Source organism: Saccostrea echinata, unplaced genomic scaffold, assembly GCF_033153115.1.
Source record: "Saccostrea echinata isolate AGI-Se365-2 ecotype Australia unplaced genomic scaffold, CSIRO_AGI_Sech_v1 ptg000022l, whole genome shotgun sequence".
Classification (NCBI taxonomy): Eukaryota; Metazoa; Mollusca; class Bivalvia; order Ostreida; family Ostreidae; genus Saccostrea; species Saccostrea echinata.
The window spans coordinates 10,272,535-10,416,713 of record NW_026889771.1 but is presented as its reverse complement, the minus strand read 5'-3'; the positions used below and the strand labels follow the sequence as shown (position 1 = coordinate 10,416,713).

Sequence of the window (144,179 nt, the reverse complement as noted above, 5' to 3'; positions counted from 1 at the left end):
TACCCAAATCAAGAAACTGGCTTAGATTTTCATTAAACAGTTATTTTGTTTACTGTGAAACAATAAGTCTGAGCTTATCTTTACACACATGTACTGCGACTACCGTCTCCAATGTCAAAGTTGTGGTTTTCTTCTCAGACAGACACATGCATTTTATAAAAAATGATAAAATTTCTTTTCATGTTTGACATCATAACGCATAGTATGCTTATATAACAAGAAGTCTGTAAGCCAATGCTTACTAGTAATACCCCCGCTCTGAGCTGTCATGAATCTCACTATATGATATGCTTAAACAAAGATTGTGCTAAAATTTCAAGCAACTGCAATCAATATTTGCTGAGAAAACTGCAACGGAAATTTTGGTACAGACAGACACACAGATAAACAGTAAGTTGACATTGGATTCATACAAAAATGAATCCCACCATATGCCTTAACAAAGAGTGTGCCAAAAGCATCAAGCATCTATTATGAGTAGTTGCCGAGAAAAGTGTGACTAAAAATTGGTTACGGACAGACACACAGCTAGACAGACTGACAGACAGACAGATACACAAGGGTAAATCAGTTTACCGCCCTCTCCTTTGGAGGGGGGGTATAACTAAACTGTTTCATTAATTGGACCATGTTATGAATATGTATCAATCACTTAAAATGTTTGAATGAATTAACCACAACTCAACAAATTGCAAAATTAGCAAAGTCATTAGTATCTTAGTGCGTGTTGCATTGAGAACCACAACCATATTCCAGTATAATGTTCCTGTACATATAAATAATCAATTTTTAAAATAGGGTTTTGGTTCTAAATGCAACACATGGTGTACTAGAAGGTTAAACAACATAACCCTCCAACATTTTTCCCATATACTCAATGTTAAAGTGGTTGAGGGTACCATACTTTCATCATTTATTCCAATATCATTCTATTTTTTTCTCGCAAAAATATATACAGCACAAAATTAGACATGTTAAAAATAATGAAATAAGTTTAAAATTGTGGACAATCCAATTTCATTTTTCTCAAAAAACATGGGCCAAAAACAGCCTTATGGAAACCTCTTCTTTTCACGAATTCTTGTTGTCTCTCCTTGAAAGAGGGCGTCGCACTTCCTGTGAACTAAATTTAAATCCCCTTCATCCAAGGATGCTTTGTGGCAAGTATGGTTGAAATTGGCCCAGTGAATCTGGAGAAGAAGATGGAAATGTGAAAAGTTAACAATGACAATGCCGACAGACAAATTTTGATCAGAAAAGCTCACTTTAGCCTTCGGCTCAGGTGAGCTAAAATGGAATGAAACGAAATCTTCTCAGTCTAGTATATAGAATGCTTTAAAAAAACTTATACATATACATACTTCAAAATTTATCACGTGATAAAATACAAAAACTTTTTAAAGCAATTTTGGTCTATTAATTAAACAAGAGGCCCACTAAGGGCCTTAACGGTCACCTGAGTATAATACAACAATTTTGAGGATCCACTGAGTATAACATGAACTGAAATGTGAAGCTTTATTGCCCAAAAGCAAGAAAAATAGGGTGATCAGGATCAACAGAATAATTAGTCTAGTATTCATTAACAGTTCATAAATTAAGGTTCTAATGTGTTCCCCATTTATCATTATCACCATACAGTGTATTACCAAACTATAAGTGCTTCTGTACTATTTCAATCCCTTGTTAAAATCTCTAACACTGGCCTTTCTTGGTCTTTGATGAACATTTCATAAAATATTTTTCTATCATTTTTATTTATCTATTACTTACAAGTCTACCCGATCATTAAAACTATGAAAGTACTTTCTGTACTATACAATAAAAATTCTTGTATAATTCTCTTATTCTATTAATCTTTCAAGTACATTATTTACAGTGATTAATTATCAAAAGTAAATGACATGGGGGAATAACTCCTCTCAGTAGAATACAAAAATTTATAGAGCCCTGGCCAGGACCAGAACACTTGACCAAATGGTCCAGATGTTCAAAAATCTGGTAAAATACCCTTCCTTATTAAAACTTTTACTCTTTTTGCCTCCAATATGTCAAAGTGCAGAGAAGATTTTTAAAGAAATAATGCATTTTTACTACAGATTCACTATATTATCAGTAGAGCCCCCCCCCCCCCCCCTCCCCACTGAGAAACACCAGAGCCTCTGACACCGGGACCTGAAGCTTGCTCATCATAACTAATCACTTTATTTAACACTAAGGTATTAGACAGGATTATTTAATAGAATTAATGCAAATTTCACTATATTATCAAGAGTCCCACCCTTACACCAGCACATCTGACCCAGGGGTCATGAAATTCACTACTCTGGAAGAAGCACTCTTCCTCATCATCTATACACATAGCTTCTTTGCTTTTTAACCAGAAGCAGAAAACAATATTTTAAAAGAAATTTTGCATTTTCACTATATAATCAATAATCAATAGAGCCTCTCCCCCCCCCCCCCCCTTTTCACCAGAACCCTTGACCCTGGAGCCATGAATTTCACAATTTTGGAAGAGGCATTCTTGCGTATCATAACAATGTACTTAGTTTGTTTAAATAATACCCAGGGACAGAGAAGAAGATTTTCAAAGAAATAATTCACCTTTACTATAGGATCTATATAGCCCTGCCCTAGCACTAGAACCCCTGTCCCTGGGGCCATGAATTTCACAATTTTGGAAGAGGCATCCTTGCTTATCATAACAATGTACTTCCACCAAGGAGTAGAGTAGAAGATTTTTTTAAAGAATTAATGCATTTTCACTATGTAATCAATAGAGCCCTGCCCTAACAACAGAACCCCTGATCCAGGGGCCATGAAATTCACAATTTTGGAAGAGGCATTATTGTTTATCATAACTATGTATTTAATTTGTTTAAATAATACCCAGGAGTAGAGAAAAAGATTTTCAAAGAAATAATGCACTTTCACTATATGATCTATATAGCCCTGCCCTAGCACCAGAACTCCTGACCCTTGGGCTATGAATTTCAGAATTTTGGTAGAGTCACCCTTGCTTATCATAACTACATGTATGTATTTAATTTGTTTTAATAATACCGAGGAGTAGTGAAGAAGATTTTCAAAGAAATATTGCACTTTCAATATATGATCTATATAACCCCGCCCTAGCACCAAAACCCCCGACCCTTGGGCTATGAATTTCACAATTATGTGAAATGTATTAGAATTAGGTAGAGGGCTCAATGCTTACTACAATCTTGCCAACAGTTTGACTGCTTGATATCCAGGAGTAAAGAAGATTTTTAAAGATTGCATTAATTTTGGTGGTTTTAGCCCCACCCCTAAGGCCCCAGGGGGGCAGGGACCATGAAATTCACAAATTTTTGTTCCTCTTTAGACATAAATGCCATATGCTAAAATTGGCTGAAATTGGTTCAGCGGTTTCAGAGAAGAAGCTGAAAATGTTCAAATGTTAACACACGACGGACGACGGACAATGACGGACGAAAACAGATAGCAATAGGTCACCTGAATGACTCAGGTGACCTAAAAAACTACTAAAAAGACTTACGAAAATGAACACATTTTACTTGCTTTAATGTACAGAAAACGGACCGACTTTAACTTCTACTGGAACTGAAGAACTTCTGTAAAGATAAAGACGCTGAACATAATACACAATACACAAATGTAAAATCTCAATACAGGATCAAGATGTTTTATTTCAACGTATAATAATGTAAAATACTAAAAAAAAAAAATCAAATTCACAAGTCACTTTGTCATCAAAACAATTATAAACAATGATGAACATTTTCATAAAATATCTTTTTAATAAAATTGATGCTTTATGGGTAATAAGGAAATAAATTTGCTTAGTAATATTTTAGATCATCAAAAACAAGTAATGTGGAAACATTACAAACTGTTAATAAATTTATTGGTTTAGTTTCTTGCAAATCAAATTGTCTTCACATGAAAGTCTCACTTGGTACTTTTATTAAAATTAAACTCAGATAACTATGCTGACATGTATTAAGATTTAAATATTATCATAAATAATGATAAATCATTAAAACGATATGTATTTTAAAACATCATTAATACAACAGACTCATAAATTTCTGTTTACTAGTATACGTACATAATTACAAACTTTGGAGGTAAATAGAGACATGTTCAACAGCTCAAACGCTCGCAAACATTTCTGTTTGAGGTATAAGCAGTTTTGGCGAGCACTCGCGAACGTTCGCTCTGTTGAACAGGCCTCTGGTTTGTTTACTATATTTATAAAATATTAAGAGATGTAACTTTACCTTTTTATGCAGCAATGTTTGAGAGAAGCAACTCAGGTGTGCATGCATATTTAATGCTAAATGTCCCATTATTCACAATACCTAACATACATGCATGTTTTTGATCAATACTAACCTTCTTTTGTATATTGGGAGAGCTTTGTCTGACGCACGGAGCATTATAACATAGGTTTCTCCTCTATATATAGTGCTGACACATTTTATTGCAATCTTTCCATCCTGTTCAGTTTGAACTAATTTAAATTTTTCTGCTCCGTTGTTGGAAACACTTTGGATGTCAAATGCTATCTCGCCGTTTATACCAATGTCGTGATCTGAGGCCAAAATCTATAGAAAATATTTTCAGTAGTGTCTCAAAAGGTGGTGTCACACATTCTTTAGATTTTAATAAAAAATGGACATTATATCATTTTTAACCAGCATACATTAAGAAATTCTTATAAATATTCCAATACATTTTTTTTATCCATCAAAGGGAAGTAGTGTAAGATCAAACCCTTTGATTTGATGAATAATACCGGAGATTTCAAGTTTGATATTGAGGTAAGCTTTGCACATTTTTTTGAAACATGGAGATAACGAACCGTAATCAAGCTCAAAAGTCCAAATAAACAATACAAATTGGGAGCAGCGCAAACAGGGACCTCTTAAAACATCAGAGGTGGTATCAGGTGTTGACCGGTCACACATGCCTTGTGCTCCTTATGATCGGGCAAACGGTAAATTCCGTAGACAATTCAGTGTTTAAATGATGACTAACAATTAGTTTGAAAAAGTCAGTCAGCATTTGACTTAATGATAGATTGTATTAGCTGGCAAGGTCATTGTATCGACCATAGAACTTGCGATATGATGACTTCAAACGAGACTATTGATATTTTTGTTTCATCAACTTGTTTGTCAATAGCTTCCTCGTTTTATAAATTGTTCGTACGTAGAGCATGCTCTTCCGTATCGAATCTACATAAACCACATATGCAGGTGACAAGGGTATTCCGTGGGAATTCTGACAGATTGTTGGAAGACCTGATCTCCAAAAAATACATAGACATTGTCAATCAGAAACTCAAACATCTTTTCAATATAAACTTTAGAGTACTTGTGTGTGCATTGAGAATGATTTTTAGCAAAATAATTTTGTAAATAACCAATGACAAGGTAAGTTTCATTTGTTTTGAAAAAGCAGCTGTCTATGATGTCAAAAAGCTTGGATCCCATTTTACAAAAGAACTTATGAATAAGACCAAAAAAGGTTATTATGCAAATAAATTTCTTTTTCACACTTATTTGAAAATTGGTTTTAATCTTTCTAAAGAGAACTTAGATATTCTTATGCAGGCAATTTTTAACTGAAAAAATTAGTTTTGCAAGATTTTACAATCAACTTAAGTTTTTGGTCTTAGTCGTAATTTAAAGTTTAAAAATTTATTTAAATTCTTTATTTAGCTTACTTAGGCATTGATTCGAGATTTTTTTTGCTGTAAGATGGGAAATGAATGATGTCAAAAGGTCATCACACACAGTCCATGTTTTATGTCCTGTTTACAAAATTGTATAGATTTTTTGAGATCGATCAATGTTCATTGTTTTCCTCTTTTTTTGTTTTCCTCTTTTTTTTATACAAGAAGGATATCTTCCGATGTAACTGAAGTACTTTGTCTAGATCATGTATTCTTATATTTTACGTGTCTGTTTAGTCTATTTGTGCACCATGTTTAATAAGAATGAAACCAAATCTATGAGAGGAGAAGCATTTTGCAAGAATTCCGCACATTTTTCCTTTCTTAGGTGACCTTTGCAATTTTGTTCATTTAAATGTAAACACCGCTTTTAAATTCTTTTTATCTATTTAGAAAGACTTAAATATTGAGTTTTTTATAGCCATGGAAAAGTATGTGATTTTAGGTATCTACATAAGGAATTCTCTGGAAAAGCATCTTTGAAAAAAGATGAAAGTTGACTTTCTGATTCATTTCCATAAGCAACTCAATAATAACGTTTAAGTCAGTAAAATTTGTGATTTTTAAAAAAGCATATCTTTCAAAATTCAAAAATGATCTTTGTAACCTCTTCATACCTGTAAGAGCAATTGATTTTTCATCGAATAGTCTCCCTCCAGTATATTAACAAAATATAATGGTGCAGTAAATATTGGTGCATAGATATTTGATTCACAGCTGTTGTTTGAATAAGGTGAATCTGTAATGATTACAATCACCGTGCCCTGTCCAAGCAATGGCGGAATACCTTCGTCAGTTGCAATGATTTGTAACTATTAAATATAAAAACATTATCAAATTACCTCTTATAGTTGAACAGTTACAAGGTTAAGGCAATTTAGTTTTCTTTCTAAACAACATTTTAATTTATATTGGTCATAAAACTGCAATACAAAGATCTTATTACCTTGAATTGATTGAAACCAGTTCCTCTTATCGTCTGCTTGAGAGAAATCTGACCAGAGTCTGGACTAATGTAGAAGTAGTTCTTCGCAATTGTATCACCTTTTAGACTGAACTTGAATTGGTTGTTTGGTGCCTGAAAGAAAGAATTAAATTAAGAAATGTCGCTTTTTGCCTCTCTTGAAAATATGATATCTTAATGCGATAACAAAAATGCAAAAAATGGCATTTTATTGAAGTCAGAAATACAATGATATCTAATGAAAACTATCATAATACTATTAGGAATACTGATGTTAATTTGAACATTTCTTATCTGTATTTGAATAAAAGCTACATTTACACACCTGTGGGTCACTGTCTGTGGCTGTTACTGTTACAATTTCACTTCCAACAGGGAAATTCTCTATAATAGTCTGGCTGTATGTAGCAGGATTAAACTGGGGTGCAGCAAGGTTTCTATTTACAGTAATGTCTACTGTTGCTGTGGCAGTTTTCTTTGGTGAGCCCCCATCTTCTGCCAATAATCTCAACTGTAAAAAAAGTGTCCTTTATTGGCATTTATTATTAAATAAGGGATCAAAGTCCATAGTCAACAAATTCCACAAGAGGATACAAAAGCCTGTCTCTGAAAATTTTTCACATTTTCTGTAAAATTTGAAATGGAAATGAAAAAGAAAGCCCTCTACTTTAGAAAAAAAAAGTTTTGGCTTCCTACCTTGTAAGTATTAGCAGTGCCTGCTGCCAAATTGGCTGCATTCTGAACCCGAATGTTGGATCCATCCAGTCTGAATAGACTCGCTGCTGAATCATCTCCAATCACTGTCACTGTGACGACATTGAAGGGGCTCTACACAAAGAACAATTATTAAACACATGTTAAAATACCACAACCTCATGTGAAAGTTTAAGTTTGTTGTAACAAAATTTGTGACACTAAGACTTAAAAAAAATAACAAACTTGGCCAACAATTTTGTAGCATACATAATTTTTGTCATTCATCATGTGTTACTTACCACTGTATCAGCATCAGTGGTTGCTACATTAACTCTAGGTATGGCAGAGTTGTCCTGGACAGACCTTGTTATACTGGATCTGTATGGTGTGTTTAGGAACACTGGAGGCTGAGAATTCCTGTTGACTTGAATGGTCACTGTGGCAGTGTTTGTTCCAGTTAACGATGGGGTACCATTGTCTCTTACACTCACAGTAAACTGTCCAATGCAAAAAAAGTAAACCACATGAAATACTGAAAAAAAGTGAGGTGTCTTCAATTTTATTGGTTGTATCAACTTGTGCTCTAAGCAAAAAGTCTGATTTTTTCATGGATATAGATTACATCTACAATGATTTGTCTTAGAATAAAGCTGTTTTGACACTATTTTTTTTTTAAATAGGATTTTCACTCACAGTGTAGGTTTGTGTGTCCGCAGCATCATCTCTTAGATCTTTGTATAGGGAGATAACTCCTGTACCAGGATTAACTTGGAAATACTGTAGACCTAAAGCATTTCCAGTGAGGGTGTAGGTAGGTACATTATTTGGTGCCTGAATAAAAAGATTGGTAATTGAAATAGTCAGAGAGAATACCAACAGATGTAACACTGTTATTTGTTTCAAAAGATAAGTAGAAGACATTATACCAGAAAAAAATTTATACTTTTAGAATTAAATTTATGTCTCTCATTGGTTCTGCATCAAAAAATTTACTCTCACATTATTCAACAAAACACCAATAGCAAAGACTAAATGTACTTGCTGTTGTATCTGCATCAGTAGATGTCACTTGTAGTATGCTGGCCCCTAAAGTCTGAGTTTCAGGAATTGTTTGTTGATACTGAGTAGGAATGAAACTTGGATTAAACAGGTTCCTTACAATATTTACCAGGAGTACACCCGTGGACGATCGTCGAGGTGTTCCGAAGTCCCTCACACGCAATCGAACCTATTGATAATTACAACAAAAAACTCATTATCCCTCCGAAATCATTCTATGTTGCATGGTAAATGTCATTTTGTACAACATCTTTCAGGTGTCACCTTTTAATTGTTTACACGTATATGCCAAACTTTCTACTTCCATCAATTTGTGGATTCAAAGTAAAATTTTTTGATGACACCTCAGTGCAATAAATGCATCATACAGCATCTCGCTGGAAAAACTTAATTGCTTGAAACAGTTTTTAATTTCGTTTTACCCTATACTGCTCTGATGGATCATTAGTCAGTGCTGTCGTGGTAAAAATTCTTTCCGTCTGATCAACGGTAAACAATCCAGTGGCTGCATCATCTCCAACAATATCATACTCCCGACGCTGGAAATCATTCTAGCAATATACAGAAAAAATATAGTTTAAAAAATGAGTCTCATTTCTACATTTTATGCATAAGAAATAGTGAAACAAAAGCATTTTAACATTCTTACCCCCCCCCCCCCAATTCTCTGCATATGAACTTACAACAGTGTCAGCATCAGTTGAATTAACAGTGTAAACAGTTGAACCCTGTGCAGTATCTGCTCGGATTGTTACGCTGTTTGGCAGGTTGCCAAATAAGGGGTCAAAATCATTTCTTTGGACAGTGATGGTAAGAGGAATTTCTGGACTGGTTCTCCGAGGAAAACCCGAGTCTGCAGCTTGGACTCGGAACTATAAATAGAGAACGGACAGTAAAGTAGTAATCATGATACAGGATTATCCACTCCAAAACAAGGAAACAATGAATAAATTATCATTCAAATATTTCTCACATCATTTATGAAATAAACACCAAATAAATGGCAACAGTAAAGAATAAATAAAAACTCTTTTTTGTTTCTATTCAAATGATCGAATGAAATTGGAAAGGAAATAAAACAGGAATGTGGTGAGATTGAAATATTACAGTATAAGTCTTTGTTTCTTCTGTCGTCAGGTCCTTTCTAATGCTAACATCTCCTGTGGTAGGATTGATTAAAAACCTCTCAGAAGGTGTAGCTGCAGTGAAATAGTACTGAACTACATTGTTTGGACTCTGAAAATGAAATACATATATGTTACATTTATATTTAATATCTTTACCAAAACCCTCAACGGCTTTTAGAAAATCAAACTTTATCTGGTCACATCCGACTTCAGTAGAATTGAAAAAAATATAATTTCTGAATATCTCACTGGACTAAAATGTACAAATTTGATGGCATGAAGTAGCCAAATCCTAAATCTAACAATGATAGAGCAATTACTTAGATGAATTCACGAGTTAAGAAATGTTATTATTATATAAATTAGATTGAATTATATAAAATTTGATAACTGGTAATAGTGAGAAAAATCTATAAAAGGAATTTTTAAAATATCCACAATAAGTAGAAAATAGGACAGACTAATGGTATAAAAAAATTTGAAAAGTTATTTGTTCAAAAATTTAAAAAAATTGTTTTAAAAAATTGTATATTTGTTCTATATAGCTAAGAATGACTATAAATAAATACTCTTTTAAAATGGTTAGAATAAAAAAAACTTTGCTGCCACGTTTTTGGTCTATTTCATACAGATTTAACTGTACAAGTATTCTGAATATAATATACAGGAAAAGTATTTTAGACTTCATACTTACTGCAAAATCTGAATCTGTAGCAGCAAGTCTACCAAATGAAAATCCTATAGCTCTGTCTTCTCTGACAGTCATGGAATAGCTACTTTGTACAAAACGTGGAGCCTCAAAGTTTCTTTGCACAGTGAGAGTCAAAGTACTGACAGCTTCTTTACTTGGGCTGCCACCATCCTGTACTCGCACCCTCAACTGTAAAACAAATACAGGTACTTAACTTACACTACACTGGTAGGTGGACTTGTGCTTGTAAAAGTTAATTAATGAAATAAAATAAAAAATAATAAATAGCATGGGAATAAAGTATTACCGTGTACAGGGTTGTGGTTCCTTGGAAAACTGACTGCTGCAGAGTGATTGCCCCTGAGTTAGGATTTATGGCAAATACACTTCGAGAATCTCCATCCCCTGTTAGAGAGTATGTTAGCTGTCCAAACACACCCTAAAATTAACAAAAATGATGAATTCAAATTATATGTTTTCTAAAATCAATATTCAAATAAAGTCGAGAAAAAAATGTGCTGCTACGATTAAGGCTCATTGATACTCTAAAATCAATATTCAAATAAAGTCGAGAAAAAAATGTGCTGCTACGATTAAGGCTCATTGATACTCTAAGAGAGATAACTCTTCATAGGATAATTGTAAATTTGTCAATTTTTTTTTTTTTTGAAAACCAGTTTTGCTTAGCAAACTGTTAAAATTGTCTGCATTTTATTTTGGCAAGTTTTAAAGCAACATTTTATTTCAGTGAACAAAGGGGTCATGAACCTTAAACTGAGTTAAAGACCGGTTCATATTTCCTAAATAGAGTGAATGTGGTCACTTACAGGGTCAGGGTCTGTTGCAGCAACTGTGTAGACTGTAGCTCCCACTGAAGTATTGTGATTGATCAGGCTTTCTCTGGGTAGATTGGTGAACACTGGAGCATTGGTGTTTCGAATCACTGTCACTCTTACACTGGCTGGGAGTGTTGCCTGAAGACCACCACCGTCCACTGCATTTACATTGAACTACAAAACAGATCAATTTAACTGTGATAAATATCTCTAGGAATAATTAACAGGAGGTATACATGTATTCTCAACTTTAATCATTGGTAAAAAATATCTAGAATTTTATGGTACTGCTGCACATACACAATTATTCTTCACTGGCTTCTTTCATTTTTTCCACAAAGTAAATTAAAAAAATTCAAGATGTCTAACTGTGAACATGAAAAAACAATTACTGTATAATCCACGGTTCTTGCATTATCCAGCATGGGTGACTGGCGAAGATTTATGTTTCCTGTTACTTCATCCACCATAAAATACTGAGCACCAAGAGCACTTCCAGCATCAGAGCTAATGGAGTATCGCACTGTATTGTATGGAGCCTGAAAATAAACGAAGATCAACATCTGAAAAAATTAAATGTTTCCTCCTGAAAGACTGTTGTTCTTTATGATAAGCTAACACTTATTTTTATGCCCCCGGATCGAAAGATCCCGGGGGTATATTGTTTTTGTCCTGTCTGTCTGTTTGTCCGTTTGTCTGTCTGTCTGTTGTCAACTTTAACCTTGCCTATAACTTTTGATTGGTTGGAACTATGACTTTCATATTTCACATGTGTATTCCTTGTGACAAGACCTTTCTTTGGGTACCATCATATTTAACCATTTGACTTTGACCTTGGCGTTTGACCCACTTTTGCAAAATTTTATGAGACTTTAACCTTGGCCATAACTTCTGAACAGTTGGTGCTTGGGTTTTCAAACTTCACATGTGTATTCTTTGTGACAAGGCCTTCCTTTGGATACCAACAACTTTGACCTTTTGACCTTGGAGTTTGACCTACTTTTGAAAAAGTTAACCTTGGCCATAACTTTTGAACAGTTGGTGCTTGGAGTTTCAAACTTCACATGTGTATTCCTTGTGACAAGACCTTCCTCTGGATATCAACCCCTTTGACCCTTTGACCTTGACCTAGGAGTTTGACCTTCTTTTGAAAAACTTTAACCTTGGCCATATCTTTTGAATGGTTGGAGCTAGGGCTTTCATACTTCACATATGTAATCCTTGTGACAAGACCTTTTTTTGGATACCAACCACTTTGACCTTTTGACCTTGACCTAGGAGTTTGACCTACTTTTGAAAAACTTTATCCTTGGCCATAACTTTTGAATGGTTCATGCTAGGGCTTTCATACTTCACATATGTAATCCTTGTGACATAACCTTCCTTTGGATACCAACCACTTTGACCCTTTGACCTTGACCTAGGAGTTTGACCTACTTTTGAAAAACTTTAACCTTGGCCATAACTTTTGAATGGTTGGTGCTAGGGCTTTCATACTTTACATATGTAATCCTTGTGACAAGACCTTTCTTTGGATACCAACCACTTTGACCCTTTGACTTTGACATAAGAGTTTGACCTACTTTCGAAAAACTTTAACCTTGGTCATAACTTTTGAATGGTTGGTGCTAGGGCTTTCAAATTTCACAGGTATATTCTTATATAGACAAGACTTTTCTTTGGGTATCAACATTTTTTATCTTTTGGCCTGGATTTTGACTTGCATTTGAGAAACTTTAACCTTCGCCATAAGCTGCCATACGGGGGCATCAGTGTTTCACAAACACATCTTATTTTTTATATTACTGCAATTAGTTTATTAAGAATAAGGATGTCAAGTGTACAAAGAACATAGCTGATCCCTAAAAATCATTCTGGATGGACTTTTAATGACAAACTAAAACATTACCCTTCGATCATTATCTGTAGCTTTCACTTGCAAAAATGAAAGCCCTAGCTGTCTTGTCTCTAGAATGGTTTCATTGTAAGACTGTCTTTCAAAGGCTGGATTATTGATGTTGCGCTGAACTGTTATAGTAGCAACTGTTGTTGCTGTTCTAGATGAAGAGCCACCATCTCTGGCCAAAATTCTCATCTGCAATAAAATATCACTTATTAAAAAAAGCCATCTATCTAGCTTATTGGGGGGGGGGGGGGGGGGGTCATTAGATCAATCCCTAAGTATGTCATAGATAAGAATGCAATAATCTGAAGTCAATGTTACGTCAACATAATTATGTAAATTGTATATAATAACAAATTGCTAAAAATTTAAAATAATAATTTTATATATAATATTTATATTTAATATTTTAAGTACGTTTAAAACTACAGGCGAGTGGGAAAGTGACAAATATCTCCAGGACATCAAGTATGCTGAATATTGTTTTCTCTGAAACAATAACAAGAAATCATAGAACAAAACCCTTCGGTATTAATGCATGGTAATATCTTGACGAGGACTGGGCATTGTCTAAATGTTCATTTATGTTTAAATCAATGCTTAACTCACCAAATATTCAGTATCTGCATCAGCAGTTAAATCACTGTTTACAACCAAACGTCCATTACTTTCTAGACGGAAATAAGTCAGAGCTTTGTCATCTCCAATGGCCGACACAGTCACAGTGTTAAATGGAGCCTGCAACAAAATGCCAGTATTTATACTATATTTTATTGATGATCCAATTCAAAGTACTGCATCAGTTTTAATAAGCAATAAGAAAGATTTCTTCTTTAGTTTGCTACATTATGGTTAGCAAGAGGCAATGCCATCTTATATCTACCATTTCAAGTAATAAATTACCAAGTCAAGTACAATCTCTCTGACAAAATTATCTGAACATCATTGCAGTATTTTGATACAATACAATCCTACATTCAGACTGCCTAAACAAGTTCTTTAATCATTTTAAAAGAATAATAAAATACACCCCATCCCAAAAAATAGAAAAAAAAGTTTTTGAGCCAGATTAAAATGCATGATCAAGTTATTTACTTTAGATTGTTAAATCTTACATCTGTATCGGAATCTCCAAAATTGACTTGAAGTACTGATGTTCCAACGACAGTGGTCTCAGGAATGTTGGCATTAAATGGTCCACCAGTAAAGAATGGGGTCTGTGAATTCCTGTACACATCTATTGTCACTGTGGCATTAGTTGCTGAGGTTTTGGAGGGACTCCCCATATCATAAGCTTGTACAAGCATCTAAAAAAAAAAAAAATAGCCCAGAATTTTAAACTTTTAATAAATACTATGTCATATTTTAGATGAAGTCTACCAAACCATTAACATCAAGATACCAAGGAGGAAAAATGAAATGAAATTCAACAACTTCAAGGCTTTGTTTAAAACAAAACCTTTTTAACCTGATAAATGGATAACTGAGTGTCATTCTCTCTGATAATAGATCTACCTGATATCTGGTGGCTGTATCTAATGTAAGTTCCCTCTTCACATAAAGGTTTCCAGTTAAAATATCCAGATCAAAATAATCAGAAGCTGGCTGTGTAACAAACAATCTGAATCTGATCTGGTTGTGTGGAACCTGTGTGTCCCTATCTTGAGCCCTCACTGTGGCAATGGTAACTCCCAGATCTTGTGTCTCGGGGATTCTTTCAGCAACATTAGGGGTGGTGATCTCTGGTGCAAAGTTGTTCCTTTCCACTGTCACAGTCACAACAGTGACATTGTCTTTTGCTGGAACCCCATTGTCATAAGCTCGCACACGGATCTAAAGTCACAAAGAAGAGAAAGCAATTTTTACAATTAAAACTTATACTAGTGAGTTTGCTCTTGCAGTATTTCATCTTATGTAAAGAAATCTTTTCCTATCAATCATGTATGTTAGGAAGTTTAAATATATGATTTATATCATTCTTACATAATATATCAGGTCCGATGACGAGGCCAAGGAATTTGCTACTGTGATTTGCCCAACACTTGGGTTAGGAATGGTGAAGAAAGCTCCAGCATTACCGTCCCCAATGATCTCGTATCTTACAACATTGAAAGTGACGTCAGAATCTATTGCCAACAGAGAAGTTCCAACAGCCTGTCCAACTGCAGCTTGTTGAGAGATCAGAGCTGATGTCATGGGGTTTTGCCACTGTGGAGCGTTGTTGTTCCTTATAATATTGATGGTCAGTCTGACTTTGTTGTCTGCTTGCCGTGGGGGATTACCACCATCTTCTGCTCTTACCAACAGCTATCAAAAGCAAAATGATTGTAAAATTTGTATTAAATTATTTTTTTTTTATTTTATTTTTTTTTTTTACTTTGATAAATCCATCTCATTTGTAAGCTGGAAAGTTTGACAAAAATTTACTTAACATCCACTTTTTAAGCTGAATCCTAGAAAAATTCAGGCTTTGAAATTTATCAAAATAGGAGGAAGAGTAATCAACATAATGTAATTTACATGTACTCACAAAAAGTACTCCAATAAAGTATAACATTCTTTTGTAATTTGGATCAGTTGCTTTTCTCTGTACCAACAAAACTTACCACAAACTGTGTTTCTGTTCGTTGCAGTAAAGAAGTTTTCAGGAAAGTTTGTCCATTATCAGCCACAGTGAAGAAATTTGGAGCATTTCCTTCACCCTCCACCACATATCTTACAGTATTGTAAGGGCTCTGTCAAACAATAAATAAAAAGATTATTTTATAGAAAAAAGTGTCATTAAGTTCATATCAAGACTTTGAAACAAAGTCTCTACAAACTGATAGTTACTGTACATTCCTGAATATGTGCGAGGAATAAATAATTGCATAATTTCGCAAGAAGCAACACTCGTGAAATAAAACTACTCGCTTTTATTTTAATGGTGCTTAATTGTATGTAATATCTCTAGATTAATCATCCACTCGTGAATTATTATTCTTGCAATTTGACGTCCTAGGGCCATTTCGTGATATTAAGTACTTGTGTAAAATAAGGAATCTACAGTACAATATTTAACCAGAAGTCTCTGATGAGACTGAAGCTCTACTGGTCTGTACATATAACAAAGGAAAAGTAGCAGTTGGATTTGAAATTTTGCAACACGCAGCAATAAATAGAATAATGTAACTTAATGTAGTCTACTTGTGCGCCAAGTTATATTGAAATCAGACCAAAACTGAAGGAGGAGTAGCCTTTTAAAGAAATTTCACAGAAATTTCTATTTTTAGTTACCATGGCAACACCGTTCATCGAAATAAAAAATCGATGCACTAAATTATGTATCTTAGTGTAGTATACTTGTTTGCCAAGTTATTTTAATATCAGACCAAAACTATAGGAGGAGTAGTGTTTTAAAGAAATTTCACAGAAATTTCTATTTTTAGTAACCATGACAACACAGTTCATTGAAATCAAAAACCGAAGCACTAAATTATGTATCTTAGTGTAGTCTACACGTGTTCCAAGTTATATTGAAATCAGACCAAAACTGTAGGAGAAGTAGCATTTTAAAAGAATTTCACAGAAATTTCTATTTTTAGTAAACATGGCAAAACTGTTTATTGAAATCAAAAACTGATGCACTAAATTATGTATCTTAATGTAGTCTACTTGTGTGCCAAGTTATATTGAAATCAGACCAAAACTGTAGGAGGAGTAGCCTTTTAAAGAAATTTCACAGAAATTTCTATTTTTAGTAACCATGGCAACACTGTTCATTGAAATCAAAAACTGATGCACTAAATTATGTATCTTAATGTAGTCTACTTGTTTGCCAAGTTATATTGAAATCAGACCAAAACTGTAGGAGGAGTAGTGTTTTAAAGGAATTTCACAGAAATTTCTATTTTTAGTAACCATAACAACACCGTTCAGTGAAATCAAAAACCGATGCACTAAATTATGTATCTTAATGTAGTCTACTTGTGTGCCAAGTTATATTGAAATCAGACCAAAACTGTAGGAGGAGTAGCGTTTTGAAAAATTGTTTACAGACAGACGGACGGACGACGGACACCTTACTATCGCATAAGCTCTTCTGGTCTCTGACCAGTAGAGCTAAAAATTAACAATGCAGCAAAATTCGTTTACAATTATAAAGAAATAAATTTGAACTCAATTATCAACAGTCAGTTTGGTAACTAATAATTTTTTATTAAATCTAGTAGGTTTATAAGTAAACTTTACTTTAACCCTGTTATTTACTAAAAGTATATAAAGCTTCAATGTAACCAGAAAAGAATTTTTTTCCTTTGGTTTGACATACTACAACTTATGCATTGGGTCACATGTGACATCCCTCCATCAATAATCCAAACAGATAGGAGACAGAAATCTTACCACATTGTCTGCATCACTTGCTTGGAAGTCATACACTGAAGTGACGTAGTCCTGAGTCTCCTGAATTGTCACTTGAGCTGCATATGAATCACCAGCGCCAGGTCTCACCCAGGTTGGTTTGGCCAAATTACTGTCCACTATTAGTGTCAGCAAGGAGTAGGTCCTCCTGGGGATATTTGCTCCATCTCTGGCCTCCACTGTCAACTGCAAATGAAGAAATCATTATTTTTTACGTACATATATCTAATTAGGATAGTTTACATGCAATTGATTTAATAAACATGTAAATTTCACTAATGAATATTTGAAGTTTATTGTGTTAATTAACATTCAATATTTCCAATTTGAATCCTAGTTTAATTTCATAACAATATAAGATTTAGTCCAGAATGGGCAAAAAAGTGTACATAATATTCTACATTTTGTTTGTTTTCCTAGAGAAAAAGAATACCTCTTCCAAACACACAAAGCAACTTCTGCATTGAGCAAACCTAATTGTCAAGGTTTGAAAAGGTTCTTCATGTGAGAAAGATGGCTTACCACATACTCAGCCCGAGAAAGTGAATTTGTCTGCAGGGTTACAATACCAGTTGTTGGGTTGATGGAAAATTCATTGGTTCCAGATACCAGGGAGTATGAGACAACATTGAATGGAGACTGCAACAGAATGGATACTTTGCAAAGTCACAAACTGAATTTTCCAATTGAAATTTAATATCATGAAAAACACCTCTTGTCCCTTAATCAATCCAAAAACTTACCTTTGTATCACTGTCATTGGAAAAAGCAGTGAACACATTAAAGCCTACTCCAGAGGTCCGAGGAAGGGACTGGATACTAGGCAGATTCTGGAACACTGGTGCAAAGAGATTTCGTTCCACAGTGATAGTTACTGTAGCAGTTTGTTGGGAAGTCAGTGGATTTTCTGCCTTATCTGATACCCTGACATTCAGCTGCAAGGAAGAACATGTAAAAATATTGAAAATAGTGTTATTAGAATAAAACTGTGTAATATCCAGGGTTAGAAACTCCCTAAAATTACAACTTGCAAATAATTGCGAGTACCAAGAAAGTGAACTCGCAATTTTATAAGATTACTCGCAATTTTCATATAAAGTTACCTAATTTTTAACTCGCAATTTGGGAATTCTAATTCGCATTTTGCGAGTTGTGTATAGTGAATTTCGAACTCTGATATCTTCATGTCATTTCATTGCATTATTTTTTTTAATGAAGGGCCATTACCCAAACAAGTACATGTACCTCAGAAATTACGGATTCTGAAGAGGTCTTTCTACTGCAAAACGACACATTAATAAATTGATTTTATCCTTAAAAATATTAGGACAGTGAGACATAAGTTTTACCTGGTATTGAGTAGCTGTTGCAGTGTATAATGGTTGTTTCACCAAAACTTTCCCAGAGATTGCTACAACATCAAAGTACGTACTGCACAGCCGTGTGGTCCCCAATAGCAGAAAACTCAATCTGATTGTTTGGGGTCTAAAATAATGAAATAGGAAATAAATTTTTCATAAAGTAAATGTATAAATTGATGGAATTGACCATTTTCTCTATACAGTTCTAAACAGAAACATTTTTTAATTCTTTTGGAAATGATAGTATTATTTCTATTGGACATGTTCATGAATGCAAATACTAAATGTAAATATACACAAAGTGTAGATACACAATACATGGAAGTGAATTCTTCATTGACAGACAGAAATACAAACGGACTGACAATATAGACAAAGTGATCCCGCTGTATCTAACATATGCTACACAGACACTACAAAAAAAAAAAATAAATTAAGTGAAAACTTGCATTTATATCTTGATCTGTTGCTGACACTGTAACACCTGTTTCAGATCCTGCTGGAAGATTTTCTTGAATAGTGATGGCATAATTTAGAGGATTAAAAGCTGGAGCCCACAGATTCCTGTTTATTGTTATGGTAACTACCGCCTCATCAGACAAGGATGGAACTCCATTATCTGAAACACGTACTAGAAACTAAAAAAGAAAAAAATATAATAATGATAAACAATAACAATTTTCCAAATAATTCACGATATGAATGAAAAATTGATCTGACAAAAAAATTCGTTAATGTAAAAACTCTTCTTTTCCCAGTTTTCTTACTGGAAAAGGGCTAAAACAAAACAATACAAAAATTCAATTTTCAGTGTTGGACTGAGCAGTAAGCTGATTCTATCTATCCAAATTTTCTTTCCTTATTTTTGAAAACATATTCATTAGAATATTATCCACAAAAGAACACATACACATTACAGTGTGTGATGAAGAAACGAGCATTGTAGTCCCCTGCTTTTGCAAAAGCGAAGGGACATTGGATCTCATTCGTCTGTTTGTCAGTCTGTCCGTCTCTCAGTCCAAATATACAACCACTTTTGAACCCGTGACCTTGAAGTTTGACCTACTTTTCAAAATTTTTATCTTTGCTTGTAACTTTTGATTGAGAAGAGATAGGGCTTTCATATTTGACATGTGCATTACCAGTGAGAAGGCGATTCCGAGCATGCTATGACTTTTGACTCCTTGACCTTGACCTTCATGTTTGACCTAATTTTCAAAAATTTTACCTTTGGTGATTACTTTTGAATGACATATGATAGGGAGTACATATTTAACAAGTGCATTACCTGTGTCATTTGTTTTCGAAAGTGCTATCATATTTGACCCCGTAACCTTGCCCTTCAAGTTTGACCTAATTTTCAAACATTTCATCTGTGTTCCTAAGTTTTGAAGGAGCAAAGTTAGGGCATTCATATTTGACACGTGCATTACCTGTGACAAGCATTTCCAAAAATAGTATGATTTTAAATCCCATGACCTTGAAATTGAAGTTTGACTTAATTTTCAAAAATTCTAACATTGCTAATAAATTTTGATTGAGAGAAGATATAGCATTTACATTTGACATGTGCATTACCTGTTTCAAGACGTTTCCTATTGTGTGCTATGGCTTTTGATTTTTTTTTCACATTTGCATTACTTGTGACAAGACCTTTCGGATTTTATTATGATATTTGATCTCATGACCTTGATCTTGAAGTTTGATGTAGTTTTGAGAAGCTATAATTTTTGCCATAACTGTTATTAATTCAATTATTTATGTCTCTTTTGAATAAAGCACAGACAAGACAGGACACACAAACAAGACAGTTACAATATGCCATAAATAATGACATCCCATCCACAAGGACAACGAAAGCGGGGGGCCACAGTTCTTTGAATTTGCTTGTTTTCTTGTTAACATATGACATGAAACTCTTTCTTGTAGTATACTCTCAGAGGAAATAAAATACCTCCATTCATCCCACAATAAAAAATACGCAAAGTTACATACTATATCACTTTAAATGATTGACACAATCAAATTCCATTACTTTTTAAACTTTTAACTGTTGAATCATGCATTGATCGTGGTGTAGCAATGTTCATAGATTTTGTGGGTTATCCCTATTCAAGAATTTACATCCCCACGAACAACTATTTATTGATTCATCCAAACTACTGTATAAACCAACGAAATTACATTCCCAAGAACCAGAAAAATTTTGCTTGTCCACGAAACATTGATTCCACAGTATTCAAAACTCATAAGAAGGTCTATACCAATTTCTGAAAGTCTTTTTATATTAGTTATTGTTGTCTCAGTAAATATACAAATTTTAACAAAAGTAGTTAAACAAATTCATTTTACAAAGTATTTAGAAGATTAATTAGTAAGAATGTACTAGAAAAAAAATACTGACATAGATGCACTAGGCAGTTTCAGAACTCGAAATTGTAAATAAATATTTTTTAAAATTTTATTTCAGACCTACCCGGAATTCTGAATGGGATATTCCTCCTACAAGATTCCGTAATGTGATGCGGCCATTGGAGTCCATGTTAAAATATATAGCGGGTGATCCCACTCCCAAAGATTCGATGGCATATGACAATGTATTGAACTGAGGTATCTGATCAAATGAAAAAATAAACCATATTTCAGCATAATATATCAATTGACTTTATAAAAGCACAAACAAAACTGATAATTTAAATTTAGGAGAAAGAAAAACTAGAGATACTGTAAGCGAGCTCACAAAATAACACCCCGCCTTAATTTTTTAAAGTGTCCATTCAAATTTTGCATATGTAACGTTGAACTTGCCAAAACCAAAAAGACCTTGAATAAAAAAAAGACACAACCTTTGATCATTAGAAATCTTGGAGGGCATATGGTTCATTTTCTTTAATAGCGTCTGTACTAGATGAGCAAGACTGTAATAAGGACATTATGAAAAAATATAACTATATAGTCAAAAATTAAAGGAATTTAAAGCTAATGTAGCACACAAAATACAAAAGGAAAAGTTACAATTATACAAAAGGCCAATGGGCCTTAACGGTCACCTGAGTAGAACACTGTAAACAATCCATAGACATCTAAAATAAAAATAAAATGAGATGGATATATGCTGCCCAGAAGATAAGGGTTCAATGAAATAGTTAGTCTAGTACTCATTAGCAGTGCTACAGTCCCTGAAACGTTCTACTTTCCCACTTGAACGGTGAGCGAACGCTGAACGAACGGTGAACGAACGCTGAACGAACGCAGAGCGAACGGTGAGTGAACGATGTGTGAACGCTGAACGCAACTTGGTGAACGATGTGTGAACGGTGAACGGTGAGCGAACGCAGAACGCGAACGGAGCGCAAACGCGAACGCAAAGTGAACGGTGAACGAACGGTGAACGCAAGATGAACGATATATTCGGAATGCCTCTGATCTTTTCCTTGCATTGAAACTATTTTATTGTATCATAACGTCAGGTGCCAAAAAAAAAAATAATAATAATAAATAAGTAAACCAATAAATGAATGAATAAGTAAGTAAATAAAATAAATTCTCCAAAATTGTTCTAAGAAAGACGATTCATGCACATTAATTTTTTAATCACACGATTTTTAACGCATTAAAACATTGCAATTGTTGCCGAACGCTGAAGTATAAAAGATATTTTTTAGTTGGAAAATAAAAATGTTTATTCTTATTTGATAACAAATCAGAGAAAACTTCTGACTTATAGAATGAATTAAAGCGATTGTAACATCCATTCATATATGTATCTCCGTGTCAAGGCGATTTCATGTAAAGTACTAAAAAAAATTAATTACAAAGGTCAGTGGATGTTTTGCATTTATACGCTCGTATTTTAAATGTTTAATACAATAATATATTATGTGTCATTTCTATTTTTCATGATGATTTATTGAGCCGACTTCTACATGTATCTGTAGATGGCCGTGATTATACTCAGACAAGATAATACAAAGATACATATTCAAATTATTTGTTATAAATTCAATTTTCAGAACTTGATATTTAAGTAATATGCTGTTATAATTTTTATCAAACAGACAAATGAGAGAGAGAGAGACAGAGAGAGAGAGAGATTCCGTTTCAGCCCCCCCTTCCTTTCAGGCTTCACTAAATGTTTGCACCTATATCAAACAATAACTCTGATATTTTTTTTTTCTAAATATATTAGACAGTGAAAGTAACTTTTTTTTTATCAACAAATCATATCCATCTGTTTGACAGTATTACTCGTTTTTATTTTCCTGCTTCAAGTTCACACGAAGTCCACGTGCTTGTCCTGTCAATCAAAATCATTCGACACTGTGCAGGTGTGAAAGTTTCGTCACATCGAAGACGAAGTGCGAGTATTTCCAACAAGTTATAACATTTATTTTTATCATTTCTAGATTTGATACCAACATTTGAATAATTAGTGAATAAAATATATTGGGCATTAACACTTGAATTTGAAACATACCCTCTGCCAATTTCAAATACCACCGCCGACACGTGTACATTTTGAGCTACTATTGTTTTGTGACTTTTTTAGATGCATGTTTGTTTTCAGACTGAAATTTTTGTTCTAAAAAAGACCTTAACTTTTTTTTAACAGGTTAATTAAAATTTTCTGGAAATACAGTACTGACTAAGTAACAGATTTAGGGGAAAAGGGGGGGTATTAATTAAATCCAATAGCAAACATATAAAGTTACGGTGAAGAAAGATTTTTTCTCTATAACTATAGACTTTTCATACATGTATTATAGTAGCGAATATTCTGTAGTGCATTACATTTTAAATAAATATTTCCTTTAAACACACTATCAATTTAATTCGCTCCGAAGATAATAAATTAACAGGATATCCGCAGTACTATGTATAACTCTCAGAACTAGTTCTATCGTATTTTCTGTAGTAATTGAATAAAAAAACGCGTTAGAAATAAATATTTTCGTAATTTTGCTGCGTAATTATTTGACTTGGATAATTATATCTCCATTAACGATTTGTCGTCTTTAACAAAACATCAAAATGTTGCAGTGCTTGAAGTATTTGCACATTGGCCTTAGTTAAATTTAATATTTCAGCATCGTTCTACATAGGTACAGGATGTGCTTATAACAACATTTTTTTTCCAGAGTAATTCAATAAATAACCTAATAGCTAAGTTAGAATAATAAATATATATATATCTTAGATTTTCCCCCATGAAATAATGATTCTTCAAACACGATATGTTAGTATTAAATTAAAAAATCTGTAACTCCTTACCTACAAAAAGATAAGTCCTTTCACTTGGGAGTTCCGAATGGCAATGACAACTGAACGATAGGTGAACGCTGAACGCAAGGTGAACGCAAAGTGAACGGAACGAAGAGCGAACGCTGAACGCTTTGTGAACGGTGAACGCGAGCGCACGGTGAACGGTGAACGCAAAACTGTGAACGGAGAGCGAACGGTGAACGCACGGTGAACGAACGGTGAACGCACGCTGAACGAACGGTGAACGAACGGTGAGCGAACGGAAAAATGGGAAAGTAGAACGTTTCAGGGACTGTAATACACTCCCATTTGTCAAAATGATCATGCAGACTATACTAAACAATAGTACTTGGGCTCATACAGTAAACCCATCACATGTCCTCGCAGAATGACCTCTCTTAATCTTGAAGAACATTTACTGAACAAAAATAAGGTATTTTCCCCTCATTTTTATTTAGTACATGCATGTATTATTTACAAGTCTATCTGACCATTGAAAGCTATGAAAGTCCTCTTTTGTAACATACATTAAAATTCTTGTATAATTCTCTTATTCAATTGACCTATTAATTACATTATTTACAGTGATTAATTATCATAGGTGAATAGCAAAGGGAAAAATTATCTCGGTAGAGTACAAATTTCCATATAAGATCAATACAGACTTTCCCAGCACCAGAACACTTGACCCAGTGCAGTGTCTCCAAAATTTTACAAATCACCCTTGCTCATTATAACTTTGTTCTCTGTTTACCTGGTAGTTGCCTAGAAGATTTCAAAGAATTAATGCATTTTCTGCATTTTCACTATATAATCAATAGAGCCCAGCCCTCACACCAGAATCACTGATATATGGGTCAGGATTTTTAAATTTTGAGAGAGCCACCCTTGCTCATTATAACCATGCATATACTTTGTCTGCAAGTATGCAGGGGGAGAGAGGAAAATTTTCAAAGAAATTATACGTTTTCACTTTATGATCTATAGAGCCACGCCCTAACATCAGAACCCCTGTCCCATCGGCCATGTTTCACAATTTTGGAAGAGGCAACCTAGCTTATCATAACCATGCACTTAGTTTGTCTTAAATATCCAGGGGTAGAAAAGAAGATTTAAAAGAAATAATGCATTTTCACTATATGATCAACAGAGCCCCGTCCTATCACCAAAACACTGTCCAAGGGGCCATGTTTCACTAATCTTGAAGAGGCATCCTTGAACATTGTAACAATTTAATTAGTGTGTCTGCTAAATACCCAGGGCCAGAGGAAATTTTTTAAGAATTTAATATGCATTTCATTATATGATCAATAGAGCCACACCCTAACAACAAAACCCCAGACCCAGGGGCCGTGAAATTCACAATTTTGGCAGAGGTATCCTCGCTCATGATAACAATGCAATTAGTTTGTTTGGTAAATACCCAGGGCTAGAGAAGATTTTTGAAGAATTTAATATGCATTTCACTATATCATCAATAGAGCCCCACGCTAACACAAAAACCCTTGACCCAGGGGCCATGGAATTTACACTTTTGAAATAGGCACCCTTGCTCACCATAACTATGCACTTATAATTAGTTTATTAGCTTTTTAGCCAGGAACAAAGAAAAAAGATTTTCAGAACCCCTGACGCTGGGGCAATTAATTTAACACTTTTGGTAGAGGGCTCAATGCTTATTACAAATAAGATTGTTTTAAAGACTTTTCATATAAAATCCCACGTAAAACTTTGATTGCCTATTGCGGCCCCACACTAACCCTGGGAGTCATGATTTGAATGATTGCAAAACTTTGATTCTCTATTGTGGCCCTATCCTTCCCTAAGGGGACATGATTCGATCAATTTAAGATCTAAACTATCTCAGAAAGTTTTCACATAATTTTCATCTTTTCTGGCTCAGTGATTCTTGAGAAGATTTTTAAAGTTTTTCCTATATTTCAATGTAAAAATTTGATTCCCTATTTTGGCCCCATCCTATCCCCGGGAAAAATCATTTGGACAATTTAGAAGCTACACTACCTCAGGAAGCTTTCACATAAGTTTCACCTCCTCTGGCCCAGTGGTTCTTGAGAAAAAGATTTTTAAAAAATTTTCCTATATATTTCAATGTAAAACTTTGATTCCATACCCTACCTCCGGGGGACATGATTCGAACAATTTAGAATCTACTTAACCTCAGAAAGCTTTCATATAAGTTTCATCTTTTCCGGCCACTGGTTCTTTAGAAGATTTTTAAAGATTTTCCCTATTTATATATATCAATGTAAAACCTTTTTTGCCTATTGTGTCCCCACCCTCCCTCGGGGATTTGAAGAACTTTGAGTCTACACTACATCAGAAAGCTTGAACACAACTCTGACCATTTCTTGCCGAATGGTTTTTGAGGAGAAGCTTTTTGAATGATCCACCCTATTTTGTCTTTTCTAAATTATCTCCACCTGGAAGGGGACTTGGTCCTTCATTCTAACAATTTAAACTCCCCTTTACCCAATGAAGCTTTGTATCAACTTTGATTATAATTGGCCCAGTGGTTCTTAAGAAGTTGAAAATGTGAAAAGTTTACAGATGGATGGACAACAGAAAACGGGTGATCAAAAAAAGCTCACTTAAGCTTTCATTCATATTTGAATTCATAGTGTATCTAAGGATGATATAGAGGGAATCAGCATCATTATCCATAATTTCCAAAGAAAAGGGGGGAAGGGGGGTTCTTTTTCTTTTATAGTGTCTGTATTAGATGAACAAGTCTGTACTAAGGGCAATGTCAATATATAACTGTATGGAGTCAAGAATTGAAGAAATTTCAAACTAACGTAGCAAAAAATAAATGAGAAAAAAAGACATTATTCATTTAGTGGCCTATATGATCCTTTAGTAAGTCTCATTCAACAATGATGACATTTTTATGGTTGTAGTCATTGCCATTTGATTTTAGTACTACCCCAACAACAGAATCTCTTGATTTTATGAACATTACTTTGGTTGGTCAATATCATTAGGTGAAATGTTCATGAATGAAGAAATTAATGTATAAAGGTGATAGAGAAAGAAGTGGTATAATTAAATGTGGATTTTCAGCAATGCCCTTCTTTTAAAAAAAGGACTTACTCCAGTATCAGGATCAGTTGCAGAAACCTGTCCAATTATGGTTTGAGGAGTGACTGTAGCATCTTCCCTCATTGTAAAGGCATAAGATGACGAGGGGAAAGATGGTGCTCTGTTTCGCTGTACATTAACAGTGACTGTGGCATTGCTTGTGCTAATCCTGGACGGATCTCCCAAATCATATGCTTCTACAAGCAACTGTTCAAAAAATATTCTTCATGTTGATAAATATAGACAATTTTTCTAGTCACTTTGTTTAAAGATAATCAGTTACTTTGTCTTAATTAAACATTTTAGATTTTCAGGGACAGAAATAAAAGATGAAAATGAAAGATTTACAGAAATAAAAGATATGGAAAGATAAGAAAAAAAAATGACACCTCATAAGTTGTGGCAGTTAGTCCATTTAATGGACTTCTAACTGTCACCTGTCCACTGCTACTGACAGCAAAGTTGCCCTGTTCACTTGGATATGTTGTAGATCCTGACCTGGCAACAACAGCTTTCAAGCGGTAGTTGACTTGGTTATTGGGTGGCTGGGCATCACTGTCTGTGGCTGTTAGTGCACCTGGACTAAGAGTTAAGGGTACATCCACTGGCAGTGTTTCCAAGATGACTGTCTGATAATTCAGTGTATTCCACACTGGAGTGTTGCGGTTCCTGTTGATTTTAATTGTAACCATTGCGTTTGCTGACTTGGAAGGGCTACCGCCATCTGCAGCAAGTGCTACCATCTGTGAAATGAGGGGAATGGAAAATTCAAACCAAATTAAATTTTGCTTATTCATTATGTTTCTCTACTGAAAATAAGATACATGTATTTGTTCTCCTAACAATTAACAATAAGCTTTGGCTGTGCTTACATCAAATGTAACAGTTGGATTACTAGTCAATGCACTCTTTACTCTAACAATGCCAGTCCCCATTTCCATAGAAAACAGGTTATTTCCAGCAATGGTAGCTAACAGTGTGTAGGTAATTGTTCTGAACTGTAGCTGCAATTAAATTCACATAATATTGGGATACATACATGTAAGAACAGCTGAGCAGAGATAGGTTTTTTGAAAATTGCATATTAATTATAACAAACTTATTACTCTACCTTTATGTAAAAAAATCATATTACCCTAAATATTTCTAATTTTGAAAATTGATCTCTCTGAACAATGAAATGTAACAAAATAATTTGTTCTGTATTAGCATGTTTGATATCAGACAAGAAAAGTGTACAGAAAAAGCCCCCTTTTTATATTCAATTTACTTCAGGATCCTGATCACTGGCCTGTACTTGTAGAATACTGGAGCCTACTGTTAATGTCTCTTCAATTTCTTTGTAATATGAAGTGTCAAAGAAAACTGGAGGATTAGAGTTTCTGATGATGTTTATTGTCAGTGTAAACTGCTGTGCTGCTACTCTATTTCCACCATCTCTTAGCTGGATGGTCAGCTGAAAAACCAAAAACATTATGACTTAATTGTATCTTGGGAAGTTTGTTTATGAAACTAAATTCCATTTACACAGATACTTTATTTTATTTCTGGTACTTCCTAGATTTAAGTGCATGAAGATTTCTAAAAACTGAATAATTCAGACTGTTCATAGATTTGTGAAAAAAGATGCTAAATGGAAGTTCTCAATCTAAATTGAGAGCTCTTCAAAAAATTACATGTACACTGTATATCAGAGATCACACAACTACACTGTACATACAGAGTCACATAATGCATCTTAGATAAAATGGATTGTCAAAAAAAAAGTAATGCATACTCACCACATACTGATTGACAGACCGATCAATGACCAGAGAACGAATGATTTGGACTTGTCCTTGACCTGTGACTTGGAAATGCTGGGAAGCACTAGCAGTTGATAAAATGGTGTAGACTCTAGTTTGACCCGGTTCCTAAGATTAAAAAGTTTTAATACTTTCAATAAAAATTCTGACATAAATATTATACCTGTTTAAAGTTTGTTCAAATTCACTGTATTCATCTGATACTTAAGTATTCAATGTCATATGTCGTTTGATAAATGATTTTCTGTACCTGAATATCCAAATCTTGAGCTGAAAGGGTGTAAACAGTTTCTAGGACAGGTCTATTTTCAGTAACACTGATTGCTGCACTGTAGGGTCCACCAATTGGAAGCCACTGTGGGTCAAAATTATTGCGGTTCACATTGACAACAACTATCCCAGTATCAGATAAACCTCCATTGTCTCTTGCTACTATGATCAGCTGTAAAAGTTTTTTGTCATTCACAATAAATCTACCAGAAGTAAACACAAAAACTCTTATATTAATCTAATTATTCAAATGAATGTTCACATTCTATTTAATGATAACTAAAACTGTGAGTTAAACAAGGTAATCATTAAGTCTCCTTGAAACTTTTAAGGGAGGGATACAAAAGTCCCCCATATACAAAAGCACTGTTCGACACTTACTGAATATTGAGAAGCATCATCAGCTGTAAGGGAACTAATCAACGTAATCCGTCCACTGTTAGAGTCCAGTCTGAACAGGGAACCACTAGTAGCATCTGTTACCATAGAGTATGTCACCTGGTTAAACTGAGGCTGTGTACAAAAAGATGATAAAACATATTAAAACTTATGCAAGAACTTGGTACTAATTCACTCTGACATTTTGTTTTTTGATGATTTTCATTAGATTCTCTTGTAATGTAGGTGGTGGCATCTTCTTCTAATACTGTCCTACCTCATTATCACTGTCTTTAGCTGTGTAGGTGGTGACTTCTGTATTAACCTGATGGCTATTGAGGATGTTGACCGTCTTGGATTTAGGAGCTGGGAAAAATGGAGCTGTATTTCTAACCACACTGATGGTGACTGTGGTAGAATCAGACAATGTGGGCTCTCCACGGTCCTGCACAGTGACTACAATCTGTTGAAAAAGATAAAAAGCTTGCTGTAGTGCAGATGCATTATTGATGAGTCGACAGTATGACATCACTGCTTCGAAATTAGACAGGTTTCTTTGGTTCAGTTGAAAATACACATGATACTAACATCGTATCTTGTAACACCAGGGTCCTGTTGAAATGATTTTCCAAGTATTATCCGTCCAGTTCCTGGATTGATATAGAACCATTCCAGAATGTTTTTATTCTGTGTGGGACTGGAATTCACAGAGGTTATCAGGAATGTTAATCGACAACTGTCGGTTGTGTTCTATCTTGTAAATAAAGAATAGAGACAAAGGTTAAACATATTTTAAAATATTTAGCTACTGCTAGATTTCTACTTATTTCATTTTTCTTTTCTTTTCCTTTTTTGGCATTTTTTGGGAAAAATAGTACAAAAAATCATAAGCCATGTTCTTATGAAGAAATTTCAATTTCCTGAAATCTCTTCCGGTCCTGGGGAATTTGGTTTTCAAAATGTCACATGATTGAGCCATTTTTTATACGTTGTTATGATACCGTGAAAAAAAAGTATGCTAGGTATCATTTTCAAGTTATTTCCCTTGTGAGGAATTTGACACTTAACCAAAATTTTACAGTTTTCTGAGTTATGCAAAGTGAATACTGTTTGCTGAATTGAGTGAATTCAGTTCAGTAGTTCTGGAGAAGACATATTTATGCACAATGTATGAATGAGTTTCTCAATACAGAGACAATCAATAAACCATTTGGATTACAAAGGGTCATTTTGTGACGTATGTTGCACACTACGCATGACTCTCAGGCATTTGAAAAGCAGCATACCATTCATTCAACAAAGGTAAAACATTTCTCTTTTTGATTGCTAGTTTTATGCTAAATTCAATGATAACCTTGCTAACTGACCTGTGCATCAGCATCTGTTAGTGTAATATTAGAAAGAAGAACAGTCCCCACTGGGATGTTTTCCAAAAACTGTAGAGGGGAAGGCACAGCCTGAATAACTGGAGGATGATTGTTGAAGTTCTGTAATAAAGAAAAAAATTGCAATTATGTATTTAAATGATCGAAAAACTATTATAAGATATTTATACCATAAAAAATTTCGGAGAACTTTTTGCTGGGCTAAAAAAAAAAAAAATCATTTTTGAGTGATCATTATATTTGTAAACACATTTGAACAATAATGAATAACTGATTAATGTTGACTATCATATGCATATTTTTTTCTGAAGTTAAATTCCGATTCATTTTGTGCAGAAAAATATGAGTAAACAAGATCAATTCAAAAGATAACATGGAAAAATATGTTATGAATCCAGCAGGCATGGCTTGTAACAATACATGTATCTTCTTTGTTTATATGAAGATCATTCAATAGGAAATGCACCTGAAATTGCACCTGATCCCACCTCTGATGTTTTAGAGGTCCGTGTTTGCTCTGCTCCTATTTTGTAATGTTTAAAGGACTCTTGAGCTCGAATAATGTTCGTTATCTTCATGTATTTCACCATACGGTTTATCATAATAAATGTAGAAGCAGGTAATTTTATTTATTCACACTAGAAAAAAGTTGTATTTAAAAACCCGTTATCATCGAAAACTGCAAGGTTTTTTTTTTTAACCTTTGTCTTCGCAAGTAAATTCACATTTAAAGTAAGCATGGTCACTTCACTGAGCTTAAAACCGTTTTTAAAAGGTCTGTGTCTAGAAGATGAAAATTAGGGCTTATGTAACACTGCGGTTCATTACAAAAATCGCTGAAAAAACCTAAATAAGGTACGGTTTTCATGTTTGGAAAATCTAGTCTTTTACTCAGTATACAGTGTTCAGGTGGATTAGAAAACTCAGGGGAAAGGGGACTTAAAAGATCGCAGTCGAACTGGTCGATCGAGATCTGTAGGGACACAAAAAATGCCGAGTTCTGATGAAGGAATGAATTTAAAAAAAACTGACAAATGAGCGCATTTTTTCCTTTCAATTGGCTACAAAAAATACGCGTGAAATGTGCCAAGGATCTATTAAAATATAAACATTTTAACAAAAGAATGTAACTATATACATGTAAGCCTGCGTGATGGGTGACGAAACATGGTTGCACTGTTTATTTAAACAATAAAATGCTTTCTTTGGTTGTTAGTACGGGAATTAATGTCGCAGTTGTTGCAGGAAAAAAAAAAACATAACCCGCGTAAGCGGGTTATGTAATTTTTTTCTGCAATAGCTGCGACGTTAATTCCCGTACTAACAATCAAAGAAAGACATTTTATTGTTTATATTTATATCTATATAAATAATCATTTAAAGTAGGATTAAAAGATTAATTATTGTATTATTGATATGTACGTCATACATGTACTAGCACGTTTCATTGATGGAAAAGCCACTGATCAAGAAATCTGTACAGGTGATATGCCTAGTGTTGTTGATGAACTGATAAATGGCAATGGTTTTCTTTAGAAATAAAGGAGAAAATATTCAGTGGATATAAATATAGCCCAAATGGAAGTAAATATATGTAAGACAATGTGGAATTAGAGCGGAAGCTGTCGTCCTGTTATTTCAATACACCTTAGCTCCAAACAGGTCATATACGGGGGTTTCTTTTTATTCGAGAGGTCAAATAATAATTTACCGATACTTAAAGAAAGTGCCGTCAATGGAGCTTTTATGTTGAAATTATATTGAGATATTATAAGCAGATTTTCTTTGAGAGAAGTTCAAATACCAGTACCCAGGGTGGATTACTTTTAATTAACAACGTGCTGTAAATAGGCATAGAGATGAAATGAAATTTTGAAGAAAGGAACGTTTACAGAGCTTAGTTATCCTCCGAATTTGCTAGGTCTCAGTCATTCTTTTGGGTTACTCCTAAAAAGAGTATGATGAGATGTTCTAGTTGTGCGTAAAGGATTGGATATATAAAGGAACTGCTTTTTGTTCTTTTCTTATTTTGATGAACTTTTGCAGTACTTATTGAACGACCCTCATAAGTCCCATTACAACATGAAAAGAAGAAAACACTTGCTGTGGCCTTCAACTTGACATTCAGATATATCTACAACGTTTTATCTTTCAACAGTAGTTACTTCCAACCTGACAATTAATACAGTAGTTTAACTGCAGTGTTAATTATTCATTTTTACGCACGTCCGGTAGAACTTGATTGTTTCCCTCTATATTGCCAACGTCTCTAGGTGCCCGAAATATTAGAGGGTTGTCATTAAGATCTCTGCCATCAACCGTGACTTGTACAGTTCCAATTCTTGGATTTTGAGTTCTCGCCTCATTTTTTGTGACCTAAAAATTCAAAATATCTTAAATTAGTGGAAGACATTAAAAATTTGAGGTCCAATTAAACTAGAGTCAATGTGATCACTTACTTGATCACAAAATGATATTTCCCAACTCCCATAATATTTAACGAAAAGTGCATTTCCTGGCAGTATGAAAATGCTGTTCCGTAAAACTTTAAGTTCCACTGGTTAAGGAGGAGTTGCATAAACAAAGTGGTTACACCTTCATTGAGTATAATAGCACAATCCATGTTTTGCTATGGTAAACGCCAAATATCTGTCCGATAAAAACGTAAAATCGGAGGTGCACAATGTCACTAAAAAGGTTCTATGAAAGTCTCATTAAATTTTATTCAGTGGTATAGGAAGAGCTGAGGATACAAGACAGGGTATCCCCATTGTTGAATAACGAACGGCGAATCCATTTTTGCTGTGAGAATCACTATATATTTATACGATCGAAACATAAATAAAAGGCCACAAAGGCACTATGTATTTAAGATTTACTGAAAACCTCATCAGGGCAGTAGCAACGGTTTCAAAAGTGGGGGTAGGGCAACTTCCCAAAAAATTTGACAAGAAAAAAATATACAAACACCTAATTTACTGTCCAAATCCTGAGAATTGCCAGTGCTCGACAAAAAGTTGGGGGAGGGGCAAACAGCGTCTGAAGGAAAGAATACTATACTCAGGAAAAGTGCCCCCCACCCCCTCGTTCTAAGAGCCTGCGCATTAAAGTCATATATGGCGTTTTTTTTTTACAAGTTCAGACTAACTAAAATTAAAAAAGATCTTCGTATTTGTTTTATTACTTTATATAAAGATAGGACTTTCCTGTAAAACAATAACCGATTTATTTACCGACTTTGCATTTAAATAACAGACACAGTTTAAAGTCAATTTAACTATTGAAAACATGAGGTTATTCAACTTCAAAATCGGTGAAAATTTTAATTTGAACGTAAATAATATATATCATGTTTATCTACACTCAGTCTCGTATTTTTATTTTTTAGCTCAGATACGCCATATATAGCTTTAAATTGTATTCAGTGGTATATGAGGATTTGCTAATAAGAGATAGATATCCCCAATATAATATAATGTAAAGAATGACAATGTCCATGCTTTGCTATGGGAAATCCAATCGAAACATAAAATAGATGGACAATGTCACGATATAATAAAGATTTCGTGACATGTTCATTAAATTGCATGCAGTGGTGTAAGACACTCGTGGAATCTGGAAGGTCACAAGGAAATGACCCTAAACGGGGGTTCCTCACATCCATGTATAGCGATCTATGTGAGCGGATCAAAAGATCTAGTGATCTTATTGATTTTTTAATATGCTTTTTTTAATATACTTAAAATTTCAATAATCAAGAAAGTAGACAAACCTCAACGACTGAAGCAGAATAAGGAGCATTTCTAAATATTGGTGATTTATCATTTATATCTCGAATTTCTAGCTGCATCTGGTAAATCTTTGCTTCCTTTGTGTTATTCTGAAAATCAGAGAGCCAAAATAAGATATTTGTTTCTATTTTTTAGAATTATAAGGGTCGCTCGCGTGGCGCAATGGTAATAGAGCGTTTGCTCTAGATTCGCGGAGTGTGAAGTTGTTCCGTTCGTCGCAGGTTCGAATCCCACTGTGGGATGTGGAGACCGGTCCTTCGGATGAGACCGTATAAACCGAGGTCCCGTGTCGCAGTAGGTGTTGGTATGTAAAAGATCCCTCACTGCTAAATGGCCCTGAGTGCCGAGCATAGGTCAAAATTTGCAGCTGTCCACCGGCAAGTGATGGCGTCTCCATATGAGTGAAAAATTCTCGAGAGACGTTAAACAACAATAAAAAAAATAGATAATTTACAAGGTCTTACGTTTTCTTTTTATTTCTGCATATATATTAATTAATAATAATATCAACAAAGCACATACTATTAAAGTTATAAATCCGTAGGCAATTCTGTGTGAAAATAATGATTGATGAAAGACGTTAGTCAGCAATTGACTTAACGACGGATTGCATTTGCAAACAAGGTCTTTATATCGACCATAGTATTTGCAAAATTTTGACTTTAACAATATGCAATTGTGGATTTAAGCGGAGGATGCAAAAATGGTTGTAAACTATTGTTTGGTTCTTGTAAATTCTCTAGTATGGCTAATTTTTCCATGTTTATTCTTTAATTCAAATTAAGTTGAGTAAATGTCGTCGACAGCATAAAAATTACATGAAAGTCCATTTACGCAGAGCTACGGTGATACATGTATCTATTCATTTAACACCATTAGTTATGTAGGGTATTGAGTAAGAAAAAGATTCAATATATGGAAAGAAATTTTGTTTTTAAAGATTCCATTCAATCAATTATAATGTCTGACCTTCTCCTACTAGTCTTACGCAGAGATTGGGCCATGGAATTCCACTTTAGCTTGACTTTGACTAAATAGCTTTCATATGAATAACCTCATACCTAAGTTAATGCATGAATATGCAAGCTAGTTTGCATGTTGAACAAACATTAAAATTATTGGATCAAATAAATCCAAAAGCATGCAAGGAAAGATAAATTCATTATTAAAATATGTCAATATTTCGGTGACAATTTCTAAATATACTCAGATTTGCAAAGTACTTACCAATGAACGACAAGATAAATGAAATTCAACAGTGGTGAGGTCATCACTTTCAATATAGGAACTCCCCTAAATATTTAAAATTTGATAAGAATAAATAAAGTCACTAAAAGTCATAATAGAGAATTCATAGAATGAGGAAAATAAGTTCATTTTCCATGTATGTTTTTGATGATTATTTAAGAAGTCTCATAACACTTTCAAAAAGTAAGAAAGTAATATATATATATATATATATATATATATATATATATATATATATATATATATATATATATATATATATATATATATATATATATATATATATATAAAACTTACACCGCTGTCAATTACCGATTTTAATCGGATAAAAGTCCTACTCCCAAATTGTGAGTTTGATACTGGTAAGGTTATCAGTTCGAATAGACTATTCAAGTTAAGATCAACAGGAGTAGCTGCTGATCTAACAAAGGTAATGATGACTCCTGAGTTTTGATCAGTTCCCTGATTTATTCCTTCTATCGTTGTGTCTGTCCTATAGAGTTCGGAGTCTGGGTCAAAAGAAGCAAATGTGGACTTGTAGACAGTTCCAGCAAGGTTAGAATATGGTGAACTACATGCTGCAATAAATAAAAAGCTATATAGTAGATTATAAAAACATATTATTTAGGATAAACAAAGATTTAAAAAAAAAACATTTATGCTCAAATGATTGTGAACGCAATAAATAAAAATATCTTACCTTCTTTTGAGCCCACTGTATTTATCTGTACAGTTAGTAGTAAAATTGTAAAAAGCGCTGGGAACTCATCTTGACTCCACATCTGAAAGAGCTAAATCCACGAAGGGGTTAAATCGGCCCAGTCATCAAAATAAATGAAACTTTCTCACATAAAACTCTAAGATTTGTATGTTGTAAAACAATTTATTTTTTAACAATATCTCTTCTGGTTTTCTTTTTACAGTCGTTTAAATTTGGTATCGTTTTCCTTATTAATAGTATCACGTCATAACGTTGACGTTACATACTTTAACGTCGTGACGTTGACATTTTGTATAAGAAAGTAACATCTGTACGTTAATGGAATAAAAATAACCAATATAGGCTCTTCTTTAAAATTTTGGGAAAATTTAAACTATGAATTTTTCAAGAAGTTCTGAAAACTTTTGGTTTATTTTTTAATTAAAGCTATTTGTACTCTAAAGAAATGCCAAATATTTGTTATATACAGCGTTTGTCTGGTATAATCGTTGATACATGTAACACGTTTTAAATGATAATAAGAGACACGTTAAGCTGAAAACAAATACAAGTGTTAATCCATCATATTTGAGTAAAACTGAATTAATGTAGTAAAATATATACTATAGTAGACATGGATAAGGATTTTATCATTCTTAAATGTGTTATTGTATGGTCATACGGCGTACAAACAAAAAATAGACTTTTTTCAGAAAATACACACGTACTCTTTAATAACAAAAACATAAAATTAAAATGAGAAGGTCCATTAAAAATGAATACGTTTGAAGTTACCATCTATTTTATTGTCATTTTGAGAATTTCGTTGCACTTCCGAAATTTATGACATTTCCCGGACATTTGAAATGAAATTGTTGTTCATACATGTAATACACGTAAAATAGTGACGTTTGACGGCAATCCTGCGCACCACAGATTGTCAGGAAAGAAACCACTACAGACTTTTAAACAAGAGTGGTGCAAAGCATCAAATCGGCCGCAACGAAAACACAAGATTTCCAAAGTATTTGAATTTCAAAACGGAACCTGAAGTTAAAAAAAAAACCAAGATAAACGGAAATGACATGTATACCACTTTACTCAATATAAATTACTTAATCGAAATAAAGTTCACTAATTATGATAAATATGTTATATCATCAATGAGAAACGTTTTTTATATACCCACAATAGATATGAAAAGAGATTTCAGATGACAAACACGATCGAATTAATTATTGCTAACGAATCGTTTTCTTATCATATTATCATATCTTACACACTACCATGTTGGGGAGTACCTATTATAAACCCTTTTAATAAAATCATAAAGTAATGATTATCTGGTGAGAAGTGAAAATTAAATTGAAACATAACAACATGTAAGACTTTTGTATAGTTCGAAACCAGTTTTAACATTTTACTCATAATTTTCATATAATTACTTAAGATAACTTTTCGTTTCTCCATGTGCAATTTCTAACACAACTACAAATCGATAGGTGATAATGAGTATAGAAGACGATAAAATAATCATAATATCGTATACATATTGCATGTGGACGTTTTCGGATCGTTATTCTTTGTAATTAAACAAAAATATTAAAAAAAAAAAAAACCAGCTACTGACAGTAGTAAATGGCTATCATTACAGACCATCGGAAAAAAAAAATTATAGACCACATGTCAAGCGACATATTACCATCCCCCCCCCCCCCCCCAAATACCATGTTCAAATGCCCGATCTATGAAGTTATATTCTATATAATCCTTTCAAAAAAACAAATATGATAGACAAGCAGAACAAGCAGTCATAACCGTTAATAATAATAATACATTCAGGATACATTGCCGTAGGAACCGGGAGGTGGCCTTGCCCCCCCCCCCCAATAATTTTGCCGATATATAGAATACTACATTAAACAAAGCTACTATATGCTTGTGCCCCGTCAATAAAAACGTCTGATCCCCCCCCCCCCTTTTTTTTTTGCTTGTCAAGGAATTTTGGTAGTTGATAGTGCACCCATCTGAAAATGTATGGCTGCCCCCCCCCCCCCCCCAACTGAAATTGCTACCTACGGGCCTGGGATCTATAATAAATTTATGCCATGACCGAGTCACAAAAAATCAATCGTTTTTAAATTAAATTTTTATCAAGGAGATTGAAAAAAAAAATGGAAACTGCTATTGAATTCATTTTTTTATACTATATATACAAGGACTAACATAATTGGTATTGTTATTTATTCACTTTACTACTTTCTCGTTTAAATGGCAGCAGTAATTGGTCGAACTGTCCCACGTATTTAATGAGTGAGGGTGGGAATCCCGAAAACACCCCCCCCCCCCATTACCCCTGTCTTTCTTTTTTTTTTTTTTGTAAATGTAATAAGTTTTTTTTTTTGCTTCTTATTTTATATCAATGCTCTAATCCCACCTTTATGAATTTACACTACTACATGTACATGTATAAACATGCTTGCAAATCTGGTTGCCCTCTCTCCCTTGGGCCTGTTACATTTAAGCGGAGTAACTCAAAATAGAAAGAGATAGCAAATAGACTCCCTTTGACATTTTTTTTTATGTGTTGGCTAGGTCACAGCATGCATGCGATACCGAAACTACTTAAAACCATAAAGAGTTGTCACTGCCTTGGTAGTAAGTTATTCGTTTGTACAATATAGGGCATTTTTTCTTATGGAGGCCGATCACAAAAATTACACGTGATCTGTAAAATCAATCTATTGTTTATTTGATTTGTCAACTCGAATTTTCTAGGTTCAGTACTTCGTAACATAATTTATGTTAAGAGATCTCTGATCAGTAAAGGTTTTCACTTATAAATATTAATTAATCTTTAGTCTTAAAATGCCACTGGCCATTTCTGAAACGCATGTTGGGTATGGGTTATAACAATAATACATGTAGTCATAATAGACTCTATTGCGCAACATTAACCATTTGTATGCTATCGATGCAGACTTCACGACATTTATGTTTTGTAAAGTGGCAAAACAATCATTATAAATACGTCTTGGTAGTTGCATGTAATTTGTTTAATATTCTACGCTATTCCCACACGGCCACTCAGGAGAAAATAAAGATGTAGCATACATGTTTCTCGGATGATCTCCCTTTGATTACATAGTGACCATAGTGATGAGGAGCAGGGAGTTGGAAAACAAATTCAAGGCATAAATAAATAGGCTGTCAGAGGAAAAGAGTACACATTATTTTTTTTTAAACATATCAGCATAATGATGAGTTAAATATAGATCAGCTACTTGAAGGAAAAGTCTTGGGTCAGGACTGAGGCGCGTAGTACACAAAATGTCGACATTATTGCATCTACATGCAGTCATGCTTTGCGAGAGTTTTTGTACTTTTTTGCACCACAACACAAAATAACTTATAATAAATATAACATTCACATTTCGAAACTTTTTAATATTTACAAAAACAATATAGAACCTTTTTCTTTTCTATTAATGTAGGGTAATCCCTGCTATTTTCACTGTGTGAGTCGGTGCTAAGATATTTGAATCGAACGAAAAGTATTAATTTCGATGTGGCCACACCCCTCGAAAAAAATAAAAATGTACTTTATTTATTCATATTTTAATCCTCTTTTCAATGGTATAAATTTTATTTTGTTCGAAGGGTGTGGCCACAGCAAAAATTTGAACCAAAGACGAAAAAAATGCTTTATTTTGATAAAAACTATCAAAGTGCACGTGTTTATACGTTTTCTGTACAAATATGACGTCATCAAATAAAAGAATTGGCATAAACTATAAAAGTTTGATACCCAAGGATGATATTTCTATTGTTAATTTTCTTCTTCCCCTTAGTTTAATTTTCCTGAAAAAATAAGCCGATTTAGCCCCTTCATGGATTTTGCTCTTTTAAGAATTCAAAGAAACGCCCTCTTCTAAATGAGAAGAAATTGCCAAAACCAAATATTTAACATTATCAATATGAAAATTTGCATCCCTCTCTCTCTTTATACAAATCTTACTTTAGGAAAAATGTAAATAAGACAAACAAGCAAATTGCAGAACCACTGAAGTCACTGAGGTAACCCTGTCAAAATTTAACATGTTTAACTTAAGTACTTCTTTTAAACTTTGAAACTAGCCTTTGATATACTAAGCCTATTTTAAGCATTATAATGGAAAATTTCTCTACTAATACGATGAAACTTACCCTAGATACACTTTTTGAGATTCAGAGGATCAAAATTCCTCAAATTACATATCAATGGTTGTAATTTTGAAATCAGTATTAACTAGTATTAATTGTAACGGGGACCGTTACAGATGTTCCCCAAACGCTCCCCAACTCCCTTTTGGTGTCTTATTTCCTGTAAGCTTCATTAAATAAGGCAATGAAGTATATTGGTCATTTAACGCATTTCACGCGCGCGCACGTGCATGCATGTGCAGGTTGACAATGTCATTCCGTCTATACTATAAATGCATCTTTATATTCTCAGTATCAAAACATTTCATCAAAAAATATATATAAAGTTCCAGCTATATCAAGTATATTGGTCATCTTAGCATTGCGCGCACGCGCACCTGTATGCATGTTCATAATGACCATGCCATTTTGTCTACACTTATAATATGTCTGTTTATTCTTAGTATCAAAGCTTTTCATCAAAAAATATAAAAGTTACGGCTATATTAAGTATATTGGTCATTAAACACATTGCACGCACGCGCATGTGCATGCATGTGCATGATGGCCACATCATCTTGTCTACACTTTTAATATATCTGTATATTTTTAATATCAAAGCTTTTCATCAAAAAATATAAAAAGTATGGCTATATTAAGTAAATTGGTCATTTAACACATTGCACGCGCGCGCACGTGCATGCATATGCATGCATGTGCATGGTGATCATGTCGTCTTGTCTAAACTTTAAATACATATAAATATTTTGAGTATCAAAGCATTTCATCAAAAAGTTTCAAAGTTACAACTATATCAAGTAAATTGGTCATTTTACGCTTTGCGCGTGCGCGCACGTGCATGCATGTGCATGTTGACCATGTCATGTTGTTCATACTTTTAATATATCCTTAAATTCTGAGTATCAAAGCATTTTATCCAAAAATATAAAAGTTACAGCTATTTCAAGTATATTGGTCATTTTACGCATTGCACGCGCACGCACGTGCATGCGCGTGCGCGCAAAATGACCTTCGTTCCGCAAATCTACATAACTTGCCTAGTAACCCTAAAAAGGTTTCACCTCAATCGGATGTGTAGTTTTGGAGATCACTCACGGACAAAAAAGTACCCAGGAAGAAAAATAATAATAATAATAATAACTAGTATTAATTGTAACGGGGACCGTTACAGATGTTCCCCAAACGCTCCCCAACACCCTCTTGGTGTCTTATTTCCTGTAAGCTTCATTAAATAAGGCAATGAAGTATATTGATCGTTTTTTGCATTTCACGCGCGCGCACGTGCATGCATGTGCAGGATGACCATGTCATCTCATCTATACTATTAATGCATCTTTATATTCTCAGTATCAAAACATTTCGTCAAAAAATAAATAAGTTCCGGCTATATCAAGTATATTGGTCATCTTAGCATTGCATGCATGCGCACCTGCATGCATGTTCCTAATGACCATGCCATTTTGTCTACACTTATAATTTGTCTGTTTATTCTTAGTATCAAAGCTTTTCATAAAAAAATATAAAAGTTATGGCTATATTAAGTATATTGGTCATTTAACACATTGCACGCGCGCGCATGTGCATTCATGAGTATGATGTCCACATCATCTTGTCTACACTTTTAATATATCTGTATATTCTTAATATAAAAACTTTTCATAAAAAAATATAAAAATTACGGCTATATTAAGTATATTGGTCATTTAACACATTGCACGCGCGCGCACGTGCATGCATATGCATGCATGCATGTGCATGATGACCATGTCATCTTGTCTACACTTTTAATATATATAAATATTTTGAGTATCAAAGCATTTCATCAAAAAGTATAAAAGTTACGAATATATCAAGTATATTTGTCATTTTACGCTTTGCGCGTGCGCACACGTGCATGCATGTGCATGTTGACCATGTCATCTTGTTTACACTTTTAATATATCCTTATATTTTGAGTATCAAAGCATTTCATCAAAATATATAAAAGTTACAGCTATATCAAGTATATTAGTCATTTTACGCATTGCACGCGCACGCACGTGCATGCACGTGCGCACAAAATGACCTTGATTCCGCAAATCTACATAACATGCCTATTAACCCTAAAAAGGTTTCACCTCAATCGGATGAGTAGTTGACGAGATCACTTGCGGACAAAAAAGTACCCAGGAAGAAGAAGAAGAAGAAAAATAATAATAATAATAAGAAACAGAGTAAAAACAATATGTTCCCCAACTTCGTTTGGGGAACATAACTAGACTCTTGTTGCCATGGCAACAAAAAAGTCTTCCGTTCTTCTAAATCTGTAAGAATTTGCTTTTTTCTGTGTAAAAAACATACATATCATATTTACTGTGAAAGAAAAAAATAACTGGAAAAAAGTCCATTCAGTACTTAAGGTACTTTGATTTTCATGATCAATCTTGTATAATACATTTGGCACCTATAAGAGATATACGTATATCATTAGCAATTTAAAAAAAAATGTTTGCAATCATTTCTACGACAAACAAACAGACGAACGAACACCGTACTATCATAAACTTCACTGTGTGTATGTTTTGGCATAATTGTGATGGTGTTATAAAAAAATATAATGAATTAAGTTAGTATCACATTAAACGTAAAGTCACTGAGTTTTGTAAAGTTATAATATCAAGATTTGACAACATACCTATAAGACAAATTATTCAATTACAGTAATTCTTCAGCAATCGATTGATTGATTGATTGATTGATTATACGTATGTTGTTGAACGTCCCTCTCCAGAATTTTTCACTCACATGGAGACGCCACCACTCGCCGGTGGAGACTGTAAATTTTTGTCCTATACTTTGGCATTTATCGCAATTGAGCAGTGGGGAATCTTTTTTATGCCAGCATCTTCTGCGACAAGGGACCTCGATTTATACGATCTCATCCAAAGGACCGGTCTCCACGTCCCACAGTCGAAGTTCATAATACCGAGATATTTTATTTTTTATTTTATTCTATTTTTTTTTTCACAAGTTTGTTGCAGCAGATTTACTTAAAGATCATACATCAAGATCATTTCGAACTCAGGCTACTTAATTGCAGTGCATACAGCGTCAAGTGATTTTGATTGACAGGTCAACACACGTGCACTTTAAGCTGAAAAATAGACAGGATGTAACCATGACTGACTATGAAATCAGAAAACATTTAATAAAGAATGGGTGTGACCGATATAGAATTTATTTTTGGTCTATGTAAATGGATAGGAGGATCGGGATTAAGAGGGAATCTCTCTCTCCATCTCTCTCTCTCTCTCTCTCAGACGTAAATTGAACATTTCATAATGACAAATCTACCATTATAGAATATGAAATTCTGTATACATGTAAATGGTAATTATATTCACATGTTCCAGATTTAAATCTAAAACGAATATATAATTCAAATGCCTAGCTGCACGAACGTCTCCAAATATTAATCAAGATGGGGGGGGGGGGGGGCTTCAAAGGAATTAGATAGTTTTATGTTTTATGAATTATAAGGAAAAGTACGGACGTCAGTTGCATGTACATAATTATATATCATTGCATAAAATTGTGTTCATTCAGGTATACTTATCCCACATATCAACAGACCTGTGCAATTTTTTTTTCATGTTTTTTTTTTTTTTCAAAAGAAACATATAGCGTACCATTATTTCACACAGAATCGCGTTTTCACATCTTTTTTTTTAACTCTTTGAGTATTTCACAAGAATCCAAGAATCGTCTTTTCACATATTTTATAATTCCTTGGGTATATAGAGTATAGATCATGTGTCATAAATAATTTAACTTTTTATCAAATATACATGTAATAACCAAATCTAATCTATAGATTGATTTTCTTTCTTTTAAGTAGCAGATGTCAATTTATTTATAAAGGCTTTAAAACAGTACTGTATTACAGTTTTCTATCACTCAATTCCTTTTTGAGTGTATGTAATATTTTTTTAATATCGAAAATAAAACTCGGAAATCGGGATAATTTCGCATTCAAATCATAGAGAATAATAAATCGTCTGCATTATAGAAGGCTTATAACTATCGTATTCTGAACTTACTATACGAGATAGATAAAATTGCATGCCTGTCCATCACTATAAATGTATATTCAGTGCTTATAATATATTTACTTGAATTAGGTACCTAGCATATATATTAATTTTTTTTTTAGATATATTCATGTGTAAATCAATTAACTGTCAATGCAGACTTACACTACATCAATACAGACTTACACTACACTGGCAACTTTAAACTATACATGCACTGGAAGCGGTAACCAACGTACTCTTACATTTAGAAGAGTGAATATGGAACGTCTAAATATTTTGATATGGAGAGTGGAGAGTATATATGTCTTTGACGTCATCGATACTATTTCCGCCTTTATCTCGAAAGTTCTATTCTCACTTACAAGTCAGAGTTATCTTTCTTTGCCCATTGTTTACACATTAGGTAAATAGGGAAAATGACGGTACCGAAAATCTGCAAAATGTGGAATCTGATTTCAAAACAAATTATATATTTAGTATTTGTAGAATAACCTCTGTTATGCATAATAATATCTTGAAAAAATATTAAAAAACAAAAAAGTTGAAAATTGACCAAACGCAAGTTCACTTCCGGTTCGGACAGGAAGTACCGGAAACACACGAAATCAACTTCGAAACAAAGACAATGTCATGATCTAATACTCCTGTAAATTTCACATCTTTACCTCAAACCGTTTCCGAGAAAAATTCCGGACAAAAGTCCATTTAAAAATTGGAAATTCGGCCGTAACTTCGGACCGGAAGTGAATTTTTCAAAAAACGGAATTTTATACAAACATCATATATCGGCCTACTATCATGTGAAAAATTGTGAAAATCTATCCAACCATTTCTGAGTAATCGCGCTCACAAAATTTGGGAGGAATAATAATAATAATAATAATAATAACTAGACTCTTGTTGCCATGGCAACAAAAAAGTCTTCCGTTCTTCTAAATCTGTAAGAATTTGCTTTTTTCTGTGTAAAAAACATACATATCATATTTACTGTGAAAGAAAAAAATAACGGGAAAAAAGTCCTTTCAGTACTTAAGGTACTTTGATTTTCATGATCAATCTTGTATAATACATTTGGCACCTATAAGAGATATACGTATATCATTAGCAATTTAAAAAAAAATGTTTGCAATCATTTCTAAGACAAACAAACAGACGAACGAACACCGTACTATCATAAACTTCACTGTGTGTATGTTTTGGCATAATTGTGATGGTGTTATAAAAAAATATAATGAATTAATTTAGTATCACATTAAACGTAAAGTCACTGAGTTTTGTAAAGTTATAATATCAAGATTTGACAACATACCTATAAGACAAATTAATCAATTACAGTAATTCTTCAGCAATCGATTGATTGATTGATTATACGTTTGTTGTTTAACGTCCCTCTCCAGAATTTTTCACTCACATGGAGACGCCACCACTCGCCGGTGGAGACTGTAAATTTTTGTCCTATACTTTGGCATTTATCGCAATTGAGCAGTGGGGAATCTTTTTTATGCCAGCATCTTCTGCGACAAGGGACCTCGATTTATACGATCTCATCCAAAGGACCGGTCTCCACGTCCCACAGTCGAAGTTCATAATACCGAGATATTTTATTTTTTATTTTATTCTATTTTTTTCACAAGTTTGTTGCAGCAGATTTACTTAAAGATCATACTTTAAGATCATTTCGAACTCAGGCTACTTAATTGCAGTGCATACAGCGTCAAGTGATTTTGATTGACAGGTCAACACACGTGCACTTCGTGTGATACTTTTTAAGCTGAAAAATATACAGGATGTGACCATGACTGACTATGAAATCAGAAAACATCTAATAAAGAATGGGTGTGACCGATAAAGAACTAATTTTTGGTCTGGATCGGGATTAAGAGGGAATCTCTCCTCTCTCTCTCTCTCTCTCTCTCTCTCAGACATGTAAATTGAACATTTCATAATTATAAAATATGAAATTCTGTATACATGTAAATGGTAATGTTATTCACATGTTCCAGATTTAAATCTAAAACGAATATATAATTCAAATTCAAGACGGGGGGGGGGGGCTTCAAAGGAATTAGATAATTTTATGAATTACAAGGAAAAGTACGGACGTCAGTTGCATGTACATGATTATATATCATTGCATAAAATTGTGTTCATTCAGATATACTTATCCCACATATCAACAGACTTGTACAATTTTTTTATCATGTTTTTTTTTTCAAAAGAAACATATAGCGTACCATTATTTCACACACTCTTTAACTCTTTGAGTATTTCACAAGAATCCAAGAATCGCCTTTTCACATCTTTTATAATTCCTTGGGTATATAGAGTATAGATCATGTGTCATAAATAATTTAACCTTTTATCAAATATACATGTAATAACCAAATCTAATCTATAGATTGATTTTCTTTCTTTTCAGTGGCAGATATCAATTTATTTATAAAGGCTTTAAAACAGTACTGTATTACAATTTTCTATTGCTTAATTCCTTTTTTGAGTGTATGTAATATTTTTTAATATCGAAAGTAAAACTCGGAAATTGGGATAATTTCGCATTCAGATCATAGAGAATAATAAATCGTCTGCATTATAGAAGGCTTATAACTATCGTATTCTGAACTTAATATACGAAATAGATAAAACTGCATGCCTGTCCATCACTATAAATGTATATTCAGTGCTTATAATATATTTACTTGAATTAGCTACCTAGCATATATATATATATATTAATTTTTTTTAGATATATTCATGTGTAAATTAACTAACTGTCAATACAGACTTACACTACACTGGCAACTTCAAACTTTACATGCACTGGAAGCGGTAACCAACGTCCTCTTAAATTTTGAAGAGTGAATATAGAACGTCTAAATATTTTGATATGGAGAGTGTATATGTCTCTAACGTCATCGATACTATTTCCGCCTTTATCTCGAAAGTTCTATTCTCACTTACAAGTCAGAGTTATCTTTCTTTGCCCATTGTCTACACACTAGGTAAATAGGGAAAATGAGGGTACCGAAAATCTGCAAAATGTGGAATCTGAATTCAAAACAAATTATATATTTAGAATTTGTAGAATAACCTCTGTTATACATAATAATATCTTGAAAAAATATTAAAAAACAAAAAAGTTGAAAATTGACCAAACACAAGTTCACTTCCGGTTCGGACAGGAAGTACCGGAAACACACGAAAACAACTTTGAAACAAAGAGAATGTCATGATCTAATACCCCTGTAAATTTCACATCTTCACCTCAAACCGTTTCCGAGAAAAATTCCGGACAAAAGTCCATTTAAAAATTGGAAATTCGGCCGTAACTTCGGACCGGAAGTGAATTTTTCAAAAAACGGAATTTTATATAAACTTCATATATCAGCCTACTATCATGTGAAAAATTGTGAAAATCTATCCAACCATCTCTGAGTAATCGCGCTCACAAAATTTGGGAGGAATAATAATAATAATAATAATAATAATAACTAGAGCAAAGCTCGTTGCAAAGCAACGAGTGGGTCTTCCTTCTTAGCGATTAGCTTGTAAGTTGACGTTGTAATAAATGGATAAATATTTGTTTAATTTCCACCTAAAGGTTACATGTTTCTGTTTAGATTGTCAACTTTGCTAACATTCTCTTTTTTCTTTGACCCAAATATCAAGAGACCTCATCTCCGGAACTCTGAATCTGGAGTGAGCATGAGGATATATAATTCAACTGTACTCTCTCCATCAGTACTCTTCAAATTGTATCCAAAACACTTATACTCCCAGACCCTGACTTCTTGAACTTTGACTTTTGATTTTTAACTTTTGATTTTTAATTTCTAGACTTTTCTATTCATCTAACATCTTTGATGCAATCATGTTAGTAACACGTGCCATACTACAGAATCATCAGTGTTTTGCTACATTACTGTCATAATAATTGCTTGAAAAAACATTTACACAGCATAACTACATAGCAAATGTGTTACTGATTGAGGATATCCTTTTTTATACGCCCGTCTTAGATGGGACATATTATGTTATGGCGTTCATGTCCATCTGTCTGTCCATCTGTTAGCTTTTCTCGTGTCCATCTCATAACTTTAATACTATTAGGCCTAGGATTATCAAACTTTGTCAGCTGATACTTCTTGGGTAGAAGGTGTGTCGCGCACTAAAAGTAGGTCGTTCTGACCTTTAATTGAGATGCTATGGCCAAATATGGAAAAATCCTGTCCGGCTGATAACTAGGAAACTATTAGACTTAGAATCATCAAACTTGGCCAATTTATGCATCTTAGGTAGAAGGTGTGTCGCGACCTATTATAAGGTCACTGTGACCTTTAATTTAAGTGAAATTTTTATTAAAAAAAAAAAAAAAACTCTTTTTACTATTAAATTACACAATCCCAAAAAATGTAAAAGTGTTGCAGTATCCTTATCAAAAAATGTTAAAATCAAGAAAATACTTATTTTTTTCATTATATACTTTACAGCAATCTATAACAAATATAATGTTACAAGAGAAATTCCACCTCTCCCATGGGTGTAATTATCAAGCACTGGTCAAGGAGAATTTTGATAACAGAAAATTGCATGTCAAAATAGAGAGAAATTAATGAGTTTAGTGTGAGGAACTAACTGGTAGAGCATCTCTGATCAAGCAGGTGTTATCTACATCTCTTGGGAATTGGGCAGAGGAATCAGCCATGTTGGATTAAATAGTTTTTGCAGGCTAGCCTTAACTTTTAAAATGAATTTGGTGAAAAGTAATTAGAACTAATTTGATATTGTATAATAAACTAATTTGATATTGTATAATAAACTAATCAATTAAAACTTATTATACTTGGGGGGGGGTGATATTGGAATTAGCATGCCCGTTGTCCATATGAATTGCAGCTTAAAACCAGTCTGACATTGAATCTAAAGAAAAAAAGAAAAGAAAGTATTTTTAAGAAAAAATTAATTATGGTAGATAGTCCCTACAAATCTAAGAGTCTAGCAGGAACCTTATTAAAAATGTTCCATCAAGATTACATTTTTTTTTCTTTTTATAAATCTTTGTAACAAATTGAAAAAAAAATCTTTGTTTTCAAATTTAATTTCAGAATGACATAAATATTCATTTTAAATGCACTACAAAGCAGATAGCACAGATCCATTCATCCATTGGGAGTAATGAGTGGACATGCATCCAGTTAAAGAATAATTAATGAGTTCAGTGTAGGAAGGCTAGCTGTCTCAATCATTTCTGTTAGAGCATCTCTGATCAAGCAGTTCTTATCTATATCCTTTGGGAATTAGACAGAAGAACTGTTGGTCAGTTTATAGCACATGTCATTTGATGGCCAGTCTTTTATTTTAAAATTAATTTGGTATAGATTAAGTTGTTAAGACTAAATTGATATTGTTTAATTGACATTTTTATTTTATTTTTTGAAAATATTGACGAACAAATTTCAGAGCATCATGTCTCACAAATATGAAAGATGTGTGTGTGTCACTGTATTATGTGTGTGTGTGTGTGTAGGGGGGGAGGGGGGGGGCTGCAGATGGGTATTTGTCAAGCTCTAACACAACCAGTTGAGGATTGATAATGTTATATTTGTTATAATTCATGCCTACACCACAGGAAATGTATAAACAAATATTATAAGGAATGGAATATTCTTGGAAATCCTTTTATCAAGGTTGACTTGATTTTCTTGCACTCTAAACTGTTTGTGATAATTGAACAATATTTGACGGGCGTATCATGCTGTGGCAGGGCACTTTATTTGACAATCAGTAAGTAGAAAAATACTCTTACAAGAAATGCACAGGGATGATTTCAGTAAGACAGGATGTCACTGTGGAAAATTTTAACATAACCTCTTTTTTAGCCTTAAACTTAAAAGTTAAACTTCATTATCTCAAAAACCGATATCTAAATACATGTACCATTTATTTGTTGAAGTGAGTTGGTACTCCCAACCCCTTATTCTTTAAGTTTTTTACCCTGCATGGTTATCTGGAGTCATTGGATATCTTGATGTTTAATCTTGGTCCAGTTGAAATTAAGAAAAAATGGTTTTACTGTACTTCTTGGGTTCATTTATTTAAATGTTTTACAAGGGGGGAAAAAGACACATATATTTGAATTTTTGTAACATGTTAAAATAATCTTTTACATGTACATGTATATTACACATATATTCAAGTAAATTTTTTAAATAAGAATTCATTAAAAAAGAAGTTGATTGCAGTACTGTAGATATAATGTGAATTATGAGCCTAAGACACAACAAGCAAATTTAAAGAATAGTGGTCTCATTCTGTCATTTGTTAACTGAAAAAGTTTGATGATAATAGGCCTGAAACTGTTCAAAATATGCCTCTAAATCATTTTGAAAAAGAATGGCTGCAAAATTTAAAAAGTAGGTAACCATGAGCTACTTTTGAGTCAACATGATATGATGTCCTTAGATGCATTAACTGACAAGATTTGATGATCCTAGTCCTTATAGTAAGCAAAATATCAACATTTTAATAAATGTAATTTTTGGTCAACTTTGAAGTGACCTTGAGACCAAGACCTTTGTCCCAAGGCGATTCCCCGTACAAATTTTAATCTACAATATATCCTCATCCTTTTGTGAAAGTTTGGTGATAATCTGCCCAGTGGTTCTTGAGAAGACGATTTTTTAGCAACCAGTACTTTTTATTTACCTAATTATCTCCCCTTGTTTAAGGGTCACAACCCTAAGTTTACTATAAACAGGAGCCCTTAGGCCATGGAACTGTGACATATTTGACAATAATTGGCCAAGGGGTTCTTGAGTTATGGCCCATATTCTAACAAGAGGCCCATGGGCCACAATGCTCACCTGAGTTACTTTGGCCCTGCTGTTCTTCACCAGACCCTCCCTCCCTTGTAATACTTATTGCGGCCCCACCCTACCCCCGGGGCCATGATTTGAACAAATTAGAATCTACACTACCCCAGGATGACTCCACATATGTTTCAGTTTTTCTGGCCCAGTGGTTCTTGAGAAGAAGATTTTTATAGATTTTGCCTATATATTTTAAACTTTGATTCCCTATTGTGGCCCAGCCCTATCCCTGGGGCCAAGATTTGAACAATTTAGAATCTACACTACCCCAGGATGCTTCCACATAGGTTTCAGCTTTTCTGGCCCAGTGGTTCTTGAGAAGAAGATTTTTAAAGATTTGGCTATATATTTCAATGTAAAACTTTGATTCCCTATTGTGGCCCCGCCCTATCCCCAGGGGCCATGATTTGAACAATTTAGAATCTGCACTACCCCAGGATGCTTCCATATAAGTTTCAGCTTTTCTGGCCATGTGGTTCTTGAGTAGAAGATTTTTTTATGACCCCACCCTATTTTTGTCTTCTCTTGATTATCTCCCCTTGTAAAGGGGGTTGGTCCTTCATTTTAACAATTTACACTCCCCTTCTCCCAAGGATGCTGTGTACCAACTTTGGTTAAATTTGGCTCAGTGGTTCTTGAGAAGAAGATGAAAATATGAAAAGTTTACAGACGGACAGACAGACAGCTAGACAACGGACAACTGGTGATCAGAAAAGCTCACTTAAGGTTTCAGCTCAGGTGAGCTAAAAAGTTTACATATGCCGCACAAATGGCCATAGCATTAGCTCTTTGAGCCTTTGGCTCACAAGAGCTAAAAAGATAAAAAGAATTATGTATCTTAGAGTTGTCTATTTGTAATCAAAGTTATATTGAAATCAGACCTATTTCTTGAAATAAAAAATTGCACTGTTGTAGTGCAAAAAAATTAATGATATTTTACATGTCACTACAATATTCAAGAGAGGGCATGTTGCAAAATTTTGAATTAAATTAGAGGGGTCATCACTAATTATAGATGATCAATGCAAAAACACAAAGTTGAGAATTGCAATGTCATTGAAAGTCTTGGAGAGCACCGAGCTATTAAAAAATTATTTCTTCAGACCGGAAAATACCCAAAAGAGACTAAAATGTTTTAAGATGCTTCAGGGATTGCTTATACATATCTAGGACAAAAGTGTTCAAATAGTAGTAGCTTTGTTAATGGAAGGATTAACATTTTTGATGACCCAGTCCATGCGATATCCCAGTACACCGCTTATCACATGGATGTTGCACCTATGGATTTTGCATTCTTTCCATACCTATTGCTTTACTGTGTAGACATAGATTTTAAGATCTCACTAATATTTGATACGCAACAATAGAAACAAGAGGCTCATGGGCCACATCGCTCACCTGAGTAACTTTGGCCATGCTGTTCTTTACCAGATTTCCCCCTTTTAATATACCTACTGTGGCCCCGCCCTATCCCCGGGAGTCATGATTTGAACAATTAGAATCTACACTACCTAAGAGATTTTTCTTACCTATTTCAATGTAAAACTTGGATTCCCTATTGTGTCCCACCCTACCTCCGGGGTCATGATTTGAACAATGGATGCTTCCATTTAAGTTTCAGCTTTTCTGGCCCAGTGGTTCTTGAGAAGAAGATTTTTAAAGATTTTTCCTATATATTTCAATGTAAATTTGGATTCCCTATTGTGGCTCCGCCCTACCCCCAGGGGTCATGATTTGAACAATCTAGAATCTACACTACCCCAGGATGCGTCCATATATGTTTCAGCTTTTCTGGCCAAGTTGTTCTTGAGAAGAAGATTTTTAAAGATTTTTCTTATATATTTCATTGTAAAACTTGGATTCCCTATTGTGGCCCCGCCCTATCCCCGGGTGTCATGATTTGAACAATTCATAATCTACACTACCCCAGGATGCTTCCATATAAGTTTCAGCTTTTCTGGCCCAGTGATTCTTGAGAAGAAGATTTTTAAAGATTTTTCTTATATATTTCAATATAAAACTTGGATTTCCTATTATGGCCCCGCCCTACCCTCAGGGGTCATGATTTGAAAAATTTAGAATCTACACTACCCCAGGATGCTTCCAAATAAGTTTCAGCTTTTCTGGCCCAGTGGTTCTTGAGAAGAAGATTTTTATAGATTTTGCCTATATATTTCAATGTAAAACTTGGATTCCCTATTGTGGCCCCGCCCTATCCCCGGGTGTCATGATTTGAACAATTTAGAATCTACACTACCCCAGGATGCTTCCATATAAGTTTCAGTATTTCTGGCCCAGTGGTTCTTGAGAAGAAGATTTTTTTTTAAAGATTTTTCCTATATATTTCAATGTAAAACTTGGATTCCCTATTGTGGCCCCGCCCTACCCCCGGGGGTCATGATTTGAATAACTTAGATTCTACACTACCCCAGGATGCTTCTATATAAATTTCAGCTTTTCTGGCTCAGTGGTTCTTGAGAAGAAGATTTTTAAAGATTTTTCTTATGTATTTCAATGTAAAACTTGGATTCCCTATTGTGGCCCCGCCCTACCCCCGGGGGTCATGATTTGAACAATTTAGAATCTACACTATCCCAGGATGCTTCCACATAAGTTTCAGCTTTTCTGGCCCAGTGGTTCTTGAGAAGAAGATTTTTTTAATGACCCCACCCTATTTTTGTCTTTTCTTGATTATCTCCCCTTGTAAGGGGACTTGGCCCTTTATTTTAACAATTTACACTCTCCTTCACCCAAGGATACTTTGTACCAAGTTTGATTAAAATTGGCCCAGTGGTTCTTGAGAAGAAATTGAAAATGTGAAAAGTTTACAGACGGACGGACGACGGACAACAGGTGATCAGAAAAGCTCACTTGAGCTTTCAGCTCAGGTGAGCTAAAAAGTAACATGACTTGCTAAAGTTATTCAATTTTAAAGTAGGGAAAAGACATGTAAATGATAGAACTGAAAGGTATTTATAGCTGTGAAAAGCTCAGCAGGTTTGGAATCAGGTTGTCACATCACCTAACTTGCTCCGTGAATTCTTTGACTGCACAGTAAAAATTCATATATTTTCAAAATTTTAGTAAATGGACCTGATTTTTTACATACTAATAAACAGATAAACAAAATATAAGAATTTAATCAGATAAATGTCATTTTTCAAAGTGCACAGTAAATTTTCCGTAAATCAATGTGTCCGCAAACTTTTCTAACAATCCTCCTTCATGTACATGCCCCTAGCACTGTAGTAATTTGAAATATGCACATATGTTAACACTTGTTGTTGTATATGCCAAAATAGCAGTTCTCTCTAAATTGTTTTGTAAAAATACATATATTACAAGTTCTTAATGTATTAAAGCCTGATGTGTCCATTATCCTAGATGGAAGGACTTTCATCCTTGTGTGACTGTTTAAATTTCACTATGCTGCTTATTCTTTGTCATCTCCAAACAGATGCTCTTCTGGCAAATATGGTCATGCTTGGTATCAAATTTCAGTTATCAGATGGCAGTCATACCTATCCAAAAGAAATTGAAATTTCTCATTTAAAATTAAAAAAAAAAAAACTGTACAACTTAGAAATGATAAATAGCGATGTTAATTTTACTCGGACAGCTAAGTCGAACAGTCAGAGGCTTTAGTCAAATGAAAGTCGAGTACTCGTTGAATCTTAAATTAATTTTTCATGTCATTTTCCTTTTTGTCTTTAAGAGACTGCTAGCCTGTACAATATTTAAACTACGTTATAGCCATTATACAACAAATTATTGAATCATTAACATTTACGTAGTAATAAATATATGTATCAAATGTATTTGATTTCAAATATAATATTTACTGCCAGTGTTTTTTTCAGTACTTTGGGACTGGGGGCTGGGACCCTCAGAATTGGGAATTTTAGCATCAATTAGGCTAAATTGGGAATCTCCCAGAAAGCCCAATCACTTAAAAAGCATTGTCAAAAAGCTTTGTTTTTGTCTTTGTATTACTTTAACAAACAATTGTTATAACTAATCAAGACTATTCTTGGTATGAATTATCTAATTACTTGCATCAAGAACAATAGTGGTATGAATTATCTAATTATGAAGATATCCAAGGTGGCAGAGTATAGTTTTTTGTAATGCCAAACATGTGCCAAGGGGGTACACATATACATGTGATCCATAAAAACATGTACATGGGACAGTTTTCCAGGGGCTAATTAATTACACTTCATATGCTCATGGCTCACAAATTATGTCAACAAATTACATGTAATCTGCCCATTAGAGTGCACATGTACCAAAAATGCACCTGGGGACTCCCCAAATTTTGGCTTGTTTTTCCAAGATTTGGGCCTCAGTCGCACCCATACAACCCACCCCCATGCCTGAGCGAGCAGGATAAAACACCCAGTAGTCTGTAAATCAATGCATGTCCTAATGAAAATTCACCAATTGATATGGGGCCATTCATCTTCCCTCTGAGATACACACCTTCTTCTAGGGCCTACTGCTTTTCAGCTGAATTTCCTCTTCAACTGACCACGAGTCTTAGTTTCGCATTTACAACTCTGTATATGATAAGCATCATAGTGACACCTACATGTTGCACATCACTTTTTTCAGCAGGCACTCTGCTACACTGCAAATGTGTCCCATAATTATTCTAATCATTTTTCTACATAAAATATCACATCAAACAGGGGATATCTCAGTTTAAGAAATATGACCGGGTCTTTAGTACGAAACTATCCCCTGCCACCTTTAACTTTCAAAGTTTGCTTTTCAATTAAAACAACTTTCCATATTTAGAAAGTGCAATCAATTCTGAGTAAAAATATACTAAATATGTCTTATTTCAATGAAAAATAAAAAAGTTAGAGGCAAATAAGTGACCCCACCAATTGACGGTCAACCACCTTAACCCCATATTCTTTGTGTTACTTCAAAAATGACCAACTCCTACAATCCAAAAGAAACTATTTCTTATCAAAATAGTGTTTAATGGTAACTTTGATCAATTTCAAATGCAGCTACATATAAAAAGTTTAATAAGAATTGCATGCCTTGATGAAATGTACTCACATGTAACACATACTCTCCTATTTTTGATGTTTTGAGAAATCCCATTTTACCTCTTAATTGCTTGAATTTATACATCTATAGCTTGTTTGCAAAAAGAAAAACCTAAATCTGTTTTTCAGGATATTTATTGTAATATACAAAAACCCCTCTTGCATCAAAGGTTCAAGAAGAAGTGTCCTGGAAATTGTAGTTATCTACCCTACCCCTCCAACCATTACCTGATTCTATTGAAAATTTACTGTGGTAATCTGATTTTCTTGACTGTCCTTTTTCTGAGTATATTACATTCAATTTCAACATATCTGAATGATCAAATACATGCATTTGATTCCCCTGAATATTTATAGTGATCATCCTGTCCTTACTTGGCATTTGTGAGTAAATTTCAGGTGCTTATTAGAATCCAATAATTACATGAAAATGTACATATTTTTGATATTTTTTTTTTTATTAAATATGCAAAAAGACCATCTGTTTTGTTTTAATTTAAAGAAAAATATATAATCTATATGAAAATAATGAAAAGTTTAAGTACATTGTAGTTCCATCACATTATGAAAGACAAATGAGGGGGAAAATGAAGGGGAGGGGGTATTTTTTAATGTAATCATCAATAGTAAAATGAGTCTAATTTGAACAAAAATTAAAGCACAGCAGATGTGGTTCTGTGAACTGATATTTTTGCATACTGACTTATTCTTTCTTTCAAAATAATGAAATTTAGTGAAATACATGTAAAATAGAGTAAGTTTATGTAATTTCAGTGATATCGCAATAATTAAGCCCCTTTAATTTTAATTAATACTAAGTAATTGCATCAAAATTTGATAAAATATATGTGACAGTGCCCAAAGTATTATTTTCAAACAAATAAATTTTTCTCAGAAAAAAATTGCCTTACTCTGTTAAGATTTGTTATGCATGTTTGGCGAACAACAAAATTCCTTTGAACAATTAACAAAGACTGGTTAAGCCTTTCCCTGAGTTTGAACACTGATACGTTAATAAATCAACTGAGCAGATCCAATTTTTTACATTGAATTTAAAAGTAGCAAATTTTAAACGAACAACTGACTTAACAAATTTTAGTCGATAGTCAATATGATTGAATGATAGTCGAGTACTCGAATATTCATTGACATCCCTAATGAAACCATCAAGCAGAGTTCAAAGATACTGTCACATTTTCCAGGTATTATTTGTGAAAAGTACTCTATTAAATAGATGTTTACATGCAGTCAATTTTGAGTATGTAATAAAAAATATATATAGGGATTAATTAAGAGTTTTTTTTTCATGATTTCACAAAGGAAATGCGCATAACTTGTACATGTAAAAAATTTACTAGGGATGGCAACATTTGGTCAACTGCGTAACCATCTAATCAGTCAGAAATATAGTAACCGGTTTAGTATGGGATGACGGGTTATGATTTTCATAACCGGTTAGTCGGTATTTTTTGTATGATATGTACTTTTTAAATAATATACCAGTATACATATTTTTTTTTTAAAAATTACCACTTAGATCATGAAGATAGCATATGTAAAACTAGTCTCGACTGTCTCCATAAACTCCTGCTCGTTGGAGTTTACGGAGACAGACAAGCATCTGCTTGAACGAGATTAGTTTAAAGATGAAAAGTTGCAATCGATTAATTAAATTATTCACAATATACAGCCACTGTGAAAACAAATCCCCATTATTTTGTCTTTACAGTAAAATATGCTTATAAGTGCCAGGGACAAATAATTTTGATTCATCATAAATGTATTCATTTTTCAGTTTAGTTTTCAGTATGTTTTAAAACCACGGGGAATGAAAATCACTTCACTATACGCTTCAATTCCTTATTTAAGTCTGTTCGCATTAAGTGTGTTTTACTGTATAACCCAAATACCACTCTAAGTTTACATATCCCAATCATAAAAAAATTCTAATTTCTAATTTCAAGAACTAATTTTTTACTAAACAATGTTTTACATGGTAATTAATCTAGTTCATTATCTGTAATGGTAGCCTAGTTGTAGGGCATTCATTTTGTAATCAGGAGGCCTGGGCTTGATTCTCATTTGCTGTGTCAAACCTAAGACATAAACATATAGGTAGTGAAGGTTCCTTCACCAAGCGCCCAGCATTAGAATGAAAGTCAAAGGTTTTTCAGATGAGACCTTAAAAACCTCACAGTAGATGTTGGGACAATATAAAGAACCCTCACTGCTCAATGGATCTTAGTGCCAAGTATTAAGGTCTATGTTTGAAGCCCTTCACCAGTATGTGGTAATTAATGTCCCTATGCAAGAGGAAAATTCTCAAGTAAGATGTAAAACAACATACAATCAATCAAAGTGTCTGTAAGAAGCTGATCCTTACGTTGCAGGTTCGAATCCCACAGCTGGATGTGGAGATAGGTTCCTCGGATGAAACCGTATAAACCGAGGTTCTGTGTCACAGAAGGTGCTGACACGAAAAAGATCCCTCACTTCCCAAAGGCCATAAGTGTCAAGAACAGGTCTATATTTGCAGGCCTCCACCAGCAAGTGGTGGCATAATAATATGACTAAAAAAAATTTGAAGGGGCAGTAAACAAAACACAAACCAATCCTGCAGTCTTATCACAGAAATAATTCAAACTTTTATGTATAAATATATTTCCAAATTTCTTTTGCAATTTAACTGAGCGCTATTTTTTGAGATTTTCCAATAATAATACACATTTACTAACTGGGTTCGAGGGCAACATGTGTTTTGTCAGACCCAAGAACCAAACTGTTTGCCTGAGGCCATCAGGCCGAAGGGAAACAGTTTGGTTCAAGGGGTCAGCAAATTGCATTTTACCCCGAGAACACGGTCAATAAATGTTTTGTTTTATCTTTTATTTTCTTTTTTTGTTTGACATACATGTATTTTGTATTGGCTTCCGTGATGTAAATTTCCTTTACCAGCATTGAGGTAAAACTCTGTCAATTCCGTAACTGTCGAACACCAATGAATGCAAATGAGATTTAACTAATTCCGCGCAAACTGTAATATGTAAACGGTCCAATGATCTCATCGACAGGTTCAATATCTCACTTCGCAGTTCAACATAGATTTTTTTATGACCGCTCATAAAACATTGGAAATGTTAGACATTTTAAGTGTACACTGGTATAGATTTATATAGGAACAAATTTTTAAAGGTATACCAAATTATAATATTAATTAAGGCCCTAGTTATAACAGCTATTCATACTTGTTGAAGAAAATATAACAATTATTATCATGTTTATACATGTAGTATGTTAGATAGTGTATTGTTGAATTTTTGCATTTTTTTGTTTCAATCAAAAAAAATAAGTCTTGGTGAAATTACATGCTCTCATGCATTTAACTATAAGGTAAAGCAATGGGGATTTGACAGTGTCATGTCAGGGCTAACAGACAGAGACTGAACCATCAAATAGATAACATACATCAGTGTTTGTGCGTACATTTATACATTTGCTGGCATATACATGTAAACATCAGTGCTGTAAGCAGCTGTTAAATTTTAGATAGGAAAAATTCTTACCTTCATTTCCAAGGTCCACGCCAATCATATATTAAAATGTCACCGTGAACTCTTTCATCACTCGCTACATTTATCACAGAAAACTCCGACACAAGACTGTTCATCGCTGTTAATGTGATCGTCAGAATTTCCTCGTAAACAATTTGCGCAAGAATATATATATCCCTTTAAAACTAATGCTCCCTGTACGCAACCAAGGATTTTATGTGCTTCGTAGATGTGGATTAAATGTGCATGTCTACATACGGCTCGTACGTTAAGAAAATGTACAACTGTCAACTTCACATATTTTCATTTTCTTCTCATTTTCTGTCTGTAACTTGCATGGCTACTTCCGGGGACGTACTAAAGACTTGATATACTAAAGAACCTGATATTCGACCTGATGATTTTTTAAAAAATAAAATTATCAGATTGAGTGTTATACATGATTTATTTTTAAAAATTATTGATTATGAAGCATTATGCTATACTAAACTACACTTTTTTTGAAATATTTGCCAACAAAGCATCAGATCAAATCACGTTTTTCGTATATCGGGTCTTTAGTGTCTTCTCACAATGCCGCTCGTGATTGTTTACATCCAGGTTACATACAAGAGGCCCCGATTAAGACTTTTTCTATACGGATGCATTAGTAAATGTTGATTTACCTTTACTTGTGTAAATAATTTGCATTTATAAACGATTTAAATAAAAGAAAACAGAGAAATCGAATCAAAACAATTTATTTAAAACACAACAGCTATCAAAAACCGTACAAGCATGTGTTACGATGCCCTAAAAGGCGTGGCTGGTTTGTAGACAACTTGTTCCTGTACGATTCTCGAATAATTATTATATATAATAGAATAAAATATATAGCACGGACTTTGTTTCTCTTTATACTACATGACAAGATTAAATATGTTAGAAATTATGTCATTCAAACTTTTTCATAATATTTTAATATTTTTAGCTATCCAAAAAATACTTTTATGACCTGCTGTCCCCTGAATATAGGGGCCAGCCCCTTTTTCTTGATGTTATGTGAAAGCTCTTGTAATTACACACAACTTTTATTCTATATGTCTTAACAAATTTTTATCAGTTTAAAAGTTATTAAACAAAAAGAAGCAAAATTTCATGGAAAAATAAATCTTAAAACTTGCCGTCACATAGCTTCCGAACTTAAAAAAATTAGCCTACAATTTTAATGTTCTGCATATCTGCAATGTATTAGTTACAAGTTCTCCGATTTTCATGCAAATATCATGTGTCGTTATTGAGATTTCTACTGGACAAGAGACACTCCAAATATCCATTAAAGGGCAATAACTCATGAACGGAGGTATATATAAAAAATTTGAAGAAACCGTTTTTAGGCAATAATACATTGTATCTACCCTGAAAGTTTCATAGCAATCGGACAAAAGGTCTCCGAGAAATCCCCTGCTGAAAATCGGCGGGAAAAAAAAATAAAATAATAATAAGAAACAGTAGAATAACAGAAGGGTCTTCCGAAGGAAGCTCGGAAGACCCTAATAAAAAGAAACAATACAATCACTATAAGTCTTCCGTTGTGAACGGAAGACTTAATAATAAAAAGAAACAATACAATCACTATAAGTCTTCCGTTGTGAACGGAAGACTTAATAATAATAATAATAATAAGAAACAGAGTAAAAACAATATGTTCCCAAACTTCGTTTGGGGAACATAAATATCACATGTACAAGTATCAATTCCTTTTAATATCAAAAGATGGCTGGTTTTGAGAACTGGAAGAAATAGAAAAAAAAACAATTTAAATTTTATTGTTAAATGCATTGGTTTTCTAAAGTATGAAATGTAATTCTTTTATAAGTTGCAGTAAAAATTTCGATTATTTACTTTATTTTAGTATTGTAAGATATTTAAACACAGCATTTTGATAAAACAAAGCGGATTAAGATAACTATATTTATTAGTTAGGTGCTTGTCACTTCCATTTTTGGAAAGTTGAGATACTCTAGGGTTAATGAACGGTATCCGTGTGAAATGAAATGATTTGAAAAGTGATGTTCATCACTGAGATATATATATATATATATATATATATATATATATATATATATATATATATATATATATATATATACATGTATATATATATATATATATGTAGGGTGAGATACAAATATCATTGATCTCAATAGTACGGAATTTTATTTAAAAAAAATGTTCTTTTTATAATATTTGCAAGTGACTGTTATTCTATTAATTATATCACGCGAAGTGAAAAGATAAGGCAATCTTTTATTTAAGATTAAACCGATCATTAACGCAAAACTATTTCAAAGACTTGTGATTGCACGTTGCAGTCTGCGTGAATTGACAAAAAGATTTCCAGTGTTTGCGACCTTTATTATCTAAAGATTCAATCGACTAATTTTACAACATTCCATTGCTGGTTACTTCTGTGTACCTTACTTACATTTTTCATTTCTGTTAGCTGTTGACCAGCAAAAGATCAGTGCTAACATGTTGATGTCTGAGTGAACTTTTCATTAAAATGTCTTTGTATGCTACTTATCATATTACAGTACCGTGTGTGATACATTGACAATACCACTATAACCTTTACATTTCAGCCGAAAAATGCATATGAGTTTTAACTCAAGAAAAACATTCTATGTATCATTCAGCGACATTGTGTTTGTACAAAGATTCAACGCACCAGAGATTTTGAATGAATGCAGAATGAAATAAGGATATCAGCAGTCTCGTTTGAGGTCATCATTTCGCACGTTTTATTGTCTATACAATGACCTTATCAGCAAAGACAATCTATCACTCAGTCAAATGCTGATTGATGTTTTTCATACTAATTGTTAGGTCATTATTTTTACAAACTGAAAATTCTACGGATTTTTCCGTTTACCCGATCATGACAAGAAGCACACGGCGGGTGTGACCGTTCGGCAGGGGATGCTCACTCCTCCATGACACCTGATTCCTCCTCTGATGTTTTTGGAGGTCCATGTTTGCCCTGCTCCTAATTTGTTTAAATGGACTATGAACTTGAATACTGTTCGTATATTTCATCAAGCAGAATTCAAACAGAAGAAAATTATTATTAATCTATATTAATATGTTACCTATTATCTGTAAATCTTTTTAAAGCACTGTGTTTTAAAGCACTGTGTAGTTTTTAATTTTTATATCATTATAAAAGTACTTACAGTAAAACATTTGAAGCGACTCAAGAAATGAAATAAACTTCCTTCTTCTTAACCAGGCGATAATTACGGTGCAAACAGCGTGACTTGAAGCGACTCAAGAAATGAAATAAACTTCCTTTTTCTTAACCAGGCGATAACTACGGTGCAAACAGCGTGACTTGGGTTATTTAGGTGAAAATCCATTGCTCCATTTTCAAGATTTTATCTTGATTTTGACGTTAAATTAATGGAATTATGGGTAAACATTGGAACTCAAGGGTTTCTCTTTTGTAAAATGATCAATTTTTTTTATCTGAACATATTTTAAAAGGCGTGTGTCATGATACCTAAACTATAAAGCATATTTTTTTTCTCGATGAAATAATACCGCATATTTGAGCTCGTCTCACAATATGCGTCGTTATCAAAGCTCTATCCTGTTATTAATGTCATCATTCGCCTCTTATTTTGCGAGAAACTGATGATTGAGTAAAGTCGGAATTTTGTTATCCACCCATACAGTGTCCGTATTTAGTCACTATGTTTCCGGTTATCTCCCCTTTTTTATGCATCAATGAAAGTGAAAGGTGGGTGATGTAAGTATTTGATTTAATTTTTGTATTTTGAAATAGTCTATCACAATTTCTGTTTTTTTAAAGTTAATTTTCAGTCAAAATAAGTAATATCAATTATTTTATTGACATTTATATCGCTCGATGGCGAATATTTGATTGGATGGAAACAGATCGATTTGCCACACCGTCCTTCCATTGTACTGGCACATGTTACAAGGGATAACAATGGCAATAACCAATTTCATCAACAGATTTTGAATAAAGAAAAAGTTATTTAGTTGAATAATCGTAAAAAGAGAGCCAGCGTGAAAATGATGATTATTAAACTTCAAATTTATTCGGTACCCTTCTTCAAGGTCAAAAACGTATCTGGATATTTAGATACTTATGTCCCTTGGCCACAATATTAAGAGGAATATCCATATTATTCTCACAGTGGCTTCTGTGACATAGATTTTTTATATATATTTATCAGTTTAATACGTGAAAACATTTAGTGACAAAAAAGGTTATTGTACAAGGATAGTGCTACCCTGTACCTTTAAAGCAGTAAGTAAATAAATACAGATTGAAAATTAATTAAAATACAGTAAATCTATTGCAGCGCATCCAAATGTTATATAGCTGAATTCATAAAGGGAAGTACTGTACTTATTTTTAAGTGTAAATATAGATAATAGTTTATTTCCAATCAAGCCCCCCCCCCCCCCCCCCCCCCCGAGAGGCATGAAAAAGATACATTTGTATACAAATGCAGTAATTAATTGTGATATAAAATCATGTAAAGTAAAATACATGCAGAGCAAGTTGTTGTGCTTTACAATGTTGTATTACAATAATGCATTATAATATGTATATGAATAAAACATGAAGTAGATGTGTATTTAATTGTACAACATATTTACTGTTGTCACATGTACAGTGTAGTGGCAAAACTCTAGGTAGGTAAAAATGAATGCATGAATGATGACTTAATGTATTTGAGACATAAATATCAGTTGGATGGAAGCATTACAATGAGCAATTCAGGCTATTTATTAAAATGGGGGCATGAGCACCCTAAGTCGAATTGTACATTGTGCAAACCCACAATACAGTCAAATTTGAGCCAGCAGCATCCTCACTTATCAGGATATCACTTCTCTTATAGGGCTTGGCAAGGAGGACAATTTCGGCCTCCAACAGACCGATAATAGAAGGGCGTCGCAATTTAAAAACACAATTGTTCACCAGTTAGGGTAGATAGGATTCCCCATATTTTTAATAATTATTTAAAATTCTATCAAGGCTAGCTACTGTTTTGCTTGTCGGGATATCAAATAGGTTCAGAATAATTAAGATGGGGTCAAAGACACGTCTCAGATATATATGTTCTGTGTCTGCTCATTGGTTCAGTTAAGATTATACGGAAATCAAGGAGGTTCGGGCTGTTGGGTCATTTTCAAAACTGTGTCCACCTTGCATAATCATGAACTTCACTCAATTAAGTACAGGCTGTACTTAATTGAGTGAAGGTTTAATGATACATGTAACACGTTTTTGTTTGTTAAGTAAAAGTTTTGTACCTTCTCAAGTTAACCTCAAAAACTCTAATAAACTTACATTATTATCATCACATATATAGAATATTTCTTGTGTAGGTTTTGGAAAGTGTTTGATTTTACATATAGGAACTAATTTCATCATGGAAGTTTTCTTTCAATGTAATAAAAGCTTGTGGTCTTGTTTGATATTTTTAGGCACACAAGGGCCTTTTAGGTTCAAATATAAATACAATTCTACAAATACAAGTCTAAGTAAATAAATGAAAAAATAATAAATAAATAAATAGGTAAAATGAAATGCAGGTAATTTTAGCATAGCTTCAGGATAAAATTGTCGTAAAAGACATTTTAACTTGGCAAGTTTATTAGGAATATGGGCATTTAATCCATCGAGTTATCCATCTTATCAGAGGGTTAGTTAACCTTAAAATATGATTATGCAACTTAAATTTCCTGACCTTTTACAATTTTACTTGAGTAACTTAGTTTTGACAAATGAATAAATTATAGAGTTCCTAAATTGTTACAGTCAATGCAGGCATATTGGGACAGGGCTGTGGATGTGAATTTTTTGTATTTTGGTTGGGAAGGAGCATTGATCAATGGTCAAGCAGTTAAGGGGAATCAAGGCTATAATAAAACATTATGTAAAATTGGGGCTTAATTTTTGGTCGTTGATGGTTTCTGTTGTGTCTCTAAGTGGAAAAATAAAAATAAAAAAGATTTGTAATTTAATTCAGGAAAAAATTGCTTTAGTTCAAATTTTAATTCATGGTTCTTAAACTCACAAAAGGTGATATGTTAGGGAAACTGGTTTTATTCATCATGAAATATAAAACATAAAAAAACTGAGCATAAGGCAAGAGTTACTATTAATCTGCTATCCAAGCAGATGCAAATTCTTGGGGTTGAAGGGGGAGGGGGGTTAGACATATATTGTTCCACAGACCTGAATTGAATAGAATCTGATCCATTTCCTGCAATGTTTTGTATGTTGTTCTCAGAAATGAGGCTACTGGTTTGTTAAAGACAGCAATTCTACAAAAACTGCTGACACATATCATGCATATATCTAATGGGCATTTCTCCATTGAAAAATGTCAGTTCAAATCCCAGTTGCCAATTACATATATGTCATTGGTGTACACCCCTCAACTAAGCAGTTAGCATACATGTACTTTTATAATTATGTTTATATATTAATGTCAAAGGTGATTCAGATGCATCCTCAATGCATATATACCGGTAGTTTACATTCATGTATCAGCTGGTGGGTACAAATGCAATTCTGAAGGAGTTAAAGAACTTCCCCAGCATTTTAGGGTATTAAATAAAGGATAGGTTGCCATTGCCTTAGCTCATACTTGGACAATTAATTTGTATGCTGACCTTCATATAATTATGCATATTTACAACTTTAAAACAGATTTGAAGTCCATATTTTTTCCCCCAGCCTAGTCTTAACCATATTTTTGCCTTGGGGTGAGGGATGGGGGTAACCCATTCTGAATTAATGTTACAGTTTCAGTATTCCTGAAGTAAGAAGTTTAAGGTGACAGGTTTGCAGATTTTGAGAGAGCATCAGCTGGGCAAGGGTCTGGAATATAGAATTTAGTCTTATAGGTACTTCGTGTCTGGTCCAGTACATATATATCTACAAATACTTTGGAAACATTTCATAGTCCTCCATTGTGTCTCTTGGGTTGGAAGATAATTAGTACATGTTTTAATCAATTTTAAATGGAGAGGCTTTGGAGAGCTTGGTTTCAAAAATAAGTGGTATGACCTCATTCCTTTAGAACCAGCACAGCTACTGTTGAGCAAAAATGGTTTTCCAGATTAGGTAATAAAGATAGCAGGGAGATAGGTGTCCCTTAATTTGTTCTGAAATTTACAAAGTGGGAATGTGATAACACTTAAAATTTTGTCATTGCATTGTTTATTACTTGCAATCTCATCTGGAAAGTAATTTAGAACTTTCCAAATTACTTTAAAAAAAAATAAATAAATGAATAAACAAATAAATAAAAATACAAGAATAGGGTAAGTGGGGATTAGAGATTGATATTATTTACATATTTTCTTCCACCAGACTAGTTTAGTTCTTATGCCTCAGTAAAAATAACCTGTTGTTACTAAAAATATCAGGGTAATAAAAAGACCTTAGCAGAATAAACAAAAAAACTTGTACTAGATTCCAGGGAGGGGGGTGGGGTGTTTTCAGCACACTTAATTTGTAGGGAAACCAGATCATTTATCTTAATACAGCAGGGATGGCTGATAAAGAATTGATTTAATCTTGTATTGAAGATACAGTGAGTAGTGGAGATAATGAGAAAGTGGTATTTACAGCGGGTGGGGTGCTGAGGGTTTTGAGTAGGCTAGGGGTCCACGGTGGGTGGTTAAATTGAAGCTGCCTACCCCCACCAGGTGGTGGTCGGCACCTGCGGTGCCCATGTGGCGAAATCGTCACCTTCAATTTAACCATTGAACTATTTATATTCTTGACTTGTTGTGGTTGATGTTGATATATGTGATGGTTGATGTTGATATATGTGATGTTGACTTTGAAAATTATATCTCATATAGAGTAAATCCAAAGCAAAATTATGTAATATAATTGATATAATTAATTATAATTGAAGATGATTTGTGTTGAAATGTGTCCGTAGCACGATTGAGGTCAACCCAGCGTGCTACTTTTCCCGTCAGGGAGGGCACAACTTAATTGTTGATGTTGGGGGATGTGCCAGTTTGCCGGCTGCCCCACTGTTGTGTAGACCACTGTGAACAATACCTGCCAACTCGAATAAAACATATAAAATAAATAAGGCATTTGTTTTAAATATATGAAGGTCTTTGATAATACCGCATATTGGAGCTCGTCTCACAATATGCGTCGTTATCAAAGTTCTATCCAGTTTTTAATGTCATCATTCGCCTCTTATTTTGCGAGAAACTGATGATTGAGTAAAGTCGGTTTCCGGGTTATCTCCCCTTTTTTATGCATCAATGAAAGTGAAAGGTGGGTGATGTAAGTATCTGATTTAATTTTTGTATTTTGAAATACCCTCCCACCGCAACCCTTGAGCTAGGTGTTTAAGTATACCCTTTCTCCTTTCGTACATCTACGTAATTTTACATAATTGGGCTTTACCTGTATTTATTGACGATTATGGAAATGTTATTGAGATTCTTTTCTGCTTTGGGTTTTTTGTTTTTGTCTTTTCAGAAATTAGCGGTGCCGTTGAAGGAGACCAACGATGTTGATCAGGATTGCCTGTTATTTCCGTTTAGGACCTTTTGAATGATTTTGGGCCAAATACAGTATCCTTCCGAGGAGTTCGGGGAAAAACCATACTTCACAGTGGTCAGATTGGCGAAATCGTCACCTTCAATTTAACCATTGAACTATTTATATTCTTGACTTGTTGTGGTTGATGTTGATATATGTGATGGTTGATGTTGATATATGTGATGTTGACTTTGAAAATTATATCTCATATAGAGTAAATCCAAAGCAAAATTATGTAATATCTTTGATATAATTAATTATAATTGAAGATGATTTGTGTTGAAATGTGTCCGTAGCACGATTGAGGTCAACCCAGCGTGCTACTTTTCCCGTCAGGGAGGGCACAACTTAATTGTTGATGTTGGGGGATGTGCCAGTTTGCCGGCTGCCCCACTGTTGTGTAGACCACTGCGGACAATACCTGCCAACTTGAATAAAACATATAAAATAAATAAGGCATTTGTTTTAAATATATTAAGGTCTTTGATAACTGGCTTTTATGGTGGCATATATCTGCCCCCTGTTTACAAGTTATTTTTCTATAAGAGTATTGTTCTTCCGCCTACCTCCAAGTCAACTTTCAAAAGTTGACATATTTGAATGATTTTTCATATTCATGTAGATATTTATATAAATTTTAACAAAGCATATTTTATTGGGAAAACAAAGAGTGACAACTGTATAACTTTGGTAAAACTTGTAATTTTTACTATAGAAATCAATGAAATACGGAAAATATTTCTAAAACATCTTTCCCCCACGTGAAACAAAAATTCCTTTTCAAAAGTATTTAAATTTATCAATTGTTATTCAACAAATTCATACTAAAGATTTTGTTGTTTCAACGGTGGGGGATATGTTTACATACAAAAGAGGCAAAATCGCTCATTTTTCCACTAATTTCATAGGGGTGTACAACTGAAACACTGTATTTTATCAATCATATATGTTAAATTTTATATGCTTTAAACATAAGAAAAGATCTGAGTACGATCAATTCTTATAGCAAGGCAGGTAACTCACTGATAAGTTGATGTTAAAGGGATTTCAACAGACTCGTTTAAGGTCAGCACTTCGTAAATTTTATGGTCGTTATAATGATTTTTATAGCAAATATAACCTATCATTGGCTGACTATTTTTTTTTAACTTTCATACAAATTGTTAGGCCTTTGTTTTTGTTCTGAATTGACTAGGATAGTTCCGTTTACCTGATCAATACATAGGGCTTACGACAGGTGTGACCGGTCAACAGGGGGTGCTTACTCTTCTTAGGCACCTAATCCCACCTCTGGAATTTCCAGGGGTCCGTGTTTTATGCCCTCTTCACATATTTGTATTGTTTGCGGATTTTTTTTTTTTTTTAGATCGATCACTGTTCGTTATCTTTACCATTTAAATTAAGGAACATTTATCTATATCCAACCAACAATATTTTAAAATCTGGTGATGCTTTAAAGCCCAATTTCAATGGAAAACATCGTCTAACCCCCCCCCCCCCCTCCGTCTTATAAAAAGAGTTGGAATTAAGAGTAATTAACCATTTAACACTGGTATCAAAATTATTAATCAATTACCATTGGACTCTTCTTAGCATTTAACAAAGACTTTATGACCAAAGTGCCATTAGTATTGAATTAAATGGGTGTAAAATGTAGGCGGGAATCAAGAGTTAGCGTGTATAGTTCTTATGTCAATATGCAACATAATTACATCAATTAAACATGTGGAGATAACGAACAGTATTCGAGCTCAAAAGTCCATTAAACATTACAAAATAGGAGCAGAGCAAACACAGATAACAGAGGTTGGATCAGGTACCATGGAGGAGTGAGCATCCCCTGCCGACCGGTCACACCCGCCGTGTGCTCCTTGTCATGATCGGGAAATAACGGAAAACTCAGTCGACAATTCAGTGTGTAAATAATGGCCTAACAATTAGTATTAAAAAAGTCAGCCAGCATTTGACTTAATGATAGATTGTATTTGCTGACATAAACAATATAACTAAGTGCAGATGCAAACTAAAGTAAATGTAATCAATCAGGAATTTGTAAAATGCAGAGGATGCTCACTTCTCCATAGCACCTTAAATTTCACATTTTGGTGACATTTTACAATGACTTTCATGTATTTGACTGAAAAAGAAATCGCTAGGACAGAAATATAAAGATATAGAAAAAATGTGATAATTTGGCGCTTTTCCAATGAATTCGAATAGGGTCCAATTTTACAATTTGACAACTTTTAAGATGGCCCCCTAAGAAATTGGGTTGGTAAACATTCGATTATTTAATCTTAAAACAATAAATTCATTCAAGAGAATTTATCAACATACATGTATGAAATATATCAGGCAAGTAATAATTAGTTTCGGTCCCGTAAAGGTTCCTCTAAAGGCAAATGTTTGCTTTTAGAAACAGTGTAAACAGAGTCCGAACTGTATTGATGTTCCTTATTGTTGTTGCCTGAGAGTTATATCCCTGGACACCATAAATAGTTATGAAGTTTACAAAAATTGTTTGACTTTACAGATTTCCAAGTAATACATATCCTATGTTCACTTTAATAAATTAAAATGCACTTTGCAAGAGAAGATTTTTTTCTCAAAAATCTAGCCATTCAACCTTCTTGTAATTCCGCTATATTGATAAAAGAGACAGTAATCTGTCTTAATCAACACTGAGAAGAGACGGCCATTTGAAAAATTTTGTGTTACATAGATAAAAATTATATTTAGATCCTGTAAAAAGAAGTTTGAATGGTAGCTTGCACTTCTTAACATCTGTTAAAAATATAATTGAATATCATTTTGCAAATGAATACTTATAGATGAAAGGGCTAGATTTAAAAAAAACAGCTATTCCTATGAGCATTTTAATTTGTTAATTTGAAATGAACTATCTTTTACTTGGAAAGTGTTAGGTAAAACATTTTTTGTCAAATTCATAACTTTGGTTTGCAGAGGGTCTTACTCAAATTAGAACAATTAGAAACATTAACAAAATTTGGCCACAGATTAAACTGTTCTTTTTTCAAACCATTAGCGGAACCTTCAAACCTCATTGTCTTGAAAAATATGTTCATAGTCTGTCCCACAGCACCAACGGCAACACTTTTTGCATTATATCTCAAAATAATTAAATACCTTTGCTTACAAACTAAGCTTGCATCCAAGTTACCTATATATATCCACTGAAATTGATATCAAAAGAACAAAGCAAATAGTGTACAAATTTTTTTTCGTACAGTTAAGCAACGAAATGTAACTAGACAACACATTTCAATGTAAACAATGTAGGAAATTAGCAAAGTAAATTAACATTTAAAAATTTTACAACATACCCAAACTGAAATTGGTACATAAATACTTTATCCAAACTGAATAAATGTGTTACATAAATGTTTCAGGATAATCAATGTCATTGTCGTCAATTTTCGTAAATTTTACTTTAATTTCTTCATTGTTAAATTTCACATCGATAATATATCGGTTGTTACTTAATTAAAGATCATTCACAAAAACCTGGGACCACAAGGACGAATCTGATGCTTATGGCTTTTGGATTGGTGGAACGTACACTTTCCTGTTTCGATCTATTCTCACAAATTTTAACTGGTCCTTGGATGTACACTAAATGTAAAGTTAGCAGGTAATGTTGGGGCGTACATGTATAGAGATGTTTATCAACAGCACATTCAACTTCCTTGGACGCTTCTCTATCAGTCGCTAACTTCAAAATATCATAATGATCTCTAAATTGATTTTACAGTAGTAAACCTAATTTGCAATTTCCTTTTCTCCATTAATGATATCTAAATACATGTATGTCTCTTTAATTGAATATTGTATAGTAAAATTTATGTCACTGTTTATGGTTTCTTGGAGTAAAATGAATCCTTTTTTTTTATTGAAATCAAACTTACTTTTACACCTGTGAGTTTATCTCTAAAATATTGCATTGCAGATAAATTAAACTTCACAAAATCAATGTTCTTTTTGTCGATATAAAACAGTAGCATAAAACAATGATTCCTGTGATTGAAAGTTTCGATAATTATTGAAAATACTATTTAATTCAAAAGTTAGCTATAATTTTCCTATTAAACTTAATTGACAATGCCATAAAATCATTTAAGCAGAACAATAAGCAGATACAATATTAATTTACTAATAGCTTACTAATATGTAAACATAAGGGGTGTTTGACATTGTTTTAAACATCTTTGTAAGTTTAAAGGATTTATTATGATAAATATGTCAGCTTTTCTATAAATATGTACCGTTATCAAAGCTTTTATCTTCAAAAAGATATTATAAGCTAAAATTGATTTCGGATTTTTATGCATTGTATAAATCTAAAATTTAGTTTATTTTATATATTATTTTTTTAATTTCTGTGTACATGTATCAGCCTGCGGCGTAATCGGAAATTTGTTCCGGGAATTTATAAGCACCTCGTACATCACTCTGAAATAACAGCAGAAACTCTTCCTTTTTCATTCAACACCTGTTATTAAAAGACGATTAAAAATTCAGTGTAAATATTAACTTTAAAATAATGTGACAATAACATGATTGTGGTGAACCCAGCATGCTACTTGCCGTTTCGGATGACAAATAAAATGTTTTTGTAGGGGGTGAACCATGTGATTCGGCGAACCCCCAGTTGATGGTAGTAGTTACATGTACCTTGATTCTGACCACTGTGGCCAATATCTGCCATACAATAAAGAGTAAACTTAAACATGTATTATAATTTTTAACAATGTGTAAGTGATGTTGTAAATACGTACAAGCAAAGGGTTTGTGTTCTTTATTATGGATAATCATAACTACAAAAAATTATGCAATTAATATGCATATTCTTGCTAAATTGGGACCAAATTTTATATAATCTAAGTAAGATGTAGATACAATAAAATTTATTTTTGACTCAAATATAGTGTTGCTGAGTAAGGAAATGTGGACTATTGTACTCAAGCGATAAAAAAACACAGTCAAACCTCGTTATCTCGAACTCGAATGAACCGAGAAAAAACTTCGAGATATCCGAGGATTCGAAATATCAAGGGTATAATACTTAAAGAATAAGTGGTTGGGACTGTAATCACTCCGACATATCCATGGTATTCGAGATATCAGTGTTCGAGATAACGAAGTTCAACTGTATGTGCATGATATGGAGAATCATGGTGTAATGTCTAACATACCCAAAAAGTACTGGTGGAGATCGATTTAACAGATTTCTGAAGGACAATAACTCCTGTGCCAGGATTTATGAAGAATTTTTTTTAGTATATTTCCATCTCCTCCTCTTATGACATTTCATTGTTTGGTATCTGGAAAATATATGTATGTAAATCTGTTACATACAAAACACTTCAGTTGAATGTAAAAAAAAAATCGGATGCTACACGTACCAACCCAAACTTCTTTTCTTCTACTTACTTGCTTTAGAAGCTATAAAACCTGTCGAACTTACATTGACATTGGCATCTGTGGCATTGAGGTCAATGATGTCTGAGCTAGCTGGTAGAATTTCTGGGATATTTACAGTGAGATCATTGAGGTGTAGGAAACGAGGTGAATTCAGGTTTCTTTCCACGTTGATAGAGATTGTCGCAATATCTGACAAAGGAGGTGATTGTGTGAGTTCCAATTTTATGAAGAATCAGTTTTCTATGATGCCAAAATCTTGGTCTTTAATTATTCGTCCGAGCGGTTGTATATAGTGTTGAAAAGTTCTGATGGTATTGATTTTGATAAAATTTTGTGATTTCTTTTCTAAAAGTTTCTTGGAGTTCTTAAGTAACAACATTTGATAAGCTCTTCTCGAATATATTGTTGTACAGTACTCCCGAAGTTTCTCCAGTACTGCTGTTGTTATTTTCGTGAGGAGTAAAAAAAAATGTTATGTAGAACATTTACTAAAACCATTTACTAAAGCCCGCTATGTATCTTTGTAAGAATGTTAATGAAGCTTTGAAATCCAGTAGTTCCATTGGATTTCGAATTGAAATTCGTTGATGGGAATTTTAAAATTATTTAAAACTGACATATGGTTTCGAAGAATTTAATGCTTAGAAACGGAAGTATACATTAGATTACCCTTGTAGAATTAAATCCAAGTTCAAACCAAAATATTTTCTAGTGTATTTAAAATACCAAAGGGTTTTTTTCACTATCACCATCAGACTTGGGGTCAATTACTTTGATATTTAATGCATTAAATTACTTTTAAATTTTTACCATTACAATTACAATTACTCTCATTCAGAAAAGTAATTAATAAAATTACAATTACTTTGTTAAAGTAATGAATTACATTACACATTACATTTTATAAGAGAAAAACACAAATTTTATTACCACACAATTTATTTATAAATTAACTTTCTCGCACTTTGTGCTCGGTCAATATGCTTTCCCTCAGGTCTATGAGACAGAGTGGTATTTGGTACTTTGGATTCAATTATCATGTTCATGTAGTTTACCAATTTACAGTTGACAAAGAAAGTGGATCAGAGCACTTTCAGTGTTGTTATTTTGTTCAGTATCTGATGTTAGTTCCTTTGTTTTCTTTTTTTTTTTTTTTTTTTTTTTTTTGATAAATGATAAACATTTCATGTTTTATGTAAAGTGATATTCAATTAACTGATAATGCTATAATTGTAAAACGAGTATGTATCAATAATTTAATGAATTAGCACTTGTAATTAGCTGGACAGGCATAATCAATGAATATATAAATCAAAGGTGAAAATTATCGGTACCAAGATACACATGTAGGGTTTGAAGTTAGAGGTGATTCTCAAGCTACCAAAAAAATGAATAATGGACAATATCAGGATTTACATTTGGCATTAGTTTCCATTTGTGTCTTCAAGTAGATCATACTGATCTTGTATCTTGCTCACCAAGTTCATTTCACCAAAATAAATTTGTGAAAAGAAAAAAATAAAGTTGAAAAATATAGTTAGTATTTTAATTGGAAGTCACAGTATATATGTATTAATGTACTTGTTTGTGGCTACCATTGAAACCTAAAGATTTCTTTTAATATTTTTTCTAGCTCTGTTCAATTGATTTTATAACTGTCCTGTCAAAAGATTTTCTATTAAATCAATTATTTAGTATGTCAATCAAACACCATTGAATAAACATTTTTGAAAAAAATGGTAAGGATTTTGATTTTAAGACTGTAACATTATAAATATTAAATAAAAACCTCTCGGTGATCTTGATTTCTTTTAGGTTCAGTAATTGAAAGAGATTAAAATACAAAATGTTATTAAAATGTAATTGAAAAGTAATGGTCATTACCGACATTTTTTAATGAAATATATGGAGATAACGAATAGTATTCAAGCTCAAGGTCCATCAAACATTTACAAAATGGGTGCAGAGCAAACGTGGACCTCCAAAACATTAGAGGTGGGATCAGGTGCCATGGAGGACTGAGCATCCCCTGTCGACCGGTCACACCCGCCGTGTGATCCTTGTCATGATCAGGAAATAACGGAAAACTCCGTCGACAATTCAGTGTGTAAATAATGGCCTAACAATTAGTATGAAAAATGTCAGTCAGCATTTGACTCAATGATAAATTTTATTTGCTGACAAGGTCATTGTATCGACCATAAAACTTACGAAATGATTACTTTAAACGAGACTGCTGATATTCTTGTTTCATTAACTTGTTTGTCAATAATTTACCTCGTTTTAGAAATTGTACATACGTAGAGCATGTTCTTGCGTATCGAATCAACTGAGAGGTATAAACCCCGTATGCAGGTGATGAAGGTATATTGCTGCATAAGTAAGGGAAGTTGACGATTGAAAAGTTAGTCATCACGTTTATCATAAAGCTTGGTTGTTAGATTACCATTAACATCTTTTTCAAGTAAAATATCCAGATATGAAACAGATGTGTCAGACTCTGTGGTATCTTTTATCTCAAGCTCACCGGGATATATCGTATCGACATAAGAATGGAAATAGCCATTGTTAATTGACAATACGTCGTCGATATATCTAAATGTCAAGTTAAAGACCACAGCAAGTGTTTTCTTTTTTCACGTATAAGATTTTGGACAAATTCTGCTTTATATGAATACAAAAAAGGTCTGCTAATAAAGGGGCGCAATTGGTACCCATGGAATCCTAATAGATTGTTGGAAGACATGGTCTCCAAAAACCACAAAGATATTGTCAATCAGAAACTCAAGCATCTATTTAATGTCAAGTTCAGAGGACTTGTGTGTACAATCGGAATGTTTTTTAATAAAATAATTTTGCAAATGACCAATGACAAGGCAAGTAAATTTACTAGTTCCATTTTTATTGAAAAAACAGCTGTCAATGGTATCAAAAAGCCTGGACTTTACTTTATCGTGGGGAATGGTTATGTATAATGTTGAAAAGTTCCTTGGCATTTTTAAGTATCCACATCTGCTTGCCAAGCAGATGAAAAATGAGGGTGTATGTGAAAAACTGCCTCTCATTGCAAAAACTGCATGTAATTTGAAGATAAAGTTTTAATATGAGTGGATGGAAAGACTGTTTTTCACGTAGTACTGTGTCCAGAAAGATGGAAATTCAAAGGTGGAAAAGGAGATTACAGATGGCAGTCGATTGAAATCTGTATCGACACAAAACATGCAAAAATATTGATGGCGTAAGCACCATGATATCTGAAAAGACAAATTAAAAGTGAAAGCATTGGTAGCTAAGACACTTCAAATTTAATCAGGAACAGTTCATAGAAATCCGCAAAAGGAAATGAATCTGATGAAAACTGCTGCTAGATGTGTTCCTAATCGACTTAAGGATGCCTAAAAGAAAACAGAATGGAAAAAAAATATATTCAAAATTTTAAACATGTTGACAAAGTAAAAAATGGTAAACTATTAATTCGTGACAAGCAATGGGTGTATTATTATATGCTCCAGAGAAAAATGTTTTTATGTTCTTCAGAGAGGAGGATGTCATACTTTTATCGAGTAGAGAGGTCAGAGCTCAGAAAAAAGTGTTATACGGTGTTAGTACATGTATTTTCTTTATCTCGGAAAGTCCAGTAATCCAGGTACTTAAATCAATCATAGCTTTTATGTTAAAAATGTACAGTGGAAAGTTAAGCGGTTTTACTGTCACAAGTATACAGACTTTGTGAGTGTTTACAGGGAATACTTCGAGGTTTTCATTACCAACATAACCCCACCCTGAGACTTAAATCATGAATATGGAGGACATGAATTTTAATAAATTTAGTAGAGGGCTTTGTTACATGTAATTATAAATATACAGTTTTCCTTCCGGACATCCATGAGAAATAAAGAATACTTTCAAAGAGGTATTGTAGTTCCAAAGTAGCTCCCAATCCCCGGGTCTTGAAAATTTGACCATCCCATGGAACTATAACCGTGAAATTCATAAATTGTGTTCCCTTAATTGATTGATACTATATTCAGTGTTGATCGAACTGGTCTCGCTATTTCAAAGAAGTGAAAAATATTCAAGAATTTACTAATAATGCACACATCGACGACAATAAGAAGCTAGAGCAGAGCTCATTGGGTCACCTGAGTAACTTAGGTCAAGTAAAGTGATCTTAAAAAAGAAAATTGACAATTCTACTACAAATAGCACAAGGACTTTGTTTGTCCTTTTACTAATTAGCAGTGTATATTTTACGGCAATAAATAAAAGATAAATTAAACAAATGAAAATTAATTCATTCAAAACTTATTAAAAAAACAAACAAACAAACAAACATTCAAACCTCCCTTGTGTTCATGTTAGCAATAATGACTCCCAGATCTGGAGTCTCTGTAATGTTGACAGTATAAGAAGTGCTGATCCACTCTGGATTGTTAAGATTTCCGGCAATGGTGACAATTACTGTAGATGTGGCAGATAGACTGGGAGTGCCCCAGTCTCTGGCCTTTTACTGCCAGAGGGGTCATATATGGGCTCTACCCACTGGCTGCCACAGGGGTTATACACTGTATATGTCCTATCAAAAACATTTAATATTAAGTTTTGATCTATTCAAGTTTTAAGTTATTAATTAAGTATTTATTTTAAGCATTTACTTGTTTTAAGTAATAAAAATTGTATCTTGTCCGTTGACAAACAATGAAGAACAACCGTGATACATACGACGTCAAATTCACAGTGATGACGTCAAAAACGTCACAATAAGAGACACTTTCTAGTTGAAAATTATAACGTTAAATTTGTTGTACTTTTACTATATACTTTTTGCTCAATGGTCCTGAGTGCCGAGTAAAGGTCTAAATTTGAAGCCCTTCACCGGTGTAAGGTGAGTGTCTATATGAGTGAAAAATTATCGAACGGGACGTAGAACAACATACGATCAATTAATCAATCTATTCAAGATTACATAATCTCATTCTTATAATAACCGACAAAAATAACATTTTTAAATGGTAGGTTTGTTAACTTTTCATTTTAGGAAAAAAATCTTACTGAAGATGTTTCCTTATTGTTAATCAGGAGACTCTAGCAAAGGTGATGAAACCACTGGCAGCATTAATGCTGAACAAAGTTTGTGCTGTAGCATCACCAATGATTGAGTATGTCACAATATTGTGGGGACTCTGGAAAAATAAAATTTTGTTGAAACAATGAACAGAAAAATATCTTAGAATACAACCAGTACTCAAGCAGGTAAATTTACCTGTGCATCAGCATCTGTGGCATTGACTTGTTTCATTGTGGTACTGTAACCAGCTCTTGGGTGTTTATAAAAACAAAAAGACGGTTTAATTTTGGGTGAGGATCCAATGTATTTGGGATATTTGGAATATTTTCAACCCTACAACATATAAACACATAGAGACATACACAAAGCAACACAAAGACATTACAATCAGATAAACGCATCTATACCACAAGATTATCTATAGGTCATTTAGATTTACACCTCAATTAATATTTAAAATAATTAGATCGTACATCATTCATTTAATTAGCTCTTAAAACCGTTACACTTCTACCTCCTAATTATAAAAATATTTCATAAATTATATTTTTATTAATCAATCTGATAAAGACACATTTGTACTATCTAATATCATCACATACCAGTTTATGGAACCAGGTCATAATTCCTATCTATGAACAACTTTTCAGCTCCAGAATGAATATGACCTAATTAACAATTATGTAAAAGTATAACAAATTTACAAATCCCTTCTTTAGGATGCATGAATAAATAAAAATATTAACTTTCCATTATAACTTTTGCATTTAAATTTATTATCAATTCATATACAAAACTTTCACACACTTACAATTTATTTAGCAAGTTTAGATTTAAATGAATTATTTAGATTCCCCATTTATTAAGACATTATTTATGTACTTATTAAATAGTTTAGTTATTGAATTTACTTACAGAAATAGGGACAGGTTATCTTCCAAAGCAAAGAAATGACTACATGTCTTTAGCCTTACATCCTTTTAAAAATCAGTTCTCATAGTATTGAAATTATGAAAATACTTCCGGCTAATGCCAGCTAAAACCATACAACCACACTGACCAATAGAAATCCGTGTAACAAAAAAAATAATAATGAAATGACCCTTTCTATACACATATCCGGCAAGTCTACCTGGAATGCTCATTTTACAAAATAGAGGTGTTAAGGTTTATAACAAACACCGAACAATGAAAAAAAAAGTGTAAATACGACACTGCACAGCGCTAAATGAATGAGTGAACATCTGAGTGGAAGAATGAATAAATTTAAGATTGAGAAATATATATATATATATATATATAAGAAATGAATTTAATTTTTGAAGATTCATGAGGACTTGAACTACGACGCTTCACGCCGGCATATTACATGAAGCGCGTTAGCGCTTCATGATAAATATGCCGGCGTGAAGCGTTGTAGTTCATGTACCACATGAATTTTCAAAAAAAAAAAAAAATCATTTCTTATATTTACATTATTTTTCTGATGAGTTGCCACAAATTACGCCATTCAACTGTCATTTTTAAAGCAAAATAGTTTGCACTATTCTTTTGACGTCAAGTGCGGTATTATGACGTAACAATGGAGATATTCATACTCATCCATGGTAGTTCATGAGAAAATGAACAGTCTTCTAATTTGCAAAGAATATTAAGGAAAAATATTTGGAATACAATTCAATTAAAATAAATATCCTAAAGAATAAAAAGTACCACTACCATGTGCACTTACTCCACCCCCCCCCCCCCACCCCCCCACTTGAGGAATGAATTCCCCGTCATTTGATTAAATGACATTAAAAACTACAGCAGTTAAGGTATTCAATGTATAATGAAGGGATTTTGAACAATTTTGAATCATCTTAAACTAGTTAAAAATGCATTGATATATAAAGATGAAAGTGAAATGAACCAAATTCACACACTACAGATAACAAGTAAGAAGCCTGTCATTTAGCAGTTGAAAAGTTTTTGAAGAATTATCTGCCCTCGATGAAAAAAAGGAAATTTTATTTTTTTCAAGATATCGATGGTGAATGATTCATTTTATTTCATATTGTAATAAAGAGTATGAAATTCAAATTACTTTTTTACAACATCTTAGTAACACATGCGCTGCCCGTAGACGTCAATATTAACTTCAAGATACAATTAATTGAATAATAATAAAAATTTGGTAAATTCCTTTGGTGACGTATTTTTGTTTCATAACACCTTCAAAATGCTACCATGATTAAAATATCGGACCATTCATTTGTTAGGTACAAAAAATGGTCATTATACATTGAATACCTTAAGTCAAAAAACATAGTTGTACTAAATTTTGGAAAGCAGGTCCATTAGAGCCTTTAAAAAAATTTTTCTCTGGAACCTCGGTAACATCAGGCATTTGTCTGAGAATGTCAACTTTGTTCTTACTCCTGTCATCAGTATTTACATGAAATACCTGATAATCGTTTAGCCGTTTTAGGGGTCTCCTTTACTCTTGTTTATCTTTTTAATACATGTACTGTATTATTTTCATTTTTATTGGGTTCAGAGCCATTACCCTCATCTACTTGGGGTTCAGGGATTTACTGGATTACCAGACCTCTGGTTCGCTGGTCCCTCAGTTCCTTCTGTTTCGATAACATGTGGTTCATTGGCTGGAGTTTTTCTACCTGGTGGTACCGAAAAGTAAAACAAATGTCAACTTCAGAATCACCAGAACTTTCTTCTACATCTTTGGACATATCTGCATACTATTTTTGGTGTGTTCTGTGGCTTTTTTCCCTGGGTTTTTGTCTGTTGATCATATTTTGTTGCTCTACAGGATCAATGCATTCATTCGAAAGAAATAGATTCCGATGGAGGATCTTTTTTCCTTCCAATGCCATCTTCCCTTTTTACAACAAAAACTGGGCATGGCCGTAGGAACCGGGATGTCGTTATATAGATTACTATTATAGTAAATAAGATACTATATGCTTGTGCCCCTTCAATAAAAACGTCTTATGAACTTTTTTTTTGCTTGTGAGGAAATTTTTGGTAGTGCCCCCTCAACTTTCAAATGAAAATGTATGGCTGTGCCGCCCCCTCCCCCAAACTGAAATTGCTTCCTACGGGCCTGCTGGGATGTCAGGATTCGGCTGATCTTAAATCAAATAGAGCTCCTCTACCCGTCTGCTATCTTGAGCTTTCCACAGAAATGCTACAACCTTCACTATAACTCTATCGCCCTCAAATCGTAGTACTTTCCTCTTTTCCTCCTCGCTTTCCCTGCTGTATTCATAGCTAACTTGTATGTTGTACTCAGCACAATTTTAAGTTGAAATTCCAATAAGTCTTGAAGACTAATTAAGTACTAGTAACTAATTAAGACTAAGTAAGACTAAGAGCTTATAAATAAGCTAGCACTACAGTGTAAAAAACCGACACGCGGGTAAAAAAAACCGACACGCGGGTAAAAAAACCGACACGTATTATCGCAGTTATGAAAAACACGACACGGAAACGGAAACTCTTTTTCAACGTTTGAAAATTTTGAACTGGAATTTCACACAATTTGTAATATCAAGAATAAATCTATACAGTGAGTTTATAAAATCTGGGAAAATAAATAAACACTGCGATGGATGATAATGATCACAGACAAACGTCTCTCAGTGTTTTTTTTAATTGAACTCAATATTGTTAGCCGGTATGTAGTATTTGACTATTCGGCCGTCTAACCATGTTGGGTGTCATTTTTAAAACTGGTTTTTGGGGTGTTTATAGAAACAAAAAAGACAATTTAGAATGAGGATCCAATGTATTTGGGATACTTTGAATTTTTTCAACACTACAATAGTAACAAGAATACAACATATAAATACACATAGACATATACAAAACTATGCAAATATAATGCAACTAGATAGACACATCTTTAAAACAGAATTATGTATACATCATTTATATTTATACCTCAATGAATATTTAAAATAATGAGGTCTCACAGCACTCAGTTTAATCAGTTCTCTAAACTGCTAAACCTCTAATCCTAATTTATTGATATATTCATAAACTAGAGCAAAGCTCGTTGTAAAGCAAAGAGAGGCATTCCGTTGGAGCTGCGTGATATAGAAAATTTTGAACTTGTCCAAATGACCCTAGCTCAAGGTTCTAACGCAGCTTCAAATAACATTATTTTTTTTTCAAGTATAAAATCTTAATGTTCCTTTATTACAAGATATGGCCAGAAAAGGTTTTGTATTTTCTCTAATAGACTCTAAGCCATTTTTACACTTTACACACAGTGTCCTTGAACTTGTCCAAATCAAAGTCATAACACATTCTCTGTCCTTAGAAAATCTTAATGCCAAAAATGAGATTTCTTTTAAGGAAGCTCTAAGCACTAACAAAAAGTGTTTTTTTGGACTTGGAGAAAAATATGTCATATAAGGGTGTGCATATTGAAGCTATTTAGTTCATTTTCAACATAGGGTACCTACCTTATTTCTGAAGGAAAAATGTTCAAAGACAATTCATGAACAGAAATCATGGTTGTTTACATACATTTGGAAAATTATTGGAAACAATGAATTCAATTTCTTATACTTGATCTAATTTAATGCTGAGAATATTTTAATCTATTACAAATTGTGTAATAAACTGTAAATAACTATTTTTTCTATCTTACAGCGGATCACTCTAACTGCATAAAACTACCTTACAAGTAGAACTCTTTAGTGTGCAGTGTTTAGAGCTTCCTTAAAAGGTATAACTCCGACACAATTGCACAGATAGACTGACATGGTTTACTGGGTCTATAATTAGGGTACTGTGCATTGATTGTCTGTTATTTCAGCTGGAAGAGACAGTCTCTTTTGTCAGATATCAATAGAAAGGTCTTATAAAAAGTTACTGTAATGTTTTGTAGTGTAAGTATCATAGGAAGACATTGCTGTGTCCTACGGGACAATGGACACTAACGTGACACTAGATATGTACATTTTTCGTTGAGTTGCAATTCCACTCTTTTTTTGACCTATAAAGTGCTAAACATTGAAACTTATGTTGTTTTTATGCTTACATGGAAATATGTAGCCCCCCTCCCTGCCGAAAAAATGGCGATCCTACATTCAGAATCCCTGAGCATTCACGGTTACAGATCAGGAAAGATTGGTAAGAAAGAGGATACATATCGGTTTAGTTCAGACAAAAGTTCGAGTCTAAACCTCTCATGTTCCAGTGATTGTATGATTTATTGTACGGTTTACATCCAGTACTGGTCTTTGAGAATGTGGACTTCTTAGGGTTTCTGCGCTGGCCTAAAATCTCGAAGCCCGCGGTTTGGCACAACCAAACAGAAATTCCATCTTCCAACAATGTTCAATATTACATGTTTAATCAGAATTGACCAATAGAATATTTCAAACCAAATTGGAAATGCTTCCGATGCGCCAGTCTAAGTTCACAATATCGAGTGATTTTGATTGACGGGTGTACCTCTCTCTCTCTCTCTCTCTCTCTCGATATGTGAATTCTACGGAACATGTCTCAATTCAAGAAATAAAAAAAACTTACCAAGAAAAGTGATTTTGAAAAGATATATACATTTTTTTTTTTTACAAGAAAAAAATCTCTTCTGTTAAGAAGATAAGTACTATAAACGATACAAATAGTATGGCTACCTTGCCGATTCTGACTTTTGGAATGTAATAATGAACTTATAGTTTGAGATACTTGTGTCATTGAAATAAAGTTGTATTATTAATTTAATATAATTATTTATTATTATAATTAATTTTGGAGGCATGCGTGGATTGAATTCTTTCGGCACTTATTATTTTTTTTCGAGTCCCAATAATCATTAAAAAAAACTATATAAATTTATGAAATTTACAGTTCTGGACATACGTTAAAGGTTTATAGTCAACTAAGCTGCTACCGATATTTATTCGTACTACAAAATCATGATAGCATAAAATTTGAAAATTTAAAATCAATCAAAATTTTGAATAAATTATACATAAAAATCAAATTACCTGCTTTCAAATCTTGAATTATAATATTAAAACTTTACGATCTCTCGCCGTAATTAGGTATATGAACAATGTGCGACGCAGTTGTTGCTTTTGAAGTTCACACCTTGGTCAGGTGCCGGAGTTACATAATTATACACAAAAATTCATCCAATTCATTGTTTTTCATCAATCAAATAACGAATCATTTTGAAGTGAGATAGGTCTGCCGTGGGTTTCTGACCATTCTTTTTGCATGTCTAGAGTTTTATATAATCATGATAATAACCCGTAATTGAAAACAAAAGAAAATGTTAAAAAATAATTTATTACGTTTTTCAAAATGGATAATCCATTTTCTTTTTCACAACGTAAAGAATATACAAAGCTTGTGTGTTAACTGGTTACAGTAGAGTCAACCACATATCGCTAGTCACACGCGATGAATCTCCGAAATTGAATAAAAACACCCAATAACTCATGATCTAGAAATAAATTGTTTTTACTAAATATGCAGTCTAAGGGTTATGTTTGCAGTTAAAGCATATAAAATTTAAAATCGATTTAAGGTCAAAATCTAGTAAATAAAAGGAGCCTACAGATTTCTCAAATTTGAGAAATAAATTCCTTTAATGAAGCTTTATAAGTATAGCTTGGTCAAATAAGGTGTTTCGGGGCATCATGTGTAGGTAAACAAGACGAAAAATCATATCTTAAACTTTCATTTTCAATGAAAAATTAAGAAAATCAGTCATGAATATGGGAGTTTTTTTCCATATCAGACAAATTAAATGTATCCAGATTGCCTACGTTCTCTCAGAAAACGGTATTTTGTATGTTCTTAGCCTCTTCTTTAAAATAATACTAAATTGAATATAGGTTTCGGGATTACTTTTCACATGATTTCAAATTGAATTCCAGAAAAGTACTTTATTTTCTACATAATTCTTTTACAGCTGTAAAGTACGGGAAAAAGAAAGTTTAATTTGATTATGACGTCATAATGGATCTAGCATCAAAAAGGCAGTCCAAAATCATTTACTAGATCTTGATCTTAATGGACACGTGTTTTGCATATAAAACTGGAACAAAATAACAAGTTTATGTGATTAATAAGATGTAAACGAACAAAGTTTCAAGCGAAAGCAATGTCGAATTCTTTACCGTTTTTGAGTTATGAAGCGAAAACTTTTAGAGGCCGTAGATCCCAACAATTTAAGGGGCTAGTCCCTTTTTAGTGGTGTCAAATGAAGGCTCTTGAAATTTTACACAACTTTTAGACTATAGACAATAAGGGTCAACTAACTACTTTTTTGACAAACAAGATGACTTCAGGTTTTCCATCGTCATCTTTCCTTTTTTTGTAGTAATACATGTATCCCGCTATCACCTGCATATGATGTTTACATTTCTTAACTAATTCGATATTCAAGAGCATGCTCCTAATGCGATCAATTTTTTAACCGAGGCAGGCTACTTACAGACACGTCGATGTTACAGGGATTTCAACAACCTCGTTTAAAATCAGCTTTTTAAAAAAATTATATGGTCGTTATAATGACCTTGTTAGAAAATATAATCTATCATTGGGTGTTTCATACCCATTGTTAGGCCTTTGTTTTTATATTGAAGTTGTCTACGGACTCCGTCAGACTATTCAATACATAGGGCTCCTGGCGGGTGTGACAGGGGATGCTTACTCCTTTCAGGCACTTGATCCCACCTCTGTAATTTCCAAGGGTCTGTGTTTGATACCCTCTTCACAGATTTGTATTATTTATAGGTTTTTTTTTTTTGTTTTTTGTTTTTTGTTTTTTGTTTTTTTGTTTTGTTTTGTTTTTAGATCGATCACTGTTCGTTATCTTCACCTTTTTCAATACAACTTTTGCATTATATTTTTTATCAATTTATAAACAAACTCTCACACACTCACACTCTATTAGGTATGGTGTCCGGATAGGGCCATTTGCAAAAGCTCAACAGCGCGTTCAGAAAAACACGCCGTCGCGCTGACACACAACACGCTGTCACGCTAACACAAGTTCGCACAACACGCCGTCGCGCTAACACACAACACGCTGTCACGCTATCACACAACACGCCGTCGCGCTAACGCAACTTTACACAACACGCTGTCGCGCTGTCACACAACTCGCTAACACAACTTTGTGATAGCGCGAATGCGAGTTGTGTGTTAGCGCGACGGCGTGTTGCTTGAAAGCGTGTTATCGCGACGGCGTGTTGTGCGAACTTGTGTTAGCGTGACAGCGTGTTGTGTGTAATCGCGACGGCGTGTTGTGCGAACTTGTGTTAGCGTGACAGCGTGTTGTGTGTAATCGCGACGGCGTGTTGTGCGAACTTGTGTTAGGGTGACAGCGCGTTGTGTGTTAGCGCGACAGCGTGTTGTGCGAACTTGTGTTAGCGTGACAGCGTGTTGTGTGTTAGCGCGACGGCGCTTTTTTCTGAACGCGTTGTTGAGCCTTTGCAAATGGCCCTATCCGGACACCATAATTAGGCATGTTTAGATTAAAATGAATCACTTGGATTCCTAATTCAGAAAGAAAATATTTATGTACGTGTACTTATTTAATAGTTGAATTATTTCTTAAATTTACTTACAAGAAAAAGGGCAGGTTATATTCCAAACCAAAAAAATTGATACATGTTTTAATGAAATAAAGAAAATACATTCCGCCAATTCCAGCTAAAAAAAACATTCAACTACACTGACTCAGAAATCCGTGTAACAAAAAAATAATGGAATGACCCATTCTACACATACTTGGCAGTCTACCTGGAATGCTATATTTTATAATAATATAATAGGGGTGTTTTAGGTTTATATAAACAAAAAATGCTTTCTTTGGTTGTTAGTTTGGGAATTATTGCTGCAGTTGTTGCAGAAAAATGCATATTCTGCGTAAGCGGTTATGTATTTTTTTTCTGCAATAGCTGCAATGTTAATTCCCGTACTAATAAACGAAGAAAGCCATTCTATTGTTTATATTTATATCTGTACAAATAATCATTTAAAGTAGGATTTATTAGATGAAACATTGTATTACGGATATGTACATCATTGTACGTTTCATTGATGGAACACCCACTGCTCAGGAAATCTTACAGGTGATATGCTTCATATTGTTTACTGACTGATAAATGACAATGGTTTTCTTAAGAAATAAAGGAAATAATCATCAGTGGATGTAAATAAAACAAACACTGTACAAAGACAAATATAAGTTTTAGTAAAGCATTGCGCAGTGCTAAATGAATCAGTGAATAACTGAATGGAAGAATGAATGAATGAATGTGAATGATACACACAATTAAGAAATAGACAACAATGTTAGAAAGTTCACTGGGAAATGAGCTTGGTTGGTCAAGTGATCAAATCCTGTGAAGCCCGAAGGAATCTACATGGACCAAGTTCATTCCCAGTGATTCATATTTACTTATATTCACATTTAAGACGAATATATTCGAAAAGAAATATTACATAAACGGCCCGCCGTATCACTATGTTGTGACCCGCAGTGACCTTGAACTGGAAGTTTTTTGGTCATAAAAGTTCGCCTAGCTCCAGCATTTGAATGTTTATATTAAAGTTTCGCGACCAAGTTCAGGAAATCTCTGTCCATAATTATAGAACATGTACAATGATCGATATTGAAAATAATCTTACTGTTTTGTGAGTTCTTTATATATGCTGAGTAAAACGTATGTTTCAGTTTATATACCTTCAAAGGAATTTAGGGTTAAAAAGGTAGCGCGATTTTGATTAATATTCAAACCATTCATCACATTGAAGGAAAATTTAACGGACATCAGTTGGTTGAAAAAATATCCATAGGTGTGAATTTATCTTTGTCATCACTATCAACAGTGATCACGCTGGACGTTCCGAAACCAGTTTCACAGTGACAGAAATATGTAGGCAAGATATCTCGCCTTGTGATTCGGTCACGCTATGATCTCTGACCCCGTAATAAGTTCATACAGAATTGAACATATTTTCTCTTCAACAGGTTCATCTAAGAAAATTATTTGTAAAATTTAATGTAGATATATTAAAATTGATATCCTATGAAATAAAAAGTATAAATATCACAGTACCTCTGGTGCTGTTGAAATTCAGAGTAGCATTGCAAGGTGTTCCTTGGAAGACAGGTGGAAATAAGTTTCTGTTCACAAAGATTCGCACTGTAGCTCGATCCACCATTTGGGGATTTCCTTGGTCAAGAGCCAAAACGGAAAACTGAAAGGAAAAGATTTTTCATTCAAGCAGTGAAACTAAAGCAATATTTTCATGAATGTAAAAATAAAAGCCTTAAATTTCTCAATGAATACTAAAAACTCACTCTGTTGCATAGGAAATATTTCAAGAATAAAAAGGGTGAAAATATCAAACAGTGATCGATCTTAAAATAGAAAACAAACAAACGAACAATACAAATCTGAAGAAGACATTAACAACGGACCCTTGGAAATTTCAGAGGTTGGATCAGGTGTCAAGAAGAAGCTAGCATCCCTTTTCTAACCACCATTGGTCCTATATCTTGTTCAGATAGACGGAGTAATCCATAATCAAATAAAGTATGAAAAAAATTGGTATAAAATATTTCAATCAAAATATGACCCTGTGATTGATTTCATTATTTTGCAAATAAAATCACTATAACGAAAAAGAATTTACAAAACGCTGAATGTAAACGAGGCTGTTGAAATCCCTGTGACATAAACTTATTTGTCAGTAGTCTGCCTCGATTAAAAAAAAGGGGACCTTATGCAGGTGATAGAGGACTACTAATACATAGGTAGACTGCCAGGTATTTTATGGACCGGTTGGGGATGTCATTGCATTTGTCATACAGATTAGTTATTAGTTGACCGTTGCCGCCTAAAGTCAGTAAAACATCCAAATATAGAATAGATGTGTCAGACTCTGTGGTGTTCAGACTTAACAGAATATGGTATATATAGTTTCCCTGCACACAACTCTGAATAACTTTTTAAGAATACAAACCGTGTACACCGGTGTGTCTTGATTGTCAGTATACAAGGGCAGAACAATGTATATTATGCCTCTGTTTTTCTCAGATCTTATGCCGAAGAAGTTCAAACCAGCTCCATTCAGATTTGGTGTGGTATCTGTCATTTCGTATGCGATTTCATTATTTGGCTTCTGAAATAATTGAGGAAAAACATTCAAAATACAGAGCGAAGGATCTGAATTGGTTAAAAGTGAATTATTCTACGAATTCTTAGCAAAACACTCAGGTGGAAATCTTTGAATAAAAATATCTTCCGTTTAAATACACAATACAATTAACATTGTGGAATGAAAATATCGGCGATTTTTTTTCGTGATAAAAATGCAAATCTTTAATCAGGATGACCATTCTCTTAGTACGTTACTAATATCGTACATATAATAATTATTAAAACTTATTAACCATGGCCCCGTTTTACAAAAGAGCTTACGACTAAGACCAAAATGTTATTTTGCAAAATCAATAATTTTCTTCTTTACATTAATTGAAAATGGTATTTATCGTCTTTTAAAGGGGTTCTCAGGCATATTTATATGAGAGTATTTCTTATTAGAATAATCAATTTTTGCCAGATTTTACACTAAGCTGAGTTTTTTTTTTGTCTTAGTCGTAAGTTCTTTTTTTAAAACTATGGTTAATAACTACAGATTGAGGACGACTATATTTTCCATTAAAACTTGTCACGTGAAATGGCAGTCACTGGATTCTGCAATTAAGGCTACCTATTAATTTCAATAGTGCAAGGTCATAACCAAGTTAAAATTCTAACTGTGGCTTATAAATATTTTCAATAACCATTGTAGTTTGTGAAAAGTGCTGCGATCCTATAGAGATTCTTCTATTTCATTGTTATAATCATACTTGTAAGTCTGCATGCTGAATTATTTTTTGCTGGTCAACTGCATTAAATATAGAAATAATTAATTCATTTTTAAGATTTCACCAGGATCGGAGCACTTTTCAAATAGCTCAATACTACTAGAATTTATGTGTAAAAGCTTACTATGATCCATTGACGGTATGCCCTTGCAATAGATAGATTTATTAGGACACTTACATTACCCTCTAATGTACAGGGTCTCGTTTAACAAAAGAACTTACGACTAAGACCAAAAACTTTAGTTGATTGTAAAATCTTGTAAAATTAATGTTTCTGTTCAAAATTGTTTGCATAAAAATATCTCTCTGGCTTCTTTTTAGAAAGGTTTGAACTATATTCAAATTAATGTAAAAATTGAAACGGCACCAAAGCGAGTCTCTGATACTGGTTTACACATGAAAAAGTTCAAGGATCACTTGACTGATTATTCTACAGAAGAGGCGTTTGATAGACGTACGTAAATGACGACAACAAAAAGATCTGGAGCTGGAGACCTCTGTCCGAAGAAGTTTCGATCATGATTGGGGTTAGGGAATGGTCTATTCACAGAATTAATTTCAGGATCTTTCGACGACTTTAGTATATCCAAGATTGGTATCTCGAATACTACCTGAATATCATACGTAGTGACGAATTTCTACGTCAGCTGAATTTCTTTTTCATTTTAAGGAAAAGACGCACAATTCCTGAAAAATTTACAAACGCCATAACTAAGTTTAAGTTTTGACGTCGTCGGTGTTGCGCCGAGTGCTTTTAAGTCAGAATAGGAAAATGTTACTAGTATTTAAAGAGATATTAAAATAAAATTAAATTTAAAATTTCTAATGCCAATTCTTATGGGAGAGGACTATCTAAGTTTTTAGAACTTGTGTTTAATCCCTTTGACATATTGTTAATAAAATTTGTTCAAAACAAAAATTCTTAACTTCATGGTTTAAGTGAAACAAAAAATGTTGAAAATGATTCGCTTTTCTGAGACAACCCTCGTATTGATCTGAAAACGTCTTTATAACCCTTTAGTTGGAAATTTTCAGTAAACACCAAAAAGGGCTTCCAAATAATTACTGTGGAATCTTTATTGTTCGTGGTGGACCAATGTTCGTGGATTTCGTGGGTCACCCTTACCGACGAATTTACATCCCCATGAACGTTTATTTTAAACATATTGATTCATTGAATCTTCTGTATGAACGAGTAACCTAAGAAATTACGTCCCCACGAATAAGTAAATTTTTTCTTACACACGAACATTGACCCATATGAATTAAAATGATTCAACAGTACATTCAGATCAGCATCCGTGGCGGTGACAGCAATAACATTCACTCCAACTGGTGTAATCTGAGATACACTGACGTTATAATCCCTTTGGCTAAATACTGGAGGATTAAGATTTCTTCGGATGTTGATGGTTACTATGGTGGTGGCTGATCGTGCAGGAGAACCTCCGTCCTCCGCCACAATGCGACCCTGTCAAAAAGTAGTTCATTTTCTAATTACAACTCTTAAATGATTACCGGTCTTGTAACGGAGGATTTCTCCTCTTAAATCTTTTTTCTCTGGAAAACTTGCTCTAGAGTAATATTTCCCCAAAGGAAACATTTCTCCGAGGAAATCCAACAATATATATTCTATTTTCCGGGTGTAAATTAATAACTGTTCAACAGTTATAGAGTTTGATTACCCTCACAGCCAATCCACCCACTAAAACATTATTCAATGTCTCCCGCTTTCGTGAAAGCGAGGGGACATTAAATTTCATTCGTCTGTCAGTCAGTCTGTCACAAAAACTTTAACTTGCTCATAACTTTTGAATGAGAAGAGATAGAGCTTTCATATATCAAATGTACATTACCTGTGACAAGACCTTTCCAGATATATTATGATTTTTTACCCCTTGACCTTGAAGTTTGACCTACTTTTCAAAACTTTTAACATTACTTTAAATTGGTCATAAAATTTGAATGATAAAAGACAGGACTTTCATTGACACATGCATTACCTATGACAAGCATTTCCAAATGTATTCCAAATGTTATAATTTTTGCCATAACTTATTAATTCAATATTTTATGTCTTTTTGTATGATGCATAGAGAATACAGGACACACAAACAAGACAGTTACAATATGCCATAAATTATGGCATCCCATCCTCAAAGACACCGAAAGTGATAAACCAAAATTCATTGAATTTGCTTGTTTATACAAAATCATATATTTGACTTGAAAAATAGACACAAAATTCTGCTCTTATCTTTTGAAGTTGCCACTGAGAAATAAATTTGCTTTAAAAATTTAATTAATTTTCCAATTTTTTCTGATTGATAACGTTTTATATCAATCGGGATTATTTTAAATTTGAAAATTAACATTTATTTTTAGCAATTTAAACTTCTTTTGAAATATTTATTTTCTACCACTGGCATTTTTTAAATATTTTATTCATAAATTTAAATGCATAAAAATTAATTACAGTAAATATCTTTTCATTTTTTTTTTTCAATTTAAAAGAAGTAAAATATATGTCCGACTCCATCTGATTCTGATTGATATTGTAAGCTCCCCACGGATGGCCATCCTGAAATGGGGGGGGGGGGGCATACAATGTACTTATACAACATTTCTCAAGGTCACTCCTATATTCTTGGTTCATGATTCTCAGTAAGGACAAAGCTTGGTATCAGTTCAAATATTGGTTTATTAATTCATCTTACAACAGGAAAGGATAGTATGGTAAACAAAAGTCTATATTGGATACATATAGATATATCAAGTAATATTTGTTATGGTCTGTGGCGTCAACCGTACTTTCAAGGGTAAAAGGGGTAGAAAAGTTGATTTGGAATTTAAAAGCTCTAAATATCAAATATCAGGTGTCCAGTGTGTTGGGAGATAATTGGCAGTTTTTCCTCACCTAGAATTTAGAATTTGGATGCTGCTGCTGCAACTTATCTGCCATAAACTGGCGAGGCGCTTATATTTATAAGTTTCTGAAGTAGTCATGTGACACAAATTAACGAATGAAAAAGCTGTACGGTGACGCTCGACCAATCACAGCATTGTACGGCGCCGTACAAACAGAGATCTGTCAAACAGTGCCAAACAACGTCAAACAAGGCTGCCGTACAATGTGGATTACAGCTACAAAACGGAATTAATATTTACATTTGCAATAATAAATAATATGATATGGATCTGGAGGATGTTTTCATCAACTGTAAGTAAGCATTTCATGTGAATTAAACGTATATTTCATGATAGAAAACTGCAATCGTACAGCAGACGATATTCAAATAGCTCTGACATAATAAAAATGTGTAACTACTATTAAATCCCGTTTAAAGTAAAACCGCTGATAAATCTTAGTAAAACATCTTCAAACATCAATTTTGTGGATATTCACAAACAATTATAACATCGAATTGCATGAAAAAGTAGAACTTGTTCAAATACGAAACTATGGCTAACACAAATAAGATGTCGGCGGGATGTAAACAACTTCCATGACTCCTGCAATCGTGTGCACTTGTGGCAATGTTAGGCACGTATTTAATTCAAATATAATTTTGAAAAATACAGTAACATGGAAAGGTTTTAAAGGTATGTACTTCAATTCATAGGATGGAGGATTTCCTGTATAAATGAATGCAACAAATATGTCAAATGTGCTATAAATAGACGATACCACGTTCTGTTATTATTCAGATAGCAGTGTAGTTTATGCGTAATGAAGTCCACCCTGATAATACTCCCAATAAATGATAACACATTTCAGTCATATAAAAAATAAACTAATTAATTAAATTCTACTCCATGGCCATTACAATATGTTTTTCAGATATAATGCTTAAATCAACAGCAAATCTTGAGCTCTAAACTGTCTTTTCTGCAGCCAAAACAATATATATTTACATTTTCTCCGAAAAATACAAGAGAATAAAGGAAGAAAAAATATTTTAAAAAATTATTAAAGCTCATCTTGGACTTTCAATACCGAAATAATGTTGCAAAAGAGGTGTTTTAAAGATCTAGTAATTAAAATAAGGTATAATTATTGCTCCTCTTAAATTATGAATGAAACTTAATAATTTGAAATGTGGCTAAGGAGGAAATTCTTCTTGTTTACATACATTTTTCTAAGAGATGTTTTGAGTTGGTTATAATAGTGAATCTGTTGCGTGTTACATTACCTCTCACAGCAACAATGACAGAAACAATTTCTCGTAAAACAGGATCTTTCTAAATATAATTGAAACAATTAGAACTTAAATATTATTACCTGATAGGAGTTCACATCTTGTAAGGTCAACGACCGCTGAAGTTTGATATATCCATTGTTTGCATTAATACTGAAGAATTGCTGGAAATCCCCATCTCCTATTAATTTATATCTTAGTTGTCCATATGGCGATATCTTGTAAAAAAAAAAAAAAACAATATTAAAATTCCAAGTAAACGTGATTCCATTTTAAAGAGGTTTGCTTAAACTATGATTTATGTTCACAGAGAATACCATGATTCATTTATTCAACGGTGAAAAATGACCCCCGGTCATTATTCGACGTCGAAAAATGACCCTTTTGCCCCTAGGGAAAGTGTCATCACCCTAAAAATCTGCATACCCTATGAGAAGAAAAATGACCCCCGTAGAATAATGTCCCCTTGTGGATTAAAGTTGAAATTTTTAGGGGACAAAAAAAAAAAAAATAAATCAAGAGACCTGTTGGCCAAAATGCTAACCTAAGCTAAATTTGGGATAAATCGATGATATGTTGATCTCATTACATTCTACAATTATTGCCTTTCTAAGGTCAATGCGATGATTCAAAATCTAGAAGAGTAAAAGATTTATCGAGCCGAAAGGGCAAGGTGAACATTGTTTTTCGATGGTGGAAAATCATCGTAATGACAAAAAAAAAAAAAAAAAAAAAAAAAAAAAAAAAACCCAGCAATAATTGTTTTATTATATGATTCAAAATTGATACAAAATGATTAAGCAGACATGTCAAGTTACTTGTTTCCATTTGCTCAAGTCGTAGCCAAGCACAGTGAGAGAATCGGACTTAAAATAAGCAAAACACACAGTTCAAACATTGGCATCAATCCCCTGTTATAAATTTTATATCACTCTATTGGAAAAGGGGTCATTTCTCAAAGGAGGTCAATTTTTAAAGGACGCACACACAAAAAATTGACCCCTGGGGCTCTTTTTCTATAAAAAAAAAAAAAATTTACTATGGCTGGTGGTCGTTTTTTGTCGTTGAAAAATGACCCCCGGTCATTGTTCTATGTGAGTCATTATTCGTCTTTACACCGGATGAAGAACAGTAAATACGTAGAAAAGCACTGTACATACATATAGAGGATATTCAATGTTTTGTTGTTGAATATGGAATTTATTTCACGAGTGGAACAGGAATTTTTTTTTTATTTTCACGAGTGCGAAGCACGATTGAAAATATCAAAAAGATCCTGTCTCATGAATGAAATAATCTCCATATCCAATTACAAAACGTTGAATTTTCTGTTTATTACATTTCTTTGATTTCTCTTTGCCTCAGTCTTTTATATACTGTGACGTCACAGTTGAGCGGTTGAGACGTCGTAGCTTAGCAATTGTGAGATTGAAAACGTTACATGGATTTTAGCAATATGTTTGGGAGGAAAGTTTTAGTCTCTATCAAGATGATTTAATTACTATCTCTATCTTATGACAGGCCAGAAATCATTTTTACTTATTTTGATATCCTTTCACTCTGTGACAAAATATCATTTTGGTATCATTTCACACTGTGAAAACATACTACTTTTATTCAATGAATAAATCACAGTATTTCATTATTGAAAATGTAATAAAAAGTGTTATTAAATGGTACTATGCATACATACAATAGAACAATTTTACTTCCCTTGATTTGATGTCTGATTTGCACAAAACTACATGTATACAAGAGCTGACTGACTGTTGCATTTCTTCGTATATCTGTTTCTTCTCTATGGAATTCAGTTTTGTTTATCATTTAATGTGTTCGACCAAAATATATTATTAACATTGCAAACAGTATTAAATAAATCTGTCTTACAAAAGTCAACTTCAATATACTATCAGCTACATTATTTGTAAAAATATGTAAAAATACATTTTCTGAGCAAAGTGATTGGATAGTTCGGCGAATAGGTGGAAACAACAGCTTTTTACAGTTGTACACTCAAGTGCCAAATTAAAAGTCACAATATGACTGACTCAGCTGTCAAGTATCATAGACCTGCATTTCAATTTCCAAGTTTTACTAATGTTGAGATGCTTTGATCCGGAATAAGGCATAAATTTGGTGGTCATCTAATGACTGATCAAAGGGAGGTAAGTCAGGTTCTCCAAAAGGGGGTTTACCATGGCGGCACGCCATCATGGTTAAAATGTGCGCCATGATTAAACGAGCTACGCCATGGTCCAAATCGGCGGCCGCTACGATTGAATATTTATAGAATTTCAGTAATGTTGACAACTACTTTCTACAGCCTGTTCTAATAATTTGAGTAGTTGTGTTTATGCTTTTTTTTTATCCACTGTGATCGGCGAATATGCTGTGAAGCGTGACAATCTGTCATTATCATGGGAGTTAATTTTCCTGTACACATATAATTTGGGAGAAATCCAATATGTTAACCATATAATAAAGATTTACGAAAAATAAAAAAAACCCAGCGCAGTAACGCAACGTTTACGATGTCTTGCGTGATAATCGACAAACATCCGAATCAAGTTTCGTTGGCCAGAAACAGGGACCTATATACAATAATTAGTATATAAGTCCCTGCCGGAAAGAATTCATCCTATCAAATTTCTTTTTCCCTTGCCTTTAATCAATTCACCTTGCTTTGTTTTTATATAATACGTATTTCTTTTATCTTTACGAAAAAAAATGTACACGGAGTCTAAGTTTCAGAGTTACCGCCCGTTTTTAAAGAAAAATTCGCGTGGCGCTATTTTTAGCACGGGTACGTGGAGAGGTAAACAATGGAGGAAAATCGGCGAGAAATGCAGAGTAGAAAAATTTAACGTTTAGAAAGAACAGAATAGAGAGAGCAAACTTACAGTTATATCAAATTTACCCCCTGGTTATATTAAGTTTTGATACTTATACAATATTAACCAGCAGTAAGTTTTCAAAGACCATACATACTCGTATATGCACTTAAACGCTCAGGCAAAGTTAAGATGTCGTTGTTTGTTCAACTGTTCGTTTGTGTGTCTGTAAATCCTTTCTTCACAATACTACTCCTACATTAGTTTTGGTCCTATTTAAATAAAACTTGTCATACAGAAATAAAAAAAATTCTATGAAGATTCTTTTATAATGCTCCTAAGTTTTGGTCCAATTATGATTAACCTTGGTACATTTAAAGAGTAAACTAGGATACATAATCCTTTTATTTTTTTTTTGGGGGGGGGGTGTTATTAAAAAAATTGTTATGTAAACTTTTTGTGTTGCAATGGAAAAGGTTTTCTGAAATCAATCATTGAATAATGAAGCTTAGAAAGTTGAACACGCATTTGTGCTTGCGATCACTTTTCGCCTTCACACAGCTTTTTCCATGGTTAAATTTTCAGATGTGGAGACCCTGGGTAAAAAAAATTGTCGTAATATTTTATATTTGACGTGATAATTTGATTTTTATTTACAACGCAAAACGATTATATTGTGCACTCAATAATTATAAAAAGGCATTTGACTCTGTTAACAGGATAGCTCTATAGCAAATACTAGTACATCATAGTATTGATGAAATTTTTTCAAAAAAGTTGTTTCTAGCATATATAATAATGCAAACTAGTAGTAATGTATCGGGAGCCAGGGAACATGTAGCAATCTGTCAGGATATTTTTTAATGTTGGCGTATGTCAAGGTGAGAAGTTACCACCTGTCCTGTTTCGCAATCTGTCAGGGTATTTTTTAATGTCGGCGTATGTCAAGGTGAAAGTTACCACCTGTCCTGTTTTCGATATTTTTGAATGACCTTTTCGATTTTATTTCTAGGGCATATGATGGTTTAACATATGTTACAAAAGTTGTACATTTTCTGCTTAGTACAGAGGAGGTAGACATATTTTTGAAACTTGTTGCTTGATGCTGATGATAGTGTAATTTTGGCAGAGTCAGCACCTTAATTTCAAGCTGTTTTAATGCAATGTTCTTGCATTGTAAAACTTGAATGCAAGGTAATGCAACTAAAACAAAGGTTATTATTTTTAATACACCTGACAATTCATATACAGTCTTTACTTATGTTCAGAAAAACTTTTCTGTTGTTGATGAATTTGTTTTCTAAGGTATAACTTTTTCTAATAATGAATCTTTTGTTAGTAATAAAACAGCTTCTTCAGCAAGGAAGAAAGCTATGTTTAGTTTACTTAAAATAGTAAGATGTTTACATTTGCCTTTCAGCTGAAATTATTTAACAGTATATTGTACCTATGTTATTTTACGGTATGGTGCTTTGACAATAAATTGCAATTGGAACTTTATTTTTACAGTTTTACGAATTAGTTTTAATCACTAATCATGTTTGTATAATATATTAGGTAGATTCCCCACAGAAAATTTGATTTTTATTAAGTTTAGAGTTAATGGGTTTTGGCATACACTTGTGTAAGGCAAACAAGACGAAATGATTGTATATAGTTTAACGTCTTAATCGAGAATTTTTCACTCATATAGTGTCGTCACCGTATGCCGGTGAAGGACTTCAAATTTAAACCTATGCTCGGCACACAGGGCCATTGAGTAGTGAGGGTTCTTTATTGTGCCAACGCCTACCGTGACACGGGACCTACGTTTTTAAGGTCTCATCCGAAAGACCCGTGACTTTCACTTCTAATGCCGGGCGCTTGGCAAATAGTAAACTAAAGAATTTATTGAAATTCTTTTAATAAACATGATAGAAATAGGTTTTCTTTGTGCTTCACGAGAACAAATGAGTATATGATTGGTCTATGACTGTTTTGTTCTCTCTCTGTACATTTGACTTCACTGAGCCATAACTTTTGAACCATCTGATAATATAGAAAGTATGCATTTAGTCACGATAATGATACAGGTAACAATCACTGCCAAGTAAAACTCAGTCAAATCAAGTTAGCTACCATGAAAATTTATCTAGACTGTTGAGGCATGATGTTTCACAAAGATGCTCCTATCTTGTTCTATCTTGCCCCTGGCAGTCATCATTAAAGAACATAATTAAATGCATTCTAAATGAATCAACTATCAAAACGCACAGTTCAGAAGAGGATTACATGAAAATGAGTATCACAGGAGAGTTGTGAAGAAGCCAACCACCATTTCAAAGCAGAATAGACTGAAGCGCCGAATCTTTTGCCGATCTCATTTACACTGAACTGCTAATCGTAATTGGTCCCGAGTGATATTCTCCGGTGGAACATAAATTGTTCTAGGAAAAAAAACAGGAAAGTTTTTGTTTGGAGGGGAAAAAAGGAAAAATGGAAACCATACTATCTTGGAATTTACATTGACCACCAGACTCCACAGCTAATTGTTTTGTGTTAGGGGTATCTTACTCATGGTGCCGTTGGCACGTTAATGCCCAAAGAGGGAAAAATTAATTTCGGAAAGTAAGCTGAAATTCTTGATGCAAGTCTTTGGCCAGTTATTGCTAAATATTAGCAGAACAGATTATATATCTTTTAGGAAGATAATGCACCAGTATATACATCTAGAGAGACTTGTACGTGGAAAACTGAAAATGGCATCAACACCATAAATTGGCCCCAACAATATTCAGATATTAACATTATCAAAAATGTTTGGAGAACTCTGAAAATAAACTTCAAAAACGGATTTCTCAAATAAAAAACTAGACAGGACCTGATTGACAATGATTTAGAAATTGGGATTGTATTTTGGCAGTCAAAGGATTTATCACTAAGTACTGAAGTTTTGGGGTAAGTACCTTCATTATATTTAGAGATATATGGCCAAAAACAATTAAAGCACATTTCAGCTCTGCACTTCAGCCGTTTTGTGATTTTTAATTAGGAACGAGACTGTAGATTAGATGGACACTTGAATGAATCTTGAAATATATTTCCCTTTTAATCGCTAATGTTGTAACAGACACATAAATACAGTTTCATTGGGGGGGGGGGGGGTGAATAAATTTTATGAAATATTTATTACATGTATCTAGTATATTGCAATCATATCTCAATATAGCAACAGAAAGTCCTCTACATGTATATTTTTCAAGATACCAGTGTCAATTCATTCCAATATCTTCCTGTGATCAGAAATCTTACGTTTGAATCTCCATCTGTTGCAGTAACTATTAGAACGTACACATTAATAGCCGCTGTTTCAGCAATACTAGTTACAAAAGGCCCAGCAAAACTCGGAGCATGGTCATTCCTTGTAACTTTTATTGTTACAGGAGCAGCAACTGTTGAAGATCTTGGTGGAATACCGTTGTCTCTCAAACGAACTTGAAGCTAAAGAATGTAAAATCGGTGTCATTTTTGTGCTGACAGAGGACAAATGTACAGGAAGATGCCTTACTACTTATACATTTTAAAACTTACATGTACTTTTACTTATTCCTTTGCTATATATGTCTCTTTATGTTCATAAAAGAATAAAGCGCTAGTTAGCAGCAATCCTACACTAGATTACTAGACTACACGCTGTCTAAATCAGTAATATCCAAACATAGGTGGTTGCCTCTAAATATGCCCCCTTCATATTTGAGTGAGCAGGAAAGAAGCAACAATAGTTGTATAATTTACACAAAATATATATGTATGAAATATGAACTCTCAAGTGAGTCTGTGGCCCATTGGCCTCTCATATAAGTTTTCTATACAATAAATTCATCACCAGTCTCATTTTTATTCATCCATTTTTTACAGGTCTACCTAGCAATTCAAACCATTAATAACTTTTTGTAATATACATTAAAAGTTTTTGTTTAATTCTTTTATTACATTGATCTATCAGTTATATTATTTACAGTGATACGCAATGACAAAAGGTAAAACTTTCCCTTTGTTGAGTAAAAATATCCCTACAAAATCAATAGAGCTCTGCTCATCACTATTTCACTTAAATCAGTGGTCAACACAGAGTTGTACTCCGTTTGCCTCCTCGATGCCCAAGAGCAGAGAAGATTGCAAAGTATTAAATACCGGGTAGTTGATAGAGTCCCGCTCTAACATCAAAATCTCTGACCAAAGAGCAATGAATTTCACAATTTTGGATTTGGCACCCTGCCTCATCATAACCAAGGACTTAATTTATCTGTAAATAACCTAGAAGCAGAGAGGAGGATTTTCAATGAATTAACGAATTTTCACTAAAAATCAATAAAGCAGTGAGCCCCGCCCTAACACAAGAACCATTGAGCCTGGTGCTATGGAATTCACAATTTCGGAAAGGGACACCCTATCATAACAATGCACTTAGTTTGTTTGCTTAATAGCGGGGAGCAGAGAAGAAAATTTTCAAAGAAATTATAATTTTCAATTTAATCAACAGAGCCCCATCCTAACACCAGATTCCTAAATCCATGGGCCTTGAAATTGCCAATTTTTGAAAGAGGCACCCTTGCTCATTAAAACCATGCACTTAGCACAGAAGGCTTTGAAAGAAATTAGCAACACATATTCACATGATTTCAATAGATCACCGCCATAACACCTCAACCCTAACCCAGGGGGCGTAATATTAATAATTTTGGAAGAGGCAACACTCCTACTCATAATATCCATGATTTTTTTTTTGATAGCATAATACCCAAGGAGCATAGAAGAAGATTTTTAAAGAATTGATGCATTTTTACTATATAATCAACCCCCGTTCCACAAGAACCTCTGACCCAGTGGGACCATCAAATTCACAATTTTAAAAGAAGCACATCTGCTCATCATAACAATGTTTTTAGTTTGTTTCTTAATACACAGGAGCAGAAAAGAAGATTTTTGGTGAATTAATGCATATTCACTATATAATCAATAGAGCCCAACCCTAACTCAATAACCCCTGAATTTCACAATTTTGATACAGAGCTCAATGCCAACAGTTTGACTTCTTGGTGTCAAGCAGTAATAAGATTTTTAAAGATTGAATTAATTTTAATAGTTTTACATCCACCCATTATGCCCAAAATGGGTGGGAGCCAAGAATTTCACAAATTTTGCTCTTTTCCCATAGATGCTATACATCAAAATTGGTTGAAACTGGTTTAGCGGTTCCAAAAAAAAAGAAAATGTTTAAATGTTAACGCACAACGGATGTCGACGGACAAAAACAGATGGCAATAGGTCATCTGAGTGACTCAGGTGACCAAAAAATTGAGGTGAGGTGGCGATTAGGTTTAGCCCATACTTGGAAGGCGTTTAATTGTTGTCAACACAAAAAAGATATATTATTCTATTCCATAGAGATTTTCATAGTTTTTAAAAATTTTGGATAGTATTAAAATTATATCAGTATTTGTGTGGAGAGAACCCTTTTTCGAAATCCATGCACACTTTGCCCAAATCAACCCCCACCCCCAATTTACCTGTTTCCATGGCATATTTGGAATAGATTACACAAAGGTATGCAAAACAAGCGTTTGGAATAGAAGTTTAAGTACATGAACGCCTCTGGAAAATTTCGAGATCCGCGCCTGATATACATAAGCCTGATACTACTTTTACCGTACGCATTGGGTTGCATATGGTGTACTGGTATGAGAATTCTAAAACTCTATTGCTTATCTACAGGACACAATCAATTATATTCCAAAAGATAATTTAGCCACAGCCAAAAATGAAAGAGAAGTTCAGAGAACCACTTTTTAGCTCACCTGAGCTGAAAGCTCAAGTGAGCTTTTCTGATCACCCGTTGTCCGTCGTCCGTCCGTCCGTCTGTCAATTTTTCACATTTTGGACTTCTGCTCAAGAACCACTGGGCCAATTTTAACCAAACTTGGTACAAAGCATCCTTGGGTGAAGGGGAGTTTAAATTGTTAAAATGAAGGACCAAGTCCCCTTCAAAGGGGAGATAATCAAGAAAATACAAAAATTGGGTGGGGTCATTAAAAAATCTTCTTCTCAAGAACCACTGGGCCAGAAAAACTGAATCTTATGTGGAAGCATCCTGGGGTAGTGTAGATTCTAAATTGTTTCAATCATGACCCCCAGGGGTAGGGCGGGGCCACAATGGGGAATCCAAGTTTTACATTGAAATATATAGGAAAAACCTTTAAAAATCTTCTTCTCAAGAACCACTGAGCAAGAAAAGCTGAAACTTATATGGAAGCATCTTGGGGTAGTGTAGAATCTAAATTGTTCAAATCTTGACCCCCGAGGGTAGGGCGGGGCCACAAAAGGGAATCCAATTTTTACATTGAAATATATAGGAAAAATCTTTTAAAATCTTCTTCTCAAGAACCACTGGGCCAGAAAAGCTGAAACTTACATTGAAGCATCCTTGGGTAGTGTAGATTCTAAATTGTTCAAATCATGACCCCCGGGGGTAGGGCGGGGCCACAATAGGGAATCCAAGTTTTACATTGAAATATATAGGAAAAATCTTTAAAAATCTTCTTCTCAAGAACCACTGGGCCAGAAAAGCTGAAACTTAAGTGGAAGCATCCTGGGGTAGTGTAGATTCTAAATTGTTCAAATCATGACCCCCGGGGGTAGGGCGGGGCCACAATAGGGAATCCAAGTTTTACATTGAAATATATAGAAAAAAATCTTTTAAAATCTTCTTCTCAAGAACCACTGGGCCAGAAAACTGAAACTTAAGTGGAAGCATCCATTGTTCAAATCATGAGCCCCATGTGTAGGGCGGGACTGCAATAGGGAATCCAAGTTTTACATTGAAATATATAAGAAAATCTTAAAAAATCTTCTTTTCAAGAACCACTGGACCAGAAAAGCTGAAACTTATTTGGAAGCATCCTGGGGTAGTGTAGATTCTAAATTGTTCAAATAATGCCCCCCGGGGTAGGGCGGGGCCACAATAGGTATTACAAGGGGGGAAATTTGATAAAGAACAGCATGGCCAAAGTTACTCAGGTGAGCGATGTGGGCCATGGGCCTCTTGTTGTTAGGAAAACATTTGTTTTTTGAGTCCCTATCTCCCACCCCAAAACATCGAAATCCCAAAGCATTATTGCACATCTTCAGGATACTCCCAATTATATGAACGAAAATATGAGTTGCCTATTGGAGTTCAGGCAACCAGATTTTCGTAAAAAAAAGTCGTTTATTTGACTTCCATTCCCCTCTCCCCTTGTGAAAATCAAATTTCGAAAACTTAATGCATATCTTCAGGCCACTCTCAGTCATATTCTAGAAGATGAATAAGCTACTGCGAAAAATGTAAGAGGAGTTCAGGGAGCCAGGTATTTGTACAAAAACGTTTTTTTACAACCCCTAATCTCCCCCAGGGTGTACATCAAAATTGCAAAACTTTATTGCATATCTACAGGGCACTCCCAATCATAATCCAAAATATGAATGGGCTACCGCAAAAACAATGTGAGAAGTTCAGGAAACATGTTTTGTAGGAAAACATTTTTCCCCTAATCGACCCCCTCCGGCTGATAAATGTAATGAAAATTTTTAAAATCTATGGCATTTATTACACTCCAATCATATTCCAAAAGATGAATGGGCTACTGCAAAAATGTAGGAGGAGTTCTGGCATCCAGGTTTACCTAGAAAAACATTTTTTTAACATCCCAAGAGCCTATGTTCGTGGGGGTAGGGGGACATCGAAATCTAGAAACCTTATTACACATCTACAGGACTCCCCCAATCGTATTTCAAAAGATCAATTGGCTACTGCAAAAACTGTAAGAGGAATTCAGGGAACCAGGGTTTTTGTAGAAAAACATTATTTTTCATCGCCTGATCGCCCCTCCTAAGGATGAATATAGATATTCAAAAACCTCTTTCACATCTACATGACCCTCTCAATCGCATTTTAAAAAGTAACTGGGCTACTGAGTAAACTGTAAGAGGAGTTCAGGGAACCGGGTTTTATAGATTGATTGATTGTATGTTGTTTTAAGTTCGAGAATTTTTCCCTCATATAGAGACGTCACCATATACCGGTAAAGGGCTTCAAATTTAGACCTTTACTTGGCACTCAGGGCCATTGAGCAGTGAGGGTTCTTTATCGTACCAACGCCTACCATTACACGGGGCCTCGGTTTTTAAGTGAAATATATGGAGATAACGAACAGTATTCAAGCTCAAAAGTCCATTAAACATTACAAAATAGGTGCAGAGCAAACACGGACCTCCAAAACGCCAGAGGTGGGATCAGGTGCCATGTAGGAGTGAGCATCCCCTGCCGACCGGTCACACCCGCCGTGTGCTCCTTGTCATGATCGGGAAATAACGGAAAAATCCGTCGACAATTCAGTGTGTAAATATTGGCCTAATAATTAGTATGAAAAACGTCAGTCAGCATTTGACTCAATGATAAATTGTATTTGCTGACAAGGTCATTGTATCGATCATAAAACTTACGAAATGATGACTTTAAACGAGACTGCTGATATTCTTGTTTCATCAACTTGTTTATCAATAATTTACCTCATTTTAGAAATTGTACATACGTAGAGCATGCTCTTGCGTATTGAATCAACTGAGAGATATAAACCCTGCATGCATGTGATGAAGGTATATTGCTGCAAAGTAAGGGAAGTTGACGATTGAAAAGTTAAAGTCATTACGTTTATCATAAAGCTTGGTTGTTAGATTACCATTAACATTTTTTTCAAGTAAAATATCCAAATGTGAAACAGATGTGTCAGACTCTGTAGTATCTTTTATCTCAAGGTCTCCGGGATATATCTTATCGACATAAGAATGGAAATAACCATTGTTATATCTAAATGATACCGATATATCTGAATATCCAGTTGAAGGCCACAGCAAGTGTTTTCTTCTTTTCACGTGTAAGATTTCGGACAAATTCTGCTTCACATGAATACAAAAAAGGTCTGCTAATAACGGGGCAAAATTGGTACCCATGGGAATTCCAATAGATTATTGGAAGACCTAGTCTCTAAAAACCACATAGATATTGTCAATCATAAACTCAAGCATCTTTTTAATGTCAACTTCAGAGTACTTGTGTGTACAATCAGAATGTTTTTTAACAAAATAATTTTGCAAATGACCAATGACAAGGTAAGTAAATTTACGAGTTCCATTTTTATTGAAAAAGCAGCTGTTAATCTTATCAAAAAGCCTGGATTTTAATTTATCGTGGGGAATGCTTGTGTATAAAGTTGAAAAGTCGTAAGTTTTTAAGCTGTTGTTTTCAATAAATTTTGGGATTTCAAATTTTCCAAAAGTTCCTTGGAATTTTTAAGTATCCACATCTGATTTACACCACTTCTCGAATATATTGTTGCACAGTACTCTTGAAGTTTCCCTTTCACTACTGTTAATATCTTAGTGAGGAGTAAAGAAAGAGACTTGGTTGAACATTTACTTGAACCCTCTATGTATCTTTGTTTGTAAGGATTTTATGAAGTTTCGGAATCCAATATAGATATGGTAATTCAAATTCATTTTGGTTGTTTGGAATATTAAAAATATTCAAAACTGACATATGATTTTGAAGAATTTCTTCCTTAGAAAGAGAACTATGAGTATAAGTTGGATTACCACATGTAGAATTAAATCCAAGTTCCTCTAAAATACATTTATTATAATGAGCCTTACAAACAAAGACAATGTTGTTACCTGCTTTGTCAGCAGGGACCAATACGTACTGATCATGTAATCTATCTAATTCTTTTTTCTTCTGGATTATTGAATACAGAAGGATAGATGGTTCTCATATTGCCCCTCAAGGTCTCATCCGAAAGACCTTCCTTTCACGGAGCGAGTGCTCTATCGAGCCGGGTTTTATAGAAAACGTGGGATTTTTTTACTTCCCATTCGCCCTCCAGTGAGAAATTCAAAATTCCAAACCTTATTACACATCAGTACATTCTAAATCATATTCCAAAATACGTAGGATACTGGGAAACTGGGAAAAAAGTAAAAGGAGTTCAGGTAACCAGGCTTTTGTATTTAAAACAAGAGGCCCATGGGCCACAACGTTCACCTGAGTAACTTTGGCCTTGCTGTTTTTCAACTGATTTCTCCCCCCCCCCCCCTTGTAGTACTTATTGTGGCCCCACCCTTCCCCCAGGGTCATGATTTGAATAATTAGAATCTACACTACCCAAGGATGCTTCCAGGTAAGTTTCAGCCTTTCTGGCCCAGTGGTTCTTGAGAAGAAGATTTTTTAAAGATTTTTACTACATATTTCAATGTAAAACTTGGATTCCCTATTGTGGCCCCATCCTACCCCCGGGGGTCATAATTTGATCAATTTAGAATCTTCACTACCCAAGGATGCTTCCAGGTAAGTTTCAGCCTTTCTGGCCCACTGGTTCTTGAGAAGAAGATTTTTAAAGATTTTTACTACATATTTCAATGTAAAACTTGGGTTCCCTATTGTGCCCCCCCCGGGGGGGGGGGGGTCATGATTTGAACAATTTAGAATCTACACTACCCCAGGATGCTTCCACATAAGTTTCAGCTTTTCTGGTCCAGTGGTTCTTGAGAAGAAGATTTTTTAATGACCCCACCCAATTTTTGCATTTTATTGATTATCTCCCCTTTGAAGGTGACTTGGCCCTTCATTTTAACAATTTAAACTCCCCTTCCCCTAAGGATGCTTTGTACTAAGTTTGGGTAAAATTGGCCCAGTGGTTCTTGAGAAGAAGTTGAAAATGTGAAAAGTTTACAGACGGACGGCTCTACAGACGGACGGACGACGGGTGATCAGAAATGCTCATTTGAGCTTTCAGCTCAGGTGAGTTAAAAATCGTTTCTCATCCTCATTTGGCTCCCAGGTTGAAAATGAAAATTTCAAAAACTTTTTGCATAAGTACAGTGTACAAGGCATCTCAAATATATTCCAAAAGATGCTAAAGATGAGTTGGCTGCTGCTTAAAATGTAGAAGTAGTTGAGGAAGAAAATAGTGTGACAGATGGACAGAAAGACGAAAGGACGGAACGGGGTAACAACAATATACCCAAACTTCTTAAGAAAGTGCGGGTATAATTATGATATTTTCAGCATCAGACTTAAAAAAAGTTAATTATTTTCATCACACGTACAGTGAAGGCCCGTGTAATGGTCTCAGTGAGTGGTCTGGAGACAATCAAAAGTCCAGTGGCTGGATTCAAGTAGAAAAAATTGGTGCCTTCTACAGGATCGCTGGATTCCAGTCTGTACTCAATAGCATGCTGGTAAGTATTAAAATACAGTATTGTTTAATTTTATGAGAAAAACTTACAAGCAAAGATCATCATATAAATGATTCAAAAGAGAAGTTGCAAGTGCTAGTAGCCTAAACCTCACTTACGACCCGAGAGTGAGAAATTACAACCTTGCTAAAGTGCTTACCTTATCTGCGTCCCACCCATTTATCTGCACCAAACTGACGGCCAGTGGATAACTTTCATTAATGGTTTTACTGTAGGAGGGGCTGGTGAAGCTTGGTGCATTAGGATTACGGTTGACGGTGATGGTGACATTAGCATAAGCCTTGTCATTTGGATAGTCACTGTCATAAGCTGACAGGCCAAGCTGCAAAATCAATTTCTAGTCTTAAATGTAAGCTCTAAATACTATCTACAGAAAAATGCTTTCAATATTGTTCTTATCTAGTTCGTGTTCTGCTCATAACATTGAGGACATCAATGCATCAGAGAAATTAATCTTTTGATTTTTTTCTTCCAAAGAATTGGTCATAGAAAGATTGGTTTCTATGAAAACGCAAGGTTGATTTTCATTAAAATGAGTCTATAGCAACCTAAACTACCTACTAATCATAACAGAACATGGCAACGTAGGAAATGTATATACATGCATGTAGCTTCAACTATGTTATAGTCAAACTCAGTTGTTGAACTAAATGTTTAAAGCAATGAAAGTGAATGTTTATATTTTTTATCATTCAAAAGGTATCACTATATAATATGCAATACGTTTTAGGAAAATTTTCTTTGTGAAAACATTTTACAGTGAAATTGTTTTTTATATAAAGCAAAAGATTATAAAAATTAAGGGAAAATGTAAATTTATATTCCATTTTGGAACTGGGGACTAACAATGTTTACAGATACAATGAACAACTATCAGTTACATACTGAAAAAAGCATAAAACATATGGCTACTTAGTACTGACACTGTGAAGTTATCTGAAAGCGATTGACTGATTGATTGTATGTTGTTTTACAACATAGAATTCGAGAATTTTTCACTCATATTGAGACGTCACCATATACAGGTGAAGGGCTTCAAATTTATACTTGGCACTCCCCTATCCATTTTTATGTGAAACTTTGATTCACTATTGAATCCTCACCCTACCCCGGGGACAAACTTGAATAAATACTCATTTAGGATGCTTTCATATACATGCAAGTGTCTTCTTCTCTGATTCAGTTCCTCTTTAGAAAAGATTTTTTCATGATACCACTTAAACAAACTTGAATCCTATCCACCCAAAGTTGACCTGTGGCAATATTGTGATAATGGTCGAAGGGTCCTAGAGTAGGAGTGGAAACATGAACGGTGGAGAAAAACATAAGACAGACATCAGATGAACATGTCAGTAAGTTTAAAAATAAATAATCATTCAAGGAAATTCATACAATTTATGCATGGTGATGCTGATTGAAATGATTTGTTATTGCCTGGTTATAAGACATTTTTGTTATAGAAAATTTGTGAATGAACAGAGTAGATGTACATGTATACTGTTTTATGAAATGCTTCAAAAACGTACGGTGTAGGATGTTGCAGTGTCACTGGCTAAATTAACAATTAGATTAATTTCTCCGTAGGAATTCACACTGAAATATCCTGGAGCTGAGAAAAATCCAGTTACTTCATACACAAGCGTGCCCTGAAACAATCAACAACTTTACTCCATGGTAACAAAATAAGTAATCTCTACATCTCTACAGTTCTTTGTAATCTACTACTACAATGCATTTTTTTTAAATTTCTTTCTATTTTTTTCTTCGTTGAAAAATTCTGATAAAATTTCTGAATTTGCCACTTGAGGGCCAATTTTCTCGAATAGCTTGACTATTGCAGTTTCCTGAGAACGTTGTTTCTTGGGAAGATATATATATATATATATATATATATATATATATATATATATATATATATATATATATATATATATATATATATATATTAGGGATGGCAATCGAATACAGAATTGCCAATCGGTTAACCGCTAGACGTTCCGATCGATTAATCGGTAAATCGTATCAAAAATTCTAAATATATTTCAGTACTGTAAGCTCAATTCAAATAAACAAGACTATGAAGATATTATCTTTAGTGATATTTTGTTTATATTTAACAGATATATACGTTGTTTCAATTTAACGGGTGGGATAAATAAACAAGAGGCCCATGGGCCACAGCGCTCACCTGAGTAACTTTGGCCTTGCTGTTTTTCACCTGATTTCTCTCCCCCCCCCCCGTAGTACTTATTGTGGCCCTGCCCTATCGCAGGGGTCATTATTTGAACAATTGGAATCTACACTACCCCAGGATGCTTCCAAGTAAGTTTCAGCTTATCTGGCCCAGTGGTTCTTGAGAAGAAGATTTTTTAAAGATTTTTCCTATATATTTCAATGTAAAACTTGGATTTCCTATTGTGGCCCCGCCCTACCCCAGGGGGTCATGATTTGAACAATTTAGAATCTACACTATCCCAGCATGCTTCCACATAAGTTTCAGCTTTTCTGGCCCAGTGGTTCTTGAGAAGAAGATTTTTAAAGATTTTTCCTATATATTTCAATGTAAAACTTGGATTCCCTATTGTGGCCCCGCCCTACCCCCGGGGGTCATGATTTGGAAAATTTAGAATCTACACTACCCCAGCATGCTTCCACATAAGTTTCAGCTTTTCAGGTCCAGTGGTTCTTGAGAAGAAGATTTTTAAAGATTTTTCCTATATATTTCAATGTAAAACTTGGATTCCCTATTGTGGCCCCGCCCTACCCCCAGGGGTCATGATTTGAACAATTGGAATCTACACTACCCCAGCATGCTTCCAAGTAAGTTTCAGCTTATCTGGCCCAGTGGTTCTTGAGAAGAAGATTTTTAAAGATTTTTCCTATATATTTCAATGTAAAACTTGGATTCCCTATTGTGGCCCCGCCCTACCCCCGGGGGTCATAATTTGAACAATTTAGAATCTACACTACCCCAGCATGATTCCACATAAGTTTCAGCCTTTCTGGCCCACTGGTTCTTGAGAAGAAGATTTTTCCTATATATTTCAATGTAAAACCTGGATTTCCTTATTGTGGCCCCGCCCTACCCCCGGGGGTCATGAATTGAAAAATTTAGAATCTACACTACCCTAGGATGCTTCCACATAAGTTTCAGCTTTTCTGGCCCAGTGGTTCTTGAGAAGAAGATTTTTTAATGACCCCACCCAATTTTTGTATTTTCTTGATTATCACCCCTTTGAAGGGGACTTGGCCCTTCATTTTAACAATTTAAACTTCCCTTTACCCAAGGTTGCTTTGTACCAAGTTTGGTTAAAATTGGCCCAGTGGTTCTTGAGAAGAAGTCGAAAATGTGAAAAGTTTACAGACGGACGGACGGACGGACGGACGACGGACAACGGGTGATCAGAAAAGCTCACTTGAGCTTTCAGCTCAGGTGAGCTAAAAACCCAGGAAACATGTCTGTAGCATCAGTTATAGGAAAAATATATGTCAGAAAAAATTGTATGTCAGAATAGGTGATACGCATGTCCATTCTGCATTGTCACCATAATAAAAAAAAAAGTCTTAACTGACACTTAATTTACAATGTTTGTTTAATTATATAATTCGAAAAATAACTGCAAAGGATAGATACACATTATAACCCGTTTTGAGTACTCAACGATCCTTTAATTAATATCATTAAAGAAACACAGGACAGGTTGAGCAACGACGTGGTGTTTAAACAGCAATTAACATCCCGAAAACTGACCAATTACCCCCGCCTTAATTATCTCCAAATCAGCTTAAATAGATAGGTAAAAATGCTAACATTTAAGATATTTTAATTTGTATGTTTTGAATTCAATTTAAAGGAAAAAGTGTTCAAGTTTAAGCATATATTATTTTTTTCCCGCCTAACCGATTACAGATTTTTCGAACCGATTACCATCGTTCCGACCGAGTAACCGGTTAACCGATTACAAATTGCCATCCCTAATATATATATATATATATATATATATATATATATATATATATATATATATATATATATATATATATATATATATATATATATATATATATATATATATATTACATTTACAACAGTGAAATACTGTAATTTATTTACTGAATGAAAGTGATATTCTGACACAGTGTAAAAGGATATCAAAATGGTATTCTCACAGTGTGAGAGTGTTAGAAGTGCGGCAAAACTTACGCTTTTCCTTCCCTTCACGAAGAGTGTTTAAAAAAATCCCTGGCCTGTTATAAGATAGAGTTAATGAGCCAACCTGACAGTGACTAATAGTTATATTGCCAAACTGAAAGTTTTTTCCAAATATCCCGTTAAAAATCCATGTTTACTCGCAATCGCTTAGCTATGACGTCTCAGCCGCTCAACTATGACGTCAAAGCCTATGACACTGTGTTACGAAAATACAGAGGCAAAGGAAAAAATATAAGAAAATGTAATAAACAGAAAATTCAATGTTTTGTAGATGAATATGGAATTTATTTCACTCGTGAGACACGATTTTTTGATATTTTCAATCGTGCTTCGCACCCGTGAAAATCAAAAAATCTTGTCCCACTCGTGAAATAAATTCCATATTCATCTACAAAACATTGAATATCCTCTAGTTCCACACTGATACACTGCAATGATATAAAGTAAATTAATGACAGCTATATGATGCAAATGAGTCCACATACAGACATATCTGGATCAACTGCTGAGGTAGTTAGCACTTGTCCCGGAGCCTGGTTAAAATCAATGCCTGCTCCATACTGCGGTCTAAGAAACGATGGAGGGCTAGTGTTTCTTCTTACTGTGATCTCCACCTGGGACTGTCCAAATTTCTCTGGTTTGGACTGATCACGAACTCGCACAGTGAACTGTAAAAGATAATAACATGTATATCTAGATAAAGGTTTTCAAATCTTTACTATCATTTGGACTATTTATTGTATGTCCTTCTTAGCAGTCAATTTAAACTTTAAACAGTATAAGAATTAATGAATATTTTTTTCACATATTAAAAAAAATCAAACAAAAACTAATTTTGGTATAAGAACGAGGGCGCTTTTGATTGACATTCGGCAGGAATCTGGGCGCACTTGAAAAGTGAAAACTTTATTGAACTATAAAATTAAATTTTAACATTCTTTTGATGTATTATGTTCCTATGAAATAGGAAAGGAGAATATTTTCCCTATAGTGTGTTTTGATTTCCTTAAAAATAACTTGGAACATGGTTATATGAGTCATTTTGGTACAAATTGTTACATTTTTAAACACGTTTTTCATAAAATTTGCTATCTCTGGGTCATCTCTCCACGATTTTAAAAAGACATTTGTGTGCATTTGTAATCAAAGAAACGAACAAACATTTTAAAACAATGGAGAGAAGACCCAGAGACTATAAAAAATGAACTTTTTCCAAAAAATACCAATGTGTAAATGCGTTGCTTCTTTGCCATTTTAAATTCAAGCTTGTTTGTATAGCGATGATAGCTTAGTAGTGTGCGTTACCAGTCCTGTGCACACAGCAGGCGAGAAGTTTTGGTTCGATCCTCACATGGAACAACTTACTTTTTTAAAAAATAATTTATACAAACAATCAAGTCGTTTATCAGTTGGATCTTATTTACTCATTTATAAGTTTTAAAAGAGATAAATTTCAGTTGCATGGAGAGCGAAAGCAACTTTTCAAACCTACTGAAACTTTATTTCATATATCATACCCTATTATCTTGTAAGTTGTTAGGTGTTTATTATTTATGTGAAGTATCAATTGACTGTGTTATCGTAACTATTAAGATAAATGGACTAAAATATTTCAAATTTGAAAGCTATTTCAATGTAAATCTAAACATTTTCCTATGTGCGTAACTTTGTAAAGTCTGTCCACTTCTGGTCAGCCGACCAAATCGTGGACATTTAAACCACAAATGTTTCGTACGCATGATTCCTGCAGATCGCATGCACGCCAAGTACGCCCATCTTCTTTAATTCAATTTCCATCATTGAATATAAACTAAGCTACAAATCTATACTTATAAATGAATGAATTTTGCAATTTAACTCGTAAATGCATTCAGCAAAGTTCACGACATGTCACAAAGTCAGGGGTCCTGAGTCTATCTACATGTGGTCTTAAGTTAGGTCAGGAATTGATACCAACAAGAAAATGTACTTCTAATCCGTTTTCAGCTAAAATTTCTGGTCCATTTCTGACGATGAAGTGTTTTATATGAAAGTAAAGTTTTTTTCCTCTCCAATAATAATATAATAGAAATAAACATAAATCCAAAGGTATTCATACATTAACAGGCCATAATATTCGGGAATAACGTCCTTTTTCTACATTGTCCCGTTGTAACAGAGAAGCACCTTCAAAAGACACCTTTTCTCGAAAAAGTTTTTAAATCTCCTCACAGCTCTTCGAAATTTCACAGGATTGTTCTATAACATCACATTTAATTAGATCTAACATATTTGTTGAGAAGCTCTGTTCAGAGAAAGGATACGGAAAACCACTGAAACAAAGGTCTTTTAGGATGTCCCATTCAATGAAATTTTAGGTTACCGCAATTTCAATAGGTAAAACTGAAATAAATTGTCATTAAATAAACAAATTTGATTTGACATACACCGAGTACCTCTAAACAGTTACTTGTTTTCGAAAAGTGAAGAATGATTTCCGTCTTTCAAAGCGAGTATAATCAAACATCTTCCGTGTCCTGCAAACATGTCCCGATGCCTAAATGACGCCATGTCAAATATGTATTATAATCAATAGCTTATGAATTTATTCCAAATTCAAGTTCCAAATTGGTTGAAATTTATTTCACTGTAAAGTACTAAAAATTACTTTCGATACATGTAGGTTTGATCCGATCTTATCGTTTATTGCGGAAAGTATAAAAGAATTGAATTGAAATGCCTTGCGGAAGTGTCTCCTAGCTAGCTAAAATGAAGTCTGACGTTCCTAGAACGCACAATTCGGAAATTTACGTTTATGTGCATTTCCTCCTTTATTTAGAATTAATTAACGTATTTTTGTAGCCTTCAAACAAAATGTAAATTATCGGAAGAATGTGCGTTTATCTTTCCTTGGGTTGTTTGATTTGGGGGGTGGGGGGGGGTTGGGGGGGGGGGGAGGGGGTGTTATATAGATGATCATCGTTAAACAATTATCTACCGGTAAGTGTAAATGTCTAAATCTGCATTTGTAGAGTTGACATAGCTTGACCTCACATGGAATAAAAAACACAATTGATAGAAAAATAGAAACATAATTCTCATCTTGATGATTTGCTTTATTAATAAGAAAATACTTTTAACCAAGGTTCTGTCTACAGATTACTACTAGTTCAATGTAATTAATTATTCTCTTAATTCATATACAGCGCACGTCAGAACAATCCCTTTCGACGTCATTTTTAGCGTTACAACGTTTAGTACCAATTCCTGACGTTGCGTCGAGACCCCCTGAAAAACTTCATTCGGTGTTCTATGGGCTTGCTCCTTTCACTGCACCAATTAAAGAGCAAGAGCCACTTAGGGCCTTTTTGGCCCTGTGAAATTCCGAAAATTCAAAACGGTATAGTTTTAGTCAACAAGGCAATAAATAATACTTGAGCACTTGGTGAATGAATATCTACTGAAAATGACGTAATTTTCTTTCTAGTCAATGCATTATGACGTCATGAATTGCGTCATTATTCACATATCCTGAATATTTCTTCAAAACTGGTCAAAATATGATGCCATTTTTCAATATTTCGTATACAGCACAACCTCCGATCCAAAATGTGTAAATATATTATAAAGGAACTGTTAATGAAGATTATAAAACATATTTTAATTTTGGATCGAGGGGGGTGCTCATATTTCAATTCTTTTCTGAAGGTTCTCAAAAACACATGTTTTCTGCAAAATTCAATAACATTGCAATTTCACACAGCCTGTTTTTCAATGCTTGGACTCTTCAAAGGAAATTCTGTTATATAAACTGAAAGCACTAAGTCCCTACTTTATATTTATGTTGAAAATGGTACACGGGGTATTAGTCAATAAATTGGTATATCTACAGGGCCATTTTGTGCATAAAGTGAACCTAGCTCTTAGGGCTCTCAAAGTTGACATAAAACGTAAACAGAAAGTAAGCAGTTGGCATCTCAGTTTACGTGTTCCAAGTGTTTGAAACGGAAAGGATTAATGTGATTGGTCAAGAGATAAGAAAAGCAATGAAGATTTATGATTTCCCTGAAAGATGTCGCTGCAGTCAGCCCGTAAAATATCGAATAAGGCTTGTCAGGGGTCCCACGACCACGTATGGACTTATGACCTGCATGCTTACCCTTTTAATATAACACTAGGTATAATGTGGTGTACGTTAACTTTATCTAATTCTAATTGCATAATGTTATTGTAAATTTATTTATATGTATACTTTAGCTTTCTATATACAGTCATGGAATATCAAAAAAGATAGGAGGTAGTGGTAGAGGTAGTTTTTTCAATCTTTAAGTTACTGGCACCTTGTTAGGAAATAACAACTTACAAGAGTTTATTAATTGATAAACTGTAGGTATTGAACATCAATTTCCATGCAATCTTATACTTGATGAAAAGAGCGTAATAGCACGAAACCCAGTGAAAAAAAAAAAGAGAAAAAAAAACTTTCAACCGATCGAACAATCACTTCAAGAATAAAAAAAAAATTGCTGTTAATGGGCAACTAAAAAATAGTTTATAACAATTGATAAAACAATATTTAGTAAATACATAGATACGTATTTATCAATATGTAGCAAAAATTACTAGAACATGTAGTTGTGGTTATTGATTTTATAATAAAATTTGCACTTTTATTTCTTTTATCCTGCAACCACAGCTTGCATTGGCTGATTAAAGATAACCCAATAAACGAAAGCTATGTTCGTTCAATGCCGAAATATACATAATATAGCCTCAAAGTCCGTCTTTGACATCTATATTGCACTCTTTACGCCATGGCGTTATATGGTTTCAACTGCTATGATGTGCCTAAATTTGTTGAATATAGCTCGATTTGGAAGTCAGGTGTAAAGCTGTGTTGCACGATAAGCAAAATGCGTTATAACTGTCTCGAAATATACACGTAAGTGATCTTAGTCTAAATCCTGAGTAATTTATATCCCTCAACCAATGAAATACATGTAATTGAAAATGTTCACATCATGCAATTTCTACCAATCACAAAAGAGAGGAAGTGCATAGTGCGAAGACTAAAATACTCCAAGGAAGACGGTAATTAATTTGGTTACATATATAAAGAGAAAATGTAGAATGATAAGTATGATATTGATCAAACATTGCACATAATAATTGACTAGCTGTCGCCCCATGCAATTTTTCAATCATCAATATTAATAGAGATTTGGAGCTTTTATTTCCTACACAAAGTTTTTTCTTTATGAGAGTTCAGGTATTTGAAAACAGACTTTGTGAAATTGCAATATCTTTAAATTCAGCAGAAAACATGTTTGTTTGAATATTTCCAGCAAAGAATTAAAATATGAACACTCCCCTAGATCCAAGAAATAAAACGTTTTATAATGACGCAATATAAAATGTCACAATGCATCAACTTACGAGAATTATATATATATATATATATATATATATATATATATATATATATATATATATATATATATATATATATATATATATAAAATAGATAATTATACATTCAATAAGTGTCCAAGAGATACATGTATTTACTTCACGGGGCAAAGGACTCTAAGCAAACCTTGACACTTTGCGAATGAATACATGTAGCTACACAAGTTATACTGTATAACCTGTTTTGGGGGTACATGTAGTTTACGCTTTATGAACCGCGAAGCGGTTTTGTATAAGCGTTTACTGTTTCAATCCAGTTTATACAAGTATAACTTTGAAAGCTATTAAATTTATTACTTATAGTTAGATTTATACCAGTTATATAAGTATAAAAAAATAAGACCAATCGATCTTCAAAAATACCTTCAAATTATACAGAATTATAATTATGTTACGTCAATCGGATTGATACGATTTTGGCGTAAGTCATATTGAGAGGTTATACGATACAAAATATTTTTTATCCAAACAAATGACGTGTTTCAACCAGAAAAAAAAAATATTCAGTAATAATTTACCTTTGGTTATAACGAGCCATTTGATTGAGGAGAAAAACATTTGTTTAAATATTGTATAACCTGTGTGGACCGCGTTACAATATAACGCGTCTAAATGCATCAATCTGCTTGACATTAAATTTTGTACAACTTATTGCTCCAATATTAACTTGTACAACTTGGATTGGAACGGTCAAAGAATTGCAATTAGCACTCTCCCAGGTTATTCGAGTACATACTTGGTTGGGTTACTAATTAATTTATTCCTTATAAATCTTCTGTTTCTGGTTTTAAAAAAATACAGTTTGAGTTTGAAATATCAAGCAGATGCAAAAATTAGAAGACTCGAAAAATAATGTATACCCCCCCCCCCCCGCTCCCCTAAAAAAAATTAAAAGACATATATAATAAGTAGGGTGTTTTATGTTTTTTTTTTACCTCCATTCCCAAGATCACTGAGGGTGTTTTGAACAAAGGATGTGTAAATTATTTCTTCTTTCTATAATATTTTCATGAACTAGGATTACATTGGAATTTTTCTGTCACCACCAGTAAAAATTCAGTTTCCCACGCATCTAGTAAATTTTGATTTTTAGAGTTTGTTATCTTACTGTGTATGTTGTTTTGGATGAGCCAGAAAGAAGCTGATTTAGGTTTATGATTCCTGTGTTAGCAGCCATGTAAAATGGTTCCGTCTCCCCAGTTTGTTCAATAATAGAGTATAAGAGCACATCCTGCGTGAACAAAAGTACTTATATGAACACTGTGCGCATAAAGATGTATTGTTATTTTCACTCCCCAAATATCTTCAAAATGACAAATTTATCACTCATGTTACAGCAAAGATCTTTAAAATACATCCTTTTTTTCAAGTTGTTAAATAGAAATTGTCATTCCATTTTTTTATGTATTGAAGAAAAAATTTGAAAGAAACCTTTTAAAAAGCTATTTTCCATCCTTTTTCCGTTGTTAATTAAACTGTATTAATTGAAAAAAGGGGAGCTAAGATGGTTTTCCTATGACGTATTTTGCCTTGGAATTATTCCCCTTGGCCGCCATCTTGTAGGTCAAGGTAGTGAATTTTCCTCTTTGAGCAACCAATTTTAAACATGCATGCCAGAAATATATGGTAAAAAATATTTACAATATTAAAATTATGAATTAAAAGAAGCTTTAACAAACGTATATTCATAAGAAAAACAGTGTTATCTTCACCTCAATGTCCAATATAACAAATTGAACTTGGTTGAATAATGAAGGGATCTTGGGATGTTGACCTACAATATGGCGGCCATGGGAAATAACTCTTGCTTAAATCACCTCGATGGAAAACCATCTATTCTTACCTGAGTATCGAGGTCGGTAGCAAACACTTGTACGACAGACCGTCCTAAGTTGTACTTCTCATCAATACTTGCTCTGTACACTGTGGCATTAAATACTGGAGGATTGATGTTTCTGGCCACTGTCACATTTACTGTGTTTTCTACTGACTGCAGTCCATTAGGGAACTGCTTCTCCGCTCTCACTAATATCTATGATATATATATATATATATATATATATATATATATATATATATATATATATATATATATATATATATATATATATATATATGCCTTACATTATTTTGTTTTGATTTGAATAATTCAAATTACTTTTCAAGAATACATGTACTTTAGAATGAGAAAGTTATTTTTTGTATTAAATCATTATATATGAAAAATATAACCACATTAAAAACTCTAACCAAATATGTTGTTCTTTTAAAACAATCAGTCCGGAGGTCAGTTTTTATAGAAATAGCACCAGTTGTCTCGTCAATTTTGAAGTAATCTGGACTATCACTAAACCCAATGATCGAATATTTGATATCTGGCTAGAAAAGAAAATATACGTACAGCTTGTAATAACACACACAGACAACAGTCATATCAATATTGAATTTATAATTTTAAAAAAATGATTAAAATTATGTATTTTTCATGTAGTAGGATTTGATCACGTGACCAACTTCATATCATAATCCTTATGAAACTCTAAAAATGATGTATTTTTTCTTAATTGATGTATATATATGTAATTCGGAGAATTATGTTTAATTATGGTAAATCTGCGATGGATGCCAATCAATGAAGCTCTATCCATCAACTAAAGTGTGACTATGAATGAAAGATCAGAGCTTATTATCATAACTTCGAAAACAGATCAAATGAGATACGGCATCAGATACTTGATGAAGCGGAACAATGTGTACTTGTAAGAATGTGTGCGCTTCTTATATAGGAAAGTGTGGGTTCATGACATGTTATGCTAGTTAATATTTCGTGACTTTGTTTAATCATCAATTGAATTATGTTTCTTTTTATAAAAAATGCATTCTATAAATATTTCCTTATGTTTAGCACGTGCAAATGCTTATTTGTTGATTTGTTTCGATTGTGTATTTTATTGGATACAGTACAGATTCTGTTTTTCGTATTTTCTATGCATTAATTTATGAATGATTCTTCTCTACACAGTACTTACAGTTTATAATAATAAACTCTTACAGTTTATGATAATAAACTATTGTCATTGTTATTGTAATAGACCTTAAAGGTGGAGTTTTTTTTTCTGAGTGCGTGGCTAGTATACGACAATCTCTCATTGAAATATTTCCTGAGAATGAAATTTATCTACTTGATAGAAAGACCCGTTACGCGTACATTTTTGTAGTCCTTTAAATAGGAACGGATGTAGCTCTTTCCTGTAAAATTTAATTTAAAAAAATCATTCTGAGACTTAGAATTCTGAAATCTGCATTTTCAGTGCCAATATGGAATTGTTGAAACTCCTTGCAAGGGAGATGGGTGAACTAGGCGTGCAGAATGCCTATAGCTTCAGATTCATAAAAACCGTATTCAGTTTGTGAATTAAGTATTTACAGTAAAGTTCTAAATTTTGAAATTTATGAAATTATGATAAAAAAAACTTTTTGAGGAAAATTTTCTTGGCAAAAATTATTCTTTTATTAAAATTAATGTGGTATTCTTTGGGTTCAACCCCTAGTAATAAAATCCTGAGTATTATTTTCCTTTGAGACTAACTACACAACGTTTTATTAGTTATGGCATTTAAATCATGTTTGTAATATAACTCTTGACTAAATGGACTTCAATTATTTCTCGTAAAGATGTGAATGCCGTGTCATAAAAGTGTATTTTTAAGGTATAGTGAGTATTTGCTCCATATTTTGTTAACCAAAAAATGTATATTTTTACGCAAACTTTGAGGATAAACTTTAAAAAAAAAATGGAGCGAAGACCCACTCATATCGAAAAAAAATTGTGTTATAGTATAAGAAAATGATCCTTTTCGCCCTCTTAAGGCGATATGCTATTTCATAGGCAAATAATTTCAGTCTTTGTGAATTTTTTTTTTCAAATTGTGGAGATTGCACATAACGTATACTTTAATGTTAGATGAAATATCAAAGAAAATTTTGTTATAATTTAGAATTAATTTTTCACATTTGTTTGTCCCACTATGGGCATTTCGCTTGCCTTGTTCACCCATCTTCTTTGAAATACGCTTATAGTTTGAAGAACAAGCATTCTTAGAGTATTGCATTAGCAATACTAGTCCCCTACCGGCAAGTGTAATCTGGTTCCCATTAAAAATTGAAAATGCCATAATTCCGTCAAAAATCAATGAAGCGGAACGAAATGTAAACTTGATCTGTAACTCAACAAGGTAAAGTCACATTCCAAAAAATCAGCTCAATATCTGTAAGCGTCTGGAAAAAAAATTCTGGAAAACCCTAAAAAAATTGAAGAGGTCGTAATTTCGTCAAAATCATTGAAACGGAACGCAAACTTGACCTGTAACTCATTAAGATACACCCAAATACCAAAAATCAGCTGAATATCTGCAAGCGTTTTGAAAAAAAGTGCGGAAAACCAAGTGGGACAGACTGACAGAGGGACAGCTGGACAGACGGACAGACAGCTAGACAGACGGACGGACAGACTCAGAGGAAACCAATAGTCCCCTCCGGTTTCACCGGTAGGGGATTAAAAATAGTTTGGAGATTATTAAAGGAATCACTGTCTAGTTTGTAGAGTTTGCCAGGGCATCAACGATAGTTGGAAACGTGGGATAATTTGCATAACGGGCAAAGCCTGTTATGCATAAATTATCGGGCACGTTTCCAACTATCGTTGATGTCCCAGGCATACTCTACTAACTAGACAGTGATTCCTTATAGTTCCATTTCTTTGTAAAATAAAATTGTAAATATAGATTTTAAAAATGTAGACTAATACACTGTAGATTTAAATTACACGAGGCCTCACATGTCAATTTCAATAGTCCCCGCCCACTGACGTCAAACACAAAGCCGCACGAGAATTACATGCATATTAGGCCTTCTTAGCTCCTGACCTTTCGCTTGGCGAAATTTACATTCCGGTAGAATGATCAAGAAATCAATTCAACTAACTTTCAAAGAGTTATCACAGAGAAAATAAATAGAAATGGAAAAATTTGTACTTGGACTTTCCGTAGCATGTCGATTAGTTCACACTGTCCTAGAATTGGTATTTACTATAAAATATGTACTATATTGTCTGCTCCTCTCAAGGAAACATCTCGATGCTTTTATAGCCTAAACTGTGGACAGATGACACTCTAGGCATGTTATATTGGGATCAATTGTTAAGTTAGTGTAGAATACAGTAGCAAAATATTGATATATTATCACCTGAGGAGTTGCAGTTACAGAAATGAAAGTACGATCCACAGGATAATTTTCGTCAATGCTGGCAAAGTAAGGTTGCAACTGTGTAAATCTTAGAGTCTCATTTGTTACGTTGATAGTCACTGTAGCTTCTCCAATCATTGATGGTGTACCCCCGTCCGCTGCAGTCACCTTGAACTGGGAGACAAAATTAACCATTGAAGGAAGTTCATGTATTAAAAGTATAATGATGAGTAGCCTGCAGGAATCAAAATGGCATGTTTGATCTTTCAAAATTTCGCAAGTGAAATGTTTTACATGCATATTTTGTTTTAATTTCAAATCAAACCTGTTGAACTCTTCTAAATGTACTCACTATAAATTGTTGGATTCCTATTCCTTCAATTGAATGCTTGAGAAAAATTATGCCAGATTCTGGGTCCATGTAAAAATAGTTCTGAGCATATTTGCCCAATACAGCACTAAACTCGTCTGGTGCCTAAATGTAACAGATAGGAACCATACATAGCATTGGTGTTTCATTCTTGAAAAAGTCTGTAAATATGTCATCTTAAGGGAGAATGACCGCCTATAAATCAAATTGTTCTATATGGATGACAGATTTATTTTTCCAACAGGTGATGAAGATTATAATCAATTCAAGCAGATTAAGTGTAAATGTACCGTATTAAATTGAGTAAAATTTTAAACAAATCATTTTTGAAGTTGGAAAAAGGATGAAGGAAATATAGTTTTAAAATTGTACAGTTTTACAGTTCTTCTGCCATGCATTTTATAAAAGCAGAAAATATTTGAATACAATTATTTTCAATTTAAGTTAGTAGAAAATAGTAAAATGTCCGAGAATAAAAAAAAATTAAAATCAAATACGCAAAAAACTAACAATACTGTTATTTTCCGGAGCTATGGCATACTCTATTTCTCTGTTGATTCCAGCATCGCGATCTGTAGCTGTTATCCCAGAAAACACAGTTGTTCCTACTGGTGCTGACTGTTAATCCATATAAAAAATCGGTATTAATAACAATCATATATCTGATTCACATTAAATTAAGTACTTCATTTTAATTTTAAAAGTCTCTTTTGGTACAAAACATTAGTAAACTCGTGTAAATCAAGCGTCAACATCACGTAGAAAAACAAGTACAGCGTCTTCATGTGCATTAATTGATTCATCTCATTTAGTATCCCCGTGAGATTTTTTTCGCTGAAGACAATAAGTGAAAGTAAGAAAATGGATCCCCGCCTATCGCCAAATACATGTACATGTAGCAATGCATTTACATTAAATCCTCGTTTGAAAGGTCCGTGCCTTTCATATATCTATTGCTCAGGCTACGGCGTTTAGAACAATCAGTGCGTTGTTTTGTTTTTGTTTTGTTTTGTTTTTTTTTTTTTTGTTCTAAAGTAAGGACGACCTTAATCCACAATGTCACTGGTTCAAGACTTTTAAATATAGTCATATATCTCTTCAAAAGTTCTATACATTTTGCTTTGGTGTCCATTCAGATCCATTTTAAATCATGTTAAATATCTCTATTTAAACAAGAGGCTCAAAGGCCTTAACGGTCACCTGAGTATAATCTTACGATCCATAGATTAAAACAAATTAAGCTGATAAATAAAGTTATGTTGCCCAAAAGCAAGAGAAATAGGATAATCAGGGAACAGCAAACTATTAATTTAGTACTCAATAACAAATCATAAAGTTGATCTATTTATTTGCCTGTACTTTCCCTTATTTGTCACTATCCTCATGCGGAATAAACAAAACAATAGTTCTAGAGCACTGTTAGTTAAGACATTTCATTCCCCCTCGCATTGGCCTCTCTTATTTATTGTACAAATTAAAATAGGGGTTTTTTTTGTCTCATTTTCATTTATCTATAATTATTTATAAGTTTACCTGACCATTTAAAATATGCAAGTACTGTTGTATTTAATATTATAAGAACTCTTGTTTAATTCTTTATTCAATTGACCTTTTAAGTTGATTAATTAATGAATCGACCAAAGGGTACAGAATTTCAAAATCTGGTAAAAACACCCCTGCTTATTACAACTTTATAAGCAGAGAAAAAGATGTTCAAGGAAATAATCCATTTTCACTATAGATTCAACATAGCCCCACCCTGATACCAAAGCCCCTGACCAAGGGACCAATTAAGTTATTCACAAATTTGGAAGAGGCACTCTTGCTCATCATATAATGCAATTTCCTATATAATCAAAAGAGACCCCTCCCCCTCCTCAACTCCAGAACCCCTAACCCAGGGCCAAGATATTCACAATTTTTGAAGAGGCATCCTTGTTCATCATAACTATATACTTTGTTTATCTGCTAAATACTCAGGAGCAGGGAAGAAGATTTTTGAAGAAATAATGCGCATTCACTATATAATCAATAGAGCCCCTTCCCACAGAACCCCTCACCCTGGGGTCACAAATTTCACAATTTTGGAAGATGCACCATTGATCATCATAACCATGCACCTATTTTATCTGCTTTATATACAGGGGGCAGAAGAAGATTTTGAAAGAATTTATGCATTTCCCCTATATGATCAATAGAGCCCCACCCTAACACCAGAATCCTTGACCCAGGGGCCATGAAATTCACAATTTTGAAAGAGGCGCCCTTGCTCAACATAATTATATACTTGGTTTATCTGCTAAATCCTAATAGCAGAGAACAAGATTTTCAAAGAAAATATGCACTTTCACTAAATATTCAATTGAGCCCCCCCCCTCCCGAAGAACCCCTCACCCTGGGACCACAAATTTCACAATTTTGGAAGAGGCAACATTGATCATCATAACCATGTACCTAGTTTATCTGCTTTATATACAGCGGGAGAGAAGAAGATTTTTAGAGAATTTAAGAATTTTTCCCTATATGATCAATAGAGCCTCGCCCTAGCACCAGAATTCCTGACCCAGGGGCCATAAAATTTACAATTTTAGAAGAGGCACTCCTCCTTATCATAACTATGTACTTAGTTTATCAGCTTAATGCCCAGGAGCAGAGAAGATTTTCAAAGAATTAATGCAATCCATTTTCATTATTTAATCATTAGAGCTCAGCCCTAATACCAGAACCCCTGAACCAGGGGCTATGAAATTCACAATTTTGAAAGAGGTACCCTTCCTCATCATAACTGTGCATTAAGTCTGTTTGTTTAATACCCAGGATCAGAGAAGAAGATTTTTAAAGAAATAATACGTTTACATTTTCACTATATATTCACAGAGCCACGAACTAGCACCAAAACCCCTGACACAGGGGCCATGAATTTCACAATTTTGGTAGAGGGCTCAATGTTCATTACAATCAAGCCAACAGTTTGACTGTTTGATGTCCAGGAGTAAAGAAAAAGATTTTTAAAGATTGCATTAATATTAGTGGTTTTGGCCCCACCTCTCAGGCCCCGGGGGGGGGGGGACCATAAAATTCACAATATTTGTTCCTCTTCACTCATAGATGCTATATGCCAAAATTGGTTGACATTGGTTTAGCAGTTTCAGAGAAGAAGCTGAAAATGTTCAAAAGTTTGCGAGAGACGCACGTCGCAAGACGACGGACAAAAACAGATAGCAATAAATCACCTGAGTAAACGCAGGTGACCTAAAAAGCAAACAAACAAACCTCAGCGACCAAGGCAGAATATGGAGCATCTCTAAATATAGGTGAATTATCATTTATATCCCGAATCTCCAGCTGCATCAGAAAAAACTTTGTTTTATTTGGGTCTTTCTGAAATTTAGATTTTTAAAGTTACAAATTTGTATTTCTTTAAAGAACGATATAAATTTAGGCCCCTATTTGCCCCTGCTTTGAGGTGTCTTTAAGAAATTTCTAATAGTTACATGTAATAATTTTAAAAAAATGTTTTCATTTCTGTCTCAAAATGAGTGATGATTTTAAGTGATTGGTTACGCAAACGTCACCAGAGGGTAAAAAAAATTTGTCAGTTTCCGAATTTTCTCAAGTTTAATTAAATTTTTATTTATTTAGTTTTAAAAACCCTCTATACACTAGAAGATAAGAATTTTTTGGACATTGAGAAAATTATAGTGTGTAAAGATGTAAATATTGAGCTTATCTATAACATTTTTAACATAGGGAACCTTGCCTTTACCCCTAGAAAAAACGTTCAAAGACAATGAAGTAGGGCTACTGATAAACAGAAATCTCTGTTGTTTACTTAAATGGGCAAAATACCTGCAAATGAAGTGTTCATTCTATTCATCTTGGCCTATTAAAATTTTATGACTGCTTGATTTGATTACAAATTAAGTAATAAACTGTATATTTCAATTTATTTTATTCTTGATCAAAGGCAGATTACTCTAACTACATAAAAATACCAAGAAATCAGAACTCTTTAGTGTGCAGTGTCTAGAGGACTCTTAAACCACATTTTGTTCCTAAATCACAGTTTAAAGGTTTGTCTTTGTACCAAATTTATATTTGCAAATAATTTTTAATCATTTTTAACTGTGTATTGCTTTTTATGTAAAATAAGGGGTCAAATCATCGTTTCCTTACCTTATACTTTACGAGGACAAAGTTTTCTTTCTTCAAAACACTTATTAACTTATAAGTACATCAACAAGGCACACACTTTGAATATTATGAATTAAGTATGATTACCAAAATACAATGGCAGATTTAAGACAGAGACCGGTACAATTATTGATGAATAATCATTTGTTTCATCATATATTTTAAACAACTAAATTATCCTGTATGATTAATATTTCTATGTTATTACTTTGAAGCAATTTTTTTAAAGCTTTGAAATTAACTTTTGGAGTTTTCTTAAAAATGGAATTTGCTTTTAGAACCCAAAATACTGAAGTTAATAACTAATGACCCTTTGCTCGGCATTTCAGAAATAAATAAATAAATAAAATTAAAATATAAACTTCCCAAAATTGATTTTCTTCAAGAGCTATAGCATTAGATTCAAATGAAAAATAGTATGTGGTATGAAGCACTGCTTATTTTTCCAAAAATGTATTTTATGTCGGACCATGATATGAAGAAATTTTAACACAGAGAATAGAAAGAGTAACAATTTATTATCACAATATAAAATAAAAATATGAGGTGTGTAAGAAAATAAGTAGTGCCATGCATATTAAATTCATGCTAGAAAACAAAATAAAGCGCTGCTTAACTTCCCAAATCAGAATATCACATTGTTATATGTGTTTGTAAAAAAAGAATACATCCATTAGCAAGAGTTATCTTTCTTAAAAATATTTTTTTCAATGGAAAAAAAATGTAATAGTAATAAAGATTCTACATATGGTACATGATACATTAAAGCAATCTTAAAATGGTTCATAAAAAGATAGAACTAATTCAGCCTGTACGGGTTTTAAAACTGGATATAAATGTTTTACGTCAAATATAATAAAACAATTTGAAAAATAGAGGCAAAAGAAAATAGAAGTTCATGTCAGTGTTTCCATCCTATGTCAGGTTTTACTGAAATGACTACTCAAAGGTCTCCGATCCACAATTAAACTCTAGTAAGATAAACTATTAATAATATAAGGATTTTCACTTGGAAAGTTATCTCTCTTATCTGAGGGTCGGTCCTCCTTAAACAAATATTATAGAGCTAGCATAATAATAAACAAATATTGTAGAGAGCATAATAATAACAATCTATATCCATTGTTATTGTTTAACAATATATAATCAAATCTAATCAACAAACATTATTTCATTGTAAATAAGGTATTAAAAAAGAGGTTAAAACAAGATACACAAAACCTTTGGCGATCAAATGAAAATCATATTTCATGAATAAATAATGACAAATGTAAATTTCTTACTTATCAATATAACCTTACCCTGAGGAATTTTTTTATCATATAAGAATAAAGTCTTATTACAGTCTCATTACCGCAAAAAAGAAACGTTTTTGAAAATTATTCAATTTCGATTTTTGCAGAGCCCATACTTGACTCATGGGGAGGAGTTAGTGGAAATATTCTTTTTCTCTTTTTGGTCATGTTCCAAAATTATCTTAGATGTCAGTTCCAGTGAAATTAAATTTTTTTAGTTACAACTAATGCAATTATTAAAGTGACACTGTGACGGAGAAACGGGAAAATTGACAACAGTAGAATTTTTGCATAACATATGAAAATTTTGTTCAGTTCTTGAAGATATTAGGTTTCAGAAAATTACAGGTTTCAGAACCTAAAAAAATCTAATTTAATGTAGAAAAATAAAAGTAAAAAAAAATCTTTGTATAACCCATCACAAAAATATTGCTTCACTTGTTCCTCTTTATTGTACGCATGCGCTGAAAAGTTGAAGAATTTACTATGGTTTCAATTCCATAGATATAAATGTCGGATGACTGAGAATTTTGATACAATCTTCAAAAAAGATGATCATAACTTATCCCTTATTTCTGCTTGCCCCAATTCAATGTTGTTTACTAGTTTCACGCTAAAAATAAAGGACGCGTGACCTTGAAATTGTTCACATTGACGATAAAAACAAAGCAATAGATACAACATTTGTTTTTCCGGCACTTATATTTTGCAGTTTTTTTCTTGCTTTACAGTGCAGTTGAGTCGTCAAAACTTCGCTATATTCATATTTCACAGAATTCTTTTATTTTGTGATACATTTTTCTTAAAAGAAACACATGGTTTTGACCCATTATGCAACTTTAAATACCATCGATTTATACAAGTGACTAAGGCTACGTAAAATAACAGTTATTTATGCTCCTGTATTCAATGAACATTCTGCTTTATCTTGACCCTGAATAAATAGGTTTCATTTTAATTAACCGTGCACACTACTGTAGTTATGAATGTGTGTGTGTAAGTGTGCACGTTGAACAATGATCAAATTAATGCAAGAACACACAGACAGATAGACAAGTTAATACTTTGGATGCCTATATTTCAATGACAATTTCTAAATATGGTCAGATTTTCACAAAGTACTTACCAATGATCGACAGGATAATTGAAATTCAACAGTGTTGAGGTCATCACTTTCAACATAGGAACTCCCCTTAGTTTTGAGAAAGATGGCATATTAATTCTTATAAGGAATTAATAACTTCATAATTGAATATTTAAACACAAAGTCTTGAAAAAGGTTAACTGTTTTGTGTGGGGATGGATAAGGTTCCATTCTCCAAGTAGATTAAAAGTCCCATAATAAGAGTTAAGAAATTGATTTATTTTTAATTACTTTATGAAAAAGTATCAACCTTACATCTCTATCAATTGCGGACTTCAAACGGATAAAAGTCCTACTTCCAAAGGATGAGTTATTCACTGATAAAGTTACTAGTTCAAATAGACTATACAAGTTAAGATCAACAGGAGTGGCTACTGATCTAACAATGGTTATGCTGACTCCTGACGCTGTCTGAGTCCCCTGATTTATTCCTTCTATCGTTGTGTCTGTCGTATAGAGAGCAGAATTTGGGTCAAAAGAACCAAAATTGGACTCTAAAATACTTCCAGCAATGTAAGGATCTGGAGAACTGCACGCTGCAATTATATAGTCAAAACTACGTATTTAGTCGAACATCAAAGCATATTAAAGATTTTGAGAGATTATAGATATTTTTAGTTGAAATGTTTGAACAATTTAAATTATGTTAACACAATGAATAAAAATATCTTACGTTCTTGTGAATCCACTGTATGTATGTGTACATTAAACAAGAAAATTGCAAACAACACTGATAAGTCATCTAGATTCAGCATGTGGATTATTTTAGACGTACTACTCTCTCCTGAACAAAAATATAATGTCCTCAAAAAGCAATTATTTTATAAATGTGCATAGAAAATTTTGCATTTCTAGAAACAGGATTGTTGAGATACTCTAGATTTAATGAACGGTAGTCGATATACTTATACGGTAAGTTATTCAATATTAGTAATCTGTATGATATGGAATTTATAACAACGTAATATTCTCTTTATAAAATATTTTAAAAAGAAATGTAAAGATATTCATTATTTCACGCAAAGTGAAAGAAATTAAGGTTAAATATTAAAATTAAACCGATCTTTAAATCAAAATAATTCATGCACTTGTAAATGCAAGATGTAGTATCATGCAGTAAAGCAGATTTTTACAAATTTCATGTATTCCGTATGTCATATTTGCATGAAAGATTTATTGGATGTGTATAGTTTTTGAGGAAGACATTCCTTTACATATGAAAACCGCGTTGCATGATTTTATATTAATATACTCCGTGAGTGAAGTCGAATTATGTTTTCTGTTTGTCAATGCAGGGATAATGGTTGCAACATTGCAGGAAAAAAATACGTAACTCGCGTAACAAGGTTATATATATATATATATATATATATATATATATATATATATATATATATATATATATATATATATATATATATATATATATATTTGGCAATGTTTCCAACCGTTATCTCTGCATTAACAAACAAAGGAAAATATTTTATTGTTTGTATTTATATCTCCAGCAATACTTGTATAAAGTAGGTGGAAGTGCGTTAAGTATTGTATTATTGGTCTTTACATTTCATTGATGGAAGTGCCAATTCTTCAGAAATCTTTCAAATCGATGGCTTTATAAAACGATTCTAACGTCTACATATACTATTTTAATGTTTATGGATTGATAACGGCAATGGGATTTCATAAGAAGTAAAGGAGAAAATATTCAGTTGATTTAAAGAAAGATTGATATATTGAGCAGTCCATTTTGTGGTGTATTATAACTTCCAATGCCTTGTCTCCCAATTTGACAATAGTGGTTAAATCACTGCTAACAGTATCTGAGATCAAAATTTCAATTGATTAATTTTACATCATGCCATTGCTGGTTACCTCTGTGTACCTTCCAGCGTTTCAAGCATTTTTTATTGCTAGCTTTGTCATCCTGTTTGCCAGCAAAATATCCGTGCTAAAACATTTAAGAAATAAACAACAATGTTAAAAAGTTCACTTGAAAATGAACTCGGTTGGTCACTTGATCAAATCCTGTGAAGCCCGAAGGGCTTCTTAGTAGATTTGATCACGTACCAACCAAGTTCATTTCCCAGTGAACTTTTTAACATTGTTGTTTATTTCTTATATTTACATTTGAACGAATATTCCGAATAGAACTGCATTTATTACAGGAACGGCCCGCCGTATTACTGTGTTGAGACGCGCAATGACCTAGAAGTTGTTTGGTCTTGTAAGTTCGCCTCGCTCCAACATTTGAATATTTACATGGATGTTCAGAAGTCCAGTTCAGAAAATCTCTGTTAATAATGAAAGAATAATATCGTCGCTACTAAGATTTTACTAGTTACATGTATTTATGTATGTTAAGTCAAAAGAGGTTGTATCGTCTGTTTCAGTTTACATACCTTCAAAGGAATTTCGGGTGAAAAAGCTAAGCGCCATTTTAGGCTAATTATATTATTCAAAACATTCTTCACACCGAAGGAAGATCTAATGAACATCTGTTGAATGAAAAACATCCATTTTTTATACCTTTAAAAATTTTTTCCTATATAAATCAATACTAATAAAAGTCTAACATTTCCAATGTTTTACTGAGCGGGCATAAAAAATCGATGCTTGACCGCGGAGTGAGATATTGGACCTGTCGATGAGATGTTGGACCGCTTACGTCACACAATGGGCGGGGTCAACTAAATCTCATTTGCATTCTTTGGTCACTGGTGTTAGACATAAATGTATGTCAAAAATATAATACTAAAATAAATAAATAAAAGGTATAATAAAACATTTATTGACTGTGTTCTCGGGCAAAATGCGTTTTGTCGACCCCTCGAACCAAACTGTTTGCCTTCTGCCTAACGGCCTCAGGAAAATAGTTTGGTTCTTGGGTCCGACAAAACGCATGTTGCCCTCGAACCCAATCAAAAAATGTATAGTGTTTCAGTTATTTTATCTTTTTCAAGGCTATCGAGTTAGAAGTTCCGAAAGCAGTTTCACTGTGACAGAAATTTGTAGGCAAGATCACAGGCACTTGGGGTATCCCCCTCCCCTTTTCCAATTTTTTTTTCTTTTTAACTCGGGGGTCGAGTCACTTTTTCCCAATTTTTGTATTCTAATATGCACTATATGTTATCGATAATGTAACCCTTTTGTCTCTATAAGCTGTTTTTAAAAATATATCTTTTCGACTGATACATAACATGCCCGGATCTAGAGGGGGGTCGGGGGGTCCGGACCCCCTCTGGAATTTGCAGAGTTACTAAAAGTATATAATGAAGGAAATAAAAAATGACTTTGGAACCCCCTCCCCCCACCTAGAAAACGTGGACCCTACTATCACCACCACGAAGTAGGTGTTGTTCACGTGTTGGAAATGGATTTTACGGGGTTTTTTTTGTTTTGTTTTGTTTTGTTTTTTTGTTTTTTTTTTTTTTTTGCTTGTCAAGAAAAAATTTCTGAAAAGGGAAAGGAATTTAGTTTTTTTTTTTTTTTGTCAAGAAATTTTTGGGTTGGAAAGTTTTTTTTAACTGAGGGGGACCCCCCTCCCCCCTCCCCTCCCCTCTCCCTGGAAAAAATTCCTGGATCCGCGCCTGCATAAAGAAAAGAGAAGGCTTGCAACTCTTTTCTCGTCGTCTGCCTCACCTCGCTTAAACTTCGCATGATTATTGATCTCATGTATAAGAAAACATGGAATATGTATACATCAATAAATTTGTTACACACTCTTCTTCCTTTTCATATTTCCATTTAATTTTTATGTGCCCCCGATTTGTAAATTTATATTTCGAATATTTACATCCACTGAATATTTTCTACTTTATTTCTAAAGAAAACCATTGCCGTTTATCAGTTCATGAACAACACTAGGCATATCACCTGTACAGATTTCTTGACCAGTGGCTGTTCCATCAATGGAACATACTATGGCGTTCATATGAATAATACAATAATTAATCTTTATAATCCTACTTTAAATGATTATTTATACAGATATGAATATAAACAATAAAATGTCTTTCTTTGCTTATTAGTACGGGAATTAACGTCGCAGCTATTGCAGAAAAAAAATTACATAAAATTATATTTTGATATAGATTCAACGCTCCAAAGATTTTGAATCAATACAGAATGAAATAAAGCAGGATTCACGCAGAAGAAAGTTAATATAAATCTAATATATAAATATATTACCTTATTATCCAATAATCTTTTTTAAAGCACTATATAGTTTTTAATATTTACATCATAATTAAAGTACTTACAGTAAAACTTTTGATATGGCTGAAGAAATAGAATAAACTTCCTCCTTCTTCACCAGACGATAATTATGGTGCATACGGCGTGACTGGAAATGCAATTAAGAAATTTTAATTGTGTAACATTTAAGAATACACTCTGGAAATGTCTCCAGAAACTTTGCTGTGCGAAAACTTTCACAAAATTATGTGGCTTAGCCAAACATTAAGTTGTTTGATTAAAGAAATAATGCTTCTTTAGTGAGAGAGGCATCTATTTTAAGAAAGATATTTGAATTTTGGATGAAAAAAAGTTTGTGTTTGTCTTCCCTTCGACGATAAAGCTTCCGTTATGAATGTAAACCGTCTTTGTTTGAGACACAGCATACATTGTTATATAACCGGGAAAGATTCAGGATTTCCCCTTAGGAGGAGAGCGCGAACGGCCCTTTTCTAAGAACCTAATCTTTAAAAAAATACAATGTATAGGCTAAAAAATTATCTCCTGCTTTGTCGATTTGTACTGCTCTGGGTTAAAAAATGCATTACTAGTATACTTTGAGACAATTTGGGCCTCCGATTGAGCTAAAGATTGAGTTTTCTTCGAAAATTTTTAGCATTGATGAAGATACCTGTGTCTTTTATCGAATCTTCGCCTACAGAAAATATAAGATTATATATATATATATATATATATATATATATATATATATATATATATATATATATATATATATATATATATATATATATATATATATATAAGCACAGGAAAAAATTGTGATATGAAATTCATAAAATTTTGGAAAGATTTCTAAATCAGAAAATCAGATTGGGAATGTGCACTTACAGAAAAATGAAGAAGCAAAATGCTTACTGTGGGCAAGAGTGCAAGTAATAAGACATTATCTATCTCCAGGATTGTCGTGCAGATTATTTTTTTGTATACACACGATGGTCGTACATACCACTGCTACTATCGAGACAAAGTAAGCGCTGACAATTTTAGTGTTTCCAGTCTTTGACAGTTTGGTGGATAAAAAATGTTTTAAGAAAATGTTTTAAAAATGTTTTAAGAAAAAAATCAATATTGTGTTTTACGTGAAACGGGGACTTAAACGTAATTACATACATTTTGACTTAAAAAACACTACTCCATTGACTTTAGCTCGTGGAATATCTTATTTTATGTTACCAATAATTGTAAAAAAAAAAAATATTTTATTGCAAAATGTCTAAGAAATAGCAAAGGGGAATGACTTCTTTCAGTAGAATACAAATTAATGAATCGATTGGAATGATGTAGAATTTCATAAATCTGCTTTAAATACCCTTGCTTATTACAACTTTATATACTCTGTTTGCATCCAAGATGCCCAGGAGCAGAGAAGATTTTCTAAGAAATAATGCACTTCCACTATAGATTCAACAAAGCCCCACCCAAACAACAGAGTATCTGACCCTGGGCCCAATATATTCACAATTTTGGAAAAGGCACCCTTGCTCATTCTCATTATGCACTTAGTATGATTGCTAAATATCCATAGTCAGAAGATTGTCAAAGAAATAATACATTTTTACTATAAATTTAAAAAGTCCCACTCTAGAGAAGAAGATTTTCAAAGATATAATGCATTTTCAGTATATATTCAAAAGCCCCTCCCCCGGAATCCTTGAACCCGGGGCCAAAAATATCAAAATTTAGGAAGAGGCATTCCTTGCACTTAGTTTATCTGCTATATACCTAGGGGCAGAGAATAAAAATTGTCAAGGAATTAATGCATTTTTACTATATAATCAACAGAGCCCAGGCCTAACACCAAAAACCTTTACCCAGTCGCCATGAAATTCACAGTTTGGTAAAGGCATTCTTGCTCATCATAATTATGCCTTAACCCCCCCCCCCCAAAAAAAAAGAACCACTTGAAATGGTGCTATCAATTTCGGAAGAGGCATTCTTGATCACCATAAACTGCACTTATTATCTGCTTTACACCCAGGAGTAAAGAAGAAGATTTTGAAAGAATTATTGCATTTTTACTATATAATTAAAAGAGCCCAGCCCTAACACACAAACCCCTGACCCAGGGGCTATGAATTCACAATTTTGGAACCGGCACCCTTGCTTATCATAACTATGCACTTAGTTTATCTGCAAAGTATCCAGGAGCAGAGAAGAAGATTTTGAAAGAAATAAAGCATTATCTATACGAGGGTCGTTCAATAAATAATACAAAAGGTCGTCTAAAAATAAGTACATAAAGCAGATTGATTCTTAATTTTTCAATCCCCAAAGTATTCCCTGTTAACTTTTACACATGTCTTAAGTCCTTGAACCCATGACCAGTAAACCTCAGCATACTTATTTTTAGAGATGCCCCCATAGACACTGATGAATAGCACTTTCCATGACATATCTGAAATTATAAATTATAAAAACTACCTTTGATTGTTTTCATGTGTTTTTGGAATTAGAAGACCTCATAATGGCCGAGATCCAGCGAATATAGGATAAAGCAAAGCTACGCAAACTTTGCTTTCTTCAAAATTTCATTTATTTCTCTGAGCTTATTTGCAACAGCGTTGTCAGGTACAGGAAAATGACCCAGCTGGGGACCGATATTTGGACTTCCTTTGAATAAAATCTGCTTAACTTTCCTGAGTGCCATTTTAACATAAAAGTGACCATTGAAGGTCCTTCCTTTGGGTGTATGTACATATTTTACTGGACCTCTTAAAAAAAGAAAACCACTAAAACATGTTCGGAGACCTTGCTTCTTTTTGCAATATAGAACGACAGCTTTCCATCTGATTCCACAATTTAGTATTGGCATTTTATTTTGTTGGCTATAAAAATTGCACCCTTGTTTCGTCATCCATCAAGCAAGTTTATCATATCTTCTTTTTTGTAAAAATATTTGTTTTTTTAATAGACCATTGGCACATTTAACGTTTTCTCTTGGGCTTTTGTAAGGAAATAAGCCACATATCTTATATAGATATTGATAGATTCATTTTCTTTGTCAGAACTCTATAAACTTTTGTGATAATGAAATATTTAGTGTCTTAGCAGTGTCTTATAATGTAAAACTGGCATTTTCAGATATCATGTTGCTCACAGCATCGACATTTTTAGTGTCCCTATAGATTTCGATATACCAGTTTGAATGCTATATTTTAACCCCCCGTTTTTGAATCCATATGAAAATTATACAGCGTTAAAGACTAGTCATTCCACGAATAAAATCACATCTTTAATAGGAGTTTTCTCAGCAATTTATGTAAAGAAGCACAGTTTTCACATACGCCCTTAATTTCATCTTCTTGGCAGAGATCATTTTTTAAAAAGTTTTCATCTCAGTGTAGTGACAATGCTTACTTTAAAAGTGAATTCTTTCACAATAGGAATAATCATGAGGTTTTCTGTGTTAAAAAGTTCTTTAATAGAACTTTTTAACTGTGAAAAAATGCATTTAAATACTTCTACATTTATTATAATAAAACAATGTTGCATTATTTATTAAACGACCCTTGTATATTCAACAAACAGCCCCCTCCCCTGCCCTACCGGAATTCCCTGATCATTGGGCAACAAATTTCAAGATTTTGGAAGAGGCATTCTTGATTATCATAACCATGCACTTAGTTTATCTGCTTAATATCTAGGAGAAGAGAAGATTTTGAAAGAATAACGAATTTTCACTATATAATTAATAGAATCCCACCCTAACACCAGAACTCCTGACCCAGGGGCCATGAAATACACAATTTATGAAGAAACACTCTTGCTCATCATAACTATATACTTGGTTTCTTTGCTTAATACAAGGAAGCAGAGAAGAATTTTTCCATACATACAAGTACTCTGAAGTTGACATTAAAAAGATGCTTGAGTTTCTGATTGACAATATCTATGTGGTTTTGGAGACTAGGTCTTCCAACAATCTATTGGAATTCCCATGGGTGCCAATTGCGCCCCGTTATTAGCAGACGTATTTTTGTATTCATATGAAGCAGAATTTATCCAAAATCTTATACGTGAAAAGAAGAAAACACTTGCTGTGGCATTATATATATATATATATATATATATATATATATATATATATATATATATATATATATATATATATATATATATATATATATATATATATATATATATATATATCTTCAAATAATGCACTTTCACAGAACACCTCACCCTTGAGCCACAATTTTAAATTTTTGGAAGGTGCATGGTTGATCATCTAAACCATGCACCAAGTTTATCTGATTTATATACAGGGGGAGAAAAGATTTTAAAAGAACTTATGCATTTTCACAATATGATCATTAGAGCCCCACCCCTAAGGCCTCAGTGAGGCATGGACCATTTTTTGTTTTCCTTTACTCATTGACGTTCTATGCCAAAATTGGTTCAGCGGTTCTAGAGAAGAAGCTGTAAATGTTCAAATATTAACGCACGACGGACGACGTACGAAATCAGATAGCAATAGGTCGTCTGAGTGACTCAGGTGACCTTAAAATCAAATATGAGTAAAACATAATAGTTGTATGGTTTAATTCCCAGATATGAATTTACAGTAAGTATAACATCAAGAAATTCTACTTGAAAAGGGATTAAATTACATTCTGATTTTTTCATTGTTGTTTTTTAAAAAAGTTCATTCTTTTCAAAAAATGACAGCAAAATTACTCAAAGCTATTTACAAACGCATTTTGTCTTAAAATAATTATCTGAGAGTTGTTCAAATGTCATGCTCAAAACATTCATCAGTAAATCATGTTCATGTTAAAAATGAATATAAATAGGTGAAAAATGTTTTTACTGGAAATTCGTGTATTAGGAATCTCAATTGTAAAATGATACGTTTAAGGTTCAAAAAATGCAATGTACATGTAAAACAATAACTAGCATTTTACCAAGTCAACATTTGTATAATTGCAAATTATTTAATAACAGCAAGTTTAGTTTTTGTAAGTCAAAATCAGGGTTTGACTGGACTGATTTAGACTGATGAGAACAGTCAAAAAGGGTTAAATTTCAAACACACCTGAGATAAAAGCATCCATAGATAAACTAATAATAAATCATAATGTTTGAGATCATACTTAACTTTCAGTGTTTGACAGATACAATATCTCCATCATGCATCTCGTTAATCATTAACTTCTTTTTCGTTAGTGTTTATATAAAAAGGGGAAAATCAAACATTAACTACAAATGAATATTAATTCCATTTATTTCCTCTTCTGCGATGAAACATTGAATGTATGCATAATCTATGCTTTGTAAAGATATATAAATGACAACTACAGGGAAACAAAGGAGAAAAATATGCTGAAAATTATTCCATCTTTATAAAGTTCATCTTCATACAAGCAACATACTATATTTCTTCGCACTCCTTGTGCAAGCACAGATCTAATTCACATTTTCAGTGTATGCATACATGTATGTGTTTTAATTCGTGGATATATATTTTTGTATACTTTTAATAAGTGATCGAGCACTATTTTTTTCATAAAAAATTATTACATCTTCAAATTAAATTCATTAATACCCCAAGATTTCTCAGTCATATTTGTCTTCCATTTCTATTCATCAATTATTGTTCATAAGTAAGAGGTAGTAACTGAGAAAAATGCAATAAAGCCTTACCACATAAAGGTTTTTTTTTCTTCTGTAGAAACACTATATATGAATCTATACCACAGCTCTGCATTGTTCACAATTACAATTTTTAAGGAAAATAATAGTTGAACAAAATTTCTTCTGTCTGGTACATGTACAAGACTGTGAAAATAGAAATATTTCATAATAAAGCAAAATATCTTTCAGCCAGATATCTATTTTTTTAAATATAAAGAACAACATGGAAAAAAATACCTATAGAATGTTATGCTAATGAACCTTTTTCAAACTTTAATTGAATGAAAACGGACCAACTTTAACTTCTATTGGAAGGGAAGAACTCCTGTAAATATAGAGATACTATGTATTTGGAGCAATTATATGTGTTGATATTACAATATTACAATACAGAATCCAGATGGAAAAATGCCTAAGTACATACTTCAGAAAAATCACATTGTGATCAAAACTATGCTGGACAATAATGAATATTTTCCAAAGAAAAAGGATTAGCCTAACAAGTTTGTAACCAGTTCGCAAGCAGTTCACAGGCAGTTTCTAAGCAGTTCATAGGCAGTTTCTTAGCAGTTCATAGGAAGTTATTTAGGCAGTTTTTGCTAACTGCTAGTGGACTTCCAGTAAACTATTATATACTGCTTATCTATTTCCCTTTTACAACATAAATATTAATTAGTCAGGAGGACATTTCCTATTATCCAGCCTGAAATAATATGCAATTATAATAGATCTACCTATAACAGAAATGCTTGTTAGATTTTAACTTAATTATTGTATTTTGTACAATTGTATAACACAGTCAAACAATTAGAAATTGCTAAGATGAATGTTTAAAAAGTATCAAACACTGTTTTATGCATATCTGTTATTATAATCAGTGTAACTAATAATTAATACATGTACCTTATTTACATACAATGTGATGTACAACCATGCAATTATACTCACTGACTAGTAAGAAATCTTATAATATCCCAGGGCACATAAATAATGTAACTTTTTGTTCAACAAGATTCAACACTGAAGGAAAAAGTCAAAAGTACAGCAAATATTCACTTCACCCAAAAAACCACAAGGCCACAAATTAATAAATATATTGTACTTACCAATTGTTAAATGTCTACATCATTATTTCAAAAAATCTAAAGCTGTGGCCAGCAGGCTCCCTCTTCATGATGCTTTATAGCCTTTGTCCAATACAACATGGCAGCCAAAAATTGAATTTTGGCGGTCTGTTGTTGGGTTCCTGTTGTTTATATTTGTTGATCATTGAGCCCAAAATTAAATTTTCTCTTGAACCCAACTAAATTGTACAAGGAAACTGCTTACAAACTGCTTACAAAACTGCTTATGTCTTCTCCTCAAGCAAAGGCGACCAAGATATAACTGCTAGGGAAACTGACTACTGCCTAAAAACTGCTAAGGAAATCTGTTCTTAAAAGGCACTAGCAGTCACAAAGGAACAGGAAAAGCCAAACTGCCTGAAACTGTTTGAAAACTGCTTAAAATTTGCAAAACTGCTAAAGAACTGCCTAATAACTGCCTATATAGGCAGTTCACTTTTCCATGGGTAATACTTTCTGAGAAACTTGATTCATAAGTGTTACATTATTTATTCAATGTATACACATACATGTTAATTATTGCTCTAATACTAACCTTCTTCTGTAAGTTGGTAAAGCCGTGTCCGATGCACGGATCATTATCACATAGGTTTCACCTCTAGATATACTACTAATACATACAACTGCAATCTTTCCATTTTGTTCAGTTTGAACTAACTTAAACTTTTCGACTCCGTTGTTGGAAACACTTTGGATGTCAAACATCATCTCACCATTCCTCCCCTCGTCATCGTCCGAGGTCCATATCTTTGGTAAAATATTTTTGAGAAGACATTATTTATTTTACAAAAAAGAGGAGTCGTTTTCAGATTTTGAAATATGTGCACGAAGTTAAATCATCTTTACCAGTCAACCCACTTGCAACGAAAGACCAGTGGACAATAATGTTCATCTGAGTCATCTTGATTCTGTTGTTCTTTAGAAGAATTTTTCTTTTTTTTAAACAAAGGACAGATTTATACCCCAGGTTTTGACACCACCTTAACCCCAGGGGTTCAAGACTTAATCGAACTTGAATCCACACTAATAGGGAATGCTTCAAAATCAAAATGAATAACATGACTTTGTTGCTTTGGAAAAGATGTTTTTGAAGATGTTTAACCTACATGTATTATGTAAAATCGATTCTCATTTTAGCCCCATCCTTACCCACAAGTCCATTATTTGAAAAAAAGACGTCAAATTTCTAATTCTATTATCATAAATGTTATCAAGTAAAAGATTCCTTAATATATCCTTGATGTTATATATCTGAACTTTGATATTGATTACACATATATTAAATTTAAATTCAATCATTAACATTGTCTTTTTATACAAGGCCTTTTACGTCAAATAAATGCAACTAAATCTCAGAATGAATCTACTACGTGCTGCAGAATTCT

At 33.4% G+C, this 144,179-nt stretch overlaps 2 protein-coding genes across 2 annotated transcripts; both read right to left on the bottom strand.

Annotated features, from left to right (window-relative positions):
* Positions 1–6,357: 6,357 nt before the first annotated feature.
* On the bottom strand, positions 6,358–36,804 carry LOC133190703 (protocadherin Fat 4-like). Its single transcript, XM_061326390.1, has 41 exons — positions 36,723–36,804; positions 36,320–36,600; positions 34,756–34,863; positions 33,210–33,359; positions 30,966–31,085; positions 29,876–30,061; positions 29,602–29,733; positions 29,201–29,392; positions 28,927–29,058; positions 28,416–28,601; positions 28,018–28,149; positions 27,535–27,888; positions 27,158–27,352; positions 24,801–24,811; positions 21,261–21,447; positions 19,230–19,422; positions 19,138–19,144; positions 18,773–18,908; positions 18,167–18,358; positions 17,946–18,062; positions 17,406–17,609; positions 15,629–15,757; positions 15,006–15,329; positions 14,538–14,855; positions 14,138–14,329; positions 13,632–13,760; positions 13,029–13,214; positions 11,512–11,658; positions 11,111–11,293; positions 10,591–10,722; positions 10,287–10,472; positions 9,573–9,845; positions 9,149–9,337; positions 8,888–9,016; positions 8,449–8,634; positions 8,100–8,237; positions 7,706–7,903; positions 7,407–7,538; positions 7,036–7,221; positions 6,693–6,824; positions 6,358–6,558 (listed from the first exon to the last, which is right to left on the bottom strand). The coding sequence occupies exons 1-41, from the start codon at positions 36,802–36,804 to the stop codon at positions 6,358–6,360; spliced, it is 6,987 nt and encodes a 2,328-aa protein (XP_061182374.1).
* A 45,357-nt stretch (positions 36,805–82,161) lies between these two features.
* Positions 82,162–134,218, bottom strand: LOC133190702 (cadherin EGF LAG seven-pass G-type receptor 2-like). Its single transcript, XM_061326389.1, has 20 exons — positions 134,182–134,218; positions 132,453–132,563; positions 132,035–132,315; positions 128,420–128,527; positions 125,657–125,764; positions 125,129–125,251; positions 124,777–124,950; positions 121,783–121,911; positions 121,376–121,564; positions 120,641–120,763; positions 114,570–114,752; positions 111,398–111,517; positions 110,011–110,193; positions 109,722–109,850; positions 101,835–102,023; positions 95,796–95,930; positions 92,799–92,984; positions 90,607–90,765; positions 89,697–89,838; positions 82,162–82,256 (listed from the first exon to the last, which is right to left on the bottom strand). The coding sequence occupies exons 1-20, from the start codon at positions 134,216–134,218 to the stop codon at positions 82,162–82,164; spliced, it is 2,904 nt and encodes a 967-aa protein (XP_061182373.1).
* Positions 134,219–144,179: the final 9,961 nt, after the last annotated feature.

Coding starts and splice junctions, on each gene's coding strand:
- LOC133190703 (XM_061326390.1), bottom strand. CDS start 36,804: ATGTGGAGTCAAGATGAGTTCCCAGCGCTTTTTACAATTTTACTACTA. Junction 31,086..33,209: donor ACAATCAAGTTCTACCGGAC/GTGCGTAAAAAT, acceptor TCTTTATTACAG/AACTTCAACAATCATCCTCC. Junction 8,238..8,448: donor CTACTGATGCAGATACAACA/GCAAGTACATTT, acceptor CTTTTTATTCAG/GCACCAAATAATGTACCTAC.
- LOC133190702 (XM_061326389.1), bottom strand. CDS start 134,218: ATGGCGCTTAGCTTTTTCACCCGAAATTCCTTTGAAG. Junction 125,252..125,656: donor CTCCGGAAAATAACAGTATT/GTTAGTTTTTTG, acceptor TGTTACATTTAG/GCACCAGACGAGTTTAGTGC. Junction 90,766..92,798: donor CCACGGATGCTGATCTGAAT/GTACTGTTGAAT, acceptor CAATTATTTCAG/AAGCCAAATAATGAAATCGC.